This window comes from Neltuma alba, unplaced genomic scaffold, assembly GCF_004799145.2.
Source record: "Neltuma alba isolate B1F8T4 unplaced genomic scaffold, ASM479914v2 tig00012769_pilon, whole genome shotgun sequence".
Lineage (NCBI taxonomy): Eukaryota > Viridiplantae > Streptophyta > Magnoliopsida > Fabales > Fabaceae > Neltuma > Neltuma alba.
Genome location: NW_021637179.1, coordinates 278,444 through 422,622, shown reverse-complemented (window position 1 = coordinate 422,622; position 144,179 = coordinate 278,444). Strand labels below are relative to the sequence as shown.

The window sequence follows — 144,179 nt, the reverse complement described above, 5'->3', positions numbered from 1 at the left end:
TGGTGGTGGGTCCGCCAGACTGCCTGTGGAGAAGCCTATTGGGAGGCAATTCAGAGATACACAGTCGGAGATCGCAGATTATGGATTTGGGCGAAGATCGTGCGACACCGATCCAAGGTTCTCGCTTGATGCTGGCCGAATGTCGCTTGATGCTGGCCGAATGTCGTTCGATGATCCTCGTTACTCTCTAGATGAGCCTAGGGCTTCCTGGGATGGCTACTTGATCGGAAGAACGTTTCCGAGAATGCCCACTATGCTTTCTGTGGTGGAAGATGATCCAGTTCCCGTTTTGAGGACGGATACTCACATCCTAACTGAAGAGCCCGCGAATGCGATTAATGAAAATGATATGGCTCCTGGTGGGTCCGCGCTGACCAAAGAGTACTATTCGGATTCTAGGAGAAGGAAGAGCCTTGATAGGTCCAACTCGATTAGGAAAACTGCAGCAGCAGTCGTAGCGGAGATGGATGAATTGAAGCCAGTTTCAAACGCCAAGGTGACTCCTGCGTCTGCCGATTACTTGCATGGCCAAAAAACGGTTTTCGCCGATAGAGACTTGAGAGATTCAAACTCGAATTCAATGAGGGATGATAGCTCTGAGACCTTTGATATGGGTTTTAGAGACACTTCATCTGTTATTGGGAGTGGTGACCGGAAAGGGTCTAAGAAGTCTGGCCGGTGGAGCAAGGCTTGGAGCATTTGGAGTTTTTTCAGAGGTGGAAATAAAGATGAGGATGAAGATCGGTATAGTAGAGCTAACGGGGTTGAACGTTCTTACTCAGAATCTTGGCCAGACTTAAGAGGGAATCGCAATGTAGATGCCAGGAGTACTTTCAATGCCAAGGTGTTTCGAAGTAACAGCAGTGTGAGCTGGAGAAATGCACAAAACATTGGTGGATCATTTGATGGCCCTCTGAGGAAGAATGGTGTTCAGGCTAATGGACAGGGAAAGAAGGCTAAAGATGAGTTTGCGTTGGAAAGGAATCGGAGTGCAAGGTATTCTCCCAGCCATTTCGACAATGGTCTCTTAAGGTTCTACTTGACGCCACTGAGAGGCAGCCGGAGAAATGGGTTCGTGAAAAGCAGGTCGAACCAGGCACATTCTATTGCAAGGAGTGTACTTCGATTGTACTAAAATTGAAGGTCCTTAAGGTGTTCTTTGGTTTGATGTTAGTTAATTTTGCTCCATTTGTTGTGTAAACAACATATGCTTGTGTATTGGTTGGTTGGATAAAGCACCCTGCATTTTTCTTTCACAGTGAGTAGCAACGCATGCTTCTTCAGTTACTCTGGAATAACAAGAATTTTCAATGTCTCTTTTGCTCTAAAAATGCTGTTTCCAGTGGGCATGATTCTTTGCCTATTCTTCCATATTAGTTCCTCTTGTTCCCAGAAAAGGCATGGGACATGCATACGGATCCATTGACAATATCAATATGAGAACGATTTGGTTTCTTTTTCTGTCTCTATACTGCAAAAGGTTAGCTGGTTGGTATAAGGTTACAAGGCTTATAATTGTGAAGGATTTTTGTAGTTGAATTTTTATTTTATTTTTGCATGTTACATATTCCTGCGAAAGTGGTAACAAGGTGGGCTCACGCCACCTTGTTTTGCTTCTCGTCATAGATTGTTAGAGTATAACACTGTACCTCTGTCTAAGTCCCTTTTCCTTTTCCACCCACTAATCATACTTTATTACATGTGACTTTACCCCAGGCCATGGTCCCAACAAATCACTTTAGTTTTGCCATATCAGCACAGCTATGTACATTCCAGGCTGGATTGAATTGAAAGAATTTGTTGATCTTTCAATATATCCGCAACTTATAATCCTCCAGCTTCATAGCTAAGACCATGTTATTGTTGGTTACGTTCCTTTAGGGCTTTCAACAGTAATACTGTAGCAAAGTTGGCTTTCTGTGATATTATGACTTGGTTTTTTTAATGGTTCTGTTGTGTACAGTGTGTCCTAAATTTTGAACTGTTTTTGTGGTTTTAGTGATGTAGGATGTGGGCGAGGATGGACCTGAAAGGTACAGGAAAAGTTGTGAGGACATAAGATAGGTGGATACAGAGTAAGGAGAAGAAGACAAACTGCTAGCAGATACATAGAAATAAGAGTGCAGAAGGTTGGCCCTCCATGTTTGGAAAAGAAGAACAATTTTGCAGATTTGTGTAGGAGCTACTGATTAACTTGAAACTGGGGAATATTACTGCAACTAGCATGTCAAGTCGACAGCATGTGTTAACTTGATGTGTTTTTTCTTTTTTACCATAATGTACAAATTTATTCGGTATAGAAATTTTAACAGTTGCTTAATGCTTATCCCTCTAGTTGCTAATTGCCATCCCTTCTCTCCTTAACCATCTTCCTTCCTGCTCATGGTATTAGTCGTGAGAAGTTATTCGTGTTTATGACATGGCACTAGAACCACAGGAGATTTAGTTTTGCTAGATTCTCAGATCTTTGAGAGAAACATTAAGGAGATGTCTTTCATGGCCCAAGTAATGAACCATCCTTGTCGGCTTAAGCTTAATCTGATTCAGTGAAACCATGATGAAGTTATTCACGACTAATCTACGAATGTGCTTTTTCACTAGCAATTGGATTGAATTGAAGGAGCCTGTGATCCTAGCTCATATCTGGTCCAAAAGCTTGTGAGAACAGAGACTGTTAACGTGCTTTCTTCTTGTTTTTTTTAACAAGATAGTTTAGGTGAGTTGAATCTTAAGACTTGAAAAATGCTAACTAGAGATACTATTTCTGATATTTAATATAAGACCTAATTGATTAATTTGAAGAGATTAAAAAAATTAATTAAATTAGTTATTTATAATAAATATATATTATTTTTTCTGAAACAACCTTACTAATAATGTGTACCAATTAGAATTATTATTTGATAGAACCTTTAATATGTATAATTTACAAGAATTATTTTGGAAAAAAATATAAAAGATAAAATAAATTTAAGTTTTATATTTAACATCAAATTAAAAATCAAATAAACTTTTATTTAAGAACCAAAAGTAATACTTAACAAGGCTTTTTCATCTGCAATAAAATTCAAATTTATAATATTATGAGTTATGAGTCAATTTTTTACCAAATAATATTTTAAAGACCGATTAAATGAATGGCCCATCTTCACGTTTCATCGTATTTTTTTGTTTAGAATAAAAATATAAACTAACATACCTTATAAAACATAAATTGACTCTGGAATAATGTCAGCAGGACTTACAATGTAAAACGAAAAAGACAAGCATACAACAAATTATGGACGAAACAACAATGTAAATAAGCATAACATCAAGGATTAAGTTCAGACACGAGAGCCCCCATGACGGAAATAGAGCAACGATCTGTAAAGAGAAGCAACATAGAGGAAGCAGAGGAGCGCAACAAGGAGATCATCCAACAAACCAAATATTCCCAACATCGCTTCGGGAATAATGTCAACAGGGCTTACAATGTAAACAACACTTGATATCATTGCCATATAGACACGAGCCTTAATGACAAGAGGAAGTGATCTGTGAGGATCCATCAGCTCCCTCAGTAGCCTTCGCAAGAGAAAAGGAAGATCTTGCATTCTCTGAAGCAGACCAGTTGCCTGACCACCAAACAGACGATTGTATGCTTCAATACCTTGTAGAACCTCAGCAACTTCAGGGTCATAACGCTGCCTTAAAAAGTCCTCAGTTGGAACCAGCAATGTAATTTGACGGCGACATAAGGGGCATCTGCATGGCCTGACAGTAGATCCATGGTGCCACACTTGCATAATACATCTTCCGCAAAACCAGTGAGAGCAATTGGCTTGGCAAGGATTGTTGTAGTCTCCATGGCACACGGAACAAAAATCGCTGGAAGGAGGACCCTCCATTTCAATCGAAGCTGTGAAATTGCTGTTTCATCGTATTTTAAGCATGAACCTAGGATGTTCTTCTGAAAAGCACGCAATTTCTGGCAACAATGAAACTGCTCTTCCGGAAGGCCGAATTACAAAATATTTGGGTCGGTTGGTCTCCATTTAAAAACAAGATAAATTAAAGTTCTTGTCAGCCTTCAGTTACGATTAAGGTCGGGTAAGGATGGACTGTTGGAGTCTAAAAATTAAAAAATCTTCTCTATGTAAATTTAAAAAAAAAAAAAAAAAAGCAGCCTAGCTTACATTTATGTTGATGGAACAGAAAAAGTGGCTAATAAAATGGAAACTGAAGCAGTGTGACTCATCGGTTCAAGCACAGAATCGGATTAGATAGGGGTTATACGACGGGTTTTACTCTCTTGGGTTTAGAACCCTAACCTCCCTGCTCATACTCAGATCAAACTCTAGAAAATGAAAACGACGATTTGGAAGTTTTGAATCCTTATAAAGAAATATTAATACATTTCTTCAATAAACTCAAGATCAGAAGGATGTATTGTTATTATTATTATCTATCTTTAATGCATGAAGAGCTTATTAATTCGACGCAATTTTTCAATTTTTTTAAATCTTGTTGATGCATGCATAAACTTCTAAATAGGCCATTTAATTCTGCCATTTTTAATGTTGCAGTGTTTTCGCTCTTAAAAGATATACATGTGCATTACCAAATGTGTCGTTCAATTACATATATGTATTTTCATGTTCAGTTTTTTTAAAGGAAGAAAACTCTATGATAACAACTAAATCTAACGATCATGGTTCAACAAGAAAGATCATTATGTCTAAATCCAATTGCGAAGTGATATGGCCATTGTGCTTTGTCTCTTTTGGAAACAATTTTTAAGGATGAATTGTCATCAAGTTAGACACAGAAGTCAAAAAGCTACGAGAAAAATAAGATTAAAAAAAATCCAACATTTTGCTTAATGGTGAAGATTTAGGGGTGCACATAGACGGTGCTGGGCAGGGCGGGACCCCTGCCCGATGCCCAGCTCAAAATATGCAGGCCCCTGTCGGTAGAAGCCCTAAAAAGGCTGGACAGGTTTCATTGCCCAAAAAGTGATGCCATGCTAATATCATATGGAAAAAAAATTCCATCCACACCTAAAAATTAGGTTTCATAGTTCAAAAAACACACACCAAATCAGCAGCTAGTATTGATTTCATTGATTCATAAGTCAAAAAAGTTTTAAAACACAACAACTTGAATAAACCAGCAGCTAACACAGTTCATAAGAAATCCATCCCTCGTTTAAAGTTAGGCATCTGAAGCTTACATACATACATATATATATATATATATATATATGAACAATCAGTTACTGACTTTGATTCAAAATAGAAAAATAAAGTATCAATTACATTCGAGGCCAATAGTATATCAGCTGTCAAGCCTTATTCACAAGAAAAGTTCCTCTTTTTAACTCAACACAAGAATTTTATCATCACCCCAACGATTTTTATTAACTATCATTCAATTTTAAACTCAAGATTCAAAACTAATTTATTATTGCTATCAGTATAATTAACTATCAATACCTGAAACCAAATCAAAGAAATCTAACAAGGAACTGAGGATGAAAAAATGGGGCAACTGGAATGAAAATGAAAACAGAAAAATAGCAAGAAACACAAACCTGAGAGGGGGGAGACGATAGACGCGACGGAGTGAGAAACTGAAGTCTGAATCGAGATTAGCTGGAGATCGAGGGAGACGAGGGATGGAGGGAGATCCAGGGGAGCTAGGGCGCGGATTAGGCTTCTCTCCTTTTCTTGTCCCCTCCGCTACTGTTCGCTGCCCTCTTTTTTTTTAATTAAATTTTCTTTCTTTCTCAACTCTTCATTAAGCCTTGCCAGGTTGCATTTTCCTTCCTCTCTCTCGCTAGCTTGGACACCTCATCCATGACTATGCTCCGAGGACAAAATAACAAAACCCCAAAAACAGAAAAATAAAGAAAAAAGGTTTACACACATGACACATGCACATCTTTATTTCTATTATCTTGATAAAATCGATTTTATTGTGAACTTTTATCAGTTTTTCTTAATCATAAATATCCTATACTCATGATCTATTAATTATAACGTAAATATGGATTATACAACATATAAGTTGCCAAAAAAATATCAAATGTAAAAAATATTATTACTTTTCGGTCCTTATTAATAATGTACATTAAAATAAAAACCTCATAACATGTACAGTCGTAATAGAAACTATTTAAAAGTAAATAAATAAATGTGTTACAAAATGAATTGGTATCTTATATTTAGGACAAATTAAAACTCTAACTAGTTCTTATATTTAAAACTAGAGGTAGCATTATGTTTATTTTAATCTAGACCATCCAAAGTCATGGATGACTCAAATTCAATTTATCATTTTTATAATTTAAAAAAAACCCAAAGTAGTTGATATTATGATTGCACATGTTAAGAGGTTTTCATTCTAATCCACATTATTAATAAGAGTATTTTAGGATGAATAATATTTATTTGTTACAAATAACTAACTTAACTAATTTTGACAAAAAAAATTAATTTAACTATTTTTTTTATATTTATAAATTAGTTATTTAGTTTTTATATTAAAGAACAGATGTAATAATATTTTTTACATTTGGTATTTTTTTTGGCAACTATGTTGTATAATCCATCTTTATACTAGTCATAATTAATACTCCTCCGGTCCTTAATATAGGACCCAATTATTGAGTTGGTTTTGGTCCTAAATATAAGACCCATTTCTCATATTTATCAATTTTCTCTAAATTACCCCTATGGATACTCCCTCAACCATAATCAAATAGAAGAGGAAAATGGGGTATTAAGAAAGATGATTATGGTGTTTTAGGAAAAATGTGTCACTTTTCTTATAATTAACCAACTTACCTAACTTCTTTAATCTAATCAAATTAATTAAATGGATCTCATATTAAGGACCGGAGGAGTAGATTATGAATATAGGGGCTAATATTTATGATTGAGAAAAACTGATAAGAGTTAACAATAAAATCAATTTTTGGTAAGAAAAAATCAATTATATCAAGATAACAGAAACAAACATATGCGTGTGTGCCTACCTTTTCTTTTCTTTATATTTTTCCCGGTTTTTTTTTTTTTTTCATATTGTCCTGGGAGCATAGATGAGGTGTTTAAGTTAAGGAGAAAATGGGAAGAAGAGGTAACATGGTAAGGCTTGGAGGAGGGTTGAAAAAGAAAGGGGGGAAAAGAAAGCGACCAACGGACCGTAGCGAAGACAAAGAAAAGGAGAGGAGCCTAAGCTGCGGCGGGAGCAATCAGAAAAAGCAAGGACTGAAAAAAATAATGGTTAAAAACTTAAAATATGATAAAATCTTATAATATGTATTACTATATTATATACTACATATTATTATATTACGTTTGATTGTTAATATAAAATCTTATTTGATTTTTATTTTATTTTTAAGTATAAAATCCCAATCTACTTTTTTTTTCTTATTTATTTATTTATTTTTTTAAAGATAGTCCTTTCAATAATAATAATTCTAGCTAATAAACTTGATTAATAAGGATATTTTAGGAAATACAATATTTATTTATCACAAATAACTAACTTAACTTATTTTTTTAATCTACTCAAACTAGTCAACTAGTTTTTATACTTAGGACTATAGGTAATAATATATTATTATAGATATTTCGGGTGAGGCCAAACGGATAAAACAGGATACCATGCCCGCAGCTTGACCCTACTCGTGATCAATCCTGCCCAAAAGTGCCACTTTCTTTTTGGGCTGTGTTTTTAAGGATCAGGCTAGGCTTTTTTTTTTTTTCGGGCTCGTGCGGTTCACCGGGCCTGGCATGGTGGACATCCCTTCTGAGGATAACATAGAGAAAACGGAGGATGGAATATACAACAGAGAGAGGTTGGCATCCCAATTAGTACTGGGAAAACGGGCCGGCCCGTTTAAGCCCGAGTTCCAAAAATCACTCATTTTTTCAAGCCCGGCCCGCGAGATAACAGGCTCAGGCTGGCCCGCGGGCTTTTAGCCCTTTTAATTAAAATGAAATTTTTAAATTTTTTTGCATATTTTATCAAAATAATAAAAATAAAACAATAAAGTTACTAATAAAAGGTATAAATATAAATAAAATTAACTTACAAATATAAACATCATCATGTCTAAACATATATCACAGTGTAATAGAGTCTATTGAATAAACAAACTAAATAGAGGACAGACGTAAACAACTAAATAAGCACTAAGTTCAGTAAATAATTACAATGTAGATGATCTGGTTTAATTATCAATAATTAACAAAAAAGTTTAACTAACAAACATAGTATACATAAAGAATAATCATTTGTCATACCGATAAAAAAGAAAAGAGTCCATCATCTTTAGTTCTAAATTTGTTTCTAACTATAAAAATGATATAGATCTTTATTTTAGTTCAAAAGATTTTTTGATCAATTATATTTCAAGTATAAAAAATATGGGAGAATAACAAATAAAGACCATAAAAATTACACATACAGTATTTTAACAAGTTTTGACAACTTATAAATAACAATATATTTTTGTGAATATGTTTAGTTTTAAATTTTGCAATTTTCACGTTTTTTTGGTTATTTTTCCCACAACTATAATGATTCTTTTTTTTTTTTGTGAATGCTATCTATGTGAACGGTTGGAATAAGTAAAATTAAGATTATGCTATGTCTAAAATGTTAGGGTTTCTTTTTTTAAGTTAAGAAAAAAATATAAAAATTAAAAAAAATTGACGGGCCTAAACAGGCCGGCCCGCGGCCCTACAGGGCCAGCCCGTTTATTTTTCGGCCCTACAGGGCTGGCCCTTTTAAGCCCGACTTTCCTTTCAAGACTCCAAAATACAAGCCCGGCCCTCGACTTAAACGGGCTTAAACGGGCTCGGCCCGACGGGCTCGGCCCGTTTTCCCGACTCTAATCCCAATGGCATGTGATGGCCCAACTTTATTAGGCGTCATTTTGGTAAGTGGAGAAGAAGTCATTTGTTCAAGGCCTTTATTTATGGATCACTTGGCAACACGGTTTTACATTAATATCTATTCCACGATTCCATGTCTCATTTTGAAGTACAAAATTCTTTTATAAATGGAAGAATGACGATTGGATTTGATGATGTTTTTGTTTTCACAAAGAAAAACAAAGTCCATACACAAAGTCACAAAGTTAGGCAACAACATTGTTACAATTCATAAGCACTAGCCTGCTTATATATTACCTTAAGTCTTTAATATAAAAACTAAATAACTAATTTACGAATATTAAGAAAATCGATTAAGTTAGTTAGTTATAATAAATGAGTATCGTCTTTCCTAAAATATTCTTATTAACCATGTGTATTAAAGTGAAAGCTTTTTGAAATATGCAATTACTATAGGGACTATTTTGAAAAATAAATAAATAAATATGGACACCTCATCCATGACTATGCTCCGAGGACAAAATAACAAAACCCCAAAAACAGAAAAAAAAAAAGGGGTACACACATGACACATGCACATATTTATTTTTATTATCTTGATATAATCGATTTTATTGTGAACTTTTATCAGTTTTTCTCAATCATAAATAGCCTATACTCATGATCTATTAATTATAACGTAAATATGGATTATACAACATATAAGTTGCCAAAAAAAAATATCAAATGTAAAAAATATTATTACTTTTCGGTCCTTATTAATAATGTATATTAAAATAAAAACCCCCTAACATCTACAGTCATAATAGGAACTATTTAGGAAAAAGTAAATAAATATATGTCACAGAATGAATTGGTATTTTATATTTAGGATCAAATTACTAGATGGACTATTATGTTTATCTTAATCTAGACCATCCAAAGTCATGGATGACCCAAATTCAATTTATCATTTTTATAATTTTAAAAAACCCAAAGTAGGTGATATTATGATTGCACATGTTAAGAGGTTTCCATTCTAATACACATAATTAATAAGAGTATTTTAAGACGAACAACATTTATTTATTACAAATAACTAACTTAACTAATTCTGACAAAAAAATTAATTTAACTAATCTTTTAATATTTATAAATTAGTTATTTAGTTTTTATATTAAAGACAAGATGTAATAATATTTTTTACATTTGGTATTTTTTGGCAACTTATATGTTGTATAATCCATCTTTATACTAGTCATAATTAATAGATTATGAATATAGGGGCTAATACTTATGATTGAGAAAAACTGATAGGAGTTAACAATAAAATCAATTTTTAGCAAAAAAATAAAATAAAATCAATTATATCAAGATAACAGAAATAAACATATGCCTGTGTGTCTACCTTTTCTTTTCTTTATTTTTTTCCGGGTTTTTTTTCATATTGTCCTGGGCGCATAGATGAGGTGTTTAAGGAGAAAGTGGGAAGAAGAGGTAACATGGCAAGGCTTGGAGGAGGGTTGAAAAAGAAGGGGAAAAGAAAGAGACAGCGGACCGTAGCGGAGACAAAAAGAAAAGGAGAGAAGCCTACCCTGCGGCGGGAGCAATCCGAAAAAACATAAAATTTTATTTGATTTTTATTTTGTTTCTAAATATAAAACTCCAATCTATTTTTTTTTTATATTTATTTTTTTTAAGATAGTCCTTCTAATAATAGTAATTTTAGCTAATAAACTTGATTAGTAAGGATATTTTAAGAAAGACAATATTTATTTTTCACAAATAATTAACTTAACTTATTTTCTTAATTTATTTAAACTAGTTAACTAACTTTTATATTTAAGACCATAAGTAGTAATATATTACTATAGATATTTCGGGTAAGGGCAAATGGATAGGGTAAGATACTTAGCCCGCAATCCTACCCTACCCGTCATCCTGCCCAAAAGTGTCATTTTCTTATTGGGCTGTGTTTTTAAGGGTTGGGCTAGGTATTTTTCCGGGCTCGTGTGGGTGTACCGGGCCTGGCGTTGTGGACATTCCTCCTGAAGATGACATAAGGAAAACGGAGGATGGAATATAAAACAGAGAGGGGTTGGCATCCCAATGGCATGTGATGGCCTAACTTTATTAGGCGTCATTTTGGTAAGTGGAGAAGAAGTCATTTGTTCAAGGCCTTTATTTATGGATCACTTGGCAACACGGTTTTACATTAATATCTATTCCACGATTCCATGTCTCATTTTGAATTACAGAATTCTTTTATAAATGGAAGAATGACGATTGGATTTGATGATGTTTTTGTTTTCACAAAGAAAAATAAAGTCTATACACAAAAGTCACAAAGCTAGGCAATAACATTGTTACAATTCATAAGCACTAGTCTGCTTATATACTACCTTAAGTCTTTAATATAAAAAACTAAATAACTAATTTGTGAATATTAAAAAAATTGATTAAGTTAGTTAGTTGTGATAAATGAGTATCGTCTTTCCTAAAATATTCTTATTAACCATGTGTATTAAAAGTGAAAGCTTTTTGAAATATGTAATTACTATAGGGACTATTTTGAAAAATAAATAAATAAATATGAAAAATAAATTCAAGTATTATATTTAAAGCTAAATTGAATCTACACTTAGCTTTTTATATTTATAATTGGAGCTTGTGATCTCTGTTCTTGCTTGCATGCTTGAATCCTACTTTGAAAAATCAATAGATAGTTACTCTTACAGTCCTAAATATAGACCTTTATATAATGTATATAAGGGTCTTATATTTAGGATTGGAGGAGTAACTTGGACGAATAAACAGAAGATGTGCAAACTTGTTTTGGTTGAGTTATCCAAAATGCTTGACCTTAGGAACTGCTTTCAACAAGCTTCCTGATAATAATCACCAGAATTGGAATTGGATCACTACCTGGCCTGTTGCTATCATGCATGGTTCTGATAAACTAGGAATCAAGAAATATCATCACTGAGGAATTCTGATAAACTTCTCCTCACCAGTGTCATTATTCTCCTATTGGCATTTTAACAGCAAGCCAATGATTCTGTCTGTCTTCCTGTTGTTTCCCTGCTTTAGGTTAGTGGTAGAAGCTCAATTTGTATGGCTTTGAATACTTCTCTAATGGTTGATTTTTGGAGTTTAATTTCGCAAATTTAGATATGGAAGAAGCATTAATTAAGCTATCTCTTTCAAATATGCATACCCCTCTTTCCAAATATATTATATGCATTCATTTTAGTAAAGATTCAAGCTTTTACAACCTTGTCAAACCCAAGTTTCTGGCCCCCTTTTATTTACCATGAATAAAAGGTAATGCCTTCGCAATGCCAGTCAAGATGTAAAGTATTCATTATATTCCTAATTTCCTATAATCATTACTCAACAAATATTTTTCATATTATTAAATTTTATCTAGGGATATATATGGCATTTCATATCTAAAAATAACTTTTTTCGTTCCATTTCCTTTTCTATTGTATTTTCTTCTACAACTATTCTTTTAATTTATTAACCAGGAGCTTAGGAAACTAGTCACTAGATTCGTTGTTTAGAAGAATTTTAGCGTCAATGTAACTAAATGTAATTTGATTGTGGTTGATATTTTTTTGTTGATTTGGAATAATTAGAATTTCCCGTTTAGCATAGTTTCATACTACACGAGTTGACCATAATACATTAATTATTTGATCACTAAAATTATTATAAACTGATTTGGTATTCATTAAGATTTTCCATTATAGATTTTTTTTAAAAAAATTGTAATCTTTTCATTTAAAAAAAAATTAAACAAACGAACCTAAATGAATATATCTTCATCTCAAATTCACTTCTTCTTGACTCTTATTGTGCCTACTTAATGTATTTTAATACCTAGTGAAGCCAATATGTTAAGGAAGGGTGCTGAGTAAGAGCTGTTCTGTGTCACAACAATGGAAGAAATAAACCACAAGAAGTAGAAGAATGTGAGCTTTTTCTTTCTTCCTATTTACAATGAATCACAGCAAACATAGATGCGCTTCATTTAGTTTCTTCTTCATTATCATCATCTTGGTTGGTCTTCTCCTGTGATATCGCACTGGTTTCTGATGACATTTTCTGTTCATAGATGAACTGAGAAACTAAAGCCACAAGAATGGCTGCAAGAGCTGCAACTTTTCTCCAATCAGTAGGTGAAGAAGATGAAAGAGAATCCACAATTCCAAAAGAAAGGAGGCCAATGAAGAACAAGTAAATGTTCTTTCTGGTTCTGCTTCCAGCTTTTTCTTTAGTCACATCTTTGATCTTTTCTGCTTCCTCTTTGGCTTTCTCTTTGTCAACTACAGGAGCTTTCTGCCTCAGATTCTTAAAGAAGAGGCCTTCGTTTCTGTCATCCTCCATTTGATCTTCAAAATCAACTAGCTTGTTTTCGTTCTCCTCAATCTCTCGTCTGTTTAGTTCTGCAAATTCCTCAAACTCTAGCATGCTGCTCTCTATGTTTGCCGTTATCTGTACATGATCAGCGAAGAAATATGGTACTCAGCAAATTATGCTACATTTGTTTATTATGTGAAACATAATCAAGGAAGAAATGTCATTTTCTAACTCGATTAAAGATATTTCTAAAAAATATTGCAGTAAAAATTATTATACAAAACGAGTCATACCAACAGAAACCACCCTATGGGCTGTTTATTATGTGGAACAGGATTTATTAGAGTTAAAACAAGAGACATACCCTTTCGCTAGCGTGTTACTATAAGGGTCTTATATTTAGGATCGGAGGAGTTTTATTTATTACATTGATTGAAAAAAAAATAGTGTTATCATTATTTTTTTTGCCCTGAAAATAGTGTTATTATCCACTATTAATATGTAACAATATACTACGTCTAGTTTTTAATATAAAATTTCGTTTAACTTTTATTTTAATTTTAAATATAAAACTCAAATTCACTTTATTTCTCATATTTATCTATTTGTTTTCTAAAAGTAGTGCTTATAATAATGATAACTCTATTAGTAAGGATATTTTAAAAAAGACAACATCTATTTATTACAACTAATTAACTTAGCTCTTATATTAAGAACACTGAGTTATATAAAAAAAAATTAAAAAAAAATGGACTACTTACTAACGATATAGGAATCAGTAAAAATTTTGCGTCAAAAAAAAATACCAACAGAAAACAATCTGTGGACAGTTTATTATGCGGAACCGGATTTATTAGTTAAAGTAAGAGACATACCCTTTCGCTAGCTTCATCTAAGCCTTTGAGAGCATCGTCTCCGACTTTGTCAAGCTCAGCGATGGCTTCCTCGCCAAATTGGGTTAAATACGCGGATCTCTCATCCAGGTAATCAGTGAGGCGAACCTTCTGAGCTTGAAGCATGGCGATTCTAGCCAGAAGTTCTTGGCTGCGAGCATCTCCGTCTGGTGGTGGAGGAGGAGGAGATTGGGGATCTGAATCGCTGGACTTGCAGAGGCACAAAATGGAACTTCTGGTGCTGGGAAATCTGGCCAGGTAGAGAGTACTGTCCTGAATAGGGCAGAAGGAATGGTTGATCGCTTTGACGGCAATCATCTTTCCATTCCAAACAGAAAGAAAACGAGGAGGATTGGGGGAGAAAGGGGTTCTGAGAAGTGAATTTTGGCGTGCCGCTGAATGTATTTTGAACCTCTCGTCCTCTACATTATCTATATGGATTTTGTAGACAAGCGATGGAGATGGATATTCATTCTAGATAATTTCCTTCATTATTCGTTGTGCTAGCAAATAATAAATAAATAAATAATAGGATTAAGGAGACAGGTGAGAATTCGAAGGCTTATTATTCAAGAAATTGAGGTCATTATATGTGATTCCCCCCCCCCCCCCCCAAAAAAAAAATTAATGATTTCGTTGATGTAATTTTGATTGGGACCAATTCAGTACTTATAATTTTAACCAGGTCCCTGCATTTTGAAAAATAAAATTCTGAAAATAAGTTTTTTTTGAAAAAAAACATTTAGATACTAACGATTGTTAATAAAAATTTAGTTGTATGAAGTTAAATATTGGAAAATGAGTTGCAATTGAAATAAAATTATAGGAATCAAATTGTAATAAATTAAAATTTAGAAGCTGAGTTATAATTCAGAACAAATTATACAATTTTTTTCAACAAAAATGACCTTTTTTTTTCGGGGCTGGGGACGAAAATGTGATTGAAGTTTTAGGGATTTTAATCGCATAAGTTAACCAGCCCAAAAATAGAGGTCATTATAGTCTGATTATATGTTATTGGGCCATGGGCAGCGATCCTGTATTTTCCATAATTTGGTCCAACTTGTTTTGGTCCAAATTATTAAAAACATTGTGCCCAATCCAGGAGACAAATGGGACAGACTTGGGGGTGTAGAAAGTAGAAACTAGAAACTAAACAAATAAGAGGGGGGACAATCATACCAGGCCCAGGCCCAGGCCGAGGCCGGGGCCGGACTGTAACGGTGCACCAGAAAGATGAAAGATGAGAAGAAATAACTAAAAAGCTCAACGGTTGGAGGTGAAGAGAAAGGGACAAAGGCACTTAAATAGTGTCAGGGCAACCAGATAATATTCTTATCCACAATCAATAATTAGTGCCTAATTCATTTCTCTTTAAACTCTAATAAAGTCTTTAATGCTTGATTGATTTTCCCGTCAATTAATCATTCATTTTCTGATTCTCTTGATCAAAGAGGTTCTTCTCTCTTAGATCAAACAGTCCGGCCCATTAAAACCAGACTGAGACCCATTGTCCAACAAGAGGAACTATTAATTCGAGGAAATGATTCCTAGCCTAGGCATTAAAAAAAAAGGCCGTTTAGCAACTGGGAACATAAACCTAAATTTTCTTGGAAAAATTGCAAAAAAAGATCTTGGAATTGTAAAAACGTAGATAGGGACTCTTGATAACTCTACGTTTTTGTAATTCCAAAGTCTTTTTTTGCAATTTCTCCAATTTTCTTTTATTTTTTGAATTATTATTAACATTCAATTCACAAACTTTATACAAACTTCGTTATTTACCGATGCTTTTATTTTATGACTTTTGGGGTCATAGAAGTAAACACATGACTTCAGACGCAGATTCTCTCCTAGTGGCAGAATTATCAGTAGTATTAATCAACGTCACAGAAAAAAAGTTCACTCTTCGCGCAAATGTTGGTTTAAACTAAGATGGAAGCAATCTTAAATAATCATAATTAAAACAACTCAAATAAAATATATACAGATCCAAATGTATGACCATAATGCAACTAACAATAATTCTTGACCCAAACAAAGTCACTGATGTTGAAGAAGGCATTGCAGTTAAGTTTCCTAGTAATGCAAGGAATGAATAATTAGCAGAAGGACTTAGGTTGAAGCCCTTTAGAGTTGCCAATGCATCAACAGGCAGATCCAGTAGTCTTCTTGTATGTATACCTCTTTGCGACCCAGATAAACACAAGGAAATCAAGCAGGCTAAGAATAGCCAAGAGCCAATAGAAATAATCAAGATGACCCCTGTTAAGATTATCTGGAATCCAACCAAGTTTGCCATGCCTTGTGGTCACTTTAGTCACTATAGTAACAAGCAAAGTGCTCAAATAATTGCCTAAAGCATTAGTTGTGAGTGACAGAGCTGAGCACAAGCTCCTCATGGCATCAGGCGCTTCACTGTAGAAAAACTCCAGCTGACCAATGTTAACAAACACTTCAGCACATCCAACCAGAAAATACTGTGGAACTTGCCAGAAGATGGACAAGGGGAGGAACTCGACATCGTAGTAGTTGTTTCTACGAACCATGTTGAGACGAACAACCTCTAAAATGCCAGCAACAATCATGGAGAAAGTGGAAATGACAAGCCCTATGCCCATTCTTTGAAGCTGTGTGAATCCTCTCTCGTGGCCAGTGAACTTCCTTGCATAAGGGACAATGATGAGGTCGTATACTGGAGCCCAGAATATGACACTGAGAGTGTCAAAAAGGGATAGGGACGCTGATGGGATTTTGAAGTTAGGACCAATATGTTGATCCATTGTGTTGCCTTGTAAAATAAACATGGTATTCATCTGGCTGTATACAGTTGCAAAGATGATCAGTAATGCCCATACTGGCAACAAGCGAATTATAGCCTTCAGCTCTTGTACTTGTGTAACTGTACAGACCCTCCATGGACTTGGTGATCCCATCTTATCAGATTCAGTCTGTACTGCGGCCTTATCCAAAAACCTAGAATCAACATTTTCTATTAGATAACATCATTAATATTAATAATGTATCAATAATGTATCAGGAACAAACAGGCAAGTAGGTGCTTGAAATTGTCAGGCTCATTGGTCTTTAGTCTTTGAATGTTAATAAGTACAGTAAGTAACCCATAGGTCTTGACAGAACATGCAACTAGTAGGCTGTTTTTGGCCCTTTGGAGCCTGAATTGTGGATTCACTAATTTTTTGGTACTACATCTAAATGGCCTTGGTCAAGATCAAATTGTTAGTCATATCTGCATGTTCTTATAATTGTCTAATCCAATTAATTCTTAATAGATAGCAACTTATTTGCCATTTATCATAAAGAAATAAGCACACAGTAATATGCCTTATAAAGATAAAACAGAAACCTGGATAAGATAACTCACTTAATGTTGTCTGTATAGTCAAGCTTACGGCTTCCTTTGATGTTAGACTCTGGATCTTCAGTTTCATACAGAAGGGCCTTATCAGCTGGCACTTGCACTCTACATTTTCTGCAAGCTGCAACGATAACTTGACAAATCCTTGTAAGGGGACTCCCCCCCGGTAACTGAAGTCTGTACAGCCGACTGCCACAAAAGAAAGATATAATTGCAATGACCATTGCAACTGCTGGGACTCCAAAACCCCATCCCCAGCCAACGTTCATTTGAATCCAAACCAGCAAAGAGGAAGCAAAAAGTGCGCCAATGTTGATTGAAAAGTAAAACCAGTTGAAGAAAGAACTCTTCCTTTTCTTCTCTTGCTCATCATTTTCATCAAACTGATCTGCACCAAAAGATGACACACATGGCTTGATACCACCAGTCCCAAGAGCAATCAAGTAAAGTGCTATAAAGCAAGCTGCCGTTTGCTGCGTCGATGGATGGCAACCGCCAGAATCACATGATGGCTTTAGCCCAGGAGCAGCTGCTGACAATGTTAAGAGTGTCATTCCCTGCAAGACAAATGTAATATGATTTTAAATGACATGCAGGTTAATTGAGATAGAATAACTAGTAGTGACACACGCTGTTTGCAATGAAATTGACCCATATTTTCTTTGGTAGAGTCAGAAGCACCATTTTAGATTAAGCTTCCCAAGTAATTAATACATTGGGTAAAGACAGATAACCATCATGGTCACAGAACCACCTTTCCCAGGTAGTTAAAATGTTGATCTGTGATGACTAGGATCCAAGTAGAAAATAAAATGCAAAATTATACAATAGAGTTCTCATGAAATGCTTGAATTAAACAGGGGGAATGAAACAAAGAAGAGAAAATAGTGTCTTAATCTGAACTTACAATGACGTAGATAGTTGAGAAAGAAGCAATTGTCCAGTATCTTCCCAGGTATGCATCAGCTACAAAGGCTCCAAGCAACGGTGTGATGTAGCATGTCCCTGACCAGGTCGTGACATTATTTGCAGCAGTTGCATTACCTTGGCCAAACCGTTGTTGAAGATAGTTCACCAGGTTCGTACTCATACCATAGTAGGCCAGTCTTTCACAACATTCATTGCCTGCCACAAAATTTTTCAAGTTTACGTGAAAGGATTCTTTTATTTTTGGGGGGGGGGGGGGTTGGGATGAACAATATAAATGCAATACCAAGAATGAAGCGGCATGCTTTCCAATTTCCGGTCTTCTTCTTGTTGGCTGGATCCTTGCGGATATCGACTGTCCCATCTTTTACATATATGTCCTCGTCTGCCATGGATCAGTTCGTGGTTCTTTCAAGAAACTCTTCAACTACTGAGATCAGTTTTTATGTCCATCAAAACGACGTCTTAGTAAAACATGCAAGAAACTTTATCAAGTTCAGATTACGGATTTTCAAGGTCATGGATGATTAATTTGAAAGATTATCGGTATAAAGGAACTAGTTGAAAGATTCAGATGTGCAAGCCCAGTTATGGATTTCACGATGGCTAGAATATTTCTCAACGAAACTGCATATGATGTTATGATTCGCAAATACCGGAATATCGAAAAAAAGCCTCTAAAAGCGCAGTTTGTTTTTCTATCGCCATGCGAAAAGGTAGAAAAACGTGGAAATTAGTCAAATATAAAAATTTTGATTACCGGGACCCACAAAACAAAACTCTGGGATTCTCGCAGAACGAAGCAGAATCATAAACAACCAGTGACCAGCGAACACACATGCAAGCAAGTAGCAACCCAGAGAGAGTGAGAGAAACCATGAAAAGCGAGAAGCATACGAGTGAGAAGAGAAGCAGAGGATATACCTGGTTCACAATTCGCTGTATGTGAGTGCTATTGACGGTATTCGGATCAAAGAAACCACCAAGAAGAAGAAGAAGAAGAAGAAGAAGAAAAAGGGTTGTGTTGAGGATAATGTTATGTGTAATGCCTAATCATGCGAGCGAATCATGGAGATCTTTGTGGTTAGTGCCGTCAGCCAGCCTCCGCAGGAGCAACAGAGAGAAACGCGAAGGAAAACAACTAATTAATATCCGCCAATAGAAAGACAGTAAATTAATTGCTCAAGATATAAAAATTATCTATCTATCTTAAGAACAATGATAAGAAGGAAATAATAATAATAATAATAATAATGATAATGATAATGATAATGATAATGATAATAAAAGAGCTCAAAGATAAGTGCCTGTTGATTTTGGGTGAGAATGAGAAGGGAACAACGCAATTACAAGAAAAGATTATGATTTTAAATGACATTAATAATATCTATAAAATTTTAATAGCGGTTTAATAAAATCAGAAATCAAATCCTTGACGTCTTGTGATTATTTTGCTTTAAATCATATATAGAGTATCATTAATATTTATTAAATTTAGAGGTATGACAGGGTATTGACCGAAGAGGATTGATTTTGTTGAAAAGTCAACTATATGCTAGTATGGCTAACTAGTAGTGTGGAACTGGGTGGAGGAAAAAAAGCCTGCGGATAGAAGCCATAGTTGCAACCTGCGGATGTCTTTTAATGAAGATAAAAATGAAAGTAGTAGTATAAAAGTTTTTAAAAAAATTATTGCTTATATTTAAGACTAATCTTACGAGAGTGAATGTTGTTTATATACAACAAGGGAGGGATATAAAATGATTCATAGTTTAGTAAGAAAAAGATTAATTTGTGCCATGTTTGATGTAGAAAAGTGTTTTCTAATTAAACAAGAAAATAGAATTATATCTATCTCAATTTTTTCTCAGTATACACTGATTTTCACCTTTTCAGAAAGTATTTTTTCAGATCCTATATATCATTTCTGGTCCTTAATATAAAACCTTGTTTGACTTTTATTTTAGTCCTAAATATACGACCCCAATCCACTTTGTCTCTCAAATTTATATATTTTTTTCAAGAAAGTCCTTCTAACAATAGTAGTTCTAACCAATACACTTGATTAGTAAGGATATTTTAGAAAAGACAACACCTGTTTATTATAAATAACTATCTTAATTTCTTTCTTTAATCTCTTTAAATTAGTCAACTAACTTTTATAATTAGGATCGGAGGTAGTGTATTACATTATAATATAATTTGTAGAGCTGAGAATTGTATTGGTAATCCACTCGTTTTTCCTTAACTAAAAGAAATTAAAAACATGCACTTTATGAAGAAAGTTACATTTTTTCAACCCAAGAAAGTTACATTAGGACCTTAGTTGGTCTTTGGTCAAAAAAAAAAGAAAAAGGGACCGTAGTTGGCTTTTTCATCCTTTTTATCATCCACGACTTCCTCATTTATGATGGGAATTGATTAAAGGTGGAAAATCATGCCCCAAAAAACCGCAGTTAAGGTCAATATACAATTTTCAACGCTTCTTTGATTATCATTTTTCAATGCTTTTCAAATTTATTTTAAAAAATTAATAATTTTTTTAGCAAATGATAAACATAGAAAAAGTTTATTAATATGCACATCATATAGTTATAGAGAGTTTGAAATAGGCTATATTATTTAATCATTTATAAACAATACAAATTTCCATATATTTTTTAATACCAATAACACAACTTTGGATTTGCGTTGCCATCTGCATCTGCAGGGGTGTTTAGATAAAAAATTAAACTATGATTTTAAAAGTAATTTTACAAAATAAATATATGAAAAATTTATCTCAATTTAAAAAAAATATTTTTAAAAAGCATTTTCAGCAATAGCCAAATACTCCCTATGGCAAATCTTAAAAGGAAAGGCAGTAAATGGGAAAATAGCAATCTACAGCGTAAAAAAGAAGAAAAAAAAAGAAAAGAAAAGGATGATAGTAATGAGTTTGGGTGTACCAAAAACAATTGATGGCCCACTTCTCCATTCAAGACATTAAATGTCACATATTGCCTTAAATCTATGCTTCCCATAAGTAAAGTATAATATTCAACTATGCATCCCACCTCATATCTTCGTTGAACCATATAGTTTACCCTTTTCATCATTTTAAATTTTAATTACCATTTATTGGCTTTCATCTCACTATGATAAATTCATGTAAATATGGCATCCAGCATATCAGACACCTCATGATCTCAATAAATAGTCCTCACTCCCATTCATTAATCTCCCTTACCACAATTTTCATAAATTGTGTAATATCGTCATGAGAATTGAAAAAGAGAACAACGTCGACCAACAGAATAAGAAATAATTAATCAATTATCAAACATAATAATAAAACATGACGGCATACCCTCCCTTCTCCCATTTATGTTTGAATGGAGCAAAAGGTGAAAGAAAATTAAAAAAAAAAGTAAAAAAATTACTATTTTTGAAAGTTTTTCTTCCTAATATTCTTTCCGGTTCATGTTCACTAAGTATTATATTGATCAATTATTATTTGGTTGGGAGAATTACAATGAGATTCCAAACAAGAAAAACAATTAAAAAAAAGTCTCAGAAATTGTCATTCTCGCTGTAAGATCTATCATTATAGGCTGTTAAGATTGTTATTGAAAATTTTTGATAATTATTTTTTTTTATGAGACGTGATTATAATTCCTCCTGTTTGGTTCTAGTTGGGGTTCAAGATGCTCGTAGGTCTTCCCCCATGAAACTAACATTTGACTTGATGGTCGCTTAGCCATCAGCTATTGGATTCCATCATTGAGTGACGGAAACAAAGGTGAAGCAGATGGGAGGGTTATTTCTTATTGGGTCGGGCACAGACTAGTCGGGGCGGTTGACTCCGGACACGAGTGGTCTTAGAACCAAAACACTTAGGCTTGACGGTTGCTTTATTTGGGCTTCCTAAGCAACTGGACCAAAACACTTGACAATATAGGCAAGTTCAAAGCATTGTCCCGCTCGCCTTTTCCTCCGTGCCTGCCAACACTCTTGCATAAATATTAAATATTTAACATATATATATATATATATATATTATGAAATACTTGTGTATATATCTATTTAGTATTTAAAGTCTATACTATGAGATACTAATTTCCTACCTCTTTTTAACGTAACATTTATCTTAACATTGGTTTTTATTATTAATAATTTTATTTTAACTCAATTTAAAACATATTTGTTTTAAGGGAAAAAGACAGAAAAATACTACTTAAACTTCATAATCCCCAAATGGTATGTTAAATTTGAAAAATCCCAAGAGACCAAATTGGGATTATTATGTAAAAAGAAAAGACCAAATTGCCCTTTATTTTAAATATTATTTTTAAATATCACAGCAAGCCAATCACTAAAGCTCCGGCGGCGGCGGTCACCGGAGCTCTGGCGACCAGCTGACAATTGGTCACCGGAGCTCCGTTGGTCAGAAAATTTTTTTTAAAATTTTTTTACAACTTCAATATAATAGTTAACAACTTTTGTAATGCTATTAACAACTTCAGTATAACAATTAACAATAGGTTTTCTAGGAAATTCAACAAACTCCGGCAACCGGAAACAATTTTTTTGAAAATTTTTACAACTTCAATATAATCGTTAACAACTTTTGTAACGCTATTAACAACATGTTTTCTAGGAAATTTAACAAAATCCGGCGACCAGAAACAATTTTTTTGAAAATTTTTACAACTTCAATATAATTGTTAACAACTTTTGTAACGCTATTAACAACTTTAGTATATCAGTTAACAACAGATTTTTCAAAAAATTCAACAATTGGTCGTCGAAGCTCCGGTGGAGGAAAACAATTTTTTTTTTTTTGAAAATTTTTACAACTTTAGTATAATGGTTAACAACTTTTGTAACCCTATTAATAACTTCAGTATAGTGGTTAATAACAAGTTTTTGAGTTTGTTAAAGGCATTTCTGAAGTTATAAAAATGCCAATTTTTGAATTTTTTGAAAAACTTCTTGTTAACTGCTATATCGAAATTATTAACCGTTATATTGGAGTTGTAAAAATTTTCAAAAAAATGTAATTGTTAAGGTTATACTGAAGTTGAAAATTTTTACAATTTCAGTATAACTATTAACAACTTTTATAATGCTATTAACAACTTCAATATAACAATTAATAACAAGTTTTCTGGAAAATTCAACAAGTTCCGGTGACCGAAAATAATTTTTTTTTTTTAATTTTTACAACTTCAGTATAACAGTTAACAACTTTTGTAACTCTATTAACAACTTCAGTATAGCAGTGAATAACAGGTTTTTCAAAAAAATTCAAAAGTGACATTTTTATAACTTCAGTAATGCCTTTAACAAACTCAAAAATCTATTGTTAATCGTTATACTAGAGTTGTTAATAAGGTTCTAAAAGTTGTTAACCATTATACTGAAGTTGTAAAAATTTTCAAAAAAATTGTTTTCCTCCGCTGGAGCTCCGATGACCAATTGTTGAATTTTTCAAAAAATATGTTGTTAACTGATATAATAAAGTTGTTAATAGCGTTACAAAAGTTGTTAACAATTATATTGAAGTTGTAAAAATTTTCAAAAAAATTGTTTCCGATCATCATAGTTTGTTGAATTTCCCAGAAAACTTGTTGTTAATTACTACACTAAAGTTGTTAATAGAGTTACAAAAGTTGTTAACCGTTATACTGAAGTTGTAAAAATTTTCAAAAAAATTTGTTTTCCTCTACCGAAACTCCGGCGACCAATTGTTGAATTTTTCAAAAAATCTGTCGTTAACTGATATATTAAAATTGTTAATAGCATTACAAAAGTTGTTAACGGTTATATTGAAGTTGTAAAAATTTTCAAAAAAATTGTTTTCGGTCACCGGAGTTTGTTGAATTTCCCAGAAAACTTATTGTTAATTGTTATACTGAAGTTGTTAATAGCATTTCAAAAGTTGTTAACTGTTACATTGAAGTTGTAAAAATTTTCAAAAAAAAAATTTCCGACCGACGGAACTCCGGCGACCAATTGTCGGCCAGTCACCAGAGTTCTGGTGACTATTGCCGCCGGAGCTCCGGTGACTGGCCGATCAGTGGGAGCTGTGATATTTGAAAAACAATATTTAAAATCAAGAGCAATTTGGTCTTTTCCTTTCACATAATAATCCCAATTTGGTCTTAAGAGACCAAATTGGGATTTCTAAAATTTAACATACCATTTGGGAATTATGAAGTTTAAGTAGCATTTTTCTGTCTCTTTCTCTTGTTTTAATTTGATTTGGAATTTTTTTTAACCATGTAAATTTTCTTTGGACCGAGTCCTTAAACATGCAAGTAATGAATTTCTTTCCTCGTTATTTGATTTTCCAAACCAATCAACTCAAATTAAAAAAAAAAAATTCGATCATTGATTTTTATCAAATTGATTACTTTTTGTTAACCCAAATTCACTATTGTCTTTTTTTTCCCAATTATATTAGGTGAGAAATTGATTAAAAAAATCCATAATAAGAAAATTAATTCAATCCAAATCTGATGCATCATAAGAGATTTACATTTACCATTAATTCCTTCCGATCCGTTGAAAAACAATTCCTTAACGAGGCATTTCAAACTCTAAAGTCGAATTGAAAAAGAAAATATTAAAGAATATGTCTTGCCCAAATTTTTAAGCAGATTTCAAATACCTATACACAAAAACACAATTAATTTTGAAAAATATAAAAAAAAAATGATTCTTGAATTAAAATGAAAAATCAGAAATTACTACAAAAATATATTATTATTTATTTTTTAAATATAGTTATTTTTTTTAAAAGTGTAGTAGCTAATACTGATTTGCAATTTTAAAATTCAATAGTTATTTTTTTAGAATTTTCTCTTTAATTTTTCAATAAAAAACTTCTGACAACTTTTCCTTACAAATTTTTTTTTAATTTTAATTGAAAATCCGGGTGTGAACAAGATATACGTCACTTGGCATGAGATGATTAAAAAGTACCACCTTCCGTATCATCAGGCAGCAAACCGCCCGATGCGGACACTTCTCTGCCCAATTTGACTGTAAACCTTATTTTCATTATATTCCTTTCACAAATGAGTTAATTATTCTGTTATATATTGTTATAATTCTTACGATTATTTTTTTTTTTTTGGTGTTGCTATCTTTTCAAAATTAGAGAAATCTAGATAGAACCGAACAGACAGGAATGTGACATGGTTGTTGGTTACCCAACGTCGTTTTAGGGTGTGTTTGGATGACTTTAAACCGTGGTTTGGAAAAGTGATTCTGGAGAATAGATTCTGTGGAGAATAGATTCTGAGAAAAAGTGATTCTGAGAAGTGAGAGTGTTTGAATAGTTATTACCAGAAGTGCTTTTTACATGTGGAAATTACCAAAAAGGGTATAAGTTAATATGATAATTATATAAGGGATAGATTTTATGATTTATTTTGATTTGAAGAAATAAAATTGTTAATGAAATAATTTTTACTAACATAATTAATAATATATAAGATAATATAATTAATACATAATTAATATGTGTACATATATTTATAAAACATAATATTAAATATGTTTATAGAAAAATGATTTTTTTTATAACAGAAAAATATTAATTTTGTTTAAAGATTGTAAACGTGAAATCCCATAACATTTTTTCACAACTACTTTTTGTAATAACATACTACATGTATAATAACCTCTGATGTTTAATAACCGTATTCTTACCCATTATGCTATAGCACAATTGCAGCTCTTCAGTCATCACAGGTTAATCAACTCAAAATCAATTGAAATAACAAGTGTCATTGTTACCCAAATCAACTATGAATACCATATTAACATTTTTCTTTCCTTCATTTTTATTTGAAAAAAAAAGAAATTCATTCTATGTTTTTATAACATGTAATTAATTTTTTTAATCCAACATAAAATGAAACTATGTTCCCATTCCTTTAATGACAAGAAAAAAAAATTAAATAAATTAAATTTGATTACCACAAATACAACATCCTATAATTTTGTTTAGAACAGGATTACAAATATATTTCTAAAAAAACTAGTCAAACTATATGAACTGAAAACTGATCCTCTGGCCCCGAAAGCAAAGACCATCCTTGAGAGTAGCACAATGTTTCGGTTTCAACAAAGGAAGCAAACCGAAATCAGATAAACCAAGCTACACAAATGAATCCATGAATGAAAATTAACCCACCACTGAAAGCAAAACGTCAGCCACAACTATCAATGAAGAAAAATCAGCACCAACCAAACACCTCAAGCCAGCACTGAAAAAAAAATTCACTACAGTCAGGCGACAAACCGTGATGCGACAAAAATTATAAATGTTGAACATTTTTGTTACCATGATTCAAACATTTAACACAAAGATTTGCATTTGGTATATTTGTGCATAAGATAAACATATCTCAGAACCAAAAAAAAAATCAGACATTATAAACCAACCGAAAATACCATATATCAGGCTCAAACCAACTGAATAATTTCTGTCCTATGCCACGCATAAACCAACCTAATATTAATAAGCAAGATTACTAACATATTCAGATCAGAATTTATCCGAACGGACATTCAACGGGTCAAACTCTAATGGCAAGTTTCCAGCAAGCATCAACGACAAACGGCCGATTAAACAACATCTTCAAATCAGAATTTTTCCAGCAAGCATCAACGACAAATGGCCGATTAAACAACATCAATGTTCAAATCAGAATTTTTCTAGCAAGCATCAACGGCAAACGGCCGATTAAACAACATCAATGTTCAAATCAGAATTTTTCCAGCAAGCATCAACGACAAACGATTCCTAAACCCAGCATCAACGATTCCGAACGGATAATTAACGGGTCAAACTCTCATGGCAAGTTCACGATTCCTAAACCCAGCAAGCATCAACGACAAACGATTCCTAAACCCAGCATCAACGATTTCGGTTTCATTGAAGGCAGAAGAAGACCCAGAACTAGAAGGTCCAGCTCGCAACACGCCGATTAATTTACAGAGCAAGAAACAGAGGCTATGGAGAAGAAGAAAATTGCGAATCTGAGCCACCTTACCTGAGCGACGGATCTGAGCCAGGGAACACCGACCACAGCCAAATGCTTCACACCGAACCTAAGCGCCAGAAATAGCTGCAATCTTCTTCAAACCATGGAGCTGCGATTTCTCTCACCGGCGGCGACTTCTTCAAACCGTGGCTAGACGGCGACTTCTTCACCAGCGGCGACTGGTTCTGTGAAGGAGGAGACGAAGACCGTGGACTCGACTGTGAAGGATGGTGTTGCGTGGGGTGCGAGGACCAACGGGAGAACTGGAGAAGGCGTGAACGAGAGGAGTGAATTATTCAGAACAATAATGGAGCCCTTTGGTCATTTGTGGAGGGGCCCACCCGCTCCTTTAAGCAAATATCCGAAAAGCAGATAAGATGTGCTGCTGCCCAAACCATGGTTTCAACCGTTGAAACCATGGTTTTGCCAGAACCTTGGTTTCCCAAATTTGCATGACCGTTTGGATGACATTTTGGCCAAACCTTGGTTTGGGCTTCCAAACCAAGGTTTTGAATGCAATCCAAACGGTGCCTTAGTCTTGGCTTTCAAACTAATCATCATCTGCATTCCCATTATTTTGATTAATGACCTGAAAGCCATCTCTCAACCATCTTTTCATAATAATATTCCTTTCTTTCCTACTTAACCAATATTCACTCATTTTTTTCGTTTTCCAACAAATAGTCTCATCTTTGATATTGTTTGATGCAAACAAGGATGACAGTAAATATTCGAAAACTACATTTTAACTTGTTTCTTTCATGATTTATGGTATAGGATACTCTTCTAATTCTAAATATAAACATCATTTTGTAGTGTAATTTACACTACAAAATGAGTTTTATATATAGGACTAGAGGAGTATATAATTATAGACTCTCGATTGACACTAATCAGCTTACTTATCAACATTTGTTATAAATATTAGAATATGTGAATGTCCATAAATTCTCTCAACTCTTGACCTTTCATATTCTACACTCTATAACCTGTCCATTGAATACTTTTTAGGAGTTTTTATTCCATAACTTAAAGGTTACATGTACCATACTTATGTGAATTAATATTGTTATTTATTTTATGTAACCTTTGGTTGAGTTTTGGAGTCTATAAATAGAAGGCTATGTAATGCACATTTTGATCATCCAAATGAATAAGAACACACTCCTCTTTCTCTCAATTTCTCTCTCATCTTACTCATCTCTTTCATTCTAAATCTTGCTTATATTTCTCATTTTCATAACAACATTTTAAATTTTACTGCACTCATGAATACGTTGTGTCCATGCTTCTTAGGGCCAATCGAAGTGCATGTAATTAATTTCTCAGCAAATTTGAGAATATATATATTACTTAGTTTATGTATATATGAATCCCCTTATACTAACATCAGATATGTTTTTTTTTTTTTGGTAACAAGTAATATCAGGTATGTTAATATTTCTTAATCCTCCATATTAAGTTAAAAATGTATGTCTAATTTCTTTAGTTTGGCACACGAACCTCAAATTACCCTCTGAACTTGTCATATAATCATCGAAGTTTTGATATTGCATATAGTGAGTGAATTTTGGTATATAATTCTATGGGAGAAATTTTAATACAGATAGTGAATGATTTGGTGCAATGAACCCTAATTAACAAATCAAAACGTATAGTTAGTAAAGATTTTTTGTTCACCAAGATTGGATTGGAAATATTCGAGTTATATTGAATTTGTATGCCAAATAAGTAGCAAAACTACATTAATTTTTTTGGCCAAAACAAAACTACATTAATTTAAAGTATGTAATATATACATTCTTTATTTTTGCCCCTTTTTTACATATTACTCCTCTTGCCTATTTATAGGGTAGAGAGAGAATATATTTTTAGTCCTATTTATAGGTTATTGAAAGAAATTTTTTGTATCGACATATAATTTTATCCCTTATTTATTGTGTTGACTTTGTTTATATAAGTTATAATGTATGTTAAATAGGGATAAAGTTGGAAAGTCATTAAATTTTAAATGAAAGTTAATAAAGTTTAAGGTTTTTCTTAGTCTATATAAAATATGTTGGAAGTGCCTTATAAATAAAACCAAAAGAGTAATTTCTTGTTGGCCGTTGAGAATAGTGGACGAGAAAGTTAATCAAACCAGAAATTATTATATATGTGTGTGTGTTCTAATAATTTAAAGAGAGAAAGAAAAGTTACTTAAGTTTATTAACTTCACTTAATTGATTGTACTTGTAGGATTGCATATGTTCCATGAATATATCTTAGTTGGCAACATTAACTCCCCCCAGAAACATTAACAAGTTTAACGCCATCTAATTGGTTAACATAACTTTCTGTAGGTTAATGCTAAATTAGTTATAGTAGATGCAGAAAGGAGCTTCTAAACTTCACATGACACAACCAATCGCCTTATCACTCGAGATATATTCTTAAGTAGGTAAGATATCTATTAAACATAGGTAATTTAAGTAATATTTATATATATATATATATATATGTACGTAGCAAAGCATGCCCTTTCTTGTAGAACTAACAAATTTTGACACACCCACCGGCCTATACAAATATAGTACTACATCCGGTCTTAATTATAAGAGCCAATTGGCTAATTTGAAGAGATTAAGGAAGCAAGTTGAGTTAGTTATTTTTCCTAAATAGGTGTTGTCTTTCCTAAGATATTCTTGCTAATCAAGTGTATTGACTAAAACTATAATTATTAGAATGACTATTTTGGAAAAAACTGAGTAAATATGATAGACAAAGTGGATTGGGGTTTTATATTTAAGACCAAAATAAAAGTCAAACAGGGTCTTATATTAAGGACCGGAAGTAGTATAAACTAAGACTGATTAGTGTGTGTGTGTGGAACAACTTACGTTCAACGACAACTTCCGTTGATCAAAATATATATATAATTAGATGGCTTAATGCATGTACCTATAATAATAAATCAAGTTTATTCAGGATAAATAAAAATGTGTTAGAAATAAGTACAGCTTTACGTGACATGCAAGACAACATGGGATAAATAGAAGCTTTGTCTGTTTTCTCTTAGTTTCCAAGGATACTTGCTCGCTCCACTAACCTACCTAACTGAGTAAAAACGACGTGGTAGCAATGTCTGGTTGGGTCTGCCTATAAAACTGTGCGCTGGCTGGTCGTCCATGAATGCAACTGAAGCAAACCACATCTTCTTGTACAAGATAAGACATAGAGAGTGAGAGATCAGGTGAAGCAGAAGAAGGAGACTGATCTATCTCTGTGAAAGTCGAAGCAAATGGATTCTTCTTGGGGTCGATTTCTACTTCTCATTCTCTGCATTCTTCCTGTTATGGTTGAGTGCAGAGTGAGGCACTACAAATTCAATGTGAGTATCAATCAACTAAAGGAGTGTTTGGATGAAATCAAACCGTAGTTTAGAGAATAGCTTTTGGAGAATAGATCCTGAGGAGAATAGATTTTGTGAAAAAAGTGATTATGAGAAGTGAGAGTGTTTGGATAGTTATTACCAGAAACACTTTTTATATGCAGAAATTACCAAAAAGGGTATAAGTTAATATGATAATTATATAAAGGATAAATTTTATGATATATTTTGATTTGAAGAAATAAAATTGTTAATGAAATAATTTTTACTAACATAATTAATAATATATAAAATAATATAATTAATACATAATTAATATGTGTATATATATTTATAAAACATAATATTAAATATGTTTATAGAAAAATGAATTTTTTTCCTAACAGAAAAATATTAATTTTCTTTAAAGTTTTAAACATGAAATCCCATAACATTTTTTCACAACTAGTTTTTGTAATAACATATTACCTCCGATGTTTAATATAATTAATTAATTAATTAATTGTCACCACATGTATATATATTCATAAAATATAAGAGTAAAAATATTTTTGGAGAAGATGAATTATTTTGTTGTGCAATTATTTGAGCAAAGGAGGAAAGGAAGAGCAATTATTTGAGTGGGGCTATTTGGTCATCTGTGATGGGCCCACCGTAAGCTTCCAATAATTGGAGCCAAGAAGCAACTTTGATCTGCTTCTGATAAAACCATGGTTTTGGGGTTCAAAACTAGGATTTGCCCCCAAACCATGGTTTCATATTTTCAGAGACTGTTTTGCTAATTTTTTTCAAATCATGGTTTGGTTCCCAAAACAATGGTTTGGGGGGCTTGCCAAACAGGCTCTTAATTGCACACTTTAATCATACACTTTTTGTGCCTAGTGGCAGAATTATCAGTAGTATTACTCAACGTCACAGGAAAAAAATTCACTCTTCACGCAAAGGTTGGTCTAAACTAAGATGGAAGCAATCTTAAATAATAATAATTAAAACAACACAAGTAAAATATATACATATCCAAATGTATGACCATAATGCAACTAACAATAATTCTTGACCCAAAGTCACTGATGTCTAAGAAGCCATTGAAGTTAAGTTTCCTAGTAATGCAAGGAATGAATAATTAGCAGAAGGACTTAGGTTGAAGCCCTTTAGAGTTGCCAATGCCTCAGCAAGCAGATCCAGTGGTCTTCTTGTATGTATACCTCTTTCCGACCCAGATAAACACAAGGAAATCAAGCAGGCTAAGAATAGCCAAGAGCCAATAGAAATAATCAAGATGACCCCTGTTAAGATTATCTGGAATCCAACCAAGTTTGCCATGCCTTGTGGTCACTTTAGTCACTATAGTAACAAGCAAAGTGCTCAAATAATTGCCTAGAGCATTAGTTGTGAGTGACAGAGCTGAGCACAAGCTCCTCATGGCATCAGGCGCTTCACTGTAGAAAAACTCCAGCCGACCAATGTTAACAAACACCTCAGCACATCCAACCAGAAAATACTGTGGAACTTGCCAGAAGATGGACATGGGGATGACCTTGAAGTCGTAGTAGTTGTTTCTACGAACCATGTTGAGACGAACAACCTCTAAAATGCCAGCAACAATCATGGAGAAAGTGGAAATGACAAGCCCTATGCCCATTCTTTGAAGCTGTGTGAATCCTCTCTCATGGCCAGTGAACTTCCTTGCATAAGGGACAATGATGAGGTCGTAAACTGGAGCCCAGAATATGACAGAGAGTGTCAAAAAGGGATAGGGACGCTGATGGGATTTTGAAGTTAGGACCAATATGTTGATCCATTGTGTTGCCTCGTAAAATAAACATGGTATGCATCTGGCTGTATACAGTTGCAGAGATGATCAGTAATGCCCATACTGGCAACAAGCGAATTATAGCCTTCAGCTCTTGTACTTGTGTAACTGTACAGACCCTCCATGGACTTGGTGATCCCGTCTTATCAGATTCAGTCTGTACTGCTGCCTTATCCAAAAATCTAGAATCAACATTTTGTATTAGATATACATCATTAATATTAATAATGTATCAAGAACAAACAGGCAAGTAGGTGCTTAAAATTGTTAGGCTCATTGATCTTTAGTCTTTGAATGTTAATAAGTACAGCAGGTAACCCATAGATCTTGACAGAAAATGCAACTAGTTGGCTGTTTTTGGCCCTTTGGAGCCTAAATTGTGGATTCACTAATTTTTTGGTACTACATCTAAATGGCCTTGGTCAAAATCAAATTGTTAGTTATATCTGCATGTTCTTATAATTGTCTAATCCAATTAATTCTTAATAGATAGCAACTTATTTGCCATTTATCATAAAGAAATAAGCACACAGTAATATGCCTTATAAAGATAAAACAGAAACCTGGATAAGGTAACTCACTTAATGTTGTCTGTATAGTCAAGCTTACGGCTTCCTTTGATGTTAGACACTGGATCTTCAGTTTCATACAGAAGGGCCTTATCAGCTGGCACTTGCACTCTACATTTTCTGCAAGCCGCAACGATAACTTGACAAATCCTTGTAAGGGGACTACCCCCCGGTAACTGAAGTCTGTACAGCCGACTGCCACAAAAGAAAGATATAATTGCAATGACCATTGCAACTGCTGGGACTCCAAAACCCCATCCCCAGCCAACGTTCATTTGAATCCAAACCAGCAAAGAGGAAGCAAAAAGTGCACCAATGTTGATTGAAAAGTAAAACCAGTTGAAGAAAGAACTCTTCCTTTTCTTCTCTTGCTCAACATTTTCATCAAACTGATCTGCACCAAAAGATGACACACATGGCTTGATACCACCAGTCCCAAGAGCAATCAAGTAAAGTGCTATAAAGCAAGCTGCCGTTTGCTGCGTCGATGGATGGCAACCGCTGGCATCACATGATGGCTTTAGCCCAGGAGCAGCTGCTGACAAGGTTAAGAGTGTCATTCCCTGCAGGACAAATGTAATATGATTTTAAATGACATGCAGGTTAAGTGAGATAGAATAACTTGTAGTGACACACGCTGTTTGAAATGAAAATTGACCCATATTTTCTTTGGTAGAGTTTGAAACACCATTATAGATTAAGCTTCCCAAGTAATTAATACAATGGGTAAAGACAGATAACCATCATGGTCACAGAACCACCTTTCCCAGGTAGTTAAAATGTTGATCTGTGATGACTAGGATCCAAGTAGAAAATAAAATGCAAAATTATACAATAGAGTTCTCATGAAATGCTTGAATTAAACAGGGGGAATGAAACAAAGAAGAGAAAATAGTGTCTTAATCTGAACTTACAATGACGTAGATAGTTGAGAAAGAAGCAATTGTCCAGTATCTTCCCAGGTATGCATCAGCTACAAAGGCTCCAAGCAACGGTGTGATGTAGCATGTCCCTGACCAGGTCGTGACATTATTTGCAGCAGTTGCATTACCTTGGCCAAACCGTTGTTGAAGATAGTTCACCAGGTTCGTACTCATACCATAGTATGCCAGTCTTTCACAACATTCATTGCCTGCCACAAAATTTTTCAAGTTTACATGAAAGGATTCTTTTTCTTTTTTTTTTTTTGGGTGGGGGGTGTTGAACAATATAAATGCAATACCAAGAATGAAGCGGCATGCTTTCCAATTTCCGGTCTTCTTCTTGTTGGCTGGATTCTTGCGGACATCGACTGTCCCATCTTTTACATATATGTCCTCCTCTGCCATGGATCAGTTCGTGGTTCTTTCAAGAAACTCGCCACCTCCTGAGATCAGTTTTTATGTCCATCAAAACGACGTCCTAGTAAAACATACAAGAAACTTTATCAAGTTCAGATTACGGATTTTCAAGGTCATGGATGATTTTGAAAGATTGTCGGTATAAAGGAACTAGTTGAAAGATTCAGATGTGCAAGCCCAGTTATGGATTTCAGCTGGAATATTTCTCAACGAAACTGCATATGAAGTTATGATTCGCAACCAACGGAATATCGAAAAAAGCCTCTAAAAGCGCAGTTTGTTTTTCTATCGCCATGCGAGAAGGTAGAAAAACGTGGAGATTAGTCAAATATAAAATTTTGATTACTCGGACCCACGAAACAAAACTCTGGGATTCTCGCAGAACGAAGCAGAATCATAAACAATCAGTGACCAGCGAACACACATGCAAGCAAACCAGAGAGAGTGAGAGAAACCATGATAAGCGAGAAGCATACGAGTGAGAAGAGAAGCAGAGGATATACCTGGTTCACAATTCGCAGTATGTGAGTGCTATTGACGGTATTCGGATCAAAGAAACCAAAAAAAAAAAACCGACAGAGAGAAGAAAAAGAAGAAGGGTTGTGTTGAGGGTAATGTTATGTGTAATGTCTAATCATGCGAGCGAATCATGGAGATCTTTGTGGTTAGTGCCGTCAACCAGTGTCCGTAGGAGCAACAGAGAGAAACGCAAAGGAAAACAACTAATTAATATCGGCCAATGGAAAGACAGTAAATTAATTGCACAAGATATAAAAACTATATAAAGGAGGAAATAATAATAATAATAATAATAAAAAGAGCTCAAAGATAAGTGCCAATTGATATTTTGGGTGAGAATGAGAAGGGAACCACGCAATTACAAGAAAAGATTATGATTTTAAATGACATTAATAATATTTATAAAATTTAATAGAGGTTTAATAAAATCAGAAATCAAATCCTTGAAGTGTTGTGATTATTTTGCTTTAAATCATGTTGTGGAATATCATTAATATTTATTAAATTTAGATGTATGACAGAGCATTGACCGAGGAGGCTTGATTTTGTTGAGAAGTCAACCGTATGGAACGCGATGGAGGTAAAAGGAAAAGACGGTCCTGGGAAACCTGTGGAGAGGAGCCATAGTTGCAATCTGCGCATGTCTTTTAAGGAAGATAAAAATGGAAATAACCCACACGAGTTGGGTCTAGCGGAAGACATTAGTCTCTCACAACGTGATAAACTAAGGTTTGAATTCCCGTTAGGAGATGTGCCCACATTTAGTGCCCGACAGTATCTCAAATAGAATTGTCTCTAATAGAAGGATACTTATACTTTAGAAAAATAATAATAATAATGGAAATAGTAGCCTAAAAGTTTTTTTTTAAAAATATTGCTTATATTTAAGACTAATCTTATGAGAGTGAATGTTATTTATATATAAGAAGGAAGGGATATAAACTGATTTATAGTTTAGCAAGAAAAAGATTAATTTGTGCCATGTTTGACATAGAAAAGTGTTTTCTAATTAAACAAGAAAATAGAAATATATCTATCTCAATTTTTTCTTGGTATACACTGATTTTCATTTTTTTCAGAAAGCATTTTTTCGGATCCTATATACGTTACATTATAGTATAATTTGTCGAGTTGAGAATTGAATTGGTAATCCACTCTTTTTTCCTTAACTAAAAGAAATTAAAAACATGCACTTTATGAAGAAAGTAACATTTTTTTGTAACCCAAGAAAATTGCATTACGACCTTAGTTGGCTTGTTCATCCTTTTTATCATCCACGACTTCCTCATATTTGATGGGAATTGATTAAAAGTGTAAAATCATGCCCCAAAAAAAAAAAACCTCAGTTAAGGTATTATACAATTTTCAACGCTTCTTTGATTATCATTTTTCAATGCTTTTCAAACTTATTAAAAAATTAATAATTTTTTTGACAAATGATAAACATAGAAAAAGTTTATTAATATGCACATCATATTGTTATAGAGAGTTTGAAATAGGCCACATTATTTAACCATTTATAAATAATACAAATTTCTATATATTTTTTAATACCAATAACACAATTGTAGACTTGCATTGCCATCTACAAGAGTGTTTGGATGAAAACTAAATCATAATTTTATAAAATAATTATATATAAAAATTTATCTTAATTTACAAAAAAAATATTTTTAGAAAATATTTTTGACAATAACCAAACACCCCTGCAACAAGTCTTAAAAGGAAAAGTGGCAAATGGGAGAATCGCAATCTCCAGCAACAAAAAAAAAAAAAAGAAAGATGATAGCAATGTGTCTGGGTGTACCAAAAATAATTGATGGCCCACTTCTCCATTCAAGACATTAAATGTCATATTGCCTTAAATCTATGCTTCCCATAAATAAAGTATAATATTCAACCACGCATCCCACCTCATATCTTCTTTGGACCATATAGTTTACCCTTTTCATCATTTTAAATTTTAATTACCATTTATTGACTTTCATTTCATCTCACCATTATTCATGTAAATATGGCATCCAGCATACCAGACACCCCATGATCTCAATAAATAGTCCTCACTCCCATTCAGTAATCCCCCTTACCATAACTTTCATAAATTATATAATATGGGCATGAGAATTGAAAAAGAAAACAACATGAACCAACAGAATAAGAAATAATTAATCAATTATCAAACATAATAATAAAACAACAGGGCATACCCTCCTCACTTCTCCCATTTATATTTGAATGGAGGAAAAAGTGAAAGAAAATTTAAAAAAAAAAAGTAAAAAAATTACTATTTTTAAAAGTTTTTCTTCCTAATATTCTTTCCTTCTTAATTTTTTTCCCGTTTCATGTTCACACGAGTATTATATTGCCCAATTATCATTTGGTTCTACTTGCGGTTCAGGATGTTCATAGGTCTTCCCCCTTAAAACTTTTTTTGCTAAAGCATAGGTATCCTCCTATTAGAAGCAATCCTATTTGAGGTATTGTCATGTACCAAATGTGGATACCTCTCTCAACAGGGATTTGAATTTTGGTTCGTCACGTTATAAAGGACTAGTTCTTCTCACTAGACCCAACTCCTGTTGGTTCTTTTTCCTTGAAACTAACATTTTGACTTGATGGTCGCTTAGCCATCAGGTATTGGATTCTATCATTGAGTGTTAGAAATGCAGATGATGTAATTGTGAGAGTTATTTCTTATTGGGTCGGGTACATATGAGTCGGAGCTGTTGACTTCGGATACGGGTGGTCTTAGAACCAAAACACTTGGACTTAACTGTTGTTTTTTTTTTTGGGCTTCCTACGCAACTGGACCAAAACACTTGACAACATAGGCACTTTCGAAGCATCCTCCCACTCGGCTTTTCCTCCTTCCATACTTAGACCCTTGCATAAATGCTCTTCTGGTTCTTAATATAGAACATACTTATTAAATTAATTTTGATCCTAAATATAAGATGTATTTTTTATATTTATCAATTTTTCTTAAATTACCCTTATGGATACTCTTTCAATTATGATCAAATAGAAGAGGAAGGGAGGATGTTAACGAAAATTATTATAGTGTTTTAAGAAAAACATATCATATTTCTTATAATTAATTAACTTACCTAACTTTCTTAATCTAATCAAATTAGTTAAATATATCTTATGTTAAGAACCGGAGAGTATCAAATATTTAACATATATATTAGGAAACATTCATCCGATTTTTAATATAAAACCTATTTAACTAATTTGATTAGATCAAGAAAGTTAAGTAAGTTAGTTAATTAAAAACATATGACATGTTTTTTCTAAAACATCATAATCATCTTTTTTAATATCATTCCTTCATCTTTTAAGGGATTATAGTTAAGGGAGTATCCATGAAGGTAATTTAGAAAAGTTGATAAATATGAGTAATAAATCTTATATTTAAGACTAAAATTAACTTAACAATTAGGTCTTATATTAAGGACAAAATAAGTACTTATATCTATTTAATATTTAAAGTCTATTCTATGAGATACTAATTTCCTACTTTTTTTTAACGAAACATTTATAACATTAGATTTTATTATTAATTATTTTATTTAACTTAAGCTAAAACGTATTTGTTTTAATTTGATTAGGAATCTTTTTAACCATGTAAATTTTCTTTGGGCCAACTCCTTAAACATGTAAGTAATGAATTTCTTTCCTCGTTATTCAATTTTCCAAACCAATCAATTCAAATTAAAAAAATCCGTTCACTGATTTTTATCAAACTGATTACTTTTTGCTAACCCAACTTCACCATTGTCTTTTTTCCTAATTACATTAAGTGAGAAATTATGAAAAATCCCTAATTAGAAAATTAATTCAATCCAAATGTGGTGTATCATAAGAGATTTGTGTTTACCATTAATTCTTTCCGGTCCGTTAAAAACAATTCCTTAATGAGGTATTTCAACTCTAAAGTCGAGTTGAAAAAGAAAAAACATATTTTTTTTTTGCGAGCATGAAAAACAAAATATTAAAGAATAGGTATTACCCAAATTCTTAAGCAGATTTCAAATACCTATACACAAAAACACAATTAATTTTTCAACCAAAAAACTTCTGACCAATTTTTCCTTACAAATTTAATTTTTTTTAATTTTAATTGAAAATCCGGGTGTGAATAAGATATATGTCACTTTGGCATGAGATGATTAAAAAGTACCACCTTCCGTACCATCAAGCAACGAGCTGCCCGATGCGGACACTTCTCTGCCCAATTTGACTGTAAACCTAATTTTCATTATATTCCTTTCACAAATGAGTTAATTATTCTGTTATACTATCTGGATCTTTAATATAAGATCTTATTTAATTTTTATTTTGATTATAAATATAAGATTTTAATTTGTTTCGTCTCTCATATTTGTTCATTTTTTTCAAAATAATTTTTCTAATAATGATAGTTCTAAATAACAAACTTGATTAGCAAGGATATTTTAGGAAAAATAACATCTATTCATTACAAATATTACCTCCGGTCCTAATTATAAGAGCCAGCTGACTAATTTTGAGGAGATTAAGAAAGTAAGTTAAGTTAGTTATTTGTCCTAAATATGTGTTGTTTTTCCTAAAATATCCTTACTGATAAAGCGTATTGACTAAAACTATCATTATTAGAAGGGCTACTTTGGAAAAAAAATATATACATATGAGAGACAAAATAGATTGGGGTCTTATATTTAGGACCAAAATAAAAGTCAAACAGGGTCTTATATTAAGGACCAGAGGTAGTATCTAACTTAACTAAGTTCTTTAATCTTCACAAATGTGTTAATTATTATGTTATACTATCTCGGTCCTTAATATAAGATCTTATTTAATTTTTATTTTGATCCTAAATATAAGACCCCAATCTATTTTGTCTCTCATATTTATTCATTTTTTTCCAAGATAATTTTTCTAATAATGATAGTTTTAGATAACAAATTTGATTAGTAAGGATATTTTAGAAAAAGTAACATTTATTCATTACAAATAACCAACTTAACTAAATTCTTTAATCTTTTCAAATTAGTTAACTGAGTCTTATAATTAGGACCGGAAGTACTATATTGTTATAATTCTTGCGATTATTCTTAATTTTTTGTTGTCGTTGCTATCTTTACAAAATTGGAGAAATCTAGATAGAACCGAACAGACAGGAATGTGACATGGTTGTTAGTTACCCAACGTCGGAAAGTCTTGGCTTTCAAACTAATCATCATCTGCATTCCCACTATATTTTTATTAATGACCTGAAAGCCATCTCTCAACCATCTTTTCATAATAATATTCCTTTCTTACTTACTTAACCAATATTCACTCGTTTTTTTCGTTTTCCAACAAATAGTCTCATCTTTGATATTGTTTGATGCAAACAAGGATGACAGTAAATATTCGAAAACTACATTTTAACTTGTTTCTTTCACGATCTATGGTATAAGATATATAATTATAGACTCTCAACCGACATAATTAACTTACTTATCAACATTTTAAATTTTACTGTACTTATGAATATGTTGTGACCATGCTTCTTAGGGCCAATCGAAGTGCATATAATTAATTTGTCAGCAAACTTGAGAATATATATGCTTAGTTCATGTACTATCTCTGATCCTAAATATAAGGGCTATTTGACTAATTTGAGTAGATTAAGAAAATAAGTTAAGTTAATTATTTATAATAAATAGGTATTGTATTTCCTAAAATATCCTTGACAATCAAATTTATTGGTTAGAACTACTATTATTAGAAAGAATATCTTGAAAAAAAATAAATATGAGAGACAAAATGAATTAGAATTTTATAGTTATTACCAAAATAAAAGTCAAACGATATCTTTTATTAAGAAGGGAAGGGAGTATATATGAACCCCTTATATTAGTATCATATATGTTTTTTTTTTGTAACAATTAATATCAAATATGTTAATATTTCTTAATCCTCCATATTAGGTTGAAACTGTATGTCTAATTTCTTTAGTTTGGCACACGAACCTCAAATTACCCTCTGAACTTGTCATATAATCATCGAAGTTGTGATATTGCATATAGTGAGTGAATTTTGGTATATAATTCTATGGGAGAAATTTTAATACAGATAGTGAATGATTTGGTGCAATGAACCCTAATTAACAAATCAAAACGTATAGTTAGTAAAGATTTTTTGTTCACCAAGATTGGATTGGAAATATTCGAGTTATATTGAATTTGTATGCCAAATAAGTAGCAAAACTACATTAATTTTTTTGGCCAAAACAAAACTACATTAATTTAAAGTATGTAATATATAAATTCTTTATTTTTGCCCTTTTTTACATATTACTCCTCTGATCCTATTTATAGGATAGAGAGAGAAGGTATTTTTTAATTCTATTTATAGAGTATTGAAAGAAATTTTTTGTATCGATATACAATTTTACTTCTCATTTATTATTGTGTTGACTTTGTTTATATAAGGTATAATGTATGTTAAATAGGGATAAAGTTAGAAAGTCATTAAATTTTAAATGAAAATTAATGAAATTTAAGGTTTTATTTGGTCTAGGTGAAACATATTAGAAATACCTTATAAATAGAACTAGAGGAGTAATTTCTTGTTGGCCGTTGAGAATAATGGACAAGAAAGTTAATCAAACCAGAAATTATTATATGTGTGTGTGTGTTCTAATAATTTAAAGAGAGAAACACTACAAAAAACAGGAAATTAGTGACGGAATTTAGCGACGGAATTTTCCGTCATGAATCCTTTACAAATTCTAGCGACAGAATTTAGTGACGAAAAATTTCCATCACTAAATTAGCTAGGGATTAGTGACCGAATTATATTCCGTTACTAAATTAGCAACGGATCAGTGACGGAATTTTATTCGGTCACTAAATTCTATCAAAAGTCCATCACTAATTTTGTTTTAAATGATTAGTGACAGAAGTTAGTGATGGAATTTTTCTTTCACTAGTTTCCGTCACTAATCTGTCGCTAACTCTAATCATAAAACATTTTGTGACGAAAATTAGCGATGGGATTTTTTCATCACTAATTTTCATCACTAATCTGTTGCTAAATCCCATCACAAAACATTTTGTGACGGAAATTAGTCACGGAATTTTTCCATTACTAATCCGCTACTAATCCGTTGCAAAAAATATAATATAAATATATAATAATTATTTTTTAAAATTATTATTCAAATAAAAATATAAAATATCATATTTTAAAATAATATACTCCTCCGGTCCTTATTATAAGACCTAATTTAACTTTTTATTTGGTTCTAATTATAAGACCCAATCCATTTTGTTTCTTATATTTATGCATTTTTTTCCAAGATAATCCTTCTAATAATGATAGTTTTAGCTAATATACTTAATTAGCAAGGATATTTTAGGAATGACAACACTTATTTATTATAAATAACCAACTTAACTTACTTCCTTAATCTCCTCAAATAAGTCAATTGGGTCTTATAATTAGGACCGGAGGAGTATTATATAAAACTTAAAACATAAAATATTATAAAAGAAAATAAAAATATACAGTATACAACTTGTTATTTCGTTAAATATATGACTAAAAATATAAATTATTAATTTTTTTGCTAATATATAAAAGTTAAATTCAAATAGATAATAATATATTAAATTATATAATATATATTAAATTATGTATATAATATTTATTATATATATTTGTATTTGTTATTAGAAATATTATATATTTATTTTTGTATAAAAATTTTGCAGGTACTTCTCAGCTTAACTGGCAAAGGTTTTAGTACGGGTGTAGAAGGTCCCAGGATCAAACCAAAACTCATTCACAAAATTGAGCCAATTTGTTACGTGGCGATGATATGGCAGCTCACAATGATGGACACGTGGCGATTACATAAATGAAAAGATGACATGGCAATATGGGGAGAGAGGGTTGATGAGGTGGTGGTCGGTGATGATGTGGAAGCTCACAATGATAGACACGTGGCGGTGACATGGCAACAGGGGAGAGAGAGGATTGATGAGGTGGTAGATGACGTGGCAACACGGGAGAGAGAGGGTTGATGAGGTGGCAGCCGTTGATGAGGTGGCGGTCACAAACATGACATGTGGCGCAATTAATTATTGCCATGTGGTATTTTAAATTTACAAAATAAAAAAAATTAGTGACGGATTTGTGACGGAAAATTCACGCACAAATTTGTGACGGAATTTTCCATCACAAATCCGTCGCTATTTTGTGACAGAATTTTTATGGGATCTTCGTCATGAATTTGCGATGGAAAATTTCTGTAACTAATTTCTGTCAATTAGCGACGGAATTTTGAATTCTGTCACTAATTATTTAGTGATGGTGGAATTAGTGATGTAAAAAATTCTGGATTTTAACTAAATTCTATCGCTAATCCGTCACTAATTTTGATTAGTGATGGAAATTCCGTCACTAAATTCTGTCACTAATTTGATGTTTTTTTGTAGTGAAAGAAAAGTCACTTAAATTTATTAACTTCACCTAATTGATTGTACTTGTTGGATTGCATATGTTCCATGAATATATCTTAGTTGGCAACATTAATTCCCCCCAGAAACATTAACAGGTTTAACGCCATCTAATTGGTTAACATAACTTTCTGTAGGTTAATGCTAAATTAGTTATAGTAGATGCAGAAAGGAGCTTCTAAACTTCACATGACACAACCAATCACCTTATCACTCGGGATACATTCTTAAGCAGGTAAGATATCTATTAAACATAGGTAATTTAAGTAATAAATAGGGAAAATTTCACTGTGGGACCGCAGGAGACAATTAATTTCAAAGAGCTCCCAAAACTTTCTGAAATTTCACTGCAGAACCAAGGGGGCAAACTGATATTAATTCCACAACGAAAATGACGCTATTGCCCCTCATAATACTTATTGCAGGGTGACATGTAAATGGACTAATTTCAGTTGTAAATAAAGGTATGCATGTTGCAAATTGACTAGTCCCACTTACAAATGGGCTCTCTCACACTTATTCACTCACATGCACCTTTTTCAGGTGAATGAGGTGATATATAAATGGACTAATTCTAATTGTAAATAAATGTATGTATGTTGCAAATTGACTAATTCCACTTGCAAATGGGCGCTCCCACACTTGTTCACTCACGGAGACCTTTTTCAGGTAAAAGAAGTGACATGTAAATAGACTAATTTCAGTTGTAAATAAATATATGTATATTGCAAATTGTCTAGTCCCACTTGCAAATGAGCTGTCCCACACTTGTTCACCCACACACATTCTTTAGGTGAAGAAGGTAATATGTAAATGGACTAATTTTAATTGTAAATATATCTATGCATGTTGTAAATTATTTAACCTCACTTGCAAATGGGTTCTCCCACACTTGTTCACATGAGGGGCAATAGAGTCATTTTCTTTGTAGAATTAATATCAGTTTGCCCCCTTGGTCCTGCAGTGAAATTTCAGAAAGTTTTGGGGGCTCCTTGAAATTAATTGTCTTCTGCGGTCCTACAGTGAAATTTTCCCTAATAAATATATATGTACGTAGCAAAGCATGCTCTTTCTTGTAGAACTAACAAATTTTGACACACCCACCAGCCTGTACAAATATAGTATAAACTGAGACTGATTAATGTGTGTGTATGTGGAACAACTTACGTTCAACGACAACTTCTGTTGATCAATATATATATATATATATATATATATAATTAGATGGCTTAATGCATGTACCTATAATAATAAATCAAGTTTATTCAGGATAAATAAAAATGTGTTAGAAATAAGTACAGCTTTACGTGACATGCAAGACAACATGGCATAACTAGAAGCTTTGTCTGTTTTCTCTTATTTTCCAAGGATACTTGCTCGCTCCACTAACCTACCTAACTGAGTAAAAACGACGTGGTAGCAATGTCTGGTTGGGTCTGCCTATAAAACTGTGCGTTGGCTGGTCGTCCATGAATGCAACTGAAGCAAACCACATCTTCTTATACAAGATAAGACATAGAGAGTGAGAGATCAGGTGAAGCAGAAGAAGAAGGAGACCGATCTATCTCTCTGAAAGTCGAAACAAATGGATTCTTCTTGGGGTCGATTTCTACTTCTCATTCTCTGCATTCTTCCTGTTATGGTTGAGTGCAGAGTGAGGCACTACAAATTCAATGTGAGTATCAATCAACTTAATTGTACGCTTTAATCATACACTTTTTGTGCCGTTTTAGAGGGCTTCAGAACTTGGAAGCTTGTAGTAACATACTGTGAGGTGATTGAATAATGCTTGAATAATTAAGCTTTATTCCACCATCTTTTTCATGAACACTTTTCTGAATAACATTTGTGACAAGAAGTGAATGGTTTGCGTTTGTTTTGAAGTTAAAGAGACCCCCATACATAATATAAGTTTAATTGTAAGAAGCAACCAGAGACATGTTGTTCCATTTTACGTACGTTGTTTTGAAACATAAGCTAACTGTAGTACAAACACAGAGGTTAAGTACGTGATTCAGAAGAGTTGTTTTGGTTCGATTATGCATTAAGCTTATTTTAAAAATCTTGCCCCAAAATAAATGCTTCGAAGGAAAAAAAATGCGGGGTAGATTAGCTTGTAGAATAATTTAGAGTATAGTCATCATCATGCTGGATTTGGACTCTCGACGAAATGAAAACACTATCGAGTCGAGATATGGATTTCAACTATGGATATTAGTTGGAGATTTCGTTTTTCATTTAGTTTTATCAATTTTGTGTCGAATTTGATCACATTGTGAGATGGTGTTATGTGTTACGTACCGAACACTTAGTACATTACATAATATAGCCCGGTGGCTATTTATCACATATATCAACATTTTCTTGATTAAAGTGACAGCTATTTTTAGTTTAAAAAGTACGGCGAGAGCTAATAATAAAATTCATGTTGTAATAATCACTGATTAGTTCACCAAATCATCAAGTAATCTAAGTTGATTTCCGTAAAATTTTAAAATTTGTAGATAGTTTGTCAAGAGAAGATAAGAAAGTTGAAGAAAAAGCATATACAACCTCCAGTCTTTAATATAAGATCTTATTTAATTTTTATTTTAGTCCTAAATATAAGACCTCTATCCACTCTTTTTTCATATTTATTCATTTTTCCCCTAAAATAATCCTTCTAATAATAGTAATTCTAGCCAATAAATTTGATTAGTAAGGATATTTTAGAAAAGACAACACCTATTAACTTATTTCTTTAATTTACTCAAACTAGTCAATTAGCTCTTATATTTGAGATTGGAGTTGGTACTTCTTACATAATTTCATGCTGCGTGCGTTCCTGTTTCAATGATCTCTAAATTTTACAATACCTCTATAATGTAAAAATTCATCAAAAACCTTATACCAACAATTTATTTGGTAATTTTTTACTTCTATATTTCAATTCTTTTTTAAAAGAAAGTTTTATGTGAATTCAAACCAGAAACACAGCTCACATTTTAAAAACAGTTAATTACTTGGAATGTAAAGCCCGTTAAATCACCACGTAATTTTGCCCAACGTAAATCACCACCTAATTATGGTTTATTAGTCACTTGTTCCACCCACAAGCACTTTGCTTGCTCTATATTTCTGCATTCAAACTTACATACTGCTCTCTATATGTGGTTGCAGGTAGTTAAGAAGAACTACACAAGGTTATGTTCAAGCAAATCCATAGTTACCATCAACGGGAAATTCCCAGGACCTACAATTTACGCAAGAGAAGATGACAATGTATTGGTCAGAGTTAGCAATCATGTCAATGTTAATGTTACCATCCATTGGTATGTAAGGCACACATTTGTTTGAAGCCCATAAACTTAATTAGAATCCAAGAGAAAGAGAATAACAAGCTTGTTTTGGACTTGTAGGCACGGCGTCCGGCAACTGCGAACCGGTTGGTCTGATGGACCGGCGTACATCACACAGTGTCCTATCCAGCCAGGGCAAAGCTATCTCTACAACTTCACACTCACAGGGCAAAGAGGGACACTCTTTTATCACGCACATGTTAACTGGCTAAGGTCAACGGTGCATGGTGCCGTAGTTATATTGCCAAAACGTGATGTTCCTTATCCTTTTCCAAAACCAGATGATGAACTTGTTGTAGTACTAGGTGAGCCAAAACATGTGTGCATATATAATATATATATTCATTTATATATTTCCCTTTATTTTACGTACGTTTTTCCAAGACCAATCTCTGACTCTGTCCCTCCATATTTGCAGGAGAATGGTGGAAATCTGATACTGAAGCTGTCATCAATGAAGCTTTGAAATCAGGATTGGCACCAAATGTCTCAGATGCTCATACCATTAATGGCCTTCCAGGGGCTGTGGCTAATTGTTCCTCACAAGGTACTCTTCCCTATTAATTAATTGTTCCAATATATATGTATATGTACGTAGAGTAGGTTTCACCTATACTAAGTAAACATGAATGTTTGTGTTCTTTTGTGTAGAAGTGTACAATCTTCCAGTGGAGAAGGGGAAGACCTACTTGTTAAGACTTGTCAATGCTGCACTTAATGAGGAGCTTTTCTTCAAGATTGCTGGCCATACTCTCACTGTAGTGGAAGTTGATGCCTCTTATGTAAAGCCCTTCAAGATTGACACAATCATTATAGCTCCAGGCCAAACCACTAACGTCCTCTTAAACGCAGACCAAAAATCTGGAAAATACTTAGTTGCAGCTTCTCCTTTCATGGATGCTCCAGTAGCTGTAGACAACGTAACTGCTACTGCAACTGTTCATTACACAGGCATTAATTCTGCTGCTACTACAGTTCTCACAAACCCCCCTCCTAAAAATGCAACACAAGTTGCTAATAAATTCATTGACTCCCTCAAAAGCTTGAATTCCAAAAAATACCCAGCAAAAGTCCCTCTGAAGATTGACCATTCACTGTTCTTCACGGTTGGATTAGGAATTAACCCATGCCCATCCTGTAAACCAGCAAATGGGAGTAGAGTTGTTGCTTCTGTGAACAATGTGACTTTTGTTATGCCAACCACTGCCTTACTTCAAGCCCACTATTTCAACATCCCTGGGGTTTTCACCACAGATTTCCCTGCTAAGCCACCTCATGTGTTTAATTACACAGGTGCTGGTCCTGCAAGTTTGCAGACTACAAGTGGAACAAGGCTTTACAGGCTTCCTTTTAATTCTACAGTGCAACTGGTTCTACAAGACACTGGGATTATTGCACCAGAAAGCCACCCCATTCATCTTCACGGGTTTAATTTCTTTGTTGTGGGAAGAGGAATAGGGAATTATGACCCTAAAAATGATCCTAAGAACTTCAACCTTGTTGACCCTGTTGAGAGGAACACTATTGGATTGCCCTCTGGAGGCTGGACTGCTATTAGATTCAGAGCGGATAATCCAGGTATAAGTTTTGGTTCCTGCTTATTTGACTCTGCTTCAAGCATTGCAAATTTGGTCATGTCATCTTAAAAAAGTTTTGACATTTCAAGTCCAAACTTGAATTTCTTGACATTTTGTTTTTATGTTTTTCTAACTCTATGTTCTTTGCAGGAGTGTGGTTCATGCACTGTCATTTTGAGGTGCACACGACTTGGGGATTAAAGATGGCATTTTTGGTGGATAATGGAAAAGGTCCCAAACAGTCATTGATACCACCTCCTAAAGATCTTCCTAAATGCTGATACACCCACTTAACAAATGAGAGAACTTGTTCAACCCAAGTTAAATAAATTAATCGAGCCAGCAATTTGTTGTTCTTACACACACATTTTTTTCCCCTTATTTTTAGAGATTCAGAATTGGAGTCAACAAGTGTATGCTTTTACTGTATAATGAAATCCAAACGTGATATACCTTATGTTGCTTGTGTTCCCTTTGACATTTTCACTTTAATAATGCTTGCATTAAGAATTTAATATTGTATTAAATTAGGTGAAGGTTCCATAAATTTACAATAAAATCAACACTAGAAATGCCTTTAGAATACATCCCCTGAAAACAAACTACAGCTTATGCAGCTTATAAACGATAGTTACAGCAACTTTCTCCAAAAAATTGGAGGTTCCACTAATGACTGGGTGCCACGATGGAAACTGAAAAATTACTTTACACAGGAAATATATACACCTTCTCTGTGTGTGTGTGTGTGTGTATCTTTGTGTAACTTCAGAGACAGCTTCCTTTAGCCATCTTCGTAACAGAGAAAGCTATTCCACACAAAATACTGGCAAGTTACTAGTTTAAGGAAACACAAAACACAACCCAAGAAAACAATTAAGAATTCAATAATATCAAATGAAAATACGAGAATCACCTAAAACTGACCTAAATAAGTGACATAAAGGGAGAGAAGGTGGCCTCTGATTAAGAAGGGAAGTGATGAGACCTTCTCTGATCATAAGGCCCATGTGCTGGCCATCATCAACAGTATGGTCATTTTGGAAGATAGCCCTTCTCATTAGGAGCAGATACTTTGCCAACTGTACCAAGAACTACTTAAAACAGAGAGGCACTTAAGCATTCGTTATGAAAATGTAAAATAGAAAGTAAAAATAGGAATTGCCATAGCAAGATTGAGTTAGAGGAGTTACACAATGTCAGTAATCATGATGATTCAAAATCTCAGTTGCTTCATTTACAAAGTGGTGGACCAATGCGATAAAGCTTATACTTAGCCTACTTGCAGTTACGCCCCAAATCCGGAAGACCCAACCCAACAGCCCAATTGAGAGAACAAGCATGTACTGTTAGTAGAGATATGAAACTTGAAGAATTAAAAGGTGTCACTCTGTTCCTTATTATAAGTCACTTGTATCCTAAACCCGCAAACCAAGAAATACATTAAATTAACCAGTTTTTGTTTTCATATTAACCCTTATTAAAAGTTGAGAGAGAAAGGGGGAGGGAATGGATTACATAGGAAATGAAAAATTAAGAGAGAGATGGAGAGAGAGATTAATTAATTTTTTATTAAATTAATAGGGGTAAAATTGGAAAAAGATCATTAATTATACTACAAATGACTTATATTTTAAACAAACTTTTGGGATACAAGTAACCCATAATAAGAAATAGAGTGGTAAGCACAATAACCGAACTCATGGACATCAAATAAGGCTTTGACCTTTGTTAGGGTCAAAGTTTTAGGAGAATAAAGATCTTCACGGATTTCACGGAAGCTCTTTGACGACATCCTAACTTGAACATCCATGATAGAAACCACCCGGTGTTCGGTGCAGTTGATGATATAAGAATGATAATGATGCGTGATTCGAAGGTTACTAAGGAGCATATTTATTGAGAATTGCAAAAGCATGCTTTATTCCAATGACCTGATTGGGGACCTTCTTAGGCCACATTTGGATTTCCGTTGGAGATGGCAAAAGCACGTGAGGAAGTGTGAAACTGAAGTTTGTAGCTTATTATAACTTAATTGGTTGTTTGGATGGGCTTCTACACTAACTGACTTATGGGAGGAAATGGCATTCGTTGGAAATGCTGGCAAAGTAACTTCTGGACTATTTGAAAATGCAATCTACTGTTAGGATTGCATCAAATAAGCATTGAAATTTTCACCTATCAATTTTACCCCCCATATTTGACCGAGCTCTTCTCCTCTTCAAACAGAAAGTGCTTGTGCTACTCAAACTGTGAAAGCATTCAGCCGTGGTTCTACCTCCCTCACTCTCGGCACTTCAACTCTCCGTCTGTCACTCTCACCAGTGTCTCCATCTATCGCTCTAGCCAGCTCTTCTCCCTCCATCACTGTTACCACAACAGACGTCAAAAATAGATCTACCTTTCTCTTCTTCCCTCTGGCCGATCTTCTCCCTCCATCACTGTTGCCAGCGCATTGGGACTTCTCGCGAACGAAACACTTGAAAAGGCCTCCCTTTCTTGTTTCGTCAGCGTGGTAGGAGTTTGTTCAGTCTGCATTGCCTCCCTTTATTCAATCCAGATCAGTGTTGTACTCCTTGTCTCTTCTTCCGTTTGCATGGCCACTGGTGTTCTTGATTCTTCAACATTGCTCAATCGTGGTTTGTTGTGTAGTGTTGGGATATAGGTACGTAGTTAGATAACCAGATCTAGACCTCTATTCTTTGATTGATCGATTTCCCTTCTGGCTATCAGTGACTCTGTTAATGACTCTGGCTATGTGATTGATTTGTGGATTTGACCATTTGTGACTCTGTTAATGAACTACCATTTGCATTTCCTGAGTGATGGCATCTTACTTTTGGAAATCTATTGATTTATGTTGCGAATGACCTCTGTTCAATTTGTGATGAGGCATCCTAATGCCGACAGTGTGAGATTTCTATGGGTTCAAAAATTTGTGGGTTTATACTAGTTATTTGTTCAATGATTTTGTTAATTGTAATCATTTAAAATTATTTGTTTTCTGTTTGAAACATGTTGAAGTATAAAATGGACAAGATTGGTGAATTTTAATAATTTTATTCTATTAAAGTTTTTAAATATCATTAATGAATTTTAAGATTTTGTATTTTGAAAAGAAATACTGGAGTTGATTATTTCTTAATGAAATATATAGGATGAGAGAGTACCAATTAGGGGTGGAAACAGGCCAAGCCAGGCCTCACCCTTAACAGGCCTAGCCTGTGGTGAGGCCTGTTGGCCTGAGCCTGGCCTGCGGCTTGTGAAAGGCCTTTGAATCGGCCTGAGCTTGGCCTGTAATTTGGCCTGGCTTGGCCTGTGGCCTGTTAAAAGGCCTGTTTTTTTAATAAATTTTAAACACACATAAATCAATTTAAAATTATAATAATTCAACCTAATTGATCTAAAATACAAACAAAAAATATGAAATTATCAAATTAACACAATTTGTAAAACATGTCCCCTTAGGCCCAAAAAAAATCTAATATGAAAAATTATTAGAAAACATAATTTCATTCTAATATAAAAATATCACTTCATCTCATCTCTAGTATAAAAATTAATTGATGACTAGATCTAATTTAAAATATGAAACATCCTTAATCCCTTTTATATTTTAAATTTATCATTTATTCAGACTAATTTATTAACAAAATGATATTTGATCCTATTGTTACATATGGTTGTTTTAAACAAATATTATAGTTATTATAATTTATTGATTTATTTAAATTAATTAAGTAACTATTATAATAAGAATTAGATTAAGCACACATATATACGGTCTAAAACATAATAGGTCAATTCTATATATATATATATATATATATTCTATAAGCATGGATAAAATAAATGATGCTTTTTTTTTTAATGCACGTATGTTTTCTTTCTCTGTTCAAATATGTGTTATTATACATATATTAATTATTTTTATTATAGAGAATAGAAATGAAATTCTGAACACGCAATTAATGGTGTGCGCAGTCTCTCTCCTTGAGAGTTTTTTCTCTCGTTGTGAGAGTGTGAGGTGCCGTTATCCTTGGTGGCGTGAGTGTACGGACTCCACCCACTGTGGTGTTCCGATAGAGTTTTGTCTCAGCTCCTGCTGTGGGTTCCGAGATTTGTGAGCTGTGAGAGTAGTGTGCTTCCAGGTTCGTTTAGAGCATCTAGCTTTGGTGAACGGAGGTGGGAGGTTAGAAGGGAGGGGAAACGATGGCGAAGAAGAACCATTCTTCAAGTAGTCGTGGCCCGAGACTGAATGTGGTATGGAAAGAGGATGAAGTTTGTGCTAGTACTAATCCTATGCTTATTGGCAAAGTCATTTCGGAGAAGGGAATTAGTAAGCGATCGGTGGTAGCGACAATCCGTAAGGGATGGAACCTAAAGGAAGATACAGAGCTTGTTGAAATGGGTGATGATTTAATTGTCTTCACCTTTGCTAATATGCAAGATGAATTCCATCTGCTTAAGGGGCGACCCTGGTCTATTCAAGGTGCGTTGATGAGTATTCAGAATTGGTCCGAGTTGATGGTCTTGGATGAAGTCTCTTTTAACAAAACACCATTCTGGGTTCAGTTCTATAACATACCTCTTGGTATTTTAGAACTTGAAGAAAATATTTGCCGTATGGGGAACTTAGTTGGAGACTTGGTCTGGTATGAGAAACCAAAAAGTAGATGGTAAATACCATCGAAGCTTTGGCCGTGCTAGGGTGCTGGTTGATATTAACGATCCTTTGGTTTATGGATTCTGGGTTGATAGACCGGGAAACTCTGAAGTTTGCGTCCATGTGAAATATGAACGACTTCAATCATTCTGCTACCAGTGTGGTTTAATCGGACATGATAGTCAAACCTGTAGGAGGGAAATGGTGGTAAATGAAAAGGGGGAGAATGTATATGGCCCTTGGCTCTCTGCAGGTGAAGAAAGGGATAGAGAAGATGCGATGGTCAAATATGCAGCGGATTGGTGTAAGGAAGATGGTCGGAAGACGTCGGCGCTTGCTATGCATAACCAAAAGGCGCGTGATAGGAATAAAGACAAATTCAGTTATGCAAACAATAATAGTGCGCGTCAATCGGGTCAGCAGGTACAGAGATGTTTGGGATGGAAGGAAGAGCCAGCTCCTTATGCTGAAATTTGGAATTGGACCTTGTGTGACTAAAGGAGTCCAAAGTCCCAAGATTCGGATTAACCCAATTATTGGGAAAAGCTCTCCTATTGGGATTCTGTTAAGTAAAAGCCCAGACCAGGAGGGATCAGTCTCTCCAATGGATAAAAAAACTGTTGACAGAGATGTGGAGTCAGTAGTGTCAGAAAAAGCTTTGACTCCTATTTCACAGTTGTCTCTAATTTCTGATGTTGCTAGGAAACTTAATAAAGTCAATCTAAAGAGAGGAAACAGTGAACCGGAGTCTCCAGTGATAGTAAAGAGAAGAAAACTCTTTAGTTCTCTAGAGGCCAAAGCCAGGAGTAGTGTCGAATCCAAAGCTCCTTATAAAAGCCCCTGTTAAAAGAGCTTTCGTAAATTGAAGCAAAGCTTGAGGTGTAAATAAGGTATTATTCCTAAACCATCTGATGATCAATCTAGAGGGGGAGAAATTGATTTTCCAGAGAGTTGGTTTGCCTTTAATGAGAATAATAGAAGATGTGATTCTACTGATATGGTTGAAGGTTCCGGTGGTTGTCCTACATCAGCCACCCAAGGGCCATGAGTATACTCGCTTGGAACTGCCAAGGGCTGGGGGTACCTTTGGCAGTTAAAGGCCTCAAAGAAGAGGTAAAGAAAAATAAACCTCAGATAGTTTTCTTAATGGAAACTAAGAAAAAAGAAAAATATTTGGAGCGTATTAGAAGAGAATGTCACTTTGATGAAAGTTGGTGTGTCCCCCCCATTGGTAAATCTGGAGGGCTGGCCCTCTGGTGGATTGACTCAGTTGTAATTAACATTTTGAGTAGTTCTAAAAATATAATCCATACTTCTATCTGCTCTACTAAGTGTGATTTACCGAAGCATGTTTCTTTTATTTATGGGCCACCAAAAGAATGTGACTGGCTAATAGGGGTGAGCAACAAACCCATTACCCGCTAGCCCGCCCATAACCCATGGATTTTTTGCCCATTTAAGCCCGCCCAATTAGCCCAAATAAGAGATTATAAACGGGCGGGCTTAAATGGGCGGGGTAGCCCATTAAACGGGTTGGGCTATGGGCAAGGTATTGGGCTGCCCATACCCGCCCATTTAAGTTTTAAGTTTTTTAAAATATTTTTATTTTTCATTTAATTGATGATATTGTTTCTCATTCATATTTTATCAAACCTTCATACTTGTCTAAGTTTTTATTTTATCCTTTAGGTAAAGTTGGAACTTTCAAAGTTTATGAGACTTTATGATTGGTGACTATTTTTATGATTTTATCAGACTTTAATTGTTTGCGAATCTAAGTGAGGTTGTGTGATTGAATATGGTTAATGTTATTTCATATTTGATTTGCTATTTGGCATGTAAAATTTATTGACAGCTTCATAAAGTTACATATATAAAATAATTATACTGAAAAAAAATTTAAAAAAATAAATGGGTTACCCCATAACCCGGTCAGCCCAAACGGGCTGCCCCGTAGCCCATTTAATATGGGCTAAATGGGCTACTACCGGGTTATGGGTTAGCCCATACCCATTTATGAATAAATGGGCGGGCTATGGGCTAACCTTCGGGTTAGCCCAGCCCGCCCATTGCTCAGCCCTACTGGCTAAGAGTATGGGACAAGGTGCGTAATATAGCGGGAGGTATTACAAACTCTTGGCTCTGCTTAGGCGACTTCAATGATCTTCTATCTCAACAGGAGAAACAAGGAGGTAACCCACACACTATCAGAAGAGTGCTTAATTTTCAACAATTTGTCTCTAACTGTGAGCTAATGGGTATTGAAGCTAAAGGTGCAAGATTCACTTGGTGTAATCAAAGAATTGGTGGTGACCATGTTAAAGAAAGGTTAGATCGTGCTCTCTGTAATGGTGACTTTAAAGAAGCTTTTCCAGAAGCCCTTGCTTTTCACCTAGAACCTGTTGCCTCTGATCATCATATGCTTCTAGTGGTTCTTCGATATGTAGATATTAGGACTTCAAAAGCCTTCAAATTTGAGGCTGTCTGGGCTTCTCATCTAGAGTTCGTGGATATAATAAAAGATTGTTGGTAGATAGAAGATGTTGAGGGATCTAATGGGGTGGTATCTTTTGTTAACTGTCTTAACAGTTGCAGAGTTAAACTTATTAAATGGAGCAAAGAGAAGTTTCCAAACAATAGGAAACTTATTGCCAATTTGATAGCAAAAATCGAAGATCTAAAGGCTGAAGTTTATATAGCTGAATCAAAGTGTAATATTGAGCATTTGACCTCTGAGTTAGAATCAGTGTGGCAAAGGGAAGAAGTTTATTGGTGGCAAAGAAGTAGATCTAATTGGCTGCAAGCTGGTGATTCAAACACTAAATTCTTCCATAGAACTACTGTGGTTCGAAGGCAACGGAATTTAATTGTTAAGTTGAAAGACAACCTGGATAACTGGAATGAGAAAGAAGATGAAATAGAGAGTTTAATTGCAGATTTCTACTCTTCTCTCTTTACCAGCAGCCCCCCAAGGCCACTTTGATACAGTCATCTATTACATTCAACCAAGAATCTCAGATTTCCAGAACCAATTGCTAACTCGGCCTATCTCAGAAATAGAGGTGAAAGAGGCTACTTTCCAGCTTGGAGCTTTTAAGGCACCGGGCCCTGATGGATTCAATGGTCACTTTTACCAAGTTTCCTGGAATGAGGTTAGAGTTTCTCTTCTCAAAATGGCTAGAAGTTTCTTTGAAAATGGTGATTTTGTAGGTCCTTTAAATGAAACAAACTTGATCTTAATACCCAAAGTTGATGTTCTTGAAATGATCTCTCAATTCAGACCAATTAGCTTATGTAATTTTGCTTATAAAATCATTGCTAAAGTTCTGGCTAATAGACTGAGAGTGGTTTTGGATAGTTGTATTTCTGAGCACCAAAGGGCTTTTGTCCCTAATAGACTTATCCAAGATAACAGTATAATTGTCCATGAAGCATTCCATTATCTAAAAAATAAGAATTCCGGAGATAAATTTGAATTGGCTTTGAAGATGGACATGAATAAAGCCTATGATAGGTTGGAATGGAATTTTATTGAAGAGGTTATGCTAAAGATGAATTTCTGCTCTAAATGGGTTAACTGGATCATGAATTGTGTTCGTAGTATAAAGTTTAATATCCAAATGTCAGGGAGAAAGATTACTTCTGTTATTCCTCAGAGGGGTCTTAGACAGGGAGATCCTCTCTCTCCTTATCTGTTCATTTTGGCTTCTGAAGCTCTTTTCTCTATGATATCCTTCCATTCTAGCCATAGCAACTTAACTGGAATCAACATTACTAGAGGTGGCCCAATAATCACTCATAGTTTGTTTGCTGATGATACTATCATCTTCCTAAAGGCTAACTTAGATGATTGTAGCCTATTTATGAAATTGTTGCAGGATTATTGTAATGTTTCGGGACAAAGGGTGAATTATGATAAATCTAGCCTTTTCTTCTCAAAGAACACTCCGGATGAAGTGAGGACTGATATTGTGGAATGTTTGAATATTGCTGAGGTGGACAACCCAGGAAAATACCTAGGTTTACCTATCCTTTGGGGTAAATCTAAAAATGCTGCTTTAGCCTATATCCGTGAGAAGATGGGTAGGAAAGTGCAAGGATGGAGGAAGAAATGCTTATCTTTTGCTGGCCATGAAACCATGATCAAAGCGGTAATAAGTGCTATTCCTATTTACCCAATGTCCTGTTTCAAATTTCCAAAAAAAATCTTGTAATGCTCTGGATAGTTTGGTGTCTAATTTCTTTTGGGGTGATGTGGACGGTACTGGTAGAATCCACTGGACATCCTGGAAAGCTTTAACCAAATCTAAAAAGGAAGGAGGATTGGGCTTTAAAGACTTTATGGGTTTCAATAATGCTTTACTTGCCAAAACTGCATGGCGTATTTTGCATAATCCTGACAGTCTCTGGGTTAGATTACTGAAGAGCATTTATTTTCCCAACTCCTCATTTATGAAAGCAATCAAAAGAATCCAAGGCCTCATGGGTCTAGGATAGTATTCTTGTAGGACGTGAATTCTTAAAAGAAAATATGTGTTGGCAGGTTGGTACTGGGCATTATATTGATGTTTGGAAAGACCCTTGGATTCCTGGTATGAAAAATTTTAAAATGCCACTGGATAATGCTCCTTCTATCAATGAAGATATGGTGGTTGCTCAGCTGATTCAAGATAGACAATGTAATCTTCATGCCATCTCCAATCTAGTGGAAGAATCTGTTCTTAAATGTATTCATGAGATTCCCCTATCTAGTACCCCTCGAGATGATTCTTTATTATGGGCCCCTGCTAAGAATGGAATTTACAGTGTCAGGGCTGGTTACAGATTGAGCCATGCTGCTACTGATGGCAGAATTATGGCTACTCGAGCTTCTATCTCCAGGAAAGTAGAGCCAAGTATATGGTCAGCTGTATGGAAACTGAAAGTCATGCCAAAAATCAGAAGCTTTATCTAGAGAATCCTTAATAATGCTTTGGCCTCTAAGGAAGCTTTATTCAAACGGAAATGTGCCACAAACCCAGTCTGTCCAGTTTGTGGAGATGATACTGAGACTTTAGAACACTTGTTTCTGCTTTGTGAATGGGTTAAAGTTGCTTGGTTTGGTAGTGTTATGGGCCTCAATATTTCCCCTCTGAACATCCAGAATATCTCTTTCTGGCTTGAGCAGTTTCTATTGATGATCGATACTGAGTTAGACTATGGTAAAGCATATATAAGCACTATGCTGTGGTCTATTTGGAAATTACGTTGTAAATGGATTTTGAACAGGTTCTCCCAAAACCAGAAGAAGCCATCGAGATGACTAATTGAACTATGCAAGAATACTGGAATGCAAACTCCCTGCTCCCTAAAGTACCTAGCTATGTGGTGCCTAAAGTTTCCTTTAAGTGGAGGAAACCACAAGCTAACTCATTCAAGATAAATTGTGATGGTGCTTTTAATAATTCTAATGGAAGAGCTGGTATAGGAGTTGTTTGTAGAAATTCTGAGGGGTTATTCATTAAAGGTTGGGCTGAGAAAGTAAGTGCTCAATCGGCATTCCAAGCAGAACTCTTAGCTGCTCTAAAGGCTGTCTCTCTAGCAACTCAATGGCAACACTTCCTGGTGATTATTGAAATGGATTATAAGGATCTTTTCTCTACTATTACTCAAAAATCTTTGCGTCTTTGTCCGTGGCTACTCCAAGGCTTGCTTGCTGAGTTGTTTGCAATGGTGGATGATCAAAGTTCTATTTGCTTTTCTCTCATTCCTCGTGAGGGAAATGGTGCTGTCGATTTCCTGGCTGCTATAGCTTCAAAGGAGTTGGGACCTAACGGTCTGATCTTGGTATCTCCACCTCCTCTAGCTAATATCATTTTTCGTGAAGCCACTGTTGCTAATGAATTTAGTTTTGACCAGCACATTGAAAAGGATGACAGGGAAGGGATCGGTTTATTTGCTTTTGACCTGTTAGCTTGTCATTTGGTTTCTTTTCCCTTTATCTTTTGTAGTGAACTATTTCTCCTGGCTCGTTTTAGTTAATGTGATTCCTTTGCTGGTAAAAAAAAAAGAGAATGGAAATGAAATGACGCATGCAATAGGCTTTAGATAACATGTTTATGTGGATGGAATTTTCTCAATTAACCAATCAGAATAGTAAAGTCCCTCCTATCAATTTATGATTTTAACATTAAAAAAAAGATAACAGGCCCAGGCCGCCTAACAAGCCTAACAGGCTTACTATCAGGCCTGAGCGTGGCCTGATAAAGCAAACAGGTCTGAGCCTGGTCTGATATCTAAATAGGCCAAGCCATTTACAGGCCAGGCCACAGGCCCCTGACAGGCTGCCTGGCCTATTTCCACCTCTAGTACTAATCATATTTTCATGCTTATATCTAGCAGCACTTATATTTAACATTTATAAACCGATCAATGGCTTTATTTTGTTTTTAAATTTTGTATAATATTATATTAAATAAAAAGACCAAAGGTGTAAGCATAGTGTTTTTTAAAATAAAAAAAAATTGTACAAACTAGACAATTTTTTGTGCTTAAACTAGTCTATGTTTAACAATTTCAATATTCAATGTGAATATGCAACAACCATATCAATGCATCATTGCAATTTGAAAGTAAATTGCTTTTAGGAACTTTGATGATATCCACTTCTTGATTAACATATATTGTGGGCTTATACTTCTTGATTCCAGACTAATTGTGGGTTATGTAATTTCAACAAGAACTATGAGTAATGATAAAGGCAAAACACATCGGGATGTGAACACTATAGGTGTTTTTCTCAAAGTATGTGTTGACCAAATTGATAGCAAATATCATCAAGGATCTTTGTTTACAAAGCAAGGTTGAGACAACATTCACAAAGCATTCAATAAAAAGATAGGGAGAGGATATGAAAAAAAAACAGTTGAAAAATAGTTTAGATAACTTGAGAAAAAAGTAGAAGGCATTTGAGTCACTAATTACTAAGGAGATCGGTATAGGATGGGACCCTAACAGGAACACAGTGGTGGCATATGATGAGTGGCGAGAGAGGAAAAAACAGGTATGAACTAGCTTGTGTTAATTTATAAGCAGTATCATACTCTTGGAAGTGATTTAACTTTGGTTTATTTTTGACTTTGCAGGAAAATCCAACATATGAAAAGTTTAGGCACCATGGGTTAAAGTTTTGAACTAAATTAGAAACTATATTCAAGGACATTATGATATCAGAAGAGGATATATGGGCACCATCTTAGACCCAGCCTTAGCCACAAAGGGTTGATTAGCCAAATGAGTACCGACTAACAATAGATTGAGAAGAAGGTTTAGGGGATAGTGAAGACAAGCTTTTAGGTGTTGACACTGGATGCCGTGCAGGAGTTTCGGACAATTTGGACTGCATCGATTTAACTACAAACACATCAAACACTGTACCCACTATACCTAGTAGTTTAGGAAGTCAAGGGAAGAGGAAGAGAGGTCAAGGGTTTGATAAGTACAAGAAGCAAAAAATGCCATCGATAAAAAGAATAGCAGATGCAGTAAGTTTGATTGCTACTGCTTCAAAGGATATAGCAAAGGTAGTAAACAAAATGTCCAATAGTGATATCACTACTGAGCTTACCACTGATCTGCTGAGTATGGAGGAAATTACTAGTGACACTCATCTTTATGTCATCGATTGTAATCTTCTAGCAAACAAGACTTTCAGGGACATATATGCAAGCCTGAGAGTAAATCAGGAGATATTAATAGCTTGGTTGAAGTACAATACTAAAAACCCACCGCCATATGCTGCACCCAGTTGTGTCGAGTGACTTATTATGACTCATGTTTTTCTACTTTAATATATTTGGTTACTATGTGTTACGACGATATGTTTAATGATTATATTTAATTATTATGTTAAAGTTTAATGACTATTTGTGTATTATCTTTTCTTTTTTGTGAAAATATTACTCACATTTAGTATTTAACTACTCACAGGTTACATAATCTATGTCTAATTCAACAGAGGGTTGGGGCGAGGGTTAGGGTGATGATGGGGGAGATGAACAGTCTCAATTACTTCTCGCTTTACGTGAACACACAACACAATCATCAGAGCTAAGTGTGTTAATTGGTCAGTATGTGACGCCTTTTCTGTGCAAATAGCCATGCAGAACTAGTGGACAAACAGGTTATTTATGGGTACAAGAACTTTTGCATAGGCATGAAGGATGGTCTCAAACTATGTTTCGAATGGAAATAGAGACATCCCATCAGTTATGCTCTAAATTAGTTGAACTTGGGTTACAAAATTCTAAATACATAGGTGTCCATGAATCTGTTGCCATGTTCTTGAATATAATTGCGCATGGCTAGTGTAATAGGATGATTCAAGAAATGTTTTAGTGTTTAGGAGAAACTGTCAGTCAGTATTTTCATAAAGTATTGGATGCTTGCCTCAATTTATCTCAAGAAAATATCAAGCTAATTGATTCTGTATTTTCTTATTGTCACCCAAAAATAGCAAATGATGCACAATACTTCCCACTTTTTAGGGATTCCATTATAGTAATTAAAGGCACCCACGTAAATTGTAAGGCTAGTCAAGCCAGAAAAGACAAATATATTGGGAGGAAGGGATTTCCCAGTCAAAATGTCATAGCCGTATGTGATTGGGATATGTGCTTCACATTCGTGTTGGCAGGCTAGGAAGGTAATGCACATGATGCTCGTGTCTTTCATTCTGATATCAACTCCATCTATGAATTTCCCTCATCCACCTAAAGGTATATATCTTTAAATTTCAAGTCAATTATTTTTAAATTCAGCTTCAATTGCATTATTTTCACCTCAATATAATTGAGTCATGATTTTCTAAGCAAATATTATTTAGTTGATGTTGATTATCCATCACAAGCGGGATATCTTAGCCCCCCACAAACGTGAGCTCTATCACTTTCCAGACTTCAATTGTCACCTAGGATTTAGAAATGAAAATGAGGTTTTCAATTATTATCATTCAAGTTTGAGATGCACTATTAAAAGAACTTTTGGGGTTTGAAAGAATAGATTTGCAATCTTAAGAGATATGTCCAAATTCAAGTTTCAAACACAAGTCTACATAATTTGTGCAACAATGGCTTTCTATAATTTTATCAGGCAAAATTTTTCAACTAATGACCACTTTGTACAAGCTGAACATGGAAGTGTAATAGATGAAGACAATAATTATATAGCTGGTGAGGCATCCTCGTCAAGTTTAACATCTACCACACAAATGAATCATGTTCGTGACTCAATTAGAGACCAAATTGTGCAAAACTTACGATCTAATTACTTATGTGATTGCATTTACTTTAATTAGAGATGAATGACTTTTAATTTATATTCATGTTTGTCTATTATATATATTTAATTAATCATCTACAGTGTGTTTTCAAATTTTTCTCAGTAACAAATTTTTTATTTTATAATTTCACAAATAAACTATTTTTATTTTATCATAATAATTTTAGGTAATTTTTTTAACTATTACCACATTAAAAATATAAAATATGAAGCACTACTATTCAATAAAAGCCATGTCATTTTCAGTTATTTTACAATTAAACTCACTTTTCTATTAATCATTTAAATAATTTTTAACTTTTCCAACTGACTTTTTATAAGCACATATCTAAAAATAAATTGCATTACACTAATTGACTTTTACTCTAACTTCAGTTACAAAAATCAGCTAGAATAAAAGTCAGTTTTGCCATCACCAATTCAAATACGCCCTTATTCCTCTGGCCAATACCTCTCCCTTTGTGGTACAAAAAATGAGTGAATACCTGTTAAATTTCATACATATAAGAATAATTAAGGGGCGCTTGCTCTTACTCTTTATATAGGACTAGGCCATGCTTTATAAGAAACTTGCATTCTCAAATCATGTTAATTTATAGGAGTTGGGGTCAAATTTGTAACCTCGCACTTCAAAAGGACTTGAAGAAAGTGTCTAGTATTATTAAATTATTGACACATTTTGTTAACCAAAAAATAAATTATTGACACATTTTAAAGATTATTTTAATGAAATAACTAAATTTTGGTGAGATGGTTAAAAATCACCATACATTCGTTTGGAATTGGAACAGAGCAGGTAACTTTTCGAAACATATGATACGAAGATAGATGATGATGAAAAAGACTTGACCCCATGCAAAGTGATAGCAATAGTTGGAATCTGGAAATGAAACAGGGGAATGGACGAATTCCAACAGGAACCATAGTAATGAGCACAAAGGACAAAGCTTATTAGTCTTCCCAATGAACAACACATTAAATTATTATATTTCTCCTGTTTTGAAAAAGAAGGCCCCTCCTGAGTCCTGTCATTGTTGCCTTGCATTACCAATTTGGCCCTCCAAAAGTCTACACTTTCTCTGTCTCTACCCAATACCCACCCGAAACATGTCACTCTCGCTCCTCCTCTCTCTCTCTCTCTCTTTCTCTCTTTATTCTCAGCGCCCACAAGCACTCTCTGTCCGCCAATCACAACTCTGCTCCTTTGACCTCCCTCTCTCTCCCCTCTCTCCTCTCTTCCCTGTTCCATACACAGATCGGCCCCTCTCTCTCTAGCTCTACAAACACCTGACACCCCCTTCCTGTGCACCCTCTCACCCTATAACTATATCTGTACTACCTCCTCTGCCCCTTCTCCTCCGTACTCATATTTCATTTTTCAGTTCCTCTTTCAAAGTTTATTCCTTTCTTTTGAGAGATTTTCTCTCCTCCTCGCACTCTGCTTTTTCTTTCTTTCATTTCACGGCCTTTTATCAACTGGGTGTCACTTGCAATTAATTCCCTGCTCATTCTGCGTCTGTTGTCAAAATTTAACCTGGGTTTTGTCTCTCCTTGATGCTTTGTGTGTTGATTTCTTTGTATTTTAGATCTGAGCAGGTTTATTAGGGTTATGCTCCCCCCCCTAAACTGTCCAATCCGGAATTTTCCTTGGGTTTCGGAAAGAAAAACCCTTTCCAAGATTCTTCAGGTTGTCGGTGTACGTGAAAAGGGCCGAAGATTCTGTATTCATGTTATTTGATATAATGCTTCTTTGGCCATTGCAAGCTCCACTTCTTTGCATTTCCTCTCTGTGTCGTCTCTCTCTTTGAAGAAAACTTCAAAGAGGGAGGGACTTCCTGTATTGACTTCTTGTACGCTTGCCATGTGCGACTATTAGTCTAGCCACAACAATGAATAGGGGAATTGAAGTTTTTTCTCCAGCCTCTTACCTTGAAAACTCGAATTGGTTGTTTCAAGAGAGCAAAGGAACGAAATGGACCCCAGAAGAGAATAAGCGGTTTGAGGACGCTTTGGCCTTGTACGACAAAGATACTCCAGATCGTTGGTTGAAAGTTGCAGCTAAGGTTCCAGGCAAGACAGTGGGAGATGTGATTAGGCAGTACAAACAACTTGAAGAAGATGTTAGTGTCATAGAGGCAGGGTTGATCCCAGTCACTGAGTATGATGATAGCAGTTCTTTCACTTTGGAATGGGCCAATAACCAAGGCTTTGAGGATCTCAAGCCATTCTATACTGTTGGTGAGAAAAGGGGTTCTTCCACTCGACCATCTGAGCAGGAAAGGAAAAAAGGAGTGCCATGGACTGAAGAGGAGCACAGGTAATAAATTCACATCATCAACCTCCTTAGTTCAATTCTTAAGATGTTGGTGCTTCAAAGCTGATCCTTAGTTAAATCATTGTTCATCACATCCCTGATATTGAAACTTGAACTTTGAGTCTTGAACTTTAGCAGCTTGACTCAAACCGGTCAAGTCAACCAGTAGAAACTAAAAAGAGATAGTACCCTACATGGATTCATTTGTGGGAGCACAATCATAGTAAATTTCTAAACGCACCCGCCAAATGTAGGAGGTTGTTACACCTTTTAGATCACTCAGAGAAAGTTCGGGAATACTTTTAAATTGTAATAACCATAACAAGAGTTTCGATTATAAAACTATTCAGATAACTGCGTAATTGTCACAGGAGTACTATACATAATTACCTATCGTCCAGTTTGTGTTCTTTGCCAACTTTAGTGTAAATTTCATGCTGACTCATTTAAACTTTGCAGGCAATTTCTGTTGGGCCTGAAGAAGTATGGTAAAGGGGACTGGAGAAACATATCTCGTAATTTTGTGACCACAAGGACTCCCACTCAGGTTGCTAGTCATGCTCAGAAGTATTTCATCCGGCAGCTTACTGGAGGCAAGGACAAGAGGAGATCAAGCATCCATGACATCACAATTGTCAACCTTGAAACCAAGTCATCATCTCCTGCATCATCAGACTGCAGTCACAGACCTTCTTCTCCTGATCGCTCAGTGAAGGCTGTGAATGATCTGCCTAAGAATCCAAATTTCTCTACCATGGTTAAACAGGAGTATGACTCAAAATTACCGTACGAGTCCCTGCCAATGATTTTCAATTCATCAAATGGAAACATGTTCATGCCACCCTATTTCGGGATCTCTTCAGTAGGATCTGGACCTCAGGAGCAGTGTTTACTCAGAGGTTCTCTCTAAGGATATCAACTTACTTGGATCTTATGATTCAATTTTCAACTGTAATCGATGCAGCATCATCGGTGAAGGTTTATAGAGTCCTGAAGGTACTCATTTACTGAATCTTATTCAGTGATGCTGGATTGCTTTGTGGGGTTTGTGTGTGAATATGTTGAGGAAGAACTTGAGTTTATTAGTCCCTATATTAATCAGACTCTAAGAAGAGACTAGCTCATATGTATTCCGATGTTAAAATTCTAGGTGTCTTGATCAACCAAGGGAAGTTGACTTAAGCATGATCATGGGCTTATGTAATATATGATTTTCTCTCATTATCACTTGTTTGGTAATTTGATTATGGTTAGGTGACAAACTCCTATCAACTTGCATCTGATGCGTATTTTCCCAAGTCCAAGCAGAATATAGATTTATCTGCAGAATTCCTTGAGAAAAGAAGAGGAGTTATCTGTAGATATATTAATTAACTCCATATTTTCATGAGTTGCTTGGAATTAATTATGCAGTTCCTAAGTTTTCTCAATCAATGAAACACAAGCACGCTCTAACAAAGTAATGATTAGATCAACGGAAAGCTTTTTCACTTGTGATTCTCCATTAAGCCACCTTAGCTAGGGTTTAGTTAAAGTGGTTACCTATGAAGGCGGGAAGTTGTGCAGAAAGAAGGTCTTTGATGCAATGGCTCATGTATTAAAATAATAAAAGTAAGCCCATGAGGCACTTGAACCTTAGTTGTTTGCCAAATAAGGAGTTTAAATAATCTAAATCACGTTACCAGACACTGTCTTTAATTAAAAATGATTATGCCACATCATAGACAGTTTGATGTAGCGGTATGATCAACTGAAATAAAACAATTTCTGGCTGAATTAATGAGGGATCAGAAATATCAGATAGAAAATATAGAAGCCAGAGAGAAGCAGAGGGTGATCTAGAGAGCAGGAGAACGGGTCTTAGTGTTTTTGGTGTTGATTCCCATCACCATATATAGCAGAAGAATCAATGATGCTAGCTAATTATGGTATAATAAATTACCAAGTGGCTAGACTTAAGACAGCTTTTTCTCATAATTTGATGGTTACAATGATTAATTTGATTAAAACATAATCAATGTAAGCGACTAATAATAGTGGGGACAATGTGAGGCTAAATAATAAATACTACTCTTTTGGAATAGACTGCTCATATCCAACAAGTTTCTTACTAGAACATAGTTGTATTTTGCGGTGGACATTAAGATCCTAGCTAGCTCAAAGTCCACCATTCTGCAGTAAATAAAACACTGCTCTAAGTGCAACCATCATGAGATCCACCTATTACTTTCAATTAAATATGCGTGGTTATAGCCTCCAATAGGTTTCATCATCTATCGTGAAGACTAATTAAGTATATGTCCGAAGTGACCATATAATGAAGCACAAAAATCTTAAGGAGACTCCACAAGGGAATTAGCAAGAGGCAAACAATAATCATCCGCTGTATATATATAATGCCTACAACAGTTGAACAGTGTAACTTTACCCTTAACAAGAAATGTAATAAATATATAATAAATGTTGTGTATCTTATTTTTGATACAGTAAAAAAATATATAAATCCTTCTCTAATGCTTCCTAACAAGGTACATATATACCCACTAGAGAGAGCACGCAAAAAATAAAATACCTTCTTTTTTGTACAATATCAGTTATACTGTTACCATTATCAGCAGTTCAGCAGTCAATATGGTATCTTCTTTTTCTCATTCACCTTTCCTTTGTATCTGACAGATGCTATGCTCCTAACTTGCCAAAAAACTGTGCTTGTGCATTATGCATGGACATCTTCTTTTAGTCACATTAATAATATATAAGATGATTTATATCTAAACCAATACCTAGATTTTTCATTTCATCCTATCAGCAAACTAGGTTCAGGTGAGATCAATATATATATTTACAAGCTTCTTCAAAATTAACTTGATTAATTTGCTTTATTCTTTAGTTTTGTTTGTGTGTGTGTTTGTTCAAGACTTTAAGTTAGTGGCGTGATTTAGAAAAAGAATGATGGAGGTCCTTTTTAGGGTATAGTGGAAGTAGTTGATTTGGACACTATAGGCCATGTCATCATCATGTGATTGGTCAGTCATTGCTGAGTCACACTGCAATATTTCTTGAAAGCGTAGTGATACAAACACGCTAATTCATTACCTTTATTTCTTGATTCCTAGTCACTAAAACAAGAAACTAATGGATTTGTGTTGACTCAGTCTGATGATGATGATGATATATATATACATATAGTTTTATTATAAATAAAGGCCACTACTTTGAGCATCTCATGCTCCACTCTATCTTTATATATTCTTACCACTTTAATTTGTTCTCTCCATAAGCATAAAATAATTTTATTCCTCCTTTTGCTTTTCAGTTTCATGGATATGGATGTAACTATGTGAACATTATTAAATCAAATTATATATTCGCATAGTTATGGTCTTGGTGCTTGGACCCGTTTCATATTTGAAAGCGGCCTTCACACTTTCCTAGATTACTATGCATTGTTTGGAGATACACACACGCAACGCACAATATTAAAATTATGTCTCTTTTCTTTTTCTTTTTTTCCAAATACACAGCCTGTATTTTTCTTCAAGATAATCAATATATATATATATATATATATCAAGATTGACGTATGTATTATCAACATTAATTCTAGGGGCAAGTTGGAAAAAAATTTATATTTTTTTTCCAACCAAAAAAATGTATATTTGGAGGATAAGTAAAAAAAGTTAATGTTCTTGTCTTTTTTTACCGATTGATTCACTGAATTAAAAGGGAAGCAACGTAGTGAACTTAAGAAATGAATGAAACAATTAAATAGTCTGACAATAGTATCACAGTTAGAAGGAGATATTTACCTTGTCAAAAGATACATGTGAGAGCAAGTGCTTTATTTTGGGGGGGGGGGATTATCTGATAAAAAACATTTAATTAACGAATTAAAGCAGGCTCTTTAATTTGAAGAAAGGAGATCGGACATCAATTTTGGTTTTGGGATTACTATTGTTATGGTGCATTACATATTAAAATCCTTGTCGACGAGACATATATCTCTATGCACACGTGCTCGATATATTAGACAAGAATCTTGTACAGTGTTATGATCTGAGAAGAATCTTTGTAAATTGAGCTTCAAAATTCTAAGTACTAAATTGTCCCTTAACAATTCTTGGCCGTTAGATGACCACGTTCACCTCTGGTTTGCCCAGATAAAAATTAAGAAATAAAAAAAGATGTGTCAGGCCTAAAACAATTGGCTCCCCAGTTCTCTCTCTTTCCCTGGTATTGGTATTGCCCATTGGTGGCACTAAATCTGTCGTTGCTTTTGCAAGCTTGTAGACAAGCCAACCAGCCATCATTACAGCAGCCTTGGGTCTTAGAATTATTAAAATATTTTCAAAATAAGCAATTAAGTGGCACAAGAAGTGGGGATATGGTGTATGAGTATGAATTGAGCTTATATATATATATATATATATATATATATGGAATATATGGAAGAATTGCAATAAGATCTCAAAAACTAACATATTTACGAAATAGTCTTATAACAACTAAGTCATTTATAATGAAAAATTTCAGAATAAGAATTAATAACATATTTTAGTTGCTCATTTATCACTAAGATTTTTTTTAGTAATTAGATTTTTTTTAGACCTCACAATAATTCTCTTATATATATGTGTGTGTTGTCATCTTACACAAATGAACATTATTTTTCCTGTCTCTTACCTATTTTAAAAGTACACTTTTACAATCTTTTCAGATTATAATATTGAAATTCAAAGCTTTGGTCTCACCACCAACAACCATACAGAATGGCAACAAAGATATAAAAGTTTGTACATGATGATCAATAAGAAAATCCCCACTTCCCTTTCAGCCAAAGGAGAACAAAAAAAAAGCCACCACTTTTTTTTGTTTGTTTTTGGTGTTAGTTGCATATATAGGAAAGCAACCACTAGAAGTGGCATTTTTGCATTTTTTATATGTTCTCTATTCTCATTTATATATATATATATATATATATTTATATCAACATGACCACATGCGTCTAGTCTTTTTCCTTCCTCTTGCCAAAACATACAAGTATAATGCAATTTGTTCACCTACACCATAATTGTTCTTCTTGGGAAGGGCAAAGAGGACCACAAGCAAAGGTAAAACAAATAATCTCTATGTTGTTTATGGGTGTTTACAGCTTAATAATCCACCATCATTTAATTAATTACGTTTACCTCTTTTTGGGGAAAAAAAATAGATGGATCGGTTGATATTTGTGCATAGGTTGTAAAAAAAGTTTTCTAAAAAACATAAACCATACAAAAAATTATTATTGCATTATCAATAGGTTAGATTCCTTTAAGGTACTGAATGTTTTGTGTTTCTTCTCTCAATACAAATACATGATATTTAATATTATGAGGTTGAAATTCAAATAATGTCAAGTTTAATTAATTGAAAATAGTTTCCCCCTATGTATATTAACAGGGTCAAGGGTTATTTTCATTCTGAAAGTATTCACGAATGAGTTATGAGTATTTAGAAGCTTTGTTTTTGCTCAATATAAACCTGATGATTGAAAAAAAAAAACAATAATGTTGCTCTTTTCATTAAAACTTGTTTAATCCATGAGATTGAAGTCTTAATTAACTTTCCATACCACCCTTTAAGCAGGCTATCATTTTATTATTGTTGTAAGTATAATTAATGGAAGGCCATGCCAGAGTTGGCAAGTTGAAAGGAAAGTGAGGTAGTCAGCCGTGGACCACTGGGATTTTGATATAATTTTGGAATAAAGAAATAAAAGAAAGGAATAAAAAGAAATTATAAAGAATAATAGAAGTGGGTGAAGAGAGAGTGGTGGTTGGACAACATTAAAAGCTGATTGCATGAGCTGTGAACTGTTCATTGTGTTTATGCCAATATCATTGTCCACTCCTCTTTGTTGCTTCCTTGTGCCCCTCCTTTCATCTTAATTAAATATTACTCCATTCATCTCTTTCTGTCCTTTGTTTTTTAATATGGCTATCTGGTTAGGTTAGACTCGAGCATTATTCAATCTAATTAATTATGGTTCTTCCAAACATATTTTTTGCATTTACACAAATTTGATGAGACTTGGCTCAAATGTTTAAAGCCTCTTCTATTAGAATCAACGCCTATTGATTCATCTCTTCTTCCATGTATGTAACATCAACTTATATGAATTGAGATAATTGGTTTTTTAAAAAAAAATTAGTTTTTTTATAAATAATATTCTCTCATAATTAACTCAAATCATTTTATTTCAAAGAAAAAAAAATTTAAAAAAAAATCAATTGCCGCCTAATTTTTGTAAAATACCAATTGGATGATGTTTGGTATGGGCCTTGCTCACCACCAATGGGCCTATACTTACACCCCTAAATACGTGGATACAGAAAAGATCGGCCCATCCTCTTTGATTTGGGCTTGTTGTGAGAATATGTTGAATTACATTAACTTAACTTACCAACGGACCAACAAGTGTTGGTTCAAGTGGAAGGGATTTAGGCACCTTAAACATCATGTCCTGAGTTCGATCCTTGAGACAGTGTGTGTGGAAAAAATATTGTTAGGAGGGGTCCCCGCTACGACGCCTGATAGTACCTCGAGAGATTAGTCTCTTACCGCTCAAGTGGCCCACATCTGGGCAACTAAAAAAAAAACTTACCAAAAGGGGTTGGGTTTAGCAAAAGGGACTAGTCCCTCATAACATGACGAACCAAAGTTCGAATCTCCGCTGGGAGAGGTGCTCACATTTAGTGCCTAACAGTACCTTGAATAGAATTGCCTCTAATAGGAAGATACCTATGCCTTAGTATAAAAAAAAAAAAAAAAAAACTTAACTTGTCAATTGTACCCCCAAAAACAAAAACTTAACTTAGCACGTGCGTTTGGTTTTAAAGCAATTCAAACAAATTTGGGAAGAGGTTAAAACTAACTAGGAAATAAGGAGCATCCAGGCAAGTTGCCAGGAACATAGAGAAAAAGCAGGGCCAATATTTGCGAGTTGTGACATTTTGTTGAATGGGTACAAGGAATCCGAGGCGATATAAGGCTGAGATACTTTCCTGCCATAGAACCTAAAAATTTAAGGGTAAAGACACTGACTTGCCCAAGTAACTGGGAGTCCCAAAATCTTAGAACACTGGTAGAGAGTTAGTTAAAATGCCGAATCCTCTTTTTCTCCTCCAATTTATGTGTCTGAAACGCAAAATATTGAATTTTGTTTTTTTTTACCAGCAAAATGTTGAATTTTGTTTAGTCTTCTTTAATATATACAAATATATATCCCTGTATGGATTTTGTCTATGTAAATTACTATCATAAATAACGTTCATAAAGAAGCTAGCTAAGTCAACACAAAATCATACTGTAGTGCTGGAATTTAAATTTTTTGTCCAATGATGGATTTGTGGAGTGAATGAAGTTTTTATGATCCAAGTAATCACTATGAGCAGATGGGTTTGATTTGATAAATTTACTCAAGTGACTGGAAACTTGAAAATACTACCTCCAGTTTTATTTATAAGGCATCATTTGTAGACAAAAAAAAGTCTTATAATTAGAACCGAATGTAATATATTCAAACCTCCAAAAACTCAAGAGTAGATATACAAGTTTATCTTTTTCACCAAAAAAAAAAAAAGATATACAGTTTTATCTTGATCTCATTTCTTATGCGTAATTTCATTCTGATATTTTTAGTGGTATAATTTAACCATAATCTAATTTTTCAGATATAATTTTACTCCTGATTTTTTTTATTGGGCTCAATTTTGAATCTGAAAACGTCAAGGATAAAATTATATCTAAAAAATAAGATCATGGTTAAAATTTCAGTTTTATCCATCTCAAAACCCAAGTATAGAGAAAGCGAGCAGCCAAAACAAACGTCGAATCTTCTTTTTTCTCCTTCAATTTTCACGTTTGAAACACCAAATATATACTCTTGTCCAAGGGTTGTCCGTGGCTAGACATGTCCCCTTTATTCATGTCCGTGATCAGATGTTAACAAATAACAAGGACTACACATCCCAAGTTCTCTAATTTTAAATGTAAGAACTAAATTTATAAATATAAGATTTCAATTCACTTGCTTCCTAAATTTATAATTTTTTCCTTATAATAACTCTATTGATTGCACATATTAAGAGAACTCTAATCAAAAATAGTTTCAATACATATGATTAAAATGGGATAGTTTTGAAAAATTAAGATACATTTATTATAAATAACCAATTTAACTAACTTTTTAAATATTTGTAAATTAGTTACTTAATTTTTATAATAAGGATTAGAAGCAGGATACGAAAAAGAAAAATAGAGATATTTTCACAGCACGTCATCTTTATTTTTTATCTTTAATTTTTTTATAATATTAAAAAATATATGTCCCATATGATTAGAATTTATACTTTGTTGAGCGTAATGGTAGATTTGTGGAGTGAGGTCATTATATGCGAGGAAATAGGAGCACCCAGGTGGGGGTTGATTTGACAAATTTCATAAAATGTTCAAGACATGCATGTAACTGATTATAGAAGTGACAATGATGAGATGCGTAGTGGGATCAATTCATCAAATTTTGAATGTGCCTGAATCAACCAAAAAAATGTCACACCAATTACGTACACTTTGGTCTTAAATTAATTATTGATTAATTGAAGCCCTGACACAAAGACCAAGGACCATGTCCTTTTTATGTGTCGTGCTCCTACTAGTCAGCCCGCCATCAATATCTCACCACATAAACATTTGACCTTTTTCCTCCCAAATTATATGTATCCTAATAACATTGAATTTGCAAATATCTGATCTGATCACACACACCACACACGAAGGTTCCTCTTATGTTTCTGCATCAATAATAATAACGTGGTTCAATTAATATTCTATGGCTTATGCACGACATTGTTGTTGTTTAGACTTTGATGATTTTAAGTATTACAATTCCTTTTTAAAACAAATAGTCGAGTTAATCATGTATCTGAATATAGTATCAGCTAAAATTACAAGCAATATATTTCATGGAACGCCTCAACCTATAAACTGTCGACTTATATATCTATTTATCTATATATATCTGTCGATTATACAAAATATAAAAATAGACACTATTCCTGAGTTATAAACATAACATCTCTATATCTATCCAAGGCACATAATTAACTTCCATTCTAGTTAATTAATTATATCCTAAAACTTAACTACGAACAACGACTGAAATGTCAAAACCCACCCATTTATAGACCTATACATAAATATATATATATATATATATATATATTTACAGGGTGACTTCCATATGTTCCCCTTTCATTAATATTTGACGTCAATGCTAGCTAGCTTCTTTTTTTTTTGGCCAAACAAGCTAGCTATTATACATAGGATATAGGAGAAAGATATGTGAATAATACTCTCTTCGACCCTAACTACAAGAGTCAATTTTAATGGTTGTAATGTCTCTATTTACAAGATCGTTTACAACGTTTTAGGACTAATTAAAAAGGTTTTCAAGCATACCTCTCTCAAGCATGACTGATTAAATAAATTAAAGTCTCACCATCGCCCATCACTCAATAAAACCCATTTCAAGTTATGAAAACCCATGATATTGAGTTTAGGGGAAAACTGGAAGAAAAATATTTTAGATGCTGACTAATCTTATCTGTTTTTGGTATCTGTAAACCAGGAAGCTGGCTCATGTATATAATTAAAGAGGAGGAAGTAACTGGCTAAGTTGTGAGTTATTAGTAGGAATGATAGATCGACGACAGGACAAGAGAACAAGATGAGGTGGATGATGGAAATGGAGGGCACAGGAAATGGGTTTGCACCAACTTGTTCCATCACCATACACTTGTGTCTACTTGTCTCTCACCAAGATATGGTTATCGTTCAAGGAACCATCCACCGAATTTGAATTTTACAAGTACCATCATCTACAATTTGCTCTCCTCATTTATTGCATAACGATATATATGGACATTAATACAATACAAGTCCCTTCAAAGTTTTGTCAGCTGACTTAAAAATTAAATCAAACCTCCCGGCCAGCCGGCCTCATAAGAGACTTATTTTACTAGCTACCTTTTTTCCAACATGTTGTGGGCGTGAATGTGTCTATAAGTCTATACGATTTGCGTACCTATAAATTAAAGAGGTAGGATAAGCACATTCAGTTAATCTTTGACATTCAATGGAAGATTCAGTGTATTGTGTACAATCAATCACCATATTGTTAATCATCTTTAGCTGAAAGAGAGATTAATCATGCGCTTCGATGACTAGGTCAGGCTACTCAGCTAGCCCTGGTCAGCTCCTTTTATTAAACCAGATAGGTTAGGGTTCATGATATATGCACTAGGAAGCGTTGTTCGAGTAGGATTCCACACCTTGTAAAGCCTGATCTTTTGGAATACGATTTCTCTTAGTCTTCTCTTCATTATTAATTGTTGGAATTGAAACGAAAGTAAGAAGCGTAGAAAGAAGATCAAACTTGAACACTGTTACGTATCATTCAGGTTATGTGAATTTTTCCATATGGTGAATGGTGGAAATAAATGCAACATCTTTTTTAGCTTTTATAAAAGCTTTACAATCATAAATATATCCTTGAACATTTAATCTGATGATCAGTAAGTCAAAATGTGTGTGTGTGTGTGTATAAAAGCTACTTACAAATCAATTGTAATTTGATAACAAGCAAATTTATCAATACTGATGATCTATATTTGAAACATTAAATTTAAAGTGTTATTTAGGGGGGGAAAACAAATAAAGAGGTAGAACATTTGTGATAACGGGCTCTTGAGAATATGTTTTATCACGTCTCCAGAGAGACTTTTAGCATGTCTGGTCAATCGGCCAAATTTACCTATTGTATTAGGAGAAATTTTCATATTCTTAATCACTCTGCCTCTTAACCAAGAGGTGAACAGTGCTTTTGATGTGTTTTTTCTGTTTCTAGTTAATGCCATCAAATTTCTGTTGGAAAATATAACAAGCTCTTGTCTCAAAAAAACAGTTAATTACTCCTCCGGTCTTTAATATAAAACATAATTATTAAGTTGATTTTGGTCCTAAATATGAGACATATTTCTTATATTTATCAGTTTTATCTAAATTACCCTTATGGATACTCTCTCAACTATAATCAAGTAGAAGAGGAATGGAGGATATTAAGAAAGAAGATTATGGTGTTTTAGAAAAAACATATCATATTTCTTATAATTAACTAATTTATCTAACTTTCTTAATCTAATCAAATTAGTTAAATAGGTCTTATATTAAGGATCGGAGGAGTAGTAGTTTAATTCTCAACTAATGTGTATGGAGAAAACTAACTAGGAGGGATTTGTCATTTGCCTTCTACACCACCAGAGCACGTAAGCTAGTTTTTACTATCGGTAAAGATACTCCCAATTTCCCAAAAAAAAAAAAGGTAGCGATTTCATGTAAGATTTAATATATTGTGCTCCACTAGTACAAAATACTAAGATAACTATTAGTTTTTGTGTCGGTTATACACACTAGGACAGTTTTACTGGATAAAATAAAGGGTCAGATCTCCAAAAGAAAAAAAAAAAGACTGGTAAATCCAAATTAGATAGTACACAATTCTTAATATAAGAATTAAATAATTAATTAATTTAAAATAATTGAGAAAATTAAGATCAAATTTTGCTTCCAATAATCCAATTAGTTGTTGGTAGTCCGAGATTGTCGAAATGATAATGTGTGTGTAAGTGAGTTTGCTATGCACACACAAACACGCATTACAAATTTGGGATGAGAACCAAAACAGGAGCCATATCAGATTGCCATTTTCCACCATCTTTTAAAGAACACATTCATGTACCCTTCACAATTATAATCATTAGGGTTCAGTTGAATTATCAATTAATTATACTATTTTTAACCGGTGAAGGTAACACCATTGGTCGGTTTACTAAGTAAGCACGGCTTCAAAAGCTCAATAGACAAGTATCTCTCGGGTTTTTTTTTTTTTAAATCTTTTGGAAACATAGACAAATATCCTCAAAGATATTTAATTGAGAAATATTTAATTAATTTGATGAATAATTAAGTAATATAGTAGCAATGAGATTAAATTAAAAGTGGCAGTAAATTATCCAAAACAATTCTATTTAAATAAAAATATTAATTTGAAGCAGGTATGATTTAAGGTGGATAAATGCAATTTTTTCCCAAAATAATACAATGGGGCAGAGATTCTTGTCTTTTAGTAGAACCGAAAATGGACTGGCATGTTGAGAATGAATAAAATAATTGGTTTGTTTGCTGGCGGACAATGTTGAGGGAGGCTGCATATAATAATGCTTAATTTTGAAGTAAAGTGCTGATTTAAAAATAATATCAGATTAGGAATGACGCATAGGCTAGGTATTTAATTAATTTTATATCTATAATCTATGACTACAATATATACAACTCTCCATTCTAATTATATATGTTTTATAGGCATTTTGACAACGGCTAACCCTTTTAGATGCATGAACCTTACAGTTTCTTCTCTAGGCACTCTAATTAATCAAATATATAGTGTATGCCATGAATTCTTTAACACACACACACACACACATGCGTTGTAGGAATTAGACGATATATATATATATATATAATTCTGGAGTTGTTATTTGTTCATATATAATATTATTGTTCTATTGTGTATATTATAATAATATGTGAAGGACAAACTGGTATAATAATTTGAAGGATAACAAAATAATGTATTGTTATATGCATATATAGACATAATAAATACATATAATAAATATTTCTTGTCATGCAAACACAGATAAAAATGTAGTTGTATAGAGTTTTATAAATGAATTGAATTATTATTCTCACAAATAATATTTTTAAGGGAAAATTGGGTAAAAATACCCATTTGGAAATTTATTTGGGAACTGGTCCTGAAAACTTGTCAAAGGTTGAGGTCCACAAGTGTAAAGAGAAAATCCAGATGAAATTACTATATTGCCCTAACTAAAACTTTTTTTTAAAAGAAAAAAAAAAGTCAATGAGGAAAATCAGGGCAAGACAATTTAAAAAGCGCACACCCACATTGCTGAACTCCAGTAATGTGCAACATATTATTCCCAAGTGTAACTAATTTTCATATAGGTGTGACTAATCTTTCACTAAGTGCATTTACGTTATGGGCAACTAAACTCCAATAACGTGCAAGATATCATCCATAAGTGCAACTAAATTCTGTATAAGTACAATTGATCTTTTTTTCTTTTATAAGAGCAATTGATCTTTCATTAAGTGCATTTATGTTAGGTACAAGTGAACTCCAATAGCGTGCAACTAAACTCTAATAACATGTAATATATCATTCTTAAGTGCAACTAAATTTTATGTAGGTGTAATTAATCTTCCATTATGTGCACTTCCATTAGGTGCAACTACATTTTCCTTACATACAAGTCAAGGTGCAATTGGTATTCCATTTTGTGCAACTTACGTTAGGTACAATTGAACCTCCATAACATGCAAAATATCTTTCCCATATGCAACTAAATTTAGTGTATGTGCAAGTGATCTTTTATTACATTCAAAACATGGAGTGTGCAATTTAACTTCCATAACATACAAGATATCTTCTTTATGTGCAACTAAATTCAGTATATGTGCAAATGATCTTCCATTATATTCAAAACTGTGCAATTTAACTTCCACAATGTGCAAGATATTTTTTTCATATGCAACTATATTCAGTGTATGTACAAATAATCTTTCATTATATTCAAAACATGGAGTGTGCAATTTAACTTCCACAACTTGCAAGATATTTTTCCTGTGTGCAACTATATTCAGTGCATGTGCAAATGATTTTTCACTAAAGTCTAAGGGTATTTTGGTCTTTTTTCTTATTATAGTTATTTACACTAATGGACCTCAGCCTCTTATTATTTTTAGGGACCAAGTCCAAATAGATTTCCAAATGGGGATTTATCCCCAATTTCCCTATTTTTAATAGGAAACTGTTTACCATTTTTTTCTTTTATAATTTTTTTTTTTTGGTTTGGTTTCAAGATGTCATTTTATCAAGAGAGATTGGCATACATGTGATAGTGACTTTTATCGCTTAATCAATTAATCGGAGTTTCACTCTTAGCCCTTTATATATATGTAGTAACATAGTCGAGAAGAGCTTAATTACTTTCCACTCTCAATATACCTGAGAAAGATTAATCTGTGCCATTAGTCAAATACACTTTTTTTTTATTGCTCACAAATATCGTTCTATTAGAAGCAATTCTATCTAAAACATGATTAGTTTATGAGAAACTAGAAAAGGAGAAGTTCATATGAACATAAATAGGAGTCTAGTTAGAAGTGGATTCATTGTTTCTAGTATATGGTAGTTTATATGAAACTAGAAAACATCTTTGTTACAAACTAGACATAAAGGGAAACAACTAACAAGTTCCTGTTTTGGTATTGTAACGGTGCCCATGGTTTCCAAAGCAGATAACTACAAAACGATGAAGATGAATGAGACGCCTCTTCATGTATATCCACACGCAACTCTCCCAGTAACACCAAAATTCCTTAATTGTAGCTTTTACTTCACAAACAACACTATATATCACAGTCACTTTCCATCTATTAATTTCTTCTTCTTTTTTATTTAATTTTTAGAATATAATAATGGAATGATAAAGCCAGCTCTCTATTCTTTTTTAAAAAAAATTCTATAAATTTTTAAAATTGAAAAAAGAAGAAGAAGAAGAAAATCAAAACGCAGTCTTGCATTAGCTTTACACTCTTCATCAAAATTATCAGAATGATAAAGTTTCGAAACCCAACACATTAATTTCTTCCACGTTTAACATTTTGCTGCCAAACTCTATTTCTCGGTCGGTTCGTGTGTTTAAATTTTATAATTGGATATTATATATTCAACTTTACTTGATTTAAAATTCGAATCTTAGTTTTGCTGTTCAAATGGCGTCTGTAACATTTAGAAGGAACACTATATTACATGACTCAATTATCACGTGCTTAATAAGTACTAGCTTCCTGGTCGGAACCTACCATAATTAAATTTGCACGTGTGTATAGGGATGGATGCTTATGGTTCTGATGCGTTTCTCTTCTTGTTATTAGGACGAGACGACCATAAAGTTTATAATTCTTAGGAATATTTTTTTTTAGCATATCCTTGACAATTTACCGATCAGTTCACATCACTCATTAAACTTGCAGATTAATTTTATCTTACAAAAATCATATTAGGAAAGATATCTCCAATTAAACTTAATAATATTTAAACTTCACTTGATAATAATTAAATATTAGATAATTATATTTTAAAATATTGATGGAAAAAAATTATATTTTAAAATATATTACAAGACATTTTTATTTTTCTTTTCAGTTCACATCACTTTCTTTCTAATTAATTTTCTCCTCCATATACTTCTGAATCATCAACACTCTAAAACAGGTAAAACTCATGAAACTCAAATACCTAGACCCGCTACTTGTAAATATCATCATCATTGTCCTAAATAATAAACGATTAAGGTGAAAATTTGTCTTAAAAGTTTTTACTTTAATTTGGAGTGCTGATGAATATCCAGAAGTATTTTATAAGTAAATTTGCACCAAAAGTTTAAAATCATAATAATATTATTGTCTCCTGTTGTTAAAAATGTTAACAGCCAATGTCACTGTTTTGATAGTTAACATTAGTTTTTTGAGGATAAGGGGTAATAGTGCTACAATTTTAAATCTTTAGATAAATTTGCTCCTAAAAAAAAATTTCAAATATCCAGAGTTCATGAGTAAAAACTTTCACAGGACAAATTTGCACCTTAACGTAATAATAAAAGACACCAAGTACTTTCTTTTAAAGATTTTCTTAAATATTAAATATGAGGTTGTGAGTTCAAATTATATACATATATGTAGTTTTAGAAGAGAGTGTGAAATTAATATAAAAATTTATGACAAAATTAACATCGAAGCGATGGGTATGTGTTTATCATCTAGAACTGATATTTGGAATCACTTGACCCCAAGGAAAAAACTTATCCATGAAAAAGGAAGGGGAGGGATTTTTTTTTTTTTTGGTCCAAGTATTTGAGGAGGTCAAAGTAAATGCATAAAATATCCAAATTGGAATGAAAATAACCAATAAGAAGAGGGACATGAGGATGAATGGCATATGTATGGCTGCGAGTTGAGGGTCCTCAGAAATCTTATCCTGGCGTGTGTGAAAAGCTTGCTTGGCCCTCTCCTAACTACTTGCGTTCCCTTCCAGATAACTTCCTCAAAACGGCGCTTCCTCACCAGTATTCACTGCATCTTTTACTCTCCCCAGGCCACCTCCATATACGATGTACGTTATAATTAGTCCTCGGTCAAACGTACACACCTGTATAGTTTTTATTCTCACTACCCAACGAAACGCTTTGTCGTTTAGCCCTTCGTCTCTGCTTTTGCGCTAGCTAACAGGTGTCAGCTATCAATTGGATAATACGTTACCATAGTCGCTCATCCTTCTTAATTAACGCTCCCATTAATTTATCATTAGGGTCAACCATGATCACCTTCATGCAACTTCGATTTATATAATATTTATACATATTGATCACGAGAGTGAATTATTAGTCCAAGTGTGGAAAATTACACATAAATTTGTCTTTTTCGTTTTTTTGGCCTTACTTAGCAGGTGGTGTTGTAATTAATTAACATCATATTCAGCCTTCACATTAATTCTCATATTATAGGGACGTCATAAACCCAATTGATAGTTTTGACTACTGTGATCGTCATCAGCTTCATAACGTCAGTCTCTTACCATTTTTTCCTAATTAGGAAAGCTACTTCAAATTGAATGCTTTGGCATATCACTAAATGTTTTGAATATTTTTGAAATTCACATTTTTTGTGGATGTTGGTTTTGGTATTTAAAATTTAAAACCAGTAGCTTTGATTTTTCATCCTTAAAATCTTGCTTCAAGGGTAAAAATATTATTTTAGGAACAAAAATTTTTTGAACAGGCAAAAAATATGTCAGATTTCAAGGATTAAACTAATTTCAAATTTCAGGGACTAAAATCAAAACGAAATCAAGTTTTGAGAATTAAAAATAATACTTCTCCGGTCCTTAATATAAGACCCAATTATTAAGTTATTTTGGTCCTAAATATAAGACTCATTTCTTATATTTATCAATTTTTTCTAAATTACCCCTATGGATACTCCCTTAACCATAATCAAGTAGAAGAGGGAGATGGGGTATTAAAAAAGATGATTATAGTGTTTTAGGAAAAATATGACACTTTTTTTATAATTAACTAACTTACCTAACTTCCTTAATTTAATCAAATTAGTTAAATGGGTCTTATATTAAGGACTGGAGGAGTATTAACTTTTTTTTTTTTATCATTCTTTGATAAAAGGAACTCATGCACACACACATCATCTCATGAACAGTGGAATAAACTGGGTAAAATATCCTCACAGTGCAGAACTGCACATACCATTTGATTATTCATTATATTTTCTTTTCTTTTTCAAAGATATCATATGCTTCATATATATGTTCAATTGACCAACTTTATTAGAACCGAGTCTAAAATAAAACTTGAGGGAAGACCATCATATGCGTCCAAATATGGAAATAAGCGAACTTGGTACATACACCTTAATTCCTATTGTTTGCTCCAATCTATCATTCTCCTATGATGAATCGGGGCCAATAAGTATCTTAATCAGCTGTGTGACATGCTGTCAATTGAATATTTATTTATTTATTTAAGAAATTATTAACAAAAGAGAGGGGACACGTAACAGCAGCCAGCAACATATCCTTTCTCTACCTGAGTGCATGCATCCAAAACCCACCCTCCTCTCCCTCCTCTCCTATATATAATCCCATAACCCGGCCCTCTTTTTTTATCATTATTCCAACCTCCACATAACCTCCTCAACCTCCAACTGTATCTTCGCTTCTCGAAACCGGAAAAAGAAAAAGAAAAGAAAAGATGACTTGTTCTTCCACCACCACCGTCTCCAAATGCACTGTCTACCCTAGCCAGCCAACTGTATCTTCTCTTCTCGAAAATGGAAAAACAAAAAGAAAAGAAAAGATGCCTTGTTCTTCCACCACCACCGTCTCCAAATGCACTGTCTACCCTAGCCAGCCCTCCTCCCTGGAATCCCTCAAGCTCTCCGTCTCCGACCTCCCCATGCTCTCTTGCCACTACATCCAAAAGGGCATCCTCCTCCCTCCCCCTCCTTTCTCCTTCCCTGACCTTCTCCTCTCTCTTAAGCGCTCTCTTTCTATTACTCTCTCCTTTTTCCCTCCCCTTGCCGGTCGTCTTTTCACCGATTCCGACGGGTATGTCCATATTCAATGCAACGACGCCGGCGTCGAATTCATCCATGCCTCCGCCAAACACCTTGCCACTCACTCCATCCTTTACTCTCCCACACTCACTGACGTCCCTGGCTGCTTCAAGGAGTTCTTCGCTCACAGCAAGACTATCTCCTACACTGGACACACTCTCCCCCTCGTCGCCGTCCAAGTCACTGAGCTTGCTGATGCGGTTTTCATCGGATGCACTGTTAATCATGCCATCGTCGACGGCAATTCCCTCTGGCATTTCTTCAACACCTTCGCTGAGATCTGCAGAGGAGCGAAAATTTCCAAATTCCCCGAATTCACTCGAGATACCGTTTTCAACTCCTCCGCCGTGCTTAAAGTCCCCGCCGGCGGCCCCAAGGTCACCTTCGACGACGAACAGCCGCTGAGGGAAAGAGTATTCCATTTCAGCAGGGAGGCAATTCAAAAACTTAAGCTCACAGCTAATCAGTATGGCGGGAACGGTGTCACGGATTCTACAGAGTTCGTTGAAAAGAAAGTTAACGGGGAGATAACGACCGTCACGGCGAACGGGACCGCCCACAAGACGGAAGAGATTTCGTCGTTTCAATCATTATCAGCACAGCTGTGGCGTTCGGTGACACGTGCGAGGAAGTTGGACCCACGCAAAATGTCGACGTTTCGCATGGCGGTGAACTGCCGCCGACGTCTGGAGCCGAAGATGGACGCTTATTACTTCGGGAACGCGATACAGAGCATCCCGACCGTTGCCGAAGTCGGGGAGATTCTGTCTCGGGATCTACGGTGGTGTGCGGATCTGCTGCATAAAAACGTCGTCGCACATGACGACGCAACGGTGCGGCGCGGCATAGAGGATTGGGAGAAGTCCCCCAGGCTGTTTCCCCTTGGTAACTTCGACGGCGCTTCGATAACCATGGGTAGCTCTCCGCGTTTCCCCATGTACGACAATGACTTTGGGTGGGGCCGACCGTTAGCGATTCGGAGCGGGAAGGCCAACAAATTTGACGGTAAGATCTCTGCGTTTCCGGGGAGGGAAGGAAACGGGAGCGTTGACTTGGAAGTCGTTTTGGCGCCAGAAACGATGGCGGGGCTCGAAAACGACATGGAGTTCATGCAGTACGTAACGTGAACGGCGTGAGCGGTTACAGCTTAGTTAATCTCGGAAATACGACAAAATGAATGGCATCGGAGGATGATACGACGACGTTCGCTTTTGTGATGGATGGGATGGTGGGACCATGTTATGAATGTATGGAAAATGTGCCCTTTGCACATTCGTAAAAGGAAAAAGGCGCTCATTTTTCAAAAGGAGAATTGGCCGTTGGGGATCAATGTCCTCATCATCGACTAGATAAAACTTTTTAATGCTGTCTTCAAATCTATTATTTCTCTAGTATTTAATATAGGACTTAATTATTGAGTTGATTTTGGTTCTAAATATAAGATTAATTTCTCATATTTATCAATTTTTTCTAAATTACCCATATGGATACTCCCTCAATTATAATCAAGTAGAAGAAGGAGAGGAGATATTAAAAAAGATGATTATGGTATTTTAAGAAAAACATGTCACATTTCTTATAATTAACTAACTTACTTAATTTCCTTAATCTAATCAAATTAGTTAAATGGGTCTTATATTAAGGATCGAAGAAGTAGTTTGAAATCGATTGTGTTTTTTATTAAAATGATAACTAACATTTGGCAGTTAATATTTTTAATGATTTAAGACTTTTTTTTTTTAGTTTATAAGTTTATAAACAAATGGACTCGATTTTGAGCTCATTAGAAACGTCCGTGCAATGCATAAGATGGTATAAAATTGATGATTGATATTATTAAAAATGTTAATGTTCTAATTAATAAATATTATGACATGTTTACAATTTCAATGACTTTGAAAATTTTCTTCAACTTAACTCTACTCATTTTGAAGCAAACAGGATATTATAAGATTTTAAGTATAAAGTTGATGATGCTGATTGAATGATATCGTAAATTCAATTGACTCACGATTTTGGTAGTACTGGATCCAAAAAAAAACATTTAAATACATATAGCTCTTGCTCAAAAATTTGAGACAAAATTGAATCTTCATGGAACAATTCCTTGTCAGTAAAGGAGGATAGCCTTTTATCCTTGAGAGATTGTTCATGAACGTGGTGACGGATTTATGAATCATGCGAGTGCAAGAGAAGCGGGTAAAGATTATCCATAATTGCAAGGGGATCAATAACTATAATTTGGATCTAGGAAATGAAGCTAGAAGATCTCATTATGAATGCTTTTAGGCTTCAAGTAGAAGGGTCGGTGCTGCACAATGTTGAATATATTGAAGACTGAAGAGGACAGAATAGCATTCTCGGGATTGGAATGTGCTTAGAACAATTTAATTGCACCTCATTTAGGTAGATTACGACGCATACCGGTTTTTTTTTTTTTTTGGGTACCTTTAATCAATCCACACCTCATTAGAGAGATGGCTAATGGTGAAAGGCCCCACACACACGTACATATCCCTTGTATTTTGTGTTCATTTTGCTAGCGATACTTAGGGGGTGTTTGGCAACCTCCAAACTATGGTTTCAGAAACACTTTTTCACAAAACGAGACAAACTCCTCCACATATTTACTTCGTAAACTGTAAAAGCACTTCTGAAACGATGGTTTGATTTCTATCCAAACACCCATTTATATTTTGTTAGGTTTTTTTTTTTAAAAAAAAAAAGGTCAATACCATGCCTAATCTGACATTCAATCTCATTTTAGTTTTAGCCTATCAAATTTGAAATCCCTGACTTTGATTCCTGAAATTTGGTATCATTTTGGTTGGTCTAAGGATTTTTTGTCCTTAAAATAGTATTTTCAGTTCTTAAAGTTAAACTTTAGAAACTAAAGATGATATTAACCCCTAAAAAGTAAAAAGTTATGACTATGTTTGATTGGAAATTTTCATATAATAGATCAACCTATCAACTATTTTAAAACATTTTTTACCGCATATAGTCAAATAAGAGATTTTAAACATTTGATGGGTTAGGATCCTAAAAGAAAGAAATTCCCTCAAATTTGCCAGTGAATATAGAAAATTATAACATAATAAGGATACGAACAAATAACCCAAGTATTTCATAAATGAACTCACTCAATGTAAAATTAGAGAACCTATACAGTTGTACCATCTTATAGTCCCCATCAGAGACATAAATAGACCTACTAAAGCTTAACCAACGAAAATTAGAGACGCAGCTATGATTAACCCCTAAGCAATGCACAGGATACAATTAAACCAAGTTGTGATCTTTGCCATCACACAATAACCATGTACGCAAGTACTGAGAAGCACGATTCCAATAAATCAACAGATCCACACTGAACTTTTTTTTCCTCCTATTTTTCTCAAGAGTCTATGACCCACTACTTTAAACGATTACCCAATATTTTAGCCAGGCTCCTTCAAAATGACACCTCCAGTTTATTTCCCAGAAGGTTGAAGATTTACCAATCAAAGCCTTCTCTTTCATCATCCACTTCTTCATCACCAGCGTGCAGGTTCTGTGCTTCTGAACATGAATTCATTTCCTTGCTAACTGTTCTTCGCACCTTGTGTAATTGCCCTGTACATCAGAATGTCAGAAGTCAGATTTCTTGCAGACTATGCTGCATATGACGATGAATGTTTGGTGCTCATGGTATAATCTCAATTTATTGGACGTTCAAGTGTAATAATTCATTTAAAAGTATTTATTGGTCAACCTGAAAAAATAGTGGCTAAAAATACAGCACAAGTCACCATGTTTAGTTTTACTAAATTAATCACATCCCTCTCAAATACAAGGCTCCTTTAAAGCCAAACCAAGCTTGCAAAACAAAAACAGCATAAGCTTGGAAAATATAAAAGCATCACCTGTAGTCCGGGTCTGGGAAAATACATTTAGCCAACCATTGTAAGGGTCTTAACAATTGAGCTTGTTTCTTGCGCCAGTACCAAATGGCAGCATTGTAATTTTCATTGCGAATCTTTCTCGTGGCTGCCCTCCAGTCGAACTTTTCCATTTCCTGTCGTGCGGCTGTGCCCATGGTTTCTCTCAACTCTCTGTCATGCAACAGAGGCTTTAATTTGCTTAAACAGTCTTCAATATCACCCGGATTGTAGAGATAGCCTATCCTTCCATCTTGATCTGGAGGAATTATGTCAGGAACGCCACCGGCTCGTGCTCCCACCACAGGAATCCCAGAAGACATGGCCTCCAAAACAACAAGCCCAAGTGTCTCAGATTCTGAAGGCATGGCAAAAACATCACCACTGGCATATGCTTGAGAGAGTTCTTCCCCTCCTAACATTCCTGTGAATACTGCTGGCATCCCTTCGAACATTTTTTCCAGCTCCTCCCTGCCAGTTAGAAGCAAATATTTTAAGAAGTGGCAAACACAATAGCATCAGGATGCATTGCTTTACAAAGAGATGGATTAGAGATATTTTTCATGTAAAAACGTCACATGCAAGACGGTTGAGTTTCAATAACTCCTTATACCACATCACCAGAGATGAACGGGACTATATGATTTGCAAATTTATGCTTTTAGTACTGGGGAAAGATGGTAGGACACACAGCATGCCCTTCTAAAAGGAAAGAGTGAAAAGTCAAAACCCTTTTCATAAGGGCAGTAGCGGGCAAGGAAGTAAGTCCCCTGCAGCACTTTGAACATATTTGAGAGAACAAGCAACGGAGCGAATTACCTGTATGGCCCATCCCCAATAAAAGCAATGCGTGCTTCAGGAAGCCTGTCCATAAGGCTGCCAAAAAATGTGTTCCAAATGTCAAAGGAAGTATATAGATATTAAAATTGCCATTCAAAATATATCTGGTGTGGCATGAAGAAGGAAAGTATATCAATGATTAACGAAGAAGATTTCACCGCGCTCTCATTTTGTGGATTTTAAGACATTCCGGAAAAAGCCTCTGCAACTCCATCAAAGGCAAATTTATAAACTAATGAAACAGTGGTTCCTTAACTCAGATAGATAAAAATTCTACCTTTTGAGAAAATCCAAACTCTTTTCAACTCCAAGTCGCCCAACATGTACTATCAAGGGCTTTTCAGGTTCCCCATTACTGTTTGACACAAAAGTTTAGAATTAAGATGAAAATTCCCACGATGTCAAAATTGTGACTATGGAAGGAATAATAAATGGTTTCCACCTCAATCTTAGTCGCATTTCATGTGAACGGAATTTCGGATGGAAACTTTCAGAGTCAACACCCTTGCTCCACACACGAATCCTATTAGCTAAGCATTGACAAATAAAACAGGTGAGCTAAAAAATGCATGACAAGGGATGTTAGTGCTCACCTAGTGCAATCAATTGACCATAGTCTAAAGACAACTAACTGATTAAAATATGTTTAATTTACCTGCTGTTACTTGAAATTTTTCAAGATCTTTTCCAATGGCAGCTGATGGCACCAGCGTCAGATCAGCTGCTCGATGAAGAAATTCTATAGAAAATTGCAAAAGGTATTATTTTATGTTCATAATACTAAAGTCCGATCAGATTACTGAAGAAAGATACATACTCAAGATCATCCACATGGGTTTGACCAGCCAACTAAATGTGTATCGTGGAATGTATCTGAGAATGGAAAAAATTTGGCAATCAGCAAAAGGATGCCTCTAGCGTGAACAAGGCTGAGAAATCATAATATGAATGAAACTTACACAGGTACATGAGTATGATAGGACATAAGAATAGGAACAGACAAAAGTTTAGCAATGGCAAGAGCACCAAAAACCTGAAATTTAGCCAATGTCAGACGTGTGCCAGATAGATCTATAACACAGCATCATGCCTTATAATAAAAAATGAAAAATAAACATAAAGTCACGAGAATTGTAGACCAACCATTATGCCTGGTGATGAGGCATGTATTATGTCAGGCTTGAACCGGGCAACCTCTGAAATTATTCTGGGACTAAGTGCCAAGGAGAGTGGTACCTTCTGATACCAAGGAAAGGGGAAGCTGCATTTTGAAGTTTTAGAAAACATAGATGTTTAGTTAGGTGAACTAAAAAGTGTACATCATGTACTGGCAAGAGATGAGATAAGGTAGAACAATAGTTGACAAATACTCCTCCAGTCCTAAATGTAATGCCCATTTTGTAGTGTAATTTACACTACAAAATAGGTATTACATTTAGGCCTGGAGGAGTATAAGCATTATTCACTTCACAAGCAAGTAAACAAAGAGAGACTTAAGCTAAACAACCGCAAAAGTTATTTTTAACAACCTCCGAGATCCAATAATTTTGGCACCATAAAATTCTTCGGGGGCTCCTTCATGGGTGGTCACAACCAGTACCTACATTCACAAATAAGAACATTCAGAAATGGCATATCAGAGCTCAAAACTTCAAGCCAGCCTGTTCTTATTAGCCCATTTGCAGGTTCAGCTAAAAATTCCTAAGACAAGAATGTGCATAATTCAAGTTATAAGTTTACTACTGAAAGACAAGTGGCTCAGCAACTCAGCTCAAAGTCCAAATAAATCCAGGAAAATTTAATGCTTAAGTAGAAGCTGCATTATTCATGCTAATGTCTTCATAATAATGGAGCAAGAGCTTTCCATCCCAAACAGTTTTCAAATAATTGAAGCTACTATATAAAAGTACCAAGTGTAGAAGAATAAAAGACGGGAATTGCTAGTGGGAAGCACCTCGTCTCCCATTTCACGGAGGTATTTAATGAAATTCTGATACCGGTTTTTGTATCCAGAGACATATCTGCAAAATAGATATAGTTCTGAATAAGGGTACCGTTCAAAATGAAGAGCTCGAATCACACATAAATTATGCCAAAGGTAATGCCGTCTAGTCTGATCAGGATAATTCACCATTATACAGAACAAACAACAAATTTAATGCCTGCTCATAGATCAATGACGATTTGAGCCGAGAATTCACACCTAAATATTGAGAAAGTCATAGAATAAGTAAAATTAAAACTTTTGTGATGAAGAGACTTCGGAACACGCATAAGGAGCATTTTGACACTCCCAGAAATGATGAGCTCAATACCAGCTAAAAAAGGACTGGGAAAAAAAAAAACGGTCAAGGCCGATTCATCTGATTGAAGAGAATCTCATTTATAGTGTGGCCCCAACGAACTCCAATTTTACAACAGCAGGATATGCAGTGAACAGTAAATCTGAAACGTTATTGAGCAACATGCATCCTTAAATTATTTCTCTCCAAATTCATTCACTTATTTATTTTTCTGGCAATTCATTGTTGAGCAAGAAAGCATATTTCACAGACATTCCTGCAACTTAACAAAGCAGACAGAAGCCTATCGCTTTTGACCTTAAAGCTGATGCCACCAAACTCCACGAAGTCAACTCTTAATCGGAATAATAAGGCAAGTCATTTATTTGAAAATTGGAGCCCAAAATAGTTAAAGCCTTGAGAAAAGAAGGAAAAATTAAAAGGGGTCTCAAACACCCCCACACTGACCAATGAAAATTGAGCACAGTGAAGATCAACATAGAAACTCACGCAAAGGGAGAAGGCTCAACAAAGAGGGCAATTCGACGAGGCGTCGAGATACTCTCAATGTCAAGCAAAGCAGGAGGCCCTTCCTCTTCCTCCTCATGTAAATCAGCCTCCGCAATGGTCATCCTGCCAGATTCAAGAGCAAAACTTTTCCTACCCTTCACGCTCTTTGACCTCAACAAAGGGCAGAATCGCACCCTTCTGTAGTAAAGATTACTGGGCTTTGCTCCCACCGAGCGAGGATGTTGAAATATAATACCTTGTAATGGGAATAAGCAAGATGTGGAAGGGGACAATGAAGCAGACGCTAAAGGGAGAGAAAAGAAGAGAGAGAGGGTTTTATAGAGAGAGGAGCAGCACTCATGATCGTATAAGTAAGCGAGTGAAATTAAAATATATTCATTAGTTTCGTCAGTAGGTGTTGGGCAAAGGAAGGTAGAGAGAGAAAGAATAGGGAGATGGAGAGACCAATGAAAGAAAAGGAATCTCACACACTTGGTAAGGACTCTTGTTACGGATATTCTTTTTTGAAGGCGGGTCAGTAAGGAATAAAAATGGGAGGCATGCGAGCATATGCTGTTGGGTCACTCTCTTTCGTCCAGTGGGGGTCAGTTTAACAATTTCTAAATTTTGTGGGCCGAATTTCTCATTAGAAAAATGTGTTCCCTCCCCCTTCTGAACAGCACGAGGGGCACATAGAAAATTAGCATTTTAATATTTGCAGAATTAATGATTCACATTAAACAGAATATAAAATTGATGTCACAGTCGCTTTCACTAAATCAATCAAATTCGGCATCGTTTAATTCTGATTCGTGTAAAAAATTTGACAAAGAAGGAATATTGAAAAAAATATATATTCAATTTTAAAAGTATATAGATTTGTATAATCCATATATCCAATATATCCAAACTGATGTACAGGCCTTATTTGAATACCACCTAATTATCTAAATTACACGATTGGCCGAAATTGAAATTTTAATTCAGAATTAGGAATTGGGTAATAATAAGTTATAAAAGATCTCAGCGGAAATCTGGTCAGAAGATGATGGATTTTTTTTTTTGGTTTTCAAAAATTGAACACGATCGAGAAATTTAAAAACTTTTTATGGATGGTACTAAATGAAAATATGAAAGTTATTTTGAAAATTATGGTGATTAATGTATTCTCAATATCTTAAACCGAATAATATCAGCAGCACATCTTGAAATTGTGTTAGTCAAGAATGGAACATATTCCTTTTAACCGTTCACACTCACTTTCGTCATTTTCCAGTCCCAGACGGAAAGCAAATTATATTCTCACCATTATTCAGTTGGTGAAAAGTACTTGGAAAAAACTTCATACCCGAAAGGAATGTGATTCGGAGGAAGCTAGGCGGCGTCAATCATGAAGGAATCAGAATTCATTCCTGCAAATGCAAATCCACCACTTTGAAGAGGAATTCTTAGGTGCTACAGGAGTACCACCTCATTCAAACTCTATCCAATAAATATATTCCAGTCCCATTTTAATTAGATTAAAAAAGTTAGATAAGTTAGTTAATTATAAGAAAAGTGACACATTTTTTCTAAAACACCATAATCATCTTTCTTAATACCTCATCTCCCGCTTCTACTTGATTATGGTTGAGGGAGTATCTATATGGGTAATTTAGAGAAAATTGATAAATATGAGAAATGGGTCTTATATTTAGAACCAAAACCAACTCAAGAATTGGGTCCTATATTAAGGATTGGAAGAGTAATAACCTCTTCATCCCATTGTCAATACAATTAAGTTCTTTTTTTTTTTGGTGAACACACTACAATTAATGGATGTTTGGGTAATCCCAAAAGTATTTTTTTAGAAGCATTTTTCTATAAATTGAGATAAATTCCTTCACATATTTATTTCGTACACTGTAAAAATACATTTAAAATTATGATTTTGTTTCTTGCTAAACACCTCGAGGGAGAGAGATATAATATGGAGCGAGAGGGAGAGGAGCCACAGGGTAAAAACCGAGGAGGAGGGAGAATTAATTGCAAGGGGCAGGGAGTAATTTCAAAAAAAAATAGCGGGACCCACAATTATGTTCTCTGATTTTTTTTTACCAATTACATGTCAGATAAAAATGCCCCTGCTTGGAATACATTTATTAGACAGTTTGAATGAGGTGGCACTATGGGAGTACCTAAGAATTCCTCCCACTTTGAAACCTTGCACATGGAATGTATTCATTGCCTAGGTAGAGAGAGATGCTTTCAAATTCGGACTAATTTTGGAATGAGATATTCCCTCCGTTTCTTATTACAAGAAACAAATAATCAAATTATATTAATAAAAAAAGGTTAAAATTAGTTGAGGACAATTAATGTGTAGAAAGTATAATGTTTTTTTCCAACAATGCCCCCGTTAATAAGGAGAGAGAGTATGAGAGAGAACAATTAAATTATTAAAAGAAAGAGAAGTGGGAGGGAGAGAGAGTATAAGTTGGAAACAAAATAAATAGGGATAAAATAGAAAATCAATACAAAAAAATAAAAACAATTTTTAAGTGTCTCTTATATATGGGAACATGCTATAAGCATCAAATGTCTCTTATAATAAGGAACGGAGGGAGTAGCAATTAAGATGGACCCAAAAGGGATGAATTATGAGGCCGAGTGGCTGCAAGTATGTTTCATGAGACCGCCAAATGGAATTTGTTCATTCATCAGTTGGGACCATTCACTCTCATCTCTTGCCGCTGGCCCTATATCTGTCTTTCTCTCTATTTCATATATATATATATATATATATATTATTTCCTCCATCCTTATATATATAAAAGTAAAAACTAATTAAATTAAGGGATTTGCATTAAGGTCCACCCAAGAGAATGAAATACAAAAAATTCTGCCACAACTGTTGTTAATCGTTGCATTTTAAGTTGTTAATGACCGCTCTTTCAGTTGTCAACACATACTTAAAAAAAAGATAATTTAATAATTGAATAAGTGAAATATCTTGCAATGAAATTCTTTGAGATTTTAGATTAATTTAATGATTTTAAAAAAATTGTATTTAATTCTCTTATGTAGGACCCTAATGCAATTTTTTATTATATTAAAATGAGTTAGGCACAATAAATAAGTAAGAAATGTAATTTTTTTTCCATGTATATTGTTATTTATAAGGATAATGAGTGAGAAAAGAGACGGATATAAAAATAAAAAAGAACAATAAATTTAATGGGGTAAATATAAGGATTACAAGATATTTTTTCTCTTTACCCTATAAATAGGATTAAAGAAGGAGATATTCATATAAATAGCTTTAACACTGAATTATTTCAATAATCATATTTCATTTCGTACAAATAAATTTTCATGTTATCAAATTCTCATCAGCATTATCAAGATAAACTCGTATAGCTTGTCAAAAGACTCGTATAATTTTCTTTTGTCAATTAACTTTACTATGATTTAATTAATAAGTAGTTAAATATGAAACGTAATTACAGACCTGAATTTTAAGAAAAATAAAAAAGATTGTGCTCCTTACAAATTAAAATCAAACTATAAAGGAGACTAGTAGCTAGATTTAATATTTCTTTTTTGGACTGAGACTTGTAGCTGGAATTGTTAGGTGCTGCATGGGGACCTCTCTTCATGTCTGTTTCATATTTTTACCCTTTTCATTCAAAGGAGCCGGGGAGGCATATCTGTCTTTTGGGAGAATGACAATCAAACGCCCGTGCATCAATCAATTAATATATCAATATATTAGATAAAATCCATGCTAGAAGGCACATAAACACGCGCGCGCGCACGCTTATATATGTACATACTCCCTCATTTCCGCAGTAGATAGAAATTAATTTCTATAATGTATTAATTATTATTTTTTAAAATACTCATTCTTTTAATTTTTTTTTTACATTTAAAGATACTTTTAATTTTTTTACATTTAAAACTACTCTTATTAATTAAAAAGAATAGTTTGAAAAAAAATAAAAGTAGTAGGAGCAAATGAGATTAAGGTCTTCTGTTTAGAATGAAAATAATCGCATTAATCAACTTTTAACCACGCCAATATTTTTTTTACTACTCACCATATTTTTTTTTTAAGGCATGTGTACGCTATCTAATTATAGTAATAAATAATATAACTTATTTTTCTTTTAACCACGCCAAATACCCCCAAAAAAAGTTTAAAAAAAACTATTTAATGAAACTTATATCGTTAAAATATCTTAATTTTTTAGAACACTTCTTAAGGATCTGATAATTTTTTTAAAAAAAAAGGAGAGAAGGAGAGAGCGAAAAGACAAAAATAATCTCTTCCAATATTATTCAGTACTGCTACTATTTATGCTTTCGAATTTTTCAATTGATTTCAATTATAAATCAGTTGCTTTGAATGTTAGGTGAATACTTGCTGAGCTTTCAAGAATTATCACTTACTCCATCTCCAGTTATTATGTGTGTGTAGGGATGTTTAAGACTGACCCATCATGATCGACTTGTTCCAGTCCGGTTTTATTGGGACGGGACGGACCGGTCTAGAAATTTTCCAGAACAGAAAACCGGGACGGGACAAAAAGGGATCAAAATGTGACAGGACACGGGACGGGGTCGTCCCGTCCTGGTACCTTTTTTTTTTATCTTATTTATATAATATCATTTTTTTCATATTTTTTTAAAATTTGAGACTATTGTATGGAACTATAAATATATTTATTTAGAGCTTTTATATTTATTGATGATTTGAGATTATTGATGACTAGAATTTTTAGCAAGTTTTTATTGTGTTAAAAGCTTTTGTTTAGAGTTTTTAATGACTATTATATGTAATATTTTGGGCTTTTGTTTAAGAGTATCCAAACAAATAAATAAAAAAATAAAAAGATGTTTTTATAAGGCCTAAGTCCAAAAAACTATAATTAAAAAATTAGATTTTATTAAAAAATAAAAAAAAATGAGGACATATCGGTCCCGTCCCGTCCCGATCGAGACGGGTTGGGACACGAGATAGAAAATCTGTCCCATTACTGTTTATCGGGATGGAATCTGGACGGACCTGTTCCGGTCCCAATCTGTCCCGTGAACAGCCCCATGTATGTGTAAAATATTATATTATCTTATACACATACATACATATAAAAGGTACGCCGTTGATTTTGTATGCCCAATAATTGGAATAAACTGCCTTAAAACATGTTACTTTGGCAGGGATCGATCTTTTATTTTAGATTATTATCAAGTCCTTACGTCATTAGAAGAAATTTAAAAACATTTATGCACACCTCTATCACTTCAAGTTCGAACTAAACTAAAAATGGGTTAAATTTTAAGTTGGGACCACAATTAATCTATATTACTATATAACCTTCTAAACTTTTTTCTTTAAATTTCACTCAATTATATTGAATATTAGATAAAAATATCAGAAAAAGGTATATCATCTTTACCTTTGCAAATCAATATATGAATGCAGCTTTGTTTACAGGTTATGAGCATTGAGTAGTGTATCTTATTTGTTAGACTTCTTATAACCACAACAAAAAAAAAAAGCATATCAATAAAATTCCAACAGTATATGCATGTCCTAGTTTATTAGGATTTTTTTTAAAGAAAAAAACGTGTTTACACGTGAGGACACAATTTGTGGAAATGTCAGTGTCAAGTTATTGTTGGCAACACCTATAAAAATTAATAAAAATATGGTTCGAGTCGTGTCTAAGAACACTGTCCTTAAGAGTTTTCTCAATCTTGAGCAATATGAGACTTCTTTTGACACACTCACACACTAAAACTCTAATAATTATGAACTTGACCAGACATCTTTTTGCATTGTGTTTGTGTTGTCCCTAAAATTTCCATCATTTAATAGAGATTATCTCCATAAAATACAACGGCAGTCAAAGTTCTCAAATTTGAAAAATGCTGACCAAGTATCAAAGAGTGTTTCAAATAGTTTATCACCAAACTTTCATTATTTACAATGCTTTCAATGTGATTCTTAAACTAAACTTCTAAATTTCAAGACTCAAATGATATATGCGTACCTAAATTTGAAAATAACTGGAAGCTAGAATACGTCAATTGTTAAGTTTATATTACTCATAATTGACCATCATATTTCTATGACTAAGTTTTTAATTTCTTTAAAAGGGTAACAGTGTTCCTGATTAAATATCATTTGAATTCATGGCATGAGTAAAGAATATCGCTTTTTAAGGTAGGTTGGCAAACCTGAGAATCACTAAAAAAAAGTGTTTTTATAAAATTCAAGATAAAACTACTTTCACATACTTAATTATTCGTGTACTGTAAAATTACTTTTAAAAAGTTGATATAAACATACAAGACCTTTGTATCTCATTTTCCCTTCTTTATTTCCTTATCATTATCGGTTCATACGATTGTCTCAAGGCAGTTGGGAGAATAATGCATAGAGCAATATAATGTCGAGTGGCAGATCCTAAGGTTACACCATCCGCATGGTTGATGATGTTGTGGCAAACTTGTAAGTTCTTCATTTGGGCAAAAAAAATAACATAAGACGAAGTTGGATTAAGAAAGTTGTATCAATGGTTATCTCATACATAGAAGAGTTGATGACAAGAAAAAGGAAATGTGAACAACATATTCCATTGGATATTCGATCCACAACGTAACGTCTGGGCTGCAATTTGCAAGTGATCATCGCATGTGGGTCACAAGCAAACGTTTGGATTATTATTTGTCCAGACGTCTTAATTACATCTCAGGGTGCTTGAGAACATCCAAAAATACTTTTTTTTTTTTTTACAAATCGAGATAAATTTCTCTAAATATTTATTTCGTATATTGTAAAATCACATTTAAAATCATAATTTAGTTTTCACCCAAACATTCTCTTAATCTAATGTTAATGGGCGATGTGAAGCATAATTAATAGTATATAGGAAGTTGTTTAATTAGGTTTACATGATTGGCTACCTATAGAATCTCAACAGATATGATCACAAGTTTGATCAATCAATAATATAATTAATGAGTAAATTATAATTTACTTATTCATATGATTTGTCTCAATTTGCTGTTCTGAGATAATTAATAATGTCTTTGATATTCTATCATTTTTAATTATTATCCAAAATTTAACATAAATAAACATCCTTGCTACTTAAAAACTTTAATTAGATAACCCAACTTAGTAAGGGTGTTTTGTGTTCAGAAAGATGACAAATGTTTTTTTTTTTTTTTGCCAAGGAAAGAAGATAAATGTATTACATATAACAACAAATTCATATTAGCATAATTAACAATAATTATCTGCCTAACTTCAGAGTTTATCCATTTTTTTAATTAAGTTTTTGAAGTCGAAAAAATAACTTGTATGGCGTTCAATATTTAAACGCGCGCGCACACACACATATTCCTTCCATTTTTATGCACTTTCTTCGATACCTTTAATTTATTTTTTTTTAATGGACTTCCAACTAATAAGTAAAATAGCTAGTTATGGAAAGAAAAGATGAAATGAAATAATGTAATATTTGTTTGGTAGAAAAAAATAATGTTACACACGCACACAAATCTTAAACTACAAGTAGAAAGAAATGGATGGAGTACCATTTAGTTTATAAAATTGATAAAGTCAATATTTAATAACGTTAAATAATCAACTAGACTTTCGTGCACAAAGATTTGTTTTGAGCTGGATAAGAAACATCATTAATTAATGGGCAACCCCAAGTTAAGCATATTCTTCTTTTGATTTTTAATTTTTATAAAATTGCACTAAAAAATACTTTAAGATAGTGGGTGTACCAGAAAAACACTTCACAATGCTGGATGCACCTGGAATAATCTAGATACACCTTAATCCTAAATTTACGATTAAGGCATACTTTTAATCATTTAATTTTATATATGGTTTTAATTTGATTCCTTAACTTTAAAAATTATAATTTTAGTTTTTTAATGCTAAAACTGCCCATTAATGAAAAATGATAATATTGATGTCTTGAATGTTATAAAAAATTATCATTTCAAACTAATAATATTAAAATTTAAGAACTACATCAAACTGAAATCTTGTATCAAGTTGAAGCACCCAATATATACTTTTCCCTAAATTAACTAGTGTAACACATGTGTATATTGATTAATTCGATTCACGATAAAATTTTAAAACGCGTAAATATCAAGTTAATGATAGAGACAAATAAATGAGCCGATCGATAGCGTGTTTAGATAATAAATACTCTTCCTCTTAATATTAATATTGTCTCAAATTACGTTACTTAATTGGATAAATAATGATATATGAAAGTCTCTTTGTTACGCGTATTTACAGTACTATCATTCCTAAATATTACCACGATTCGTAAAACCAATTTAACACGTCTGATTTCATATGCAATTTAGGGGGTGTTTGACAAGAAGGAAAAGTGCTCTTAAAAAGTACCCCCTCCGTTTCTTATTATAAGAGACAAATAACCGAATTACGTTGACAAAAAAAATAGTTAAAATTAGTTAAGAACAATCAATGTGTAAAAAATATAATTTTTTTCCAAAAATGCCCTCATTAATAAGGGGAGAGAGCATGAGAGAAAACAATTAAATTATTAAAAGAAAAAGAAGTGGGAGGGAGAGAGAGTGTGAGTTGGAGACAATAAATATGGATAAAATAGGAAATTAACATAAAAAAGTAGAGACAACTTTTAAGTGTCTTTTATATATAGGAACATGCTATAAGCATTAAATGTCTCTTATAATAAGGAATGGAGGGAGTACTTTTTTGCAAAACGAGATAGACTCCTCCACATATTTGTTTTGTATACCGTAAAAGCATTTTTAAAATTACGATTTGGCTTCCATTTAAACACTCTCTTAGAGATAGATTAGAGTAATCAATATCTGGGAATACACATTTATCATTCTCATGCGTGATTTTCAATTAGTAATATTTGAAATGGTATGTTATGATAACTTTTTTTAAAAAAAAACAAAAGAATCTTCAATTGTGCTGAAGAATAACAATAAAAAAAAAAAATCAACCGTGGGAAAATAAATCAGATTTTTAGGTTTTGGGTCTAAGCAGTATTATCAGCATGGGCTATTATTGGGCCGAGATGGTTAACCCATTAGAGATTGGCCCTTGGGGCCGTGAACTGGGCTTAGTCTTTTTAGCCAGAGTTAAGTGGGCTTATTCAAATGTCCAAAAAGTGAAATAAATGGGCCTATAACGCAAAAATATCAGCGCATTTGTTACTCTCAAACTTGAATATATTTACATGTAACATACTAACGGAGTTAGGTTTAGCAGAAAAGACTAGTTTTTTATAGTATGGTGAATTAAGGTTTAACTCTTTATTTGGAGAGGTGCTCACATTTAGTGTACGACAGTGCCTCGAACAGGATTCTCTAATAGGAGGATACCTATGTTTTAGCCCAAAAAAAAATTATTTACATAAAACTTAGAGCTGGTAATATGGGTTGAACTTATGAGTCCAACCTGTCAACTTGCCAAAAATAACAGGTTAGGATTGATCAAAAGCCAACCTGTAGTAAACAAGCCTTTTTAATCCACACCGCCAAGCCCGCAACTCGTCGCGAGTTAGCCTACCAACCCGCAAGCTAACCTACGTTTATTTATTATTTATTATTTAAAACTTTTAATTATTATAATTATATTATTATATATTATATCCTATCTAAAAATTTTAAAAAATACTTATATAATTTATTTGGTGCTTTCAATTAGATATTTCAAGGAAAAACAAAAAATTTATTATTATTTTTGGACATTATATAAAAAAATATTAAAAAGTAAAAGAAAATTTCCCCAAAAAAAAGTGATGGGCCAATCCTCCAACCCGCCTTGTTGGGTTAAGGTTCCACCGAGCCTTTTCAGTCCAAGCCGTCACGGGCTCAACTAGCCACGGTTGCGGGTTGGGTCATATTACCAACATTATATAACATAAAATCTCTAACATAAAAACAGAATTGGGTTTAGGAGATGAGGTTAGTCCCTCATAACATGGTGAACCAAAATTCAAATCCCTGTTAAGAGATATGCTCACATGTAGTGCCTGACAGTACCTTGAATAAGATTGTCTTTAATAGAAAGATACTTTTTTTAAAAAAAATTACATGTAACATAAAATCTCTAACAATTCACACTTGGTTATGAGTTTTTGACAAAAGAGAATTATAACTTTGGTGAAACTCTTTTTTTTTTTAATTAAAATTCCGTAGTACATGGGACTCACCTATTAGAATATAAAACCCCGAAACATTTATTATAGCTGACCTCCAATAATGTATTTCGGTAAGCCTATGCAATGCAATTCTTGAATTTCTGCAATTTTACACATTAGTAATATAGCAAAACGTTGAAAAATGCTAAAAACAAAATGTGTCCCATTATTTATTGATAAATGCTTGAAAAATAAGCATCCTCATCCAGCATGCATGCTATCACTTTCAAACACAAAAAATAACAAGAAAGCTTAGCTTTGAACCTAAGCAATGAAAATCACCCCTGAAAATTATGTGCATCTCTCTCCTCATTTCTTTTCTACTCTTGTATCTCTTTCTCATTCTTCTTCTTCGTTCTTACTAGTGCACATTTTTTTTTAACCGAGGTAAAAAGAACTAAACGTGAAAATTATTCTCAAAGCAAGCAAACTTGAACGTTAATTTGTTGTGTTGGGAACAGCTAATACATTTCAATAGGCCCATCTCTATCAGTACCCCCATGTATCTTCCACTCTGTGGTCATCTTTGCGTGGGGAGATTTAAAGTGCAAGTTTTGAAGTCAATGGGATTTGAACACTTGTCAACCAAAACGCCAGAAAAAAAAAATCTGAATAAAATGTTCTTTTGTGCAATATTAAGGTTAACCGGGAAAAAAGGGAAAGACAAGTTGGAAGTTGGAAGGAGCAGCCTATTTATAACACAAATAATGAAACCGAAGGTTGCTGTGACAGCACTATTTTCATGGTTCATGTTCTGTGTCTCATGAGCATACAAATTTGTTTCTTTCAGGACATCATCCTTCAGACACGTAATTCATTCAACTGTACTATTGGACACAGACTAAGACTTGTTAACAGCTTCACATTTAATTTATTGTCCAAAAAAATCAAAGTAAGAGAAAAAAAGTGAATGTGGTATCGGTGGTACTCCTATTTTTTTATGTCACATATTTATTTATTTTTTAAGACCAAAATATTCACTTTATTTTTTAATTTTCTGTAAAGTTTCAGTTTGGTTTCTTAATTTTAAAAAGTATATTTTTGATCTTTTAACCATAAAATTATTAGTCTTAAATGATGTTTTTTTTATAACAATCATAGTTATTTTGAAAATTAAATTTAATATTTTAGTATTTAGTAATATTTTATCAATATTTAAGAGCTTAGTATCATAATTTTTTGTGAGACTAAAAATTTACTTTTTAAATTTAAAGGACTAAAATAAAACTTGTGTAAAGTTAAAATATTAAAAGTATACTTTAGCCCTTTTCAATTAAAATAATATTTATAGTTATTGCACATGTTAAAAGTTTCACTAAAGAGTAGTTTCAATATATATATATAATTAATAAAAATATTTTAAAATAAATAATACCAATTTACTACCTCCGGTCTTAATTATAAGACCCAGTTGACTAATTTGAGGAGATTAAGGACATAAGTTAAGTTAGTTATTTGTAATAAATAGGTGTTGTCTTTCTTAAAATATCCTTACTAATCAACTATATTCGTTAGAACTACAATTATTAGAAGTATTATCTTGAAAAAAAATACATAAATATAAGAGATAAAGTGAATTAGGGTCTTATATTTAGAATCAAAATAAAAGTCAAATAGGATCTTATATTAAGTACAGGAGGTAGTATTATAAACAATCAATTTAGCTAACATCTGTAAGTTAATTATGCATGTTATTTTCGGAGGTAGGATTATAGTTTGATTGGGTCAAAGGAAGAAATAGGGTGAGAAAAGAGGGAAATAAAGGGATGGTCCAAAGGACAGCCCTATGACCCGACAAAACCTGACTATTCAAAAAGCTCAAAAGACAAAAACTGCACCCCCTATCATGTCTCCACATTTTCCTCTCTCACCCAAATTCCCTTCATTCTCAACCAAAAAAAAAAAAAAAAAATCACATCACCTCCAATTTTAAATCAAAATAATTCATAGTATAATTTAAGATGGTCATTTTAATTTAAAATACCGAAATTTCGTCTTCAATTGATTATAATATTGTATGCAAAGTAGCGTAGGGAAAAGGCAAAAAAGGGGAATGGAAGAACAGAAAGAATGCCCTAATATTCACGCCATGTTGACGGACTCGCATTCAAACAAAGAGATTCCTTCTTCTTCCTTCCTTCCTTCCTTCCTTTCTTTATCTCTTCAGTAGCTTTCTAGTTCATGGGGACCATCATTTCTTCACTTCCTCAACATTCTTTGCTTTTCTTTCTCTCCCAAATCTTAATCCTCCATTTCTTCACACTTATCTTATACTTTTAATAACAATACTTTCGATATATAATATTTATATTTCATGCATCAAAGTTCAGAGAAGATAAGGAAAAAGGAGGAGGGGGATAGGCTCTGCAGGAAAACACCTAAAAAGTAACGCTTACTCCCCTGTTTCTCTCTCCCCCTCTCTCTTTGACCACTCCTTCTTCTTCATCTCATGCTTTTCTCTCAACTGCTCTTGCATCTAATTAGCTTTATGATGCTACGTATCTCTCATTAATTGAATTTGGAATTGTCATTTCCACTTTAGCACTACCTCTGCATGTGTCCTTTTCTCGTACGTTTATAACCAAACTCATGTTAATGTTATCTTGAGCTTTATCTTCTCACATGCTGAAATTATATTTATGACGTCGCTCATACCCTAAAATACATTTGGAAATAGTAATCCTGCATGAAAATGTTTAATCTCCCAAGTCTTAATTAAATTTGAGCTCAACATCCCACTTTAAATGTCATTATTTGGTCCTACTTTAAAGTAACACAAATGTTTTATAAAATTTAGAGCAGGGGCTATCCTATTTATAAATAATGAGATTTGATTCGTCAGACTTTGGAGAATAAACAAGGATCAACTTCATTGATCTTGTGCCTGTTCATGAGCAATTATTTTACTTAACAAAATATAAAACAAAGTTAGTGTGAATCACATTCAAGGCATACTGTTTATTATGAATTTATGATAAAAATAATGGGTTGCTTTTCAAAATTTTTTAATTATGTGTATAGATGCATATATTAAAATTTTATATGAACGTATGTTCGCAGAAAGTACAAGCAGAGGCTTGCTTGATCTTAGGGTCAACCTGACCTCTCTCTCTCTCTCTCTCTCTCTCTCTCTCTGTGATGAGTTTGAAGGCTTGAAATTTCCTTCAAGGTTTAACTATCATTCAAACATCGCTCTCTCTTTTTGCTCCTTGACTTTGATCTTACAATATCTCCTTTTCCATTTTAGTTTTTACTGTGAAGCGTCTTACCGAAACTCTCTCTCTCTCTCTCTCTCTATATATATATATATGCATGTATTTATATGTATATGCTTTGCTAACTTATACGACTGTCCCCTCTCACTTTTGTTCGCCGTCTGTCTCGTGCTCTGTTTTCCTCTCTTCCTCTCTCGCTCATAGGAGCGGAGCCGAAGACATTCGCAGTTTCTGATTCATCCCTCTAAGGGCTCAAATTTTCGCTCCATGTCAAAAAATAGCAAAAGGGTGTGTTTCAGTCCTGATGTCAACGAGAAATCAACCGTCTTTCTCAAGCACGATGGCGAGGGTGGCAGTTTGTCGCCGGTGAGCTTTTTGCTGCGACTAGGAGAGAAGATGATGGCGGGAGCTATGAAGGTTGTTTCTATAAGAAGAAGATCTTCAAGAAAGGTGTCTTCTTCCACCATGGTTAGGTCACGTTCCTTATCTGCAGGCTCTTCTGATTCTCATCGAGCTGAAGCTGTTGAAGATTGTATCGAGTTCTTGCATTCTTCTTCTTCTAGAGAGAGACCCAGTTGAGAATCTATTATATGTTATCCCAGAAACATGATATGGCGTGAAAAAAAAATAATATTGTGTTTCGATGTAATTTGAGGATTGTCTTGCTTTTGTTTTCTGAAGAATTAGCCCTGCGTTGGTCGTTCTGTAGAATTTGAAGAGACGCTCTTCTGATTTTTGATGAATTTGTTCATGAAATGAGTAAGAAACTAGTTAGATAGATTTGCAAATTGCAATCTCTTATTGATTAGAGTTCTCTGAGAGTCAATCTAATTCGCCACCATATTTTTGGTATGATTTCCATTTTTTCTTTTTTTTCCTTCTGCCATTTCATCTGTATTTGACGAGTGGCTAACTGTTAACAATGAATTAGAATTTGAACTGCAACAAAAGGAGGAGCTGGACAGAGGCTTGTACCACGTAATTTTTTAGTTTTGGAAGAAGGTCAGTTCAGAAGATGAAAGGGAAAAAAAAAAAAAAAGTTTCCTTAACGTCAACAAAATAAAAAGAGATACCTAGGATTTACGTTGATTTGCAGTATCATTTCAAAATTACTTGCTAATTCAACCATGTCCACTAGATTGCACAAAAGAGGTTCGAAATCAGTAATAATGTTTAGCATCCATGACTTACTGACTACGTATTATAATTTTAATCCATCAGAAAATTATAATTTTTTATCTATCTTAATCATTCAGTCATAGAAGGTAACCATTCTAGAATGATCATGCTCCAAAATCTTGATAAAACTGAATTTCCAGAGGATATATAATATTTGTGATTTTTTTAATAATACACTCACAAAAGAATCTGTTCACTTTTAAAATTTTTTTTTCAACAATGAAGTTTCAGTCTTCCACGACGTTGAACTGTGAGTTCACTTTTTTAAAAATCATATAGTGCCACTTAGTTTAATGCAATGCAATCTCTGAAAAAGTTGCAGAAGAAAATGCAACTAATGAAACCACTCAGCAATTTTAACAGGGAAGAATCAAGATTCTGAAAACTCAAGCATGATCCATCATTACAACACACAGTTCTAAAGCGAAAGCGTTCTCGAGTACCAAGGCCTCCTCTACGTATAATTGAACATGTCAGACTCGCAATCATATTCTGAAATATCAAGCACTATAAAGTAATATTTTTATGGTAATCATGTATTCTGTATTTAAAAGATTCTATGCAGGATATCTCACTTTTTTTGTTTTAGTAATTCTTTATTTTTTTTTAATTTTTGCTCAAATATACAGACTACTTTTATTATTGTTGAAAGAAGAGAAAATTACTTTGAAGTCCAACACAAGAATTTTAACTGTCAAGTCTCATGAAATGCGAAAACAGCTCTCAAGTCCTAAGGTTCTTTTTTTTAATATGTAAATATGTTTTAATACCCAATTATCAAAAATACCCTTCTCTACATAATTAATTCCAGCGTATAAGAATTTTGGGATTGGAGGGGAAAAAAAGAAAAACCCAGCGTGAGTAAATATGCAAATGGCAATCCACTGCTTTGCCACACAACCTTTTGACCAGAGGAACTGTAGTCCAATAGCTTATTGCTGAGGGATGAGGGAACCCAGGCTAACATCTTTCCATGCAAATACAAAGTCATGTCTTCATGTTTCTCCAAAGCCCTATTCTGGGTGCTCTGGTAACCGTGCCCCCCTCTTAAAGCAAAATAAAAGGTAAGAACTGATGCAACCCTACATTGTTTCTTTCACAGTAATCTCAAGTCTTTTTGTCTTGTTTCTGTCTACTGAACTCTGCACAACAGCCCATGTTAATTCTTTACCTTCATGCATTTAGTAAAAATTTTTACAGAAAAAGGATGTTACTTATACACAATATTCACAAATGGTCAATCGAACAATTTATCATGAGATTCCATGCTTTAGTGCAGGTTGCTATGAGATGAGACTTGCAATGCAGGGGTCCATTTTTCTAGTTATATTAAAAGATGTATCTCTCATATTTATCTTTATATTCATTCATTCATAAATATATCTAGTCCTAATTACACAAAAGCTTCAGTCTAACATTCTAAAAAAATTATTTGCCAAAAATTTTAATTTCTATACCAAAACCCGTGAACAGTTACAAGCTTGGACCAACATCTCTGAAGAATTTGCATTTGTATTCTAAAATGACGATCAAAATGATCACCACCAGGTAAGGCAACAATGATGCAAGTAGAAAATACAAAAAATTCAAAGATGAACTGAAATTTATTAGAGACAGAAACTAAGCTAGGATAAGCATGTCTTGTAATCAGACGTGAATTAGATTTACCTAAGGATCCCCCCCCCCCCAACAAAAAAAAAAAGGTGTTTCCAAGCTTCCACAAAAGTCCATTTATTTCCAATTCACTAATAATATCATAGCAGGAGGAAAAGAATAAAGATTCCAAACAGCATTATGATTAAGCAGTGCAAGGCATATTATCAAGAATCCAAGGAGAGATCTTCAAGTTGTCGGATTCCCTGAGTGGAGGCCTTTTTCAACTCAAGAGCTCTCTTGTAGGGAGGGGCAATAGGTGGCTGTACAGGATCCAAGCTCTGATATGTTCCCTCAGCAACTCTAGGTAGTGGATATGAGCGATCAGAATCATACCCACTCAGGTCTCCGCAAGCTAAAAATGGAATATAAACCTTATTTGGTCCTTCCAACCACCCACTGCTACAATCTGCACACAAGCATGCGTTTCCAGTCACACGAGATCAACTAAAGAGTAAAGACCCTGGTCTTTATAGAAAGAAGAAAACCTATTTTGGTCCCTGACACATCGATGAACTTTTATTTTGGTCCCCATGGATGAAATTCAAATTCTTACAAATCCCTTCCATTATGATTCCAAAATTTAACGCCAAATCTAATAGGCTGCTGACAGGATGTCATTTGCCATCCATTACTCACGCCAAATTTACCATCCAATAACAGCCAAGTCATCCGATTATTAAATTTGATGTTAAACATTAAATGCAAATGAAATAGAAAAGTGACAACTATATGTGAATGACCAAATTGAAAGTCCACCCTCTTTTCAAGGGCCAAACAAAATTTTCCTTTGTGAAAAATGGAAGGTAATAATTTCTCAGATTATGACGCTTGAGCATACTAGAGGAGGAATGAATTTTTAGAAGTAGAATTACTTTGTATAAAAGCCAAAAGATTAGCTAAAGGGATTGACTATACCTATATCATCAGCCCCTGAGGGACTTCCAACCTTCTCTAGCAGGCGATGCAAATCTTTGGGATTGAATCCTTCAGGAGGGGAATAGTTTTCGCAAACTGCAAATGCCTCTGGAGGGGAAAAAACTAAGAATTATCACAAATAGTAACCAACTATACCTTCCTAGCATCCAAACAAAAATAAGCATCGGTGGAGGCACGGAAGCAGAGGCTAAACTAAGAAAAGTAGTATAAAGATAGGGACGCTAATGAAGCAGATAATGTATAATAGGTTCTCCATTTAAATAATCAGAAGTTCGCATACAAAACTTTCATACATAGAAGGCATGACTCTCAGCTCCTAAGTGATTCCTTCTAGGGGGGAAAAGCAAAGAAACCCATGTCAAAAGTTAAAATAGTAAAAGAAGGTAACCCAGAATTTACCTATGCTAGAATTTCGACTGCTTTTTGGTTTTGCGAAAGTCACTACAGGGAAGAATAACTTCAGCTGCAAACCCACAAACAAATGAATATAACTAAAGAAACATAGGGCATGTAATCATAAATCTAGGTAGACATTAAAACTACTAAATCATTACTGCTATTAAAAACATAATCATGCAACGGAAGAAGATTCTAGGACAATTCAAAAAACAATTGCAATTGGCAGCAGCAATTAGAACTGCATGATAATGTCACAAGGACGGCTGCAATTTCAGATACTTGCATGAGTAGGTTCTTTTAACTGTACAAAAGAATTTCTATTACTCAGGGAATCAATTTTGAAAAATTCAATCCACCATCACTAGTGCACTTTTCTAATTCTCAAGAAAGTATCTCCAAGCTTTCCCATTTCTAACAAAGTACAACTATATTGATTACTTATCATCTAGTCAGCTCATCATTTTCCTTAAGAATTCTGGTCGAACTGATGTTGGAGAATTTTACTGAAATCTGCATGTATAAACATGGCGACCTAACTTTCAGAATCACAAATCTCATGGCACTGGATTGCCTATACTGTTTCCAGAGGTTCTTATTCTTCATTCTCCTTTCTCAGTGTCTATCATGACTCTCAGAGAATAACATCTATAGTCACCTTCACATGGATGTTGAAAAAGCTATCCAGATAGGTTAGACTGGAAGAAATAAATGCGAAACATGATTCAGTCAATGTCAAATTAAACCTGACAGTATAGGAGGCTTGTGTCTTTTCCTCTAAATATCTTTGCGATAAACTTGCCTCCCTCCTTGAGTACATGAGTAACAATTGTTAAACCCTGCAAGAGGTAATCTGCTAAGTAATAAACTTCAAAATCTAACAAGATTGCCAAGAATGATTACAAAACTGTTAGCAAGATGAGGAATAAATCATTTAGCGATTACACACCGCCCAAAAGGAAATGCTTCTTAGGAAGAAAAGTTGTTTGATTGAAAACAAAGAATAAAACATAATCACACACTTTACTTGCAAGAAAGTAAACAGGAATGAATAAAAATTGAGTCATCAGCATCCATCCACCATTCAAATATTATTTTTATTTCCAATTTGTGATGAGTTATCAAGGCAGCAAACGAAAACCCCCACCCAGGGGGGGGGGGTAAAAAAAGAACAATAAAAAATGTGATTATAAAATAAAGAGATTTCATGGAACCCAAACCAAAACAAGAAACTGAAACATACTCTGCTATAGATTCAACTAAATAAAACAGAAAGACAAGCTATTACAGCAGTTCTCGCAAAACATAAACACACAAAAGCACAGAAACAACAAACTACAAGGAAAAGAAATATCTCCTCAGGCTTTCAAAAGGCTTGGACTTTTTCCTCAACACTAGCCAAATTCTTTCTTGCTTCTCTTAAACCGCAAAACTCCATAAAAATCTCCAACCACAAACACACTCTTATCCATCTCACCACACTCATACCCCAGCTGACACTCACAGAACACAACTCTCCCTTCCCACTAGCCAATCCCTTGTACCCTTTTTTGTTTACATACTCTTCCCATAGGCCTTTAGCCTCCTCAGTCAAGAAGTTACGACTCCATCATTAACTGGCCCTCCAAGCTTCACGTTGTCCTCAAGGTGAAAATTAGCAATTGAAAATGATTGCTTCTCTTCAATATTAACGTTATTTCCTGCAATCCTTGCCGAAATACCAGCAGAACATCAGGCTCAACTGGTTCTCTAATAAGAGGAAGAACAAGAGCCTACCAATAACCCCAATCCAAGAATACCTGGAAACAAGAGTGGGATCTGCATTGGAGAATCCCTTTTCCAAATGGGCAAGGGCATAGAGCTAGGAGCCTCACTTGCAAATAGGTTTTCCATAAGCTTAAGATAACTCCTAGGTTCTTCATCAAGGGAAACAACTTCACCTTTGGACGTGGTCACCAAAGATGATGAGTCATGCATTGAAGGGCTTCCCAAACAAATACCAAGAAATTCCTGACCTCACTCTCAGTGAATTTATTGATTTCATAAATCTGTTGTTTCATGTTCAGAGGATCCATGTCATCATTAACCCAATCAGCGATTGATGCCAAAACTTGCCTGCTAGACCACTAGTTCCACCATGATATTTCAGCTTCTTTAATTAAATAATGGCTTTCAAATATAGACCCCAATTCCCCCCGGTTTGAATCGTTTGGGATGTCATAGATATATACACCATCCAAAAGGATGTGCTTCTCGAGAATAGAAGTTTGTTGATTGGAAACAAAGGAAAACATCATTCATACATTTCCAGCAAGAGAATATAGAGGATTGAATAAAAATTGAGTGGTCAGCATATATTCACCCTTTCAATAATATTTTGATTTCCAAATTGTGATGAACTATCAGGATAACAGACCAAAAGAGGGGGGAAACATTAAGAAAGCTGTTTACAACAACAGTTAAGTACTTACTGCTAGTATCAATTGAGACTGAACAAATTCATCCATGTCATGAAGACCTGTGACTGCACGAAAATATGGAACAAATCTTAGTTTCCCAGTCTAAACATAACTATACATATTACACATCAAAACATTATGAAGTCAAATTATGAATGCTTCTTACCATCGGGAGCACCATCACATACAACCAGGTCAGCCTTGCAACCATCAAAATGTCTAATGACCTGAAGAAAACAATACAAATGACACTTTCATATACTTGGGGACAAAAGCCAATTGAAGAAAATCAGATTGGTTGGCGATAAGCAGCATTGAAGGAGCAAGTTCTATACTTTTAAGCTCCAACCGATTCCTAGAGGGTGAAAATATAAGATAAAAGGATCATTTAAAAACCAGGTCAAATCCATATGACCCTGAGTGACCATACTAAGGAACTACAACAATGTACATAATTGCATTTTGTGCACAACTGCACTGACTTTCTTTCAATCCGATAGCTGTCTTTTGTTTCTTTACTGCATTTCTACCATCATGTTTTCTTATCTCCAAGAAGAAAAGAACAGCAGAAGGGAGGTGCGAGTATGTAGTTGATAGTCAAACAAACCAGGAGCAATGAGTATATGATTTTATGATATAAAAATATAAACATACAATAGCAGATAAATGATTTAAACATATGAATTCACAATCTATATATATCCCTCAATAATGGATTCTAACCCAAATAGTTCAGAAGCATAATATCTTCAGTATCATGCATTATCCACTCGCCCCCAAAAGAAAATCATTTATATCCAAAAGGAAAAAGGACAAGCAAAACATGAACTTCTTAATAAAATTCTATGATATAGATGCGTGATTATTAATATGTCTTCCTATTAAAAATAAAAGGATACATCAAAATTTCGAGATAATACTGCTGTACATACCACTTCAGCTGTACGGGCATTAGTTATATCACCCTGCACCTGAATAACACCTTCAATAGGAGCCATTGGCTGTAGATCAATAGCAACTATGAGAGGAAGATCATCATCCCTGAATATCATGGTGTGGCAAGAAATTTATGTTCTTGACAGAATGACATCAATGACAATAAAAAAGTAGCAATGGATATTTTTGAAGATAAATTTCATGATAACAATGTTAGTCCACAAGTTTAAAACTTTTGAAGTGGTCAATGACTTTTTAATGATCACTTACAAAACATCAGATTTGCATAATAACTAAATGTTCATGAAATTTAAATCCAATGGCTGCTAATACTGTCAAAACCAACTAGTTTGTGACTGTACCTTAAACAATTTAAGTTTTTAGGCAAAGGAACAAAACTGTATATAGCTTATGAAAAATATATATAGATACACAACGTACCAGTATTCAATAGTCAAACGCAAAGATTAATTATATGATAGTGATACATATAGAGTAATTTTATGTGTCGCTTATCCTCAAACTCATTTCTGTTTTTGTAATGTTCAATGCATAAATGCTTAATAAGGATACCACAGTTGATAATCATTTTGCACGGTCAATAATGTTGACACTTTCATGCAAAAGCTCATCAGTGGGAAGGTGAAATGCTTTTAGGCCGTGATTTATACCATGGTTCATAATTCATATTTGTAAACTGGTACACTGAAACGTTAAAATCAAGGAAATCCTAAAGAAAGCAAAGAACTTTCCGAGAAAGTGAACTTACTTTGTATCAGGTGCAAGTTTTGCTGGGAGATAGAGTTTACGGCTCAAAACCTGAATAAAGGAACTAGGAATTATCCAGTGACTAAGATGAAATCCGCATGAGATCCGAAAATGCACATGCATGACTCAAGACTTTTACATCAATGTTCTACCACCAATGACTTATCTTCACCTCCAACGTGGATTGTGCTTCCCATTCATAATAATGTCAAACATTATTCAGCAAATCTTTCGTTTTTAGATCAGTCAATGCTTTTCCCCTTAACCTAGCATATTGATCTAGTAAATCTGGCTCTTTTGGTTGTATCTTTCATTCACCCTCGATCAACAGTGTTCTTTTAGCATACAGGAAAAGAAAGGAAATTACGATCATTGATTGTTTATTGTTCCCCATCTCTCTGATGCTCAATATTATCAGATTTCTAATCAATAGTACCTGACTCCAACTACCAGGGGCAGCGCATAGATCTACCACCCGTTTCACCCCTGCAAAAGAAATTGTAACTGTAAGCCAAGAAAGGGAACTTGTGCCCATAAATACAGCTATACAGATACACATGCACACAAGTGTGTGTATGTTGTGCTGTTAAGTTGTGAACTACAAAACTCACTAAACCTTCCAGTTATTTGCCAGTGCTTGATATCTATTCCTATCTAACACTAATCACATTCTCAGCCTCAAATCCAAAACAGAGGGAAATCCTTCTGATCATTCGTTTGTTTCTCCAAAATGTTAAGAAAAACAAGCAAACAAAAACCTATTGTGGCAGGATATTTGAATTTCACCCACAAGGAACGCACCTTCAAATATGTTGAATTCCTCATCTATTTGAAGAAGTTTAAAGGCACTTCGAGCACGCCAACCTTCCTCTTTAGCTTTCCGATAATAGATATCCTGTTAAAAGAAGAGGAAAAAATCCAGCTGAACACGAAGAAGCAACAAAGTAAGAGAACATAATCAGAGAGAGATATATCAATCATACCCTCTTGTCCCTTGAAGCCTTGCCCATGGTTTTTGGTTACTGCGTTATTAATTTGTATTTAAAAATGCCTCCTTTCTCCCAATGTTAGTGTTCCAGGAACCCGCCAAATATCAAGGGCAATCAAGCTTAGTTTGATAAAAATAAAAGATGACAGAGGAAAAGGATGAAAGAAAGTTAAAGTTTAGCTCGTCTGCGATTTGTGAGGCACAGTTCGTTTGAAATGCAGACGCGGCGCTGCATAAGCTCCTGCCTGGGCTCCCCTCATAGCCAGGTCCGGCACGCTTGAGCATTAAATATGATTTAAAAAAAAAAAAGACAACTTTTTTTCTTTCTAAAAAAAATTTAACTATCTCATCAATTTCTTCTTCTTCTCTTATGATTTTATTTTGTTTATTAGAAAAACTCATGGATCAATCTTTTTAGTCCTTGCAGAATATTCAGGTCAAAGGTTTCTTCTGTTATTATTTGATCATGTTTACTTTCGTTGAATTAATCTTTCTTTGCTTTTTTTCCCCGATAGAAGATTTGGGTTCAAGTATAGTTTTTGAGTTTTACCCAAAATTAGTGAGTTCAGGAAAAATGGAAATTAAATCTCACCATTCATAGTTTAAATTTTTAAAATCTTATTTTTCAGGAGAAAATTAGAATATTATATCAGATCCTCCTTACGCCAATGGACATGGTGTGGGGATCTAACATTTTTATCATTATCTTACGGATTATAAAAAAATCTAGTTTATGTATTATATATAAATTTACGGATTGTAAAAAAAAAAAATCAAATTCTAAGCAAAGTGAAACCTGGGCAGTTCTATATTTCCCTTGTAACTTTCACTTTTCTATAAATAAAAATAACTTTTTTAAAAAATTATATTCCCATTCTTATTTTAAAAAAATTATAGGAAAAATCTCAATTAAATCCAGTAGAAATATTTAAATTCAAATTGAGGCATACACTTCTAATAAATTCCTAATCAGGATATAAGACCTAATTAGGGATTGTTAAATGTTGTTAAATGACCAAATACTCTTCTTTAATTAAAAATGAAATTTGATTATTTTATATCTTTGAAGTGGTTTGTCATTTCTTATTATTAATACTTAGACCAAAATATAAATAGTTTTTTAGTATTTGAAGTTTTGTATATATAACAAAAACCTTCAAAATATTTTCATAAAACATTTTAAATTACAATATAAGTAGTCTTTAAATAAATACTTTTTCTTTTTAGGTTGTAAATATTTGTTTTAAGATTTTAAAATATTTAGTTATAAATGTAATAATTTACATTTTCGGTTGGATTCAATATTTCTTAAGTAAATAAAACTCACATAAATTATAACAACTGAGAATAAAAGATATTTGTTTAAAGGTTACTTATATTTGTAATTTAACATGTCTTATTAAAATATTTTTAATAGTGTAAGTTATATATATAAATTTCAAACATTGTAAAATTACTTGTATGTATTTTAGTCTGAAAAAATAATCATAAAAAATGAGAAATCACTTGAAACTTGAGAGGGATAAAATAGTTAATTTTTCTTTTTAATAAAAGAAGGGCATTCTAGTTATTCTACAACATTAAAAAATCTCTAAATAGTTCTCATTACCTAATTAGAAATTTGTTAAAAATATAAGCCTAAATTTAAATTTAGGTATTTTGGATGAATTTAAATAGGATTCTCACAAAATTATATTCCCATTTTTATTCGTACCCAACACTCATCCTCAATGATTTGAACATATTTTTAAAATTTAAATACCTAAATTTTATCCTGATATTACTTCGTTATAATGACAAGAAACAAGAAGTGGAAGCACTTGTTTTAAGATTACGCATATGAAATTCAATGTAGGTGATAGAATTAAAATTCAAAAATTCAAAAAAATTTAAGAACACAGTTAATACTTGTATTTCTAAATAAAAATGAGTAAAAATTATCATATTCTACCATAACACGTATGATAATATATGCCGAGGCAAAATCATTTCCCTGATTTGAGCAATACTAACATCCAGGCATGTTTGGCAACCGACGATTATGCGAACCAGCAAGACCCGTGGCTAGAACATGACTATAAACTTGAACAAGTAAAGAGTCGAGAGGAATATGAAAAGATTTGACAACGAATAGCAGAGCATCAATATCAGCTGGGGGGGGGGAAAAAAAAGTTAAGTTAAAACATTACATTTGACAAATTTCATCGGATAAGGTCCAATTCAAATCTAATATCTAATCGCATAAATATAATACAAAAATATTAAGAATGGAAAGCCTCAAATGTAGATAGCTGGTTTGGACCGCCTTGAAAGAAACCCCAAAATCAGCTTCCGCTGACAGCAGGGATTGTAACTGGTTTTGCATCTTCAGCTTTCTCATGCTCCTTGTTCAGCATCTGGTGATCCAATAGTTCAGTTAGAAGTTAGAACAATGTACAGATATCACACCAACCGCTTAGGCCTTCGCAAGAGACGACAACTCACCTTATTATTAATCAAATTGTGAAGTGCAATGATGCTCCGGATCAGAGAAGAAAGATAAATAACCAGCATCATGTCATTTGTTTTCACTGCAGAGGTACAAATGAACATGCATTATTATTGCAATCACACTGGTAGGCCCAAGATCAAAAGAAACTAGCAATTCAAGGGCATACATTTTTTCCTTTCAATCTATTCTAAGCTAGAATGTAACTTCTCCTTTTATCAAAAAAAAAAAGAAAAAAAGAATGTAACTTCTCCTCCACGCGCTGGGCTTTTAAGGCAACCACTATTTCTTCCTTAAGAAACACTATTTCTTATATCTAATGAAACTGGAAAGATCTCAACTGAGTTTGATAGGAGCTTTGTGCATTGGGTTTCGAGCATTTTCCATTAGGTTTAACAGAAGGAATCTTCTGGCCCAAAAAAGGAAGGGATCTCATCTCCAAAAAGATGCACCTTCTTTTATTTTTGTTTTTTAACCAAAAAAGGTAAGAAACTAGCATAATCAACATCAGACCACCTGTTATGTTGTAATGAAGAATCAAATAGAAAACGACTAAAAACTACACTTAATTCAATCCTTCAACATTAAGCATGTAGTACCTGCAAAGGCCTTGATTAACTCTGAAACGTTGAGATTAGGAAGAAGGTTGAACACGTCCTGCAATTTGTCAAGTGCACAAGAGAACTCTATGAGATATGATTGTTCCGTCCAAGTAGTAATCAACTAATCATGGGTAAAAAAGTTCCAAGATCAACAAGCTTATACGAGGCACAATCCGTATGACTAAATAAGAGAACATTTAACTACATAAACTTTGTCCACGTGGACAGCACCCATTTAAAACCAGAACAAGCAAGTCACATCACAGCATAAAAATTAATATCTAAGACAGTTCTTCATATAAGCTTTTGGCCATGTACCCGCCTATAAATGCAACATACTCTATTTTGTTTTTTGTTTTTATTGGGGGATAATGAAAGGGAAGAACACCAAGAAAGATTTTAGTTTTAGATAATACAAAATGTAGTTAGCATGATTGCAAATTTAAGTGATTCGCTTGTACCTGCAGATGGTAAAGTATCTCATGGTTCAATGGAAGCTTCCCATCAATTACCAGATCAAGGTAACCCCGTATCTCTTTTAATCTAGCATCTAATCCTTTTAGCGCAGTAAGTTTACCAGAAACCTGAACAAAGTAGGCAGTTTGTCAGTTCAAATTCTATATTAAGCGGATAAGATTGTACACACTGAATTTTGGGAATATGATTGGATTGAGGAGAATGGAAGATTGAATTCAGACCTTCCTCTTGGTTTAGATCTAAAACAAACCTCCCCCTTCCTTTACTTCTCCATTCCTCCTTCATCATTATCCTCCTCATTCCAAACATACCCTAACTCTCTAGTTGCTAGTGAAGAAAGTATGATTGAAAACAAAATAAACTGCATGAAATGACAATGGAGAGGGAAATGCAAGATTAGAACCTCAGTCGCAAGTGTACTGATGGTCGTATCTTTGACATCCCTCAACAAGTGTTCCACTCCTGTACAAAAGTAGTAATATATTAGAACTCATATTGAATAAGGATAGAAACTTAGATAAACTCAGCATCCATCTACAGAGGCTGATTGGCAAAGATGTGCTAAATGCTAATAGTGAGCTGCAATTTTTATATCTTAGCATACCAATTTCCTCAACCTCATGTGCAGCAATTTCTGAAGGCACGTGAACAAAAACCTTCTGGCTCTTTTGCGTAGCATTCTGTTGTGATACATAAGAATTAGCCTCTATTCAGGAAGTATTTGAAGGGGGGACAAAGTAATACAACTTGAAATCTTCAAACCCCATGAAAAGCGTATCATAATGCAAATCATTCATCACTATGTAAAGCTTTCGAGTATCACCATGTAACTCTTACCTCCTTTACTTCTTCAACATCATAATAAGCCTTGGTCGGTATCCCTAGCTCCTTAGGCTGGACATCAATGATGACCAGCACAGGATTTGGGACATAGCTAGCATAGGACAAAGAGATAAACAAATGAGGAAAACAATCTTCTAGAGTTTGACAGGACAAAAAGGTCATATGCCAAAATGCTTTACAACAAGTAAGGACAGCTAGCTTTTCATAGAAATAATGAGCACCCAGAGAATCAAGTAGATATAATTTATTTGGTGTAATTTCTTTCAGAGAATATCATATATTTTTTACCAGCAATCGTTAGCAGATGAAGATACACGTTCTTACTTGTGGAATAATCTGTGAATGTCAAGATCATTCTCCCGTAACTTTGGGCCCGTACTATACCATCCCACAACATGCTCCTTGGCTAAAAATGATCGCAGTAAAACACGTTATTAATGTGAATGACATTCATCAAAATCCCAAGACAAGAATTCTCAATGCAAGATTACCATTTATCCTCTTGAACATAGAAAACATGGATTCATGGTAATTGTGGTCAAGGAACCAGATGCTTGGGTCCTTATCATCTTCCTCAAATGGCACTGAAATTACAAGATCATTCATATTAATGGATGCTCAAGAATTACAGAATTCTAGAAAAGGAAAATGTACTGAAAATAATCCTAATCAATATGCCCTTGATGTAAAAATCAATTAAAAAAAAGCAACAAATCAAGATTCATACACAAGAACAACCAACAGCGCAATCAAATCGCAACAATTAATTATGTCCAGTCTTAGAGTTTCTATACCTAGCAGTAGTCTGCTTACAGCACTATTTGGGACTGGCACGTCCATATTAGAGTAGTCACAAGCAGATTCCTATTCATCTTCACTGCTGAACTAAATTTTCAACAACCATTCTACACCGGTTCCTCAATATAAGTAGAGGAATCAGCGTAAGCAAGACTATCCTCATGATCACCCTTCCACATGAACACCATGGGGATATTAAGATAGTGATACTCATAAAAGTAGAGGGGTGCTGATCCTGTCATTTATTGCTGAGGTTTATTCGACAAAGTACTAGGTTAGAAGAGGACCGTCCCAAAGCATTTTGTATTGTCCGAGTCCTAATCACCAATCATAGTGTGCCGACACAGCTACTCAAGTGTTTACAATTGCATTAAATTTTTCTTAGAATAATAATAACAATCATACTCGCAAACCTAACCCTAATTCTCTTCTTAGTTGGCCAACAAAATTTCAAATCCATACTAGTTTTTGCTCCCACAGTTTTAAATTTGCAAAATTTTACCCTAAAAATATAAAAACAATCAAATCTAGAAGTCAAAATCGGAAATTTCAGGAAAGGGAACTCACCTGCATAGCTGTTGCTAACATCGACGGTGCCCTTAAATGAACTACCAAGCAAGACGCCGACGACACGTTTGCGCGTGTCCTTGGCGACCCGATTGTAGTTATCGACGATGCTGAGAAGAACCAGAGGATGCACAATGACCTTCTCTATGGGCCTGGATGAAATTTGCTGAGATTTTATCACGTCCATCTCAAAAGTATCAGATTTCTCGCTCTCGCCTCCTAAACCCTTCTGGCCTTCTCTTTCCCTTCTTCCCGTCGGCCCCTGTTCTATTTCTATTTTCTGCGAGCAATAAAAAATATCAAGTTAAAACTCTAGAGCTCCGCTTTTCAGCTTTACGCCCAAAAAAAGAGAGGTTTTTAAAAAATATTTTAGCGGTGAGAATAAATTTCAAAAATAAAAATAAAATATTGATGATAAAATCAACTGTCATCAACTATCAATCAATCAATTATTAATCAATTAACTATATTTTTAAAAATTTGTAATACCAGATTCATTTAAAAATGGGTTGGATATGATATTAATGGATCCGAATATATTTAATTAATGAGATTTGAATAACATATTAATTGAAATTTGAATATATTAAATTAAATGAGAAAATTTCTAGTTATTTTTTAAAAAAGTGTCGTTTTCATTTCAAACACATTATACTGTTATTTAAAATAAGGCCTGATTTTGATAACAAATATCCCACGGATCAAGAGTAGCAAGGACAGTTTAGAGTGTCCAAGGATTAGATTCATTTTGGCGAAAACACGGATCCAAGCAAACCAATTGTTTTGGATTAAAAACATACGATCTGTTCCATTCGATATGAAAGAGTTTGATTCAGTTTAATTCAAGTTAAATTGAGACAGACTAAGAATTGAACCAAATCAATGGATTTTCACAGCATAAAAATCGAGTCAGAACTTTTTCTTGGGTGATAAATAAGCGCTTTAATTTTTTTTTTTTGGGGTAAAAAAACCAAATTAAATGCTTTTACATTTTACAATAACAATCAACAGGGAAAAAAAACAATAGCCACAAAACTTGTGGCTCAATTCTAATCCTCATAATCACAATATCTGGATCCATTGGTATATTTTGACGATTCTTCAAATTCCTTACCGTTTACTAACCGGGCAAGTTTTGAAATCTTGATCGGATTCGAAACCAAGTGATCATCTTCATACGATTATCACCAAAAATAAAAAGAGATCATCTTCATCCGAATCTTGCTTTTCTTTACTATTTAATTTATCCAAACGGACCGACATATATTCCTTTGTATTCTTGCCTCCTCTGCAAGTCTTTTATAATATAACCCCTTTTCATGGAGCAATCAGCATCCATTAAAATTCCCTCCCTAGATAAGCCTATCTTCTTTGCTAAAGCGACGAGGTAATGGGGATAAGAGAAAGGTGCACTTATTCAACTGGCCGAATTATTTGCACGTTCGGGGTAATTGAGGATTACTGATTCAAAGTACTAGAGAATTTTTTTTTCATAACTCTTTCAACTCTCCCTTCTTCTTCTTGTTTCTTTTTTTTTTTGGTTGGCTTGAATTAATGGAAGGTTGAAACCTACCAAGTCAATATTTCTCTTGCTATTCATCAAATATAGAAACTCGTCCGGCCACTAATTGAAGGGGCTGTAGATTTTTTTTGTCAATTAAAATTAGTGGGTTTACTGAGGGTCGCGTGTGGAGTTAAAATGTTATCATAATTACTCTAAAATTTGTTTTGGGAGCTGGAGATAAATGAGGAAACTGGTCTAACCCGGTCGCCACCATGGAAGGAGCAAAGGTCTTTTTTGTTTCTTTGAAGTCCTTTCTTTAAAAACAACCAACGTTGCCTTTTTCAAAAATGGGAGATGAAATGGAAAGAATTAGGAGGGAATAAGTAACAATAACATTCTAAACATCAAAATCTAATTAAATTATTAAATTTTTGTGTATATAAAAATATAATGTATAAATTTACATAGTACATTCTTTACACCAAATAAGTATTAATTAATTACAACTAAATCAAATATAGAAAACTTTAAAGGCAAGCACAGATTGTAGACAATAGCCTTATGGAGCAGTGCTATGAAAATTTCTATCCGGGCAACTTCCTATAATTACTTAAGGAAAGTGTTTTCAACAAAATTATTCTTATGTATTTATTTCGTATACTAAAAAATAACTTGTAAAAGGTTAATTCAAAATATGGAAATCATAGAATCAATTTCGCTTGTATTATTAAGAGGCTAATATCTGCCCTTCTAACAGTAAAAACAAAACAAGAGAAGTAAGTTCAAATAATTAGCCGAATTAGAACATTTCATTTGGAGATCAACTTGATTTGAGACAACTAAATTTCAAACTTTTGACTCATGAAAAATCCAGCCTCATAGTAGGGGAATGATGATTTTTCCAGGAAAGACCAAGTAGAAACTTGCTTATGCACTACAAATTAATTGTCACTCCAGAAAGGAGGGTTGATTTCAGACATTCTTCGAAAAATCCTTAGATGCACAGAAAACCTGGTAAACTTTGAGGCAAAAGAACGCTACTTCTAAATTATGACCTCGCTTGTGCACTACAAGTTGACAATGGAATGACAAGAACTCAGGACCGCTTTACTTGGCTACCAATGGAAATGTCAAAGGAAAGTTTGACGTTCTTCAATATTAGCCTTCGAACTTTTTACTGTTTTACATAAGAATGACCATTGTCGCTTACAACATGGCATACCATCCCCATATGCACACATTTTACAACAAAAAGTCGTTAACCTCGAATCTCATGATTCCTTCACCATAATAACCAGTATCCAACCAACTCAGGACCTTATAAACTTATATCACTATGCACATTCAACCTGAGCTGAATGAACAACACACAAAATAGCACTGCGGTTGATCTCACTTCACTCAGCGAAATTGCACTTCGGCATTTGTATAGCAATTCTACAAGTTTCAGCACTACTTTTTAGTCTCCACAAACTCTAGTTTCAGAAATGTGTGAAACCATATAGCAAAAGAGAACTGCGAGCTAGTAAGGTAAAATATGGCATGCTGCCTGTCAGTGTTTTAGCCTTCGGTTATCTAGGAAACAAAAAGGGGCATGGAAGATCACCGCTGATAATGAAATCAACTCTTGAAAATTTTCAGAGAAGGAATGACTTGATATAAACAAACAGATGAATGAAAACTGACCCCCTTAATTTTTACACCAACAATTACCTACTTGTACAAAACTCTCTAAGAGCAGTTGTTCTTTAGAGGAGCTCGATCCTGGTTACCTAACATCCTGGTAAAACAATGAGTTTGAATAACTTAATCAAGATCGCATCTGAAGAACTTTTTGGCATGTACAATGGCAGCAGAACGGGTTAAACTAAGATCCCAAACATCTGTTCACCTGCAAAGCATACTTCTTCCAACAATGTTTGTCTACGACCTAGTTTCAAAAGAAGAAGAAAGAAGGTCTAGTTACTGGAACTTTACATAACAAGAAAGCTTAGCACGTACACTGTAGGCACCAAACTACCAGAGCTCTAATAAGGAAAGATTCTAGTCATTCAATGATACTTCAGAGAGCAATCGGTGAGTAGTAGTACGCAGACAAACCCTGTCATCCCCCCCTGCCAATGATATGCTCATGTTTTAAAGTTTAGCATATTGATTTACAGCTCCAAATAGCGGTGTGCTAAACTAGAATGGTAGACAAAGTCATTTGTATTATGCTAAAATAGAGTAGTATTTTAAGCAATTAATAGACCAGAAATGACTTCAATTTCTGGTTCCATAAAAAATTGTCCCATTCAGAAGTTTTACGTTTGCCATCTGGGCCTAATACAATCGTCTTCCTTCCTTTATTCGAGTTTGGAGCTGGCTATGAAATATTGGCAGAGATATAAAACAAATATAATCGGGGACAAAGTATGTTGTAAGTATAAAATCATCGGTGACACGCTGATAGAATTCGAAGCCATACCTAAAATTGCAGTTTCCGGGGAGGAAAAGTCTCTGGCATAGTGCAAAAGGGTCTGTTGTAAAGTAGGGTGACCACGCTCAACTAAATAAAGCCGGTTTGAGACAAAATTCTCATAGCCATGACAATTCCTTGATCACAAAACCGAAATCGCCCCAGAAGAACAAGAACTCTCCCACACTTCAATACCTTCAACCTCTTCTCTGCTAATAAACAACCTGTTCCCACCACCATCGATCTGCTTAATAATCCCCCTCTCTGAATTCTCTATTTTATCCACGAAATTTCTTCTATACAAACCCTCAGCATCTCCACCAGCTATTTCTGCACCATTTTTCATCCCTTCGAGTCTGGACCAAACCTCTAAATCACCCTCTCTCCCGACAAACACCTGCTTCCTGTAACAATGAATCACACTGCTGCTAACTCTCCCGGTGTTCACCAAGCTTGGGTTCTTTTCTTGCAAATAAATCCACGGATCCTCTTTTAAATGCCGCATGTCCGCCATTGCCAAATCCCCGGATTGAGAGCAGAGCTTGAACAAAGCCAAGCCTTCCACGTCGACGTCCACGCACGCAAACGAATCCCCAAACCTACTGCTTCTACCTGCACCCGGCTCATTCGTCTCCCACACCACCTCGCTGGAACGAGGGTCCCACAATCTGATGTAGCCAGAGTATCCAAAAGCCCCGCTCGTAACTGCACTTCCGACAAGCACGCCGGTCTGGGGTACCCACGTCAGCTTCCCAGGAACCGTATGCTTAGCCTGATTACCAGATTGTCTAGCGAGCTGAGACACGACCTGAAGCTTTGTTTTATCTACTTCAAGGACACAATTCTCTCTGTGCGGGCAATCAAACGCCGCAAAAATGGAACTCTCTGAGCCAGCTATTGCGTTCACTCGGGCCTTGAAGATACGGGGATCAGAAGGATCAGTCCACTGAACCGTCCCGATGTTGCGCCCATCGGAGAAATCGTAGAAGTGTAGTCCCGCGTTGGATTCTGACCCTATAGCCACAATTTCGGGCCAGACACGGCAAATCGAATCAATTTCGTCTAGATGAGTTCGAATGGTGCATGAGTGGCTGAGATTCCAGTCGTAGCAAGAAATCTGACCACCGTGGGCTATCCAAATGGATCCATCGACCTCGGCGGCAGTGAAAGTGGTAGACAAGCCTTCAGACGCCGGTCGAATTGTTGCGGTGCCAGAGGCGTCGATCCCATCCAATGGTGACGGCGCCATGGCCGACCTGAGTTGGGCGTCGATGCCGTAGTAAAGGGCTTCATCGGCGAGTTCTTGCTTGGAGAAACGACGAGCCGTGGAGGGGAGCTGCTTGGTGCGGAGGAGAGAGAGGAGGACGGAGAAGATCTCGGGGTCGCGGTCAATGAAAACTGGGTGGTTATCGCCGGTGTCACGGAGGGAGAGAGCGGTGAGTAGGGAATCCGAACCACCGGAACGAAGGGTGGCAAGCGTCGTCTGGAAGAGCTTCCCGCCGACGTTGAGCTTGATACGGTCGTCCGGAGAGGTCACATAACTAGAGGCAGAAGTTGCCACATCCATTGAGAGAGCACCACGAAGATAGTCCAAAGCTTTTGACCAGCTTGGAAAATGGAAATCTGGGAAATGATGATCTCCGAATCAACCTCTCAGAATCGAAACGAAACGATGCGTTCCCCTCGTTGTTTCACCAATTATATCTTGCATTCTTAGAATGGCGGTGGGACAACGGTGGACATTTTCCGAAACCTTCCCAACGATGCAAGAGCTGGAATCTTTGGCTTCGTCTCCTTCATCGTTTTCCCTCAGATATGTTTTTCTCATCTGCCGTCTATTTTCAATCTCAGCTGCAAGACTACATCATATATCATATAGAAGAATTTGTTACAGTAAATATGATTGATTTATACACAGAGAGCATCCTACTTCTGTTAATGACCCCAATAAATTTTCCCGGCAGTCAATACAATTAGCACAATCTGTTTTAAACCCTTTCTTTTTCCTAGAATTTTAGAGTCCTCTCGCTATCTAGTCCTGCAAATGAATCTATAATGTAAACTGAGACTTAAGGCATGAAAGGATAAATACTCATTTATTTAGTACATCAACATTTTTAATTGTAAATTTATAAGCAGTAATATGAAGAAGCTTCTAGTCGAAAGCAGAAAAACGTTGATCTGCCCGCCTTGCTTGCGAAATTTCAAAGTTGGAGTAAGTTTCTAGTTCTTCATTTGAAGATGAAAATGAAGGTCTGAACTGTGTTTGGTTTTACCTCTTGCTGTGTGGACATGACTTAGCCCGGAACGGGCTGAAGTTTTCTTACTAATAGCCTATAAATAGTACTGAAAAATTCTCCTCATACCATATGGTGGGGATTATATTCCTAGATGGTATAGTCAAAATTGTTCAAGATTAGAACAAGTTTTAAAATTCATCCAAGTAAGAATAACATTTTCAATAAGTTTCGTGCACTTAAACTTTATCTTAATATGAACAACTTCTTTACAATCTCTCACCTCACACCTATCCCCTATAATGATTTTAATAATAATTGGATTGGATTACCATTTGAATAATGAATTATTAGTAAATAACTAGATGGGTGTTAACTATTATATAATAATAATGGTAATGACTAATACTATATTAATTAAAAAGTTATTAATGAAAATAAGTAATGTTTGGGTTTTAAAAATTTAATAACAAAGTAATGATTAAATTGACATGAACAAAAAATAAAAATTGATCTACCTTACAAATAATGATTCCTGATATCACATATTGAACTCCTTTGCATACATTGTAGTTTTTGTTGCATATTCACTTCTTATTAAGTTTGATCAAATATGCCATTTGTCTGCGTAGTTAGCTTATTTAAATTAATTTAAGGTTATTCAAAAAAAAATTAATTGCTGAGGATTGATAAATGCTTCATTTGATAGACCATCTTACTCAAAAATAAGTGTTATATTTATCTGTAAATAATACTGGATTATCAAATAAGGATATAAATAACTGAAATTGAGGACGATTGAGAGTCCTCATGGTGTAATGTGAATGATCTTTATGTCTTTTTCAGTAAAATAAAAAACTAATCAATCATTCAAATGTGTACAATATTCCTTGGAATCAATATATTAAATGGATTGAGTTAAAAACTAGAGACGTTATCAAACAAAGAGCTTATTTACAAATAAGTATTGTAATTAAATATTATAATAAATCTGATCAATGAAACATATACTGATATTCAGAAAATTTTAAATATAAAATTCAATCTATACAATGTTTACAAGGCAACATATAAATAATAATTATTTTTTTTATTCATGTCAGATATCACATAATGCGTATTAAGTTAATATGATAATTATTAATCTAATGAATTACTATACTATAAATTCTCAAGTTTTTTGACAGCAGAGAGGTCTAAATTGTGCTCCTCAAAAAAGCTAATGACTTCTCTGAAGCTCTCTACTGTAGGGAGGTAGCATGCACTATAAAGCCAAATAACCTGAAATGTTTTGATGCAACAACACTTTAAGTGAAAGTACTAGAAAGTTAAAAAAAGTAATAGAATGAAAGCGGTTATGCTGTGTAATATATATCATTAGTACCTTAAGAACACCCTCATGACCCACTAATCTTCCTGTTGCTGCAAGTGCAGCTCCAGCCAGGAAGCTAGAGTGATGAAAGAAACCCATCTGCCTTTGCCCCACATACAAATACCTCGTGGGGCTCAGAACGAATATCCATTTGGACCCATCTTTAGTATCCAGAAGCTTCCCATTCTGTCTATGCACCAGCTTGCCTCCTTCAACAATAACTACATATTCTTTCCTTTCTTTCTGCATTAGTACCACCATCAATCAACTAGATGAGATATAGCAACAAAAGTTTTTAGATAGACCCAGGCCAAATAAAAAGTGAATCGTCGCAGCTAAGTCTGTCGGGTATGAATCTATATCTAATTAAATTTCGGAACGATTGTTTACTAGTAGAAAAATGGTTGGCTGCTTTGGCTTCTAAGCCAGACATCAGGATAGAAGCGTAGATAGTAACCATATCGATGCTGTGGGTCAATCTGTGCACTAACAAAAAGAAAGTACTCCTCTTGTTCTAAATATAAAACCATTTTTATAGTGTAATATAAGATTCTTTTTGTAGTTCTTTTTGTAGTGTAAATTACACTACAAAAAAGGTTTTATATTTATGACCGAAAGAATAACATTGTCGATACTTAATATAGATCAAATCTATTGCTCAAAAGCTTCAAGATCATACAGTAGGGTACTCTTCTTAGCTAACATAGTGGTATAATGGGTAAGAACAGAGAAGGCTTCAAGGCCTTAGAGCTGGTTTTGCGGGCACGAATTTGTCATTCACCATGGAGATCAAACGGACCACATCAAATATTGGAGCTGCCACAGGGCCTTGGAATTCCTCTGAAACTCGAATTCTCTTGCCCCATATGATGAGGCACCATATGATTAAACCGAGGAATAGATAAAGAAGGAGATTGCCAATGCCAAAATTTCCAAATGAGATTTTGTAAGTGGAGCTGGGATAAGGGCCTGTTTGGATGACACTGGAAACCATGGTTTGCCCAAAATGTCATCCAAATAGGCCCCATAAAATTGCAAACCGTGGTTTAAGATAAAACCATGGTTTCACCCGGTGAAACCATGGTTTTATCAGAAGCTAATATTATTCGCTTTTGGTAAAAAATTTGGGACGGCTCATCAGTAGGCAATGGTCATTCCAAAAACACCCTCTTCCTTCTCTTCTTCGCTGGTCGACACTCCTTCTCTTCATCAAACGATCAGAGTGATTATTCTCTCCACTCAGCTTGAAGCTCAGCCCTTCGCCCCTTGATCATCAGCTTGTCTCTTCGCCCCTTCATCATCAGGTCGCGTCTTTGCCCGTTCTTCATCGCCAGCTCGACTCTTCGCTATCACTGCTCTGAAACTCGACACCGGTGAGATCGTCCTGGCCTCGCAAAAACAGGGGTGGTCGTGTGTTTCTCGACTCGCCAAAACCAAAGCAAGTGTTGGGTAGTCCGATCCATCCATCCTCTGTTTCCAATCTTCATTCTTCAGTTCGCCCGGTGAGGTCGGCTTGTGTAGTTCGGTTGGTCAGATCTTGTACTCAGGTTAGCTCTCTCTGGTGATATTAAAAATTTTGTTCACTCATGTATTTCCTCCATTCATCGATCTATCAGCTTCCTGCTTATGGTTCTAGTTCGGTCCCTCCTCTGTTTTCGGTCTGTCATCCGGTTGCAAGTCATATGAATTTTTTTAGAACCGTGGCTATTAGTATTTTGACTGTGGTATGTTGATTTGGAATGATTTGGCTGTATATCCTCTTCGAATTGCAAGCTTCCTCTCGGTTCCATTTTTGAATTTGCTGAACCAGGTTTTTGTTGTTCGAAGGAATGATATCATTATTGCTTCGTTTGGTAAATTGCTTCTGATTTTATGAAACGAAGAGGGAACAGATTCTGGTAATCAATGTCTGGTTCTGGAGGCAGGGGATGTATATGGATGAGAAAGTCTGGCAATTGTTATATAAATTCAATGCAAGTTGTTTTTCCTGTTGTTGCTTGGCGTGGGATCGTTTTTTCTGTCCAGATTTCCCCCGGAGAAGAAGCCTGTGAAGTCGAGACTTGGTTTTTTTTTTGCCGTGGATAGTACTTGTGATTAAAAGTAAATTCATTAACATTATTTGTTAAGAGTGTACGTATGGAGATGAGAACAAGTAATATCTCACTACAGAAAAAAAAAACTTTCAACCACGACTTTTAGTGGGGACATTTTGTGTCACTGTTAAAAGTGTGACTTTTAGTGGCTACATTAAGAGTTATTACTAAAAATATTACTTTCAGCAACGACTATAAATGTCGCTGCCGAAAATGTACTTTCAACGATGACTATAAATGTTGCCGTCGAAAGTATACTTTCAATGGCAACTTTTTACAATTATTACTAAAAGTCAATTTTTAACAGTGAGACTTTCAGCAACTATCTAAAGTTGTTGCTAAAAAGGACTTTTAGTGGCGACAGTTATTGTCACTATTAAAAGACGCTTTATGCTGTGGCTCAACATGTCCCCACTAAAAGTACCAAATGTCACCGTTAAAAATCACTTTCAACGACAACACTAAGAAATCCTATTTGAACTTATTATTATTATTTTAATTTTTTATAAGAAAAATCATATTTAGATAATAATTTTGTTCATTAATATGATTTGTTATGATAAAATAGAGTAATTTCACATGTTTTTGTATTAGACAGAGAAAAAGACAGAGTTAGAGAGATAATGTAGTGTGTATGAGAGTAAGAGAAAGGGAAGGAGGAATAAATGAGTGTGGTATGAGAGTGAGATATTATAATTATGTGTGTGTGAAAGAGTTAAATAATCATAATAAAATTATAATAAATTTTATTATTTTTATATGCTATTTTCATATTTCATAATTATAAATATAAATATTAAAATAAATAATATAATAACTTAAATAATTAGAAATAAAAAAATATAACAACTAATATTATTAATTATATGTTTTATATAAAATGGATATTATTAATAAATGTTTTAATCAAATAAGAAATTCAAAGATAAATATTTAATAATAGTATTATTATTTAACAACATTTAATATAATAGCCTTTAGTTGCAACAAGCGGCTACAATTTTGGTCACCACTAAGGGGTAGTTTTAGCAGTGACTTTTTATCACCATTGAAAGTCTATTTAATATTTTATTACTATTATATATATATATTTGCTTTTATAACAATTACCACCAAATTCATTCCAACTCAATGACAAGAAGAAAAGATGCAGAAGAAGGAGGTTCCTATTTTCTCTGACGTGGCTATCACCATTGAAAATTGAGTCTTCGTTAAAAGTCAATTTTTTGGTAGTGCTGCTACTTGCATCCCAAGCCACTTAATTGGGGTTAGATGTTCATAATGCAACAGTTTCGTCATTTTTGTGCTTATCAACATTTTATATAGAATTTGTATACATATTATTATGTTATTTTCACTATTCATTAACGTGACTAGTATTGCTTTTAAAATTAATATATAAATCTGAATCTTTATGCAAATACTTGGAACTAATAAGACTATCTTAATCTTTTTATTTTGAGGCTCTTTCCAAATATTTTTTTGCAATTCTTTTTATTATTAGATTCTAAATAAAATGAGTGAAATTTTAGGTCCAACTTCTTCTTTTTTTAACTTAGAGTACTAAATCTTTGAAAAATCATAAAAAAAATTGAAAACTAAATCATTTTTGGCAAATAAGATATCAAAATGTTACTCATTTTATGTAGAATCTAATGATAAAAAGAATCGGAAAAAACATTCGGAAAGAATCTCAAAATGAAAGTTAATGCATGAAAGGCTAAATACTTATTTATTTGGTTCATCGATATTTGTAAGGAAAAATCCCAAAAAAAGTCCTTGGAATATGGGAAATTCCATATTGGGTCTTGGAATTTCGGAAATGACAGAATTGGTCAGTGATCCGATGTGTCATTTGTCAAATTAAGAGGAATTGACAACTCTGCCCTCATTTACATTTATTCACTATAATGATTTAAGGAATTACTATAAGGGTAGAGTTGGGAATCAGGGCCGGCCCTTCAGGGCTGGCGGGCTTAAAAGGGCTGGCCCTCCAAGGCTGAAATTTTAAAAATACCCAATTTGCAAAGCCCGGCCCTTAAGCTACAGGGCCAGGGCCGGCCCGCGGGCTTTGGCCCGTTTAAGAAAAAATACTATTTTTTATATTTATCATATTTTTTTTATAAAAATATAAAAATAAACCAATGAAATTATTAATAAAAGATATAAATATAAATAAAATTAAGTCACAAATATAAAATATTATCATATATAAATATTCATCAATATCTAAGAACATCTAAAACATTCATTAACAAGATAACAACATCTAAAAGTTTTATCTATAATGCAATTGTGCAATCAATAAACACTATAATTAATATTTTGAAACTTCATCATCACTATAATTAATTATTTTTCTTCATAAGTATGCTTTTCTTTCGTAACAAAAATATCAAGTTTTTCTTCTTTATAAGAATTTTATTTTTAAATTTTGCAATCTAACTATTATTTTACTTTAATGTGAGAAACATTGTTGTTGAAACTCATGAATTTCTAATTCAAATTATAGAATCACAAGTTATATAAGTATAAAAACATTCTATTATCAAATATATATATAGTTTAAAAATATCAACGCATATAATATAAATCAAATCATTATTAAAGTCCAAATTAACCCATTTTTTAAAAATTTAATTGGATAAATTATTGTCTAAAACTAAATTTAATTTTAAAATGATAATAATAACTAAATATTTGAAATATTATTAACAATGTAAAAAATTAATAACATTAATATTATATAAAAAAAATTAAAAAATAAAAAAAATTATAAAATGGCTTAAAAGGGCCGGCCCTTTTAAGCCCTCGGCCCTCCAGGGCTTATTTCTCATTTTAAGAGAAAAATATCAAGCCCGGCCCTCATAATTTCAGGGCCTAAAACGGCCAGCCTGACGGGCTCGGCCCGTTTTCCCGGCTCTATATAAAGGTTTAGGTGTTACCTAGATTCGTGTAGTGAATAACTACTCACTTTTTTATAGTCAGGTATCTTGTTATTAACTACAACTAATTTTGTAATCACTAGAACAATGTAAGCATTACCTAGGTTTGTATAGAGAATAACTACTCATTTTTCATAGTCAGGTATCTTATTATTGTCTGGTACCTTATTATTAACTACAACTAATCTTGTAATCACTAGAACAATGTAAGCGTTACCTAGATTTGTTTAGAGAATAACTACTCACTTTTGCTTAGCCAGGGGCAAAATTGTTAATTCGCCTTAATTTCACAAATGACAGATTGGGTCAATGACCCAGTCTGTCATTTTTGAAATTTAAGGACCCAATCTGGGATTTTGTATATTTCAAGGGCTTTTTCTGGAATTTTTTCTATTTGTAATTGTAAATTTGTAAGCAGTTATATGAAGAAACTTCTCATAACCGGAAAGCAAATCGAGGAACGTTGATCGGCCTGCACGACTTGCAAAATTTCGAAGTTGGAGTGAGTTTCTAGCTCTTCACTTGAAGATGAAGATGAGGGTCTAAGCTATGAGTGGAGTGCTTCTAGCGGAAGGCTTTCATTTTGAAGATTCACTATTTTATTCTAGTGAAGATTTAATTCAGGGGACTCACGCCACTATTTCAATTTGAATGTAAATCTTACTTATCTCACATAAAAAGAGTGTTTGGATCACCCAAAAAATATTTTTTAACAAATACTTTTACGCAAGTTAAGATAAAACTTTTTTCACTTACTTACTTAATGCCCAATAAAATTATTTTTAAAATTATGATTTGTTTTTCATCCAAACACTTTAAAATTCTATACGGTGTATAAGTTATCTTCGTGAAAAGCTTAGGTATGATATCCAAAATAATAAAAAATTAATGAAATCTTTGCTTAGGTTTGTCCCATTGGATGCTCATGTTTGGGTACAAAGAATGAACTATCTTTACTTTTGTCTAATATTTGTATTTAAATGAAGTAAAAATACAAAATGATTATATCGTATTTTATTCATACATTTTAAAGATATTGAAACTTGAAGTATAAATTGTTCTAATTAAATAATAAAGATTTTACATACGTTAAAAAATCACATTGAATGGGGAAAAAAAAGAATTAAAATCTAATGGTTATTAAAAAAGTTGAATGGGAGAATTTTTTGTTCTAAAATAACTTGATGAGAAATAATTATTTAAGATTATTTGCCCTTCGGCGCACCATTTTTGAAGAAGATCTTATCTTAAAATTGTGATATATAAACAAAATTATTATAAGAACTCAGTCTATTATAATAAGCCGTTAATATTTGTGCTGCATGCTTTAGTCAGAAAATCATTTACCAAAACTTAATCATCAAATAATTATTAGAAAATACTGTTGTCAGTGCATAAAAATGGTTATTGCCATTCATGGCTTGGATTGTTTTTTTCGTGGCAGCAACAATTTTTCTTTCCAGCATGTTTTACACATACTAAAGAAAACTTTAAATTTTATTAACTCTTATTTAAGATTTAATAACTTTCTAACTTTATTCCTATTTAATATGTATTATATCTTATATAAATAAATTTAATACAATAATAATAAGGGGTAAATTATATATCCACACAAAAAATTTCTCTTATTATCTTATAAATAGGATAAAAAAAAATCTTTTCTTTCCATCTCATAAATCAGACAAGAGGAATAATCGGGAGAGAACCACGTGAGGCGAATCACATGACTCATTTTGTTTCGGTACGACTCAGATAACAGCATAGTGCTCGGGTTACATCAAAGTGGGTCCCCGGACTTCCGACAAAAGATCGTGGGGTTCCCGCATTTAAGTTAAACGGCAAGCCGTGTAATAGATACTACTCCTCTACGACCTGTTGGTAGAAGCAAGCCGTGTCATACAATACTTCTTTTAACATTTTATTTGTAACCTACAAACAAAATTTTATGAATAGGAGTGGAGGTAGTATAATATTACATGCAAGTAAATAAAATTATAACATTAATTTAGGTATGTTAGAGATTAGCATTAGTACATATTTTTAAAAAGGTAATGGTGACTTCTCTAAGTCATTAATATACAGAGCACTGGAGATGTAAAAGTAATACTACCTCCGGTTCTAATTATAAGACCTAGTTGACTAATTTGAGGAGATTAAGGAAAGAAGCTAAGTTAGTTATTTATAATAAATAGGTGTTGTCTTTCTTAAAATGTCCTTACTAATCAACTATATTGGTTAGGACTATAATTATTAGAAGGACTATCTTGGAAAAAAATACATCAATATGAGACACAAAATAGATTGGGGTCTTATATTTAGAACCAAAATAAAAGTCAAATAGGGTCTTATATTAAGGACCGGAGGTAGTACTTGCTTCCCAAGCCACTTTAATTGGGTTGGAGATGTTCGAAATGAAGCAATTTTGCGGATTAATTTTTTTTTTCCCCAGAAAAAATGGTAGAATGTGCACTTTAAAAAATCTGGATCTTTAAGCAAATGCTTGGAACTTAAGACTACTATCTTAACATGCTGTACAATATCGTATACAAAATCCATGTAAGCAGGGGCATGCATTTTCTTTAAATTATGTCATTTCAATTAAATGAACTTAGTTTTAATTATTTTTAAAAACTCCGTGTAATATAAAACAGGCTGACTAGCTAAAATGAGACTCACTGCACTTTGATTCCCCGCGTCTCTTAGGTATGCATGGCCTTCTTCTTATTGTCTTGTTCGTTGGGTTGTAACTAAAACAGGTTGAAAATGCAATAGATCGGGACCCGCGTGTGCCGATCCAGAAGAAAGAGTTTAGGTCTTTTCTCCTTGTGCGTGTGTGAGAGGGTTTTTCGGTTTTTTTTTTTTTAATAATGGAGTTGCAGTTTTAAAGGTGTGTTTAGATTAACAGTGACAAAACTGACTTTTATTTCATTTGATTTTTGCAAAAGTTAATTAAAATAAAAGTTAGTTAGTATAATATGATTTATGTTTGGATTGACATTTCTAAAAAGTCAGTTTGAAAAATTAAAACTTGTTTAGATAGATAATAAAAAGTAAGTTTAAATATAAAATAACTAAAACAGACATAAGTTTTTATATAAGACCCAGTTAACTAATTTAAAAAGATTAAGAATATATACAAGTTTTAGAGATCATATAATATATAATATAATTAAGTAATTTATTTAATTTTTTTAATTTATTCAGATTTTTCTATTAGAATCTTATATTAAAGAGCCAAGGTAATATATCATGCATATACAATTTGATAAATTTTTTAAAAAATAATAAATGAAATTAATTAAATTATTGGGGTTTTTTTTTTCAGAGAAGTTCTATCTTTTTATTTTTTTATAGTGCAAAGAATAGATGGACCCCATTTTGTTTTTTTTTCCCCCTTCTTGTACATTTTCTCCTCTGCGGTAGGAATGAGCTTTTTCTCTAGAAGTAACATGAAATAGCTTCGCTGGTACCGCACGGTGGGACCAAAATGTTCACTTTCACAGAAGTTATCCCAAACACATGCTTCTCCCCAGGTGACCCTGCACCGCTGGTTACACAATTTTCCAAGTGCGTTTTCTGTTCTGGAGTCTGGAACTCTGTTCAAAACAGATTTTTAAGCAAGTTTATATAAATTGAGATTAAACTCTCCTTACATACTTATCTTATATTCCATAAATTACATTGAAAAAACTACTTATAAGTTAATCCAAACAAGTCCTAAGTGGTTAAAGTACTCTTAAGGTTTGAGCCCATCCATTTTCACTCCAAGTGGAGGTTAGTCCAACTTGTTTTTATCCCAATTTTATGGATTGAGCGTTAATACAACGCAGACAACAAAAATCTAACCATGTTATCAACAACAAATGAAACGAAAAATATACTCTTCTGAATCTTAATATATGACCTAATTATTGAGTTGATTTTAGTCTTAAACTATAAAACCTATTTATTATTTATTATTTTTCTAAATTATCTTATGGATATTTCCTCAGCCATAATTAAGTAGAAAAGGGAAGGATATTAAGAAAGATGATTATAATGTTTTAGGAAAAACATATCATGTTTTTTATAATTAACTAATTTATCTAACTTCTTTAATCTAATCAAATTAATTAAATAAATATTATAGTAGGGGTCGAAAAAATAATATCTATGGGGTACTTTTAGGAAATTAAGGGCGTGTTTGGCAAGATGAAAAAGTGCTTCTAAAAAGTACTTTTTCGCAAAACGAGACAGACTCTTTCACATATTTGTTTCGTACACCGTAAGAGTACTTTTAAAACCATGATTTGGTTTCTATCCAAACACCTCTTAAAATAAAAATAAAAGAGACAAACCAAAGCCTATGCTATATAACCAACAGGGGTTGGGTCTAGCAGAAGAGACTAGTCTCTCACAACGTGGTGAACCAAAGTTTGAATCTTCGCTAGGAGAGGTGTCCACATTTAGTACCCTACAATGCCTCGAATAAGATTGTTTCTAATAGGAAGGTACTTGTGTTTTAGTAAAAAAAAAAAAAAAAAAAACCTATGCTATACATATATTTCTTCCGCCATCTGTACTGTGGATACCATGTGAAAGCAAACTGATGTGTAGCTGAAGATCTGAAATCTGACGCTAGTTTCCCAGTCTCCTCATTAATTGAAGTTAACTGCTCCAAAATGTTCCCCCCATAAAAATGCTTGTCCTCTCATCAAGGTGTTTCGATTTTGTTTTCCTAAACTAGATCGAAGTCACAAGTGTGTTGCATCCAAGAAAATTGCTGTGCCAATGGTCATACCCCTTTCATGTCTTCTTCATTTGAAGCATATATTGTTTTAATAAAATAAAAAGTATATCAAAATTTTTAATGTTTGAAAATCACCTCAACTGGAAAAAAAGTATAATCTAAATTATCAGAAAAGTTTATTGGGAGTTTTTTTTAAGTTGAATGGGAGATTTTTGGTTCTTTAAGAATTTGATGAGAAATAATTATTTGAAATTATTAGCTGCTAATGGCCTGGACAAATGTAGGTAAAATTATGACAAGAATCAGTATGTTGGCCAAAAAAAAAAATTTGAGAATTCAGTATAATATGCCATTAATCTTTGTGCTGCCCCTTTTTTTTGGACTGAAATCTTTGTACTACTTTAGTCAGAAAATCATTTTTCAAAACCTAATCACGAAATAAATTAATTCTAGGATATCGTTCTCGACGCATAAAATGGGCAATGACTGCCATTCTATCACAGGGGAAATTTTTTTTGGCAGCGATGATTATTTAAAATTTTATCAATGTTAATAATATTATCTCCAATTTTTAATATAAGAAATAGTTATTAACTAATTTAAATAGATTAAAAAATTAATTAAATTAATTATTTGTAATAATACTCTTTTATGAACAATACATATGTATCGGGGAAAATTTTGGGAGAGAAGCTTGTTCCCATGACTTTTTCTTTACTCTTGTTTCCCTTTTTGTATTGCTAATTAAAAACTCATTTCGGTGTTATATAGAATATAAAAATGAATTATGTAGATTAAAAAGAGTTAGTTAAAACTGACTTAAAAAACTAAATGTATCAAAATATATTTCATTTTCCAAAAATATCGTAGACAAAGTGGTAGCGAATGAGCAATATATAACTTTTTTTTTTTGACAGCGAGTAACATATAACTAATAGAGGTAAAAATAAAAAAGGTTAGTTAAAATTAAATTTTACATGATTTGTATCTTTATTGGAGGGAGGGGAAGGAGCGCCGAACCACTCCAACCATATTTCTCTCTTATTTCCTTGCAGCGAAGGGGGAAAAAGGGACGAGAAGTTTTTTTCACCACTTTCTTATAAGCACAATCATATTTGAGATGCTTACGGAAAGTATATTTAACGGAAATGGTGTAATCAAAATGCCCAAACATGGCTCCAAGGAAAGAAATATGGTAGGGCCCATTAATCCCTCAATTATTTTCCGTGCTTCTGAGCAAAGTCCATAATAGCTGCACAGTTCAGATTGGGGCATAGTGCGGGGCGAACATGCCAATTCCTAATAAAAGTGTGAACCCAACAAAGTGGACCCACATTCTTGACCACAGGAGCAATCTATTCTAAATTAAGGGAGTGTTTCGCAACCTCCAAATTATGATTTCAGAAGCATTTTTTTCGTAAACGAGATAAATTCTTTTACATATTTATTTTTATAAACCGTAAAAACACTTCTGAAATTATGATTTTGTTTCTATTTAAACACCTCCCTGAGTTAATTAACAACCCATTGTCCCTGACATCACTTGCCGACAGTTGAAAGTTGGTAGTAGGCCAAAAAAAAAAAAACGGAGTGAGAGAGGGGGGGCCCACCTGCTGACCTGCCCTTCCCTCCGCCCAAGCGTGTACCCAAGGCCCCCGACACGTTTGGAATTCTATGGTCATCCGCCTCCTCCGGCACAACACGACACCATACTTCTAGATATGGATGCGGTTTCTCTTCACTGAGGTTCCCAGCCACTGCATCTCCACTTCGGCTCTGCGACAATCGTTTGAACCAGATAATAAAACGCAACTAAAATGGATTGTGATGGATGGCTATAAAATTGAATTCCAAAATTAAAAAGAAGCAAGAGGCGGAGCACATGCTCTTATGAGGTGATATGGATACATATGTAGGCCCCACAAAATATCACCAGTAAAAATGTATTTTCTTCCAAAACAAAATTTATAAATTATCAAATGTTTCTTAGAAAATTGAAAGGTAAAATAATATATTATGCTAAGAATTTAATGATGTAACTTGTGACATACAAATAGGATAAAAAACTTTCTTGCTTTATAAATAGAACTAGAGAAGTAGTTTATATAAGTTAAAAATTTAATGATATGATACATAAATAGAACCAAATTTTTTTTTAATGAAAGGTAAAATAGTATATTCACCTTAAAAATTTAATAATGTGATATATATATAACTAGAACAAAAAAATTTCTTACTTTACCTTATAAATAAGATTAAAAAAATAATTTATATAAGATAAAATAATACATTCATATTAAAAATTTAATGATGTAATATATAAATAGGATAAAAAAAATATCTCACTTTGTCTTATAAATAAGATAAAAAAAGTAGTAGTTTATCTAGTGTTTTAAAAAGGATGATTTTATTGCTAGAAAAAAAGGATGATTTTATTATGTAGGGAAAATTAATCTTTTAGTTTTCTAACTTTTAACTCAATTCTTCAACTATGACTCAATACAACTCACTCTTTAAACTTTCAACTCGGTTGTGACTCATTCCCTCAAGTTTTCACATTTAATAATTTAATCCTTTTTCATATATAAATTATATTGAGCGGTCAATTAATTATCTGATGTGGCAAAAATAATTATTTAAAAGCATTAAAAATGGCAATTAGAGCTTCCAGGGAGAAAAAAAAAAGCATAAGCTTTCGTCTTTCTTCTTCACCCTCCCCGACGAGGCCACGCCGGCAAAATTCAAAACGGCTGTAGTGTGAACCAAATATAAATCAAACCACACCCTTGTGCTGCCAAGCCCCATGACAACTATCTTATTCCAATATAAATTAGCACTACCGAATTGTATCTTTGGGCTGCACAGGGTGTGGCTGATTTATATTTGGGCTGCACAGCCGTTTTGAATTTTGCCAGCGTGGCCTTGCCGGAGAAGGGGAAGAAGAAAGCTTGTGCTCTTTTTTCCCCCTCCATGCTGGAAGCTCTAATTGCCATTTTTAATGCTTTTAAATAATTATTTTTGCCACATCAGATAATTAATTGATGACTCAACATAATTTATATATGAAAAAAGATTAAATTATTAAATATGAAAACTTGAGGAACTGAATCATTTGAAACTTTAAAGATTGAGTCGCGTTGAGCTATAGTTGGAAGACTGAGTTAAAAATAAGTTAAAAATTAGAAGACCAAAAGATTAATTTTCCCTATTATGTAATATAAATAAATCTTGTTTTTGAATAAAAATATATTTGTACTTGTGATATTTTGTTGGCCCCATATATGTATCCATATTCTGAAATTCAATTTTATAGCCACCCACGACAATCCATTTCAATTGCATTTTATCGAGGTGGAGGTGCAGTGGATGGGAACCTCAGTGGAGAGAAACCGCGCCCTCTAAATATAATGTAGAAATTCTCACTTAACAAGTCAAAAATATAATGTAGAACTTCTCGTAAAACATATCTTATGTTTAATGAAATTACTGGGGATAACAGGAGGGACAGGCATAACAGACTCCTCAACTTTTAAATTACAACAACAATAACAATAATAATAAGACCACCACCACCGCCACCATCAAAATCACTTGTATATTTTCTTTAATCATATAAAAGAATCCTGTGCGTGTGCCATGACTCTAAACATTGAGCAGAAACAGTGTAGGCAAAGGGTGTTTAAGAGGATGACCTTAGGGGTTTGTGCGTTGGAAGTCTGAACTATTCAAATCAGATATAGATGTCCAGATCTGATGAGCATGCTTATCAGGGTGATGAGCATTGAAACTGATTCATGCGATGGGGGTGATGGAGCACCATGCGTCCAGCCGTTTTGGATCGTGACCATGTTGCTTCCTGATGAAAGACGATCTTGGTCCGCAGATTCCTGCAAAAAATTCAAACCATTAACACGGCGTGACTGAAAAATTTAACCACCCACACAAACATTAATATTGGATTTGATCACCTACAGCTGGCAAGGACGAAGGATCTTGCTCTTGTTGGTTATTTTGCTCATTGCTCCTATCTGATGTGCTTTCCTCTGAAATTTCTCCAGTCCCCAAGGAATGATGGGTCTGTATGAAAGTAACAAAACATGTTCAGTCATTTAATAGGAGACAGGTATCATGTAACATGCTGCCACTGATTCAAGCAGAGGAGAAGAGTTGTTAGAGAAACAGGGGGGAAGAATGAAGGGAACAGAGATGGTGGAGGAGAGGAAGGAAAAAGGAGGAGGGCAAGGAGATGAGTTCAATCGTAACAAAATTATATCAATCCTCAGCCTTATGATGAATAAGGTCGTAATGGGGCCATCAAGGCACATAGGCCATTGGCAAGCAAGTGGCTCCTACGAATAGCCACCATGCAACACATGCAGGAGACATTTGATGAATGAAATATGAACAGGGGAATGATGCATCGGTATGAAAGTGATGAGTGTTGAGCCAGTTAATATAGGAGACTAGAGACGTGATATCAGTAAACTGAATATTTATACTCCGCTGTTTTGGTCACTTGCAACTTCAGAAGGCTCTTCTTGGCTATTTTGTTGATTGTTCCTAGATAACGAGCTCTGCCCTGAAACTTCTTCCATCCCTGGCGGATCTTGGCTCTGCAAAAAACAAAATCCACAAGGATAAAATACATGTTAGTTCAAGTAACAGGTTCAATTGCTTCAATAGTTTGCTGCAAAAGTCAGTTAATACCCCCTCATCGGTGTCTTCATCGCCAATGTCTATGACAACTGCATTTGGAGGACCAACTTCAATGTGATGATATCCATTTGGACGGCTAGAACCAAACTGTACTCCGGATTCTGAGTTGCGGCGAAGAACAATGATGACCAGGCAGAAAACAAATGCAATGGGTAAGAGGTTCCGGTTGGTCCTGAAGACCTGTGTGAGGAACAAGGAAAGGAAGAAGCTAGAGAAACCAGTCTCGAATCCAAGCTCAAATTTCCTTGACATGGACAGCGACATCAAGGCAAACGAACCATGCGAGATGATGCTCAGTGCATCTGATTTTCCAGGCATAAGTTTATCATGCAGGGCGGAGATCCAACAGGTCACTATAAAAATTAGAGTTGCCACAAGACATTGGAATTTCTCTGACACTCGAATTCTCTTGCCCCACAATATAAGGCACCACATGATTAAACTGACTGATAGATAAACGAGAAGACCGCGAAAACCCCACTTTCCAAATGAAATTTTGTAGGTGGAGCTGAGACCAAAGCAGACCAACCCAATTATGGCTGACACACTTCCTATAAATGTCCAAATCTTGCGCTGATTTATAAGATCTCTCATTCTGCCTAAAGTTATCAACCAAAAAGGCAGACTAAGCTCAGCTAAAGCATAACAGAGAATCAAAAATGGCAAACAGATCTAATGCGTTTAATTCCTCACGAACAAGGATTCAAATTCCAAAAGCAGAGTATAGCAGAGTTTGTACCAAGATTTCTGTTACAGGCCAAAGAAAAAAATTCATCGAAGAGACATACACTAACCTCAACCAAACGCCCCTCCCACACTGCCCAGAATCGCTGGCCTCAACCACAAGAGGATCGTAGGAATTAGGGTTCGGTAATCCACGCGGCTTCTTGCTTCAACAATTCATCCAAGGTAAAGCTTCCCCGCATACACGAGAGAAGGCAAGTAGTGGGAAAGCGATCAACTTTTTGACTTCGTTAACCAGCTGTCTGGACTAGTATAAGTGACCTTTGCTTTGTCAATGTAATACGTGAAATCACGCTCTCATATTGATTGTTCAGTAATACATACATACGTAGTATTAACAAGATAACGGTGACTGAATGCGAATCAATAATCTGTAAGTAATTGATATATAGAGAAAATTGGACTCCTTTTTTGGTCAGAAGAATAAGATTAGACATTTAAAAGTAGTCAATCTTGATCAAAAATTCAACGTGAGCCCCTGCACTGTAATCAAGAAATTATTTTTGGAAGGGGGGGGTGAGAGATGTCAGAGAACATTGTAATATAGAAAAAAAATTGTTTTTTGGGGGGGGGTTAAGAGAGAGAGAACATAGATGAATTTAGATTTAATTATTGTTAAAAACTTTGTGAAATATACAACACTGATATATAGAGGATGTTAACTAATCTATAGCTTTAAAAGCAATTTTATAGCATATAAAACATACACATGAGAGAAATTTTGTCTTAATTTACATAAAAATATTTTTTCAATGAATCAAAACCCCTGTAATCAAATGAAGTTTAAAAGAAGGAACTGAATTCATACTTAGGACAGGAAAAAAAGTAGTATATACAAAACGGGTTAACTAACTACAATGAGACCCACTTCACTTTGACTCCCCACGCATATTGCCTATGCATGGCTTTCTTTATTTGTTTTTCCCCCCTCGCATTGTGAATCACATAACTCCCCTTATATAGTATAGCCGATCCCAAACCCAGATAAAAGAGGAAGGTTGTGTTAGGCCCTCGACAGCCAATATAAAAATACGTCGAATCTTATGAACATGGATCAATGAAGTAATTATGCTACTGCTAGGTCGTTGTCTAGAAGTAATGCGCTGTACAGCTCGAGTATAGGGAGAAGTGAGCTAGAGTCGCCGCATCATCGTCTGAATGTATTGTTAAATGAGCAAGGGCTGCCATATTTTTTTGGTCAACGGCAACTAAAGAAGTTAGTTCATGAGAGCAGGATTAGAGTTAGCACTTGGAATATTGAAACTTTGAATGAGAAATCTATTGAGGTAATAGGAGTTATAAGGGACAGAAAGATTAACATCTTGTACCTCCAAGAAACTAAATGAGCTGGAGAAGTTTCCTGAGAATTCGGAGGATATAAACTTTAATATATAGGGAAGGTGAGTACAAGGAACGGTGTTGGTATCATCATTGATGGAACATGGAAGAATGTAGTGGAGGTTAAAAGGTTTGATGACAGAATAATATTTTTAAGAGTAATTATTGAAAAGGATACTATTAATATCATTGGTCCCTATGCAGCTTAGGTTGGAGTAGAGGCACACCTTAAAGATAAGTTTTGAGAAGATATGGAAGAGTTGGTTCAAAGCATACCACAAGAATAAAAAATATTTATTGATGGGGATCTTCATAGACATGTTGATAAGGAAGCGGGATAATTTACTGGGACGTATGGTGATTTTGGTTATAGGAAGCTTAATAATGAAGGACAATCTATTCTTGACTTTTCTCTTGTATACAATCTCAAAATTGTCAACACTTGTTTTAAGAGGGATGAGAAGCATTTAATCACGTACAAAAATGGAACATCAGACAAAAGTATCATCAAGTAGTAAACCCCAAGGTCAAGTTGTGGTAGTTAAAGGGTAAGAAGCGGAAGTTTTTTAAAAACACTCTTTTAAAGAAAGGGATCTGAGAATTGCAGGGAAATACGAACATTATGTGGGAGGAGATGGCTACGAGGGTTCATATGGTTATTAAAGCAATTTTGAGAAAATCCAAAGGTTGTGATCTGAGAGATAAGGAATCTAGGTGGTGGGATAAAAGTGTTCAAGAGAAAGTCAAACAGAAAAGAGGTTGTTTTAAGGTTATACATTTGTGCAATAATACAGAAG

The 144,179-nt window shown here is 34.0% G+C and overlaps 11 protein-coding genes and 2 pseudogenes across 19 annotated transcripts; 5 read left to right on the top strand and 8 right to left on the bottom strand.

Moving 5' to 3' along the window:
- LOC114730840 (protein OCTOPUS-like) overlaps positions 1–2,326 on the top strand; it is a 3,225-nt pseudogene extending 899 nt beyond the window's left edge.
- Positions 2,327–3,186: 860 nt separating this feature from the next.
- On the bottom strand, positions 3,187–5,757 carry LOC114730848 (E3 ubiquitin-protein ligase RNF170-like). Its single transcript, XM_028917958.1, has 2 exons — positions 5,576–5,757; positions 3,187–3,952 (listed from the first exon to the last, which is right to left on the bottom strand). Exon 2 carries the CDS (start codon positions 3,888–3,890, stop codon positions 3,327–3,329), a length of 564 nt encoding a protein of 187 aa, XP_028773791.1. The 5' UTR covers positions 3,891–3,952; positions 5,576–5,757; the 3' UTR covers positions 3,187–3,326.
- Positions 5,758–12,694: 6,937 nt separating this feature from the next.
- LOC114730847 (uncharacterized) lies at positions 12,695–14,681 on the bottom strand. Its single transcript, XM_028917957.1, has 2 exons — positions 14,111–14,681; positions 12,695–13,370 (listed from the first exon to the last, which is right to left on the bottom strand). Exons 1-2 carry the CDS (start codon positions 14,444–14,446, stop codon positions 12,903–12,905), a joined length of 804 nt encoding a protein of 267 aa, XP_028773790.1. The 5' UTR covers positions 14,447–14,681; the 3' UTR covers positions 12,695–12,902.
- A 1,383-nt stretch (positions 14,682–16,064) lies between these two features.
- On the bottom strand, positions 16,065–19,509 carry LOC114730842 (protein NRT1/ PTR FAMILY 8.1-like). 6 transcript variants are annotated; one of them, XM_028917948.1, is made up of 5 exons: positions 19,359–19,509; positions 18,721–18,864; positions 18,415–18,632; positions 17,514–18,064; positions 16,065–17,104 (listed from the first exon to the last, which is right to left on the bottom strand). In XM_028917948.1, the coding sequence occupies exons 2-5, from the start codon at positions 18,824–18,826 to the stop codon at positions 16,276–16,278; spliced, it is 1,704 nt and encodes a 567-aa protein (XP_028773781.1). In that variant the 5' UTR covers positions 18,827–18,864; positions 19,359–19,509; the 3' UTR covers positions 16,065–16,275. The 6 variants fall into 6 exon arrangements, with proteins under 6 accessions (XP_028773781.1, XP_028773786.1, XP_028773783.1 ...); XM_028917953.1 differs by having other exon boundaries at positions 16,065–16,944; positions 17,729–18,064; XM_028917950.1 differs by having other exon boundaries at positions 18,721–18,861; positions 19,418–19,428.
- A 12,307-nt stretch (positions 19,510–31,816) lies between these two features.
- On the bottom strand, positions 31,817–35,159 carry LOC114730845 (protein NRT1/ PTR FAMILY 8.1-like; annotated as a pseudogene).
- A 9,890-nt stretch (positions 35,160–45,049) lies between these two features.
- Positions 45,050–48,785, top strand: LOC114730846 (laccase-4-like). 2 transcript variants are annotated; one of them, XM_028917956.1, is made up of 6 exons: positions 45,050–45,253; positions 46,738–46,889; positions 46,977–47,221; positions 47,335–47,463; positions 47,571–48,494; positions 48,644–48,785. In XM_028917956.1, exons 1-6 carry the CDS (start codon positions 45,164–45,166, stop codon positions 48,772–48,774), a joined length of 1,671 nt encoding a protein of 556 aa, XP_028773789.1. In that variant the 5' UTR covers positions 45,050–45,163; the 3' UTR covers positions 48,775–48,785. The 2 variants fall into 2 exon arrangements, with proteins under 2 accessions (XP_028773789.1, XP_028773788.1); XM_028917955.1 differs by having other exon boundaries at positions 45,052–45,253; positions 47,568–48,494.
- A 14,882-nt stretch (positions 48,786–63,667) lies between these two features.
- LOC114730838 (transcription factor DIVARICATA) lies at positions 63,668–66,060 on the top strand. Its single transcript, XM_028917945.1, has 2 exons — positions 63,668–64,791; positions 65,248–66,060. Exons 1-2 carry the CDS (start codon positions 64,364–64,366, stop codon positions 65,696–65,698), a joined length of 879 nt encoding a protein of 292 aa, XP_028773778.1. The 5' UTR covers positions 63,668–64,363; the 3' UTR covers positions 65,699–66,060.
- Positions 66,061–82,704: 16,644 nt separating this feature from the next.
- LOC114730841 (BAHD acyltransferase DCR-like) lies at positions 82,705–84,529 on the top strand. 2 transcript variants are annotated; one of them, XM_028917947.1, is made up of 2 exons: positions 82,705–82,819; positions 82,925–84,529. In XM_028917947.1, the coding sequence occupies exons 1-2, from the start codon at positions 82,800–82,802 to the stop codon at positions 84,288–84,290; spliced, it is 1,386 nt and encodes a 461-aa protein (XP_028773780.1). In that variant the 5' UTR covers positions 82,705–82,799; the 3' UTR covers positions 84,291–84,529. The 2 variants fall into 2 exon arrangements, with proteins under 2 accessions (XP_028773780.1, XP_028773779.1); XM_028917946.1 differs by having other exon boundaries at positions 82,705–84,529.
- A 1,739-nt stretch (positions 84,530–86,268) lies between these two features.
- Positions 86,269–91,111, bottom strand: LOC114730862 (sulfoquinovosyl transferase SQD2-like). Of its 2 annotated transcripts, none has more exons than XM_028917966.1 (12): positions 90,716–91,111; positions 89,878–89,944; positions 89,453–89,523; positions 89,067–89,184; positions 88,883–88,956; positions 88,741–88,796; positions 88,579–88,662; positions 88,366–88,453; positions 88,201–88,278; positions 87,903–87,959; positions 87,069–87,554; positions 86,269–86,778 (listed from the first exon to the last, which is right to left on the bottom strand). In XM_028917966.1, the coding sequence occupies exons 1-12, from the start codon at positions 90,835–90,837 to the stop codon at positions 86,748–86,750; spliced, it is 1,332 nt and encodes a 443-aa protein (XP_028773799.1). In that variant the 5' UTR covers positions 90,838–91,111; the 3' UTR covers positions 86,269–86,747. The 2 variants fall into 2 exon arrangements, with proteins under 2 accessions (XP_028773799.1, XP_028773798.1); XM_028917965.1 differs by lacking the exon at positions 90,716–91,111 and adding an exon at positions 90,674–90,698.
- Positions 91,112–104,417: 13,306 nt separating this feature from the next.
- Positions 104,418–104,729, top strand: LOC114730856 (uncharacterized). The gene has a single exon (XM_028917962.1). It carries the CDS (start codon positions 104,418–104,420, stop codon positions 104,727–104,729), a length of 312 nt encoding a protein of 103 aa, XP_028773795.1.
- Positions 104,730–106,878: 2,149 nt separating this feature from the next.
- LOC114730861 (putative tRNA (cytidine(32)/guanosine(34)-2'-O)-methyltransferase) lies at positions 106,879–112,956 on the bottom strand. The gene is made up of 9 exons (XM_028917964.1): positions 112,917–112,956; positions 112,482–112,531; positions 111,709–111,817; positions 110,943–111,003; positions 110,789–110,835; positions 109,064–109,156; positions 108,321–108,384; positions 107,901–108,008; positions 106,879–107,391 (listed from the first exon to the last, which is right to left on the bottom strand). Exons 3-9 carry the CDS (start codon positions 111,772–111,774, stop codon positions 107,150–107,152), a joined length of 681 nt encoding a protein of 226 aa, XP_028773797.1. The 5' UTR covers positions 111,775–111,817; positions 112,482–112,531; positions 112,917–112,956; the 3' UTR covers positions 106,879–107,149.
- Positions 112,957–115,626: 2,670 nt separating this feature from the next.
- On the bottom strand, positions 115,627–119,508 carry LOC114730860 (26S proteasome non-ATPase regulatory subunit 7 homolog A-like). Its single transcript, XM_028917963.1, has 10 exons — positions 119,244–119,508; positions 118,370–118,462; positions 118,203–118,284; positions 117,873–117,969; positions 117,640–117,715; positions 117,439–117,497; positions 117,020–117,142; positions 116,556–116,613; positions 115,953–116,038; positions 115,627–115,864 (listed from the first exon to the last, which is right to left on the bottom strand). The coding sequence occupies exons 1-10, from the start codon at positions 119,428–119,430 to the stop codon at positions 115,793–115,795; spliced, it is 933 nt and encodes a 310-aa protein (XP_028773796.1). The 5' UTR covers positions 119,431–119,508; the 3' UTR covers positions 115,627–115,792.
- A 3,839-nt stretch (positions 119,509–123,347) lies between these two features.
- Positions 123,348–124,772, bottom strand: LOC114730855 (BTB/POZ domain-containing protein At3g09030-like). The gene has a single exon (XM_028917961.1). It carries the CDS (start codon positions 124,770–124,772, stop codon positions 123,348–123,350), a length of 1,425 nt encoding a protein of 474 aa, XP_028773794.1.
- Between the last annotated feature and the right edge of the window lie 19,407 nt (positions 124,773–144,179).

Coding starts and splice junctions, on each gene's coding strand:
- LOC114730841 (XM_028917946.1), top strand. CDS start 82,800: ATGACTTGTTCTTCCACCACCACCGTCTCCAAATGCACTGTCTACCCT.
- LOC114730856 (XM_028917962.1), top strand. CDS start 104,418: ATGTCAAAAAATAGCAAAAGGGTGTGTTTCAGTCCTGATGTCAACGAG.
- LOC114730848 (XM_028917958.1), bottom strand. CDS start 3,890: ATGGAGGGTCCTCCTTCCAGCGATTTTTGTTCCGTGTGCCATGGAGAC.
- LOC114730862 (XM_028917966.1), bottom strand. CDS start 90,837: ATGACCATTGCGGAGGCTGATTTACATGAGGAGGAAGAGGAAGGGCCT. Junction 87,555..87,902: donor ATTGGGGATGGGCCATACAG/GTAATTCGCTCC, acceptor TCTAACTGGCAG/GGAGGAGCTGGAAAAAATGT. Junction 86,779..87,068: donor TTCCCAGACCCGGACTACAG/GTGATGCTTTTA, acceptor TCTGATGTACAG/GGCAATTACACAAGGTGCGA.
- LOC114730838 (XM_028917945.1), top strand. CDS start 64,364: ATGAATAGGGGAATTGAAGTTTTTTCTCCAGCCTCTTACCTTGAAAAC. Junction 64,792..65,247: donor TGGACTGAAGAGGAGCACAG/GTAATAAATTCA, acceptor TAAACTTTGCAG/GCAATTTCTGTTGGGCCTGA.
- LOC114730860 (XM_028917963.1), bottom strand. CDS start 119,430: ATGGACGTGATAAAATCTCAGCAAATTTCATCCAGGCCCATAGAGAAG. Junction 117,143..117,438: donor TCAGTACACTTGCGACTGAG/GTTCTAATCTTG, acceptor TACTTTGTTCAG/GTTTCTGGTAAACTTACTGC. Junction 115,865..115,952: donor ACAATTTGATTAATAATAAG/GTGAGTTGTCGT, acceptor TTGGATCACCAG/ATGCTGAACAAGGAGCATGA.
- LOC114730846 (XM_028917955.1), top strand. CDS start 45,164: ATGGATTCTTCTTGGGGTCGATTTCTACTTCTCATTCTCTGCATTCTT. Junction 45,254..46,737: donor TGAGGCACTACAAATTCAAT/GTGAGTATCAAT, acceptor ATGTGGTTGCAG/GTAGTTAAGAAGAACTACAC. Junction 47,222..47,334: donor TGAACTTGTTGTAGTACTAG/GTGAGCCAAAAC, acceptor CCATATTTGCAG/GAGAATGGTGGAAATCTGAT.
- LOC114730861 (XM_028917964.1), bottom strand. CDS start 111,774: ATGGCTCCTATTGAAGGTGTTATTCAGGTGCAGGGTGATATAACTAAT. Junction 110,836..110,942: donor ATGTGATGGTGCTCCCGATG/GTAAGAAGCATT, acceptor GTGCAGTCACAG/GTCTTCATGACATGGATGAA. Junction 108,009..108,320: donor CAGTCGAAATTCTAGCATAG/GTAAATTCTGGG, acceptor TTTCCCCTCCAG/AGGCATTTGCAGTTTGCGAA.
- LOC114730842 (XM_028917948.1), bottom strand. CDS start 18,826: ATGGCAGACGAGGACATATATGTAAAAGATGGGACAGTCGATATCCGC. Junction 18,065..18,414: donor TCTCAACTATCTACGTCATT/GTAAGTTCAGAT, acceptor TTTGTCTTGCAG/GGAATGACACTCTTAACATT. Junction 17,105..17,513: donor GACTATACAGACAACATTAA/GTGAGTTATCTT, acceptor TGTTGATTCTAG/GTTTTTGGATAAGGCCGCAG.
- LOC114730855 (XM_028917961.1), bottom strand. CDS start 124,772: ATGGATGTGGCAACTTCTGCCTCTAGTTATGTGACCTCTCCGGACGAC.
- LOC114730847 (XM_028917957.1), bottom strand. CDS start 14,446: ATGATTGCCGTCAAAGCGATCAACCATTCCTTCTGCCCTATTCAGGAC. Junction 13,371..14,110: donor TAGATGAAGCTAGCGAAAGG/GTATGTCTCTTA, acceptor GATCATGTACAG/ATAACGGCAAACATAGAGAG.